The 144,179-nt window shown below is 35.3% G+C and overlaps 4 protein-coding genes across 8 annotated transcripts; 2 read left to right on the forward strand and 2 right to left on the reverse strand.

Annotated features, from left to right (window-relative positions):
* The first annotated feature begins 19,173 nt into the window (after positions 1-19,173).
* LOC133180783 (protein still life, isoform SIF type 1-like) lies at positions 19,174-78,912 on the forward strand. 5 transcript variants are annotated; one of them, XM_061315248.1, is made up of 30 exons: positions 19,174-19,248; positions 22,859-22,974; positions 29,378-29,559; positions 38,598-38,719; positions 39,587-39,652; positions 40,453-40,807; positions 41,432-42,547; positions 55,134-55,273; positions 55,803-55,906; positions 56,230-56,399; positions 57,079-57,176; positions 57,460-57,603; positions 58,090-58,272; positions 59,195-59,415; positions 59,980-60,106; positions 65,917-66,084; positions 66,888-67,068; positions 67,996-68,250; positions 68,513-68,601; positions 68,819-68,971; positions 69,259-69,453; positions 70,123-70,137; positions 72,034-72,142; positions 72,320-72,496; positions 72,914-73,038; positions 73,599-73,775; positions 74,020-74,204; positions 74,592-74,922; positions 76,721-76,749; positions 78,535-78,910. In XM_061315248.1, exons 2-29 carry the CDS (start codon positions 22,877-22,879, stop codon positions 76,730-76,732), a joined length of 5,298 nt encoding a protein of 1,765 aa, XP_061171232.1. In that variant the 5' UTR covers positions 19,174-19,248; positions 22,859-22,876; the 3' UTR covers positions 76,733-76,749; positions 78,535-78,910. The 5 variants fall into 5 exon arrangements, with proteins under 5 accessions (XP_061171232.1, XP_061171231.1, XP_061171228.1 ...); XM_061315247.1 differs by having other exon boundaries at positions 76,721-78,912; XM_061315244.1 differs by lacking the exons at positions 76,721-76,749; positions 78,535-78,910 and having other exon boundaries at positions 74,592-76,682.
* A 4,145-nt stretch (positions 78,913-83,057) lies between these two features.
* On the reverse strand, positions 83,058-84,580 carry LOC133180785 (protein odr-4 homolog). The gene has a single exon (XM_061315250.1). It carries the CDS (start codon positions 84,539-84,541, stop codon positions 83,180-83,182), a length of 1,362 nt encoding a protein of 453 aa, XP_061171234.1. The 5' UTR covers positions 84,542-84,580; the 3' UTR covers positions 83,058-83,179.
* On the forward strand, positions 84,578-111,754 carry LOC133180784 (serine/arginine repetitive matrix protein 1-like). Its single transcript, XM_061315249.1, has 15 exons — positions 84,578-84,664; positions 87,101-87,190; positions 88,370-88,492; positions 90,379-90,549; positions 90,741-90,838; positions 93,044-93,190; positions 95,239-95,400; positions 96,654-96,863; positions 97,064-97,133; positions 97,889-98,018; positions 99,933-100,014; positions 100,525-100,638; positions 108,500-110,114; positions 110,296-110,409; positions 110,967-111,754. Exons 1-15 carry the CDS (start codon positions 84,641-84,643, stop codon positions 111,138-111,140), a joined length of 3,324 nt encoding a protein of 1,107 aa, XP_061171233.1. The 5' UTR covers positions 84,578-84,640; the 3' UTR covers positions 111,141-111,754.
* A 15,493-nt stretch (positions 111,755-127,247) lies between these two features.
* LOC133180697 (protein IMPACT-like) lies at positions 127,248-127,963 on the reverse strand. The gene is made up of 2 exons (XM_061315164.1): positions 127,780-127,963; positions 127,248-127,546 (listed from the first exon to the last, which is right to left on the reverse strand). The coding sequence occupies exons 1-2, from the start codon at positions 127,961-127,963 to the stop codon at positions 127,248-127,250; spliced, it is 483 nt and encodes a 160-aa protein (XP_061171148.1).
* Positions 127,964-144,179: the final 16,216 nt, after the last annotated feature.

Below are 144,179 nucleotides of genomic sequence, written 5' to 3' on the forward strand. Positions count from 1 at the left end.
AAAACCTTCTTCTCAAGAGAAGCAAAGGCATGTTAGGTCGTATTTATCTGGAAGCATCCTCTGATAGTGTAGAATCAATTGTATTCAAATAATCACCCCCAGGGGAAGGATGAGGCCACAATGGGCAATCAAAGTTTTATTTATGAATATAAAAATCAATCTTTAAAACCTTCTTCTCAAGAAAGGCAAATCCATAATAAGTCATATTGATACAGAAGCGGCCTTAGACAGTGTAAAATCAAATTTGTTCAAATCATGACCCAGGGGGTATAAGGTCGGGGTGAAAATGGGCGATCAAAGTTTTACATAGAAATCCAAAGGAAAAATTTTGAAAAATCTTAATAACACTAAAACCATGATTGATCATATTTATATGGAAGCATCCTCAGATAGAGTAGTTTCAAATTTGTTCAAATCGTGACCCCCAGGCTAGGGTGCTGCCACAATGGACAATCAAATTTTTTTTTAATCTTCTAAAGCCATTGATTAGTCAAAGAAATATGGAAGCATAATCAGTAAGTGTAGATTCAAGTTTGTTCAAATCACCCCCCCCCCAACTTTTGGGGGGATAATTTTTGACCATTTATTTATTCAAACTTTTCAGTTCTGAACTGATTGCTGCTTTATCCTAGCCAAAGTGCTCAGATGAGCTTTGTGGCCCATGGGCCTCTTGTTAATGAAAAGCAACAGTTACTACAGAAAAAATCAAAATGATTGAAATTGCTGACTGAGTTGTATTGTAAAATTATAGAATCAATGTTGATCATTATATTTAATTGTAAAATAAAATTTTCTCCTAATTAACAGAATTGCTATGTCTTTAATTTATCTGTATTTTTACGCATATGCAAAGAACGATAACTCTTCAAGTGCGGTTTGTTAAGCATCCGTGTCTTATCATAGAGGTTCAACACTTTTAACGATGATGGCACAACTGTATCAAAACAAAAAAAAAAAGCTTTACTAGAGTTTGAAGGAAACGCGGTATGAGGGCAGATTACGGGGATTAATAAACAAATACCATGTATATTGTATGTGATTACTTGAAAATCAGTTTGGTATATCGGGTGTACTGATTTTATTGTCATCAGCTATATTTTCCGATGAAGGCAAGCAGCCGTGTTTTTGTACAGGTTAGGATATTCTATGACATTCTTGACACCACAGAATGCAAAGATAAGTAATATTAAAAAGTTGTTTTAGTGAACATGATGATATGAACATTGCTCTGCAGACATATTTCCCATGATGCTTTAACGGGTGTCATGGAATAAGTCTACGGAGCAAATGGTGTTCATAACACCCTATCACTGTAAAATGTTGTTCATTTAAATGAAAGTCAGAACTAACGTCAATTAAGATAAGGTCACAAAAAGGGGGGTGGGGCATAAAAAAGCTATTGACTTCTTCAAAAACAAAATATCTCCATTTTTTATGATATGAAGCCCAAATATACTGCAAAAAGAAATAATGTCCTTAAAAGTTATTGATATAGTGAATGATTTAACAATCTGTGTTTCCTTTGTCAAGGAATGTGACTAAAAAGTATATTTAAAAGAACCATGATTTAATAACTCAGTAAAGTAAAATAGTTCCTGGCTTGTTCTAAAGGATATTTTATCAAATGAGTTTCTACTCCTTGGTAGTTTTTTTTTCAGAATGTTTCCAATATTTTATCGTAATGAAAGTCAGAAACTAGTTCTTGGGATATTGTATATTATGAACTAGCCATTTGTGTTAGTGTGGATTATGAACAAGGTATTTGTGGTAGTGTATGTCAGGAACTAGCTACTTGTGGTAATGCAGATTATGTCTAGCTATTTGTGTTAGTGTGGATTATGAACAAGGTATTTGTGGTAGTGTATGTCAGGAACTAGCTACTTGTGGTAATGCAGATTATGTCTAGCTATTTGTGTTAGTGTGGATTATGAACAAGGTATTTGTGGTAGTGTATGTCAGGAACTAGCTACTTGTGGTAATGCAGATTATGTCTGTCTAGCTATTTGTGGTAGTGAAGGTTATAAACTATTAATGTGTGGTAGTGTAGGTTACGAACAATTTATTGTAGTGGCTTAGATTATGAAGTAGCTATTTGTGGCACTGTACACTATGAACTAATTATTTCTGCTAGTGAAGGTTATGAACTAGCTATTTTTGGTAGTCTAGATTATGAACTAGCTATCTGTGGTAGTGTAGGTTATAAACAAGTATTTTGTGGTAGTGTAGGTTATTAACTAGCTTTCTGTGGTAGTGTAGATTATGAAGTTGCTATTTGTGGCAGTGTAAGTTATAAACTAATAATTTGTAGAATGTAATTTATGAACCATTTATTTAAGTGGTTTAGAATATGAACTAGTTATATGTGGCAGTGTAGATTGTAATGTAGCTATGTGTGGCAGTGTAAGTTATGAACTAGCTATTTGTGGTAGCGTAGATTTTGAACTAGTTGCTTACAGTAGTGTAGTTTAGGAATATTATGAACTAGCTATTTGTGGCTGTGTCCATTATGAACTAGCTATTTGTGGAAGTGTAGTTTAGGAACTAGCTATTTTTGGCAGTGTAGATTATGAACTAGCTATTTGTGACAGTGTAGATTATGAAGTTGCTATTTGTGGCAGTGTAAGTTATGAACTAGCTATTTGTGGTAGCGTAGATTTTGAACTAGTTGCTTACAGTAGTGTAGTTTAGGAATATATTAACTAGCTATTTGTGGCTGTGTCGATTATGAACTAGCTATATGTGGAAGTGTAGTTTAGGAACTAGCTATTTGTCACAATGTAGTTTAGGAACTAGCTATTTGTGGCAGTGTAGATTATGAACTAGCTATTTGTGTTAGTACTGGACATTTGCGGAATAGCGGACAAAGGACTACAGACTTCAGACTTTGGACTTTAAATAAGGGGAACATTTCACAGTTGAGAAATTATTAATCACCTTTTTATTTCTTCAATGGCAATTTCAAATCATGATTATCGAATAAACTGCAAACTTCTGTGACATTTATAATTATGAATAGATGCGGAACATTAAGTTAACTTTTATGTTTCAGTCACAGAAGGGACTTTTTTGCTTAGAAAAACATTGTATGCCCCACTAATTGACACGCACAATGTAAGAATTTGAGTTACTAGTAGTTAAACTTCTTGTTCAATTATTTATTTATTTAATTACTTGATTATTCCTTACTTTATTATTTTTTTAAATTTAATTAGTATATATTATTTGGTATTGTTTATTTAACCTGTATATTTTTAACTCCCCCCCCCCCCCCCCCCCCCGTAGAAAGAAAAAAAGGAAACAGTGCTATGTGCCCTAATGTATATCGAATTTGAACTGAATAGAGATATACATTTGACTTTGTAAGAAACATGGATGCAGATTCCTGATCTCATATTATCTAGAAATATAGTGAATTTTTTGTCAATAAATGTAAGCCGCCCTTTATATACAGAGTATCCGAACATTTTTTTTCACTATTTATTTAATATTAAAATAATCATTTTAAAGCCGGTACATATAAAGGAAATCCTCCTGTGCAGATTTTTGTACCGTTGGAACCTACCCCCCCCCCCCCCCCCCCCCCACACACACACACACACACACACACACACACACGATATTGCATCTGGGTGAATTAAAAAAAAAATGACCACCAAACTGAATTTTTTTGGCAAAATTCAACTACTTGTAACATATTTTTCACTTATATCATCATATTGCAAATGCATTCTAGTTTAAAATCCTGAAGTGGCAATAGAATAGACAATTGGATTAAAAAGTTTCAGAATTTTTATTAGAAAAATTTCTTTTGAAAAAAGAAAATATCATTACACCTTAAAAGACTTTCTAAAATACATAATCACAAGAAATTATAGTTTTTTATGCTTCAAAATGGTGAAAGGGGTATAAATGATTAAATCTAGACCTTGAATGAGTATCTTCTCTTGTACATGTGACAAAAAATTGGCTTTTTGATTGTTATTTTACATTATTTTTTTAATTCTGGTTTGAAAAGTTTTAATATGAAAAAAATATGAAGCAATAAAATTCCCAAAATTCACTCTTTTGTCCGTTCAAGTCAATTCTTTAAATCAAAGCCAAAAAAGAATTGTTTTATACGAGTTCTCTTACAAAAAATACTAGATTTTGAAGTGACCCTATGTTACATTATTGTGTTGCACTCCTGACATCTGATATGTATTTTATTTAACATTGTTTTAAAAATTATAACACACAATTACCCATTCTTACTTTGTAAATCACTTTGCCGTGTCGATATTTTTCATTGTTTACATCAGGTTTTTCATATGTTGAAGACCTTAAAACATGATTATTTGCAAAGTGTAATATATATAAAATGTATTTAAAATATATGTGAAATGATGAAAACTATTCCGTGAATTGACTGTAAAATTTCTGTAATTTGTTGATAGACATAGTGTTTTGAACATCAAATAGTATCAAGCATTTTTTTTTTCAACTTATTTTTTAGTAAAGATAGTTAAAAAGCATCGGTAATTATGAAGCAGTTTTGTTGCACTCCTGACTGCAGTAAAGTTTAAAATTAAAACCATAGAACACAAAAATTCATAAAGTGTTGGCAACATCAAGTGGTAATGAAATTGTGCAATACTTATAGTCCAATACTTCATAATTAAAACAGATGAAAGTATTTAAAATTCGCATTTTATCTGGAATTATACCCTATTTTATGCCCAAAAACTAGCTCAAATGTATATTTAGAAGATAAAATATATTTTAAAGCATATTTTCCTTTAGAAGACAAACACAGTAACCCACCAGAGAAATTCTACTCATCATTTTTTCTTTATTTTTATTCTTAGTGGATTATTTATAATTCTAACATATTTGTTGCACTCCTGACCAAAAGCATTGGGGCCTTTAAAGTAGAATTGTGAAGTGAAAATTACATAAGAACTTGTTCTGTTGTTTCAGTGAAGTTGAGGAGGAATTACTTGAATTTTATGACAATGTTTTAGTGTGTTTATTTTTAACGTTCATTAAAAAAATCACAAAAAGATAAAAACACATCTGAATTGATAAAATGGAAAAAGGAAGGATTTTAATAATAAAACTGTCAATAATTTAGCATTCAATTATACAAAAAGATCCATATTAATTAATGAATACTTCTAAGCATGAATAGAAGTCTTTTCGTCACACAACTTGAATCTTTTAAAAAATGTGTTGCACTCCTGACCATAGAAATATGGATCTGAACCACAGACAGATCCTGTAATTGATCAATCTATTTGGTAAAAATGTTCTTTGTGTCTTTATTTTCCAAAATAAAAATCAGAAAATCATATAATGATAATAGTTTTTTCATGCTTGGGAGCAAAACATCAAATGTTGCACTCCTGACATTTTGGGGTATGCACATATACTTGACTCTCATTAATGCTGCTTGTGATTTGTATAACATTTTTAAGTTTTAAAATGTATATCAGTTATTATTTTACACTTCCAAAATTCTTTTTTGTCTTAATTTTCTATCAGAATTTTACAATTGATGTTTTTTGGCAACACTACATTTTTTCTGTTGCACTCCTGACATGGTATAACATTTTTTTTAAACATCAGCGATGACCACAAGTTGATTAAACAAAAGTTATGACAGTCCACATTTAAAGCTCAATGCTTTGAATATTATCAGGAAAGTCTTTATTTTCAACATGAAGCATTATCTTTTATTTCACAGATCTCCAAAAAATATTGAAATTTCAAAATGTCACAAAAAGGTGTTGCACTCGTGACAATTTTAGCATCATTTTTGGGCATAACTTTTTTTGTTAATTGAGATATCAACGAGATATTTGGCAGGTATTTAGACACTATCTAAAGACATATGCTGAGACATAGAAATCTATTTTCATTGCCTGTATTTTTAGTGTGGGTTGATGAATATGCATTTGGTCATTTTTTTTTAATTCACCCATCTTCGAGTTTAGACAATTCTCTGTTTTCACAGATTTAAGTTAACCCCCCCCCCCCCCCACACACACACACACACAGACGTACTCTTTCACAATCGATGCTACGGTGCTGAAACCCTTACTTGCACGGATTTTATAAAATATCTCGAGATGATTTTGGTATCTACACCATTCTTTTTCATTAAGTTTTGAGAAAAATGAGCCAAAGTCGTAACAAGACATATTTTTGTCTCCGAGAAAAAGCTTTTATTTATTTATTTTCATTAAATTTGATTTTGAAATTATATCAATTATCCATCGTGTTTATATGAAATAAGACATTTTTAGTATCAGTGCTTCAACAGAAAGTTTTGACAAATGCATTTCACGCAGTTCATAGTCTTATAAATAAATAAATAAATAAATAAATAAATAAAAATAGCCAAGTAAAGAAAAATGGAGAGGCATGATGCAACTAAGGCCCAAAACGTGCTGCAGTACCCGCAATTGATGGAACGTCTTTAGTTTGTAACAGATATTCCTCATAGAACCTCAACGGTTATTTTATTAAGGACATCGAATCTACCATGCCATACGTATTGAAACAATGATTATTAAGAGAGAATACATCATATAGACAGACAGTGTTTTCCCTGGCTAAATGATGCGCAAGAGTATATTCGATGGCAAATAAATAAATAAAATAAACTGGCCAAGATCTGGATGATTTGTACTTTTCATCTTGAGATTAAAAACCAGATTATTGACTTTTTTTCAAATTATCAAAAAACAATGCGGGAAATGCTTAATCTTTGATAAAGTTTTGTCATCATCGGAAGTTGTAAGTTCAAATTGTAAATTAAAAAACGTGGAGAATGTGAAATTTAGCGTTTGTTTCAATCATTTCTGAGATTTAAGCAGGACTTGTTTGTACTTCATATTTGATGCTTTTCAGATTAACTGCCAAACATTGTTGTTATTGTGAGAATTTGCTTTAGACTTGACTTAAATGCACAATTATTATAGTTATTTCGAAACAATTCAAAATGTTTCAATTTGTATACATGTACATCTACATGTACATATAAATAAATTTTCTGCAATCTTTCCAATCATACCAATCAAATTAAGAATTTCAAAACTATCCTTCGATTAAAATTTATTAATAAGTTCACATTTTTAGATAATTTGTTATAACTTGATCTTTTTCAATTTTTTATACCGGTCCCTATGAAAAGTCTGCTTTTAAAGTCTGAAGTCCGAAGTCCGCTGAGCACTGTACGCTATTTCGCAAATGTCCACTAGTGCAGGTTATAAACTAGTAATTTGTGGTAGTGTAGTTATGAACTATTCATTTGTAGTTATTAGATTATAAACTAGCTATTTGCACAGTAGATTATAAACTTGTTAATTATGGTAGTGTAGGTTATGAACTAGCTATTTGTGGAACTGTAGATTATGAACTAGTAATTTCTGGTAGTGTAGGTTATGAACTAGTTATTTGTGTTTGTGTAGAGTATAAACTATTTATTTCTGGTAGTGTAGGTTATGAACTTGCTGTTTGTAGCAAAGTAGATTATTAAGTAGCTATTTGTTTCAGTGTGGTTTATGTACTAGCTTTTTTTGGTAATGTAGGTTATGAACTAGCTATTTGAGGCAATGTAGGTTATGAACTATTTATATGTGGTAGTGTAGATCAATTATGAAGTAGCTTTTGATCAAGTAGAGGTTATGATCTAGTTATTTGTGGTTAGTGTACTTTATGAACTAGCTATTTATGGTTGTGTAGGTTATGAAATAGCGATTTGCGTTAGTGTAGTTTATGAACTAATTATTAGTCCCCTACCGGTAAAACCGGAGGGGACTATAGGTTTCCTCTGAGTCTGTCCGTCCGTCTGTCTGTCCGTCTGTCTGTCTGTCCCTCTGTCAGTCTGTCCCACTTGGTTTTCCGCACTTTTTTCTTAAACGCTTGCAGATATTGAGCTGATTTTTGGTATGTGAGTGTATCTTGATGAGTTACAGATCAAGTTTGCATTTCGTTCCGCTTCATTGATTTTTGACGGAATTAATGCCTTTTCAATTTTTAAGAGTTTTCCGCAATTTTCTTCTTAAGTCTTGTAGATATTAATCTGATTTTTGGTATGGGGCTTTACCTTGATTAGTTATAGATCAAGTTTGCATTTTGTCCCACTTAATTAATTTTTGACGGAATTATGGCATTTTCAATTCTTAAGGGGAACCAGATTACACTTGCCGGTAGGGGACTAGTATTGCTAATGCAATACTCTCAGAATGCTTGTTTCTTGTAGTGTAGGTTATGAATTAGTTATTTGTGGTAGTGCTGGTTATGAACTAGTTATTTGTGGTAGTGCTGGTTATGAACTAGTTATTTGTGGTTGTGTAGGTTATGAACTAGTAATTCCTGATAGTGTAGGTTATGAACCAGTTATTTGTGGTTTTGTGGATTATGAACTATTTATTTCTATTAGTGTGGGTTATTAATTAGTTATTTCTGATAGTATAGTTTATGAACTATTTATTCAGTAGTGTAGGGTATGAACTATTTATTTCTGGTAGTGTAGGGTATGAACTAGTTATTTCAGGTAGTGTAGGGAATGAACTAGCTATTTGTGGCAATGTAGATTATTAATAAGCTATATGTTGTAGTGTGGTTTATGAATTAGCTATTTGTGTAATTTAGGTTCTGAACTTACTTTTTGAGGCAATGTAGGTCATGAACTATTTATTTGTGGTAGTGTAGACTATGAAGTAGCAATTTGTGGAAGTGTAGGTTATGAACTAGCTATTTTTGGTAGTGTAGGTTATGACATAGCTATTTGTGGTAGTGTAGTTTATGGAATAGTTATTTATGGTTGTGTAGGTTATGGAATATTTATTTCTGGTAGTGCGGGTTGTGAACTAGTTATTTATGGTTGTATAGGTTATGAAATATTTATTTCTATTAGTGTGGGTTATGAACTAGTTATTTATGGTTGTATAGGTTATGAACTATTTATTTCTGGTAGTGTGGGTTGTGAACTAGTTATTTCTGGTAGTGTAGGTTATGAACTAGTTATTTCTTGAAGTCTAAGTTATGAACTAGCTATTTTGGTAGTGTAGGTTATGAACTAGTGAATTTTGGTTGTGTAGGTTATGAACTAGTTATTTATGGTGGTGTAGATTATGAACTAGCTATTTGTGGTAGTGTAGATTATGAACTAGTAATTTCTGGCAGTATAGGTTATGAACTAGTTATTTGTGGGGCGGGTTGAGGTAAAAAAAGGAAAATTGGGGCAGACAAAAAAATAACTGAAAACTTACCTTTAAGAATTTTTGAGAAGCAAATAAAAAAAGAAAAGTGTCCAAACTCGAAAATTCTATTTAAGGGGAGCGGAGTTGTAGGTTTCAACTTCTTCAATAAGAAAAAAATTAAATACATTATCAGGGGAAGATCTGTCTACATTGCAGCAAAAAATGGGAGCAGGAGCAACCAGTCTTTTGATGACCATTTTATGTTAGACCCCAACCCACCCCCCTCTTCCCATTCAATACTACATGCTTGGATGTCACTTGAATAATTGGGTAAGGTTCTCAAATGCAAGTCAATCTCCAAGGTCAAGAGGTCTAAAATGTTCATATAACCTTGCAATTGAAGCCAGGCGACATAGAAATATTGTAAAAGAAAGAAGATTTTGTGAATTTTGTAAAACCAACATAGAAGATGAATTACATTTTGTTTTGATTTGTCCCTTATACAAAGAACTGAGAAGTAAATATATTGAAAGTTATTACTGGAAAAAACCATCCGTATTTAAACTAGTTCAATTACTGAGTGTCCAAAACTTTTCTGAGCTCTGTAATTTCGGAAAATTTTTGCATTTAGCTTTTAAGTTAAGAAATGAAAAAAAGCTGTGATCCATTCTTCATTTGTCCTTTTTGTATATATGTATTTATTATGTGTTACAATATTTGTACTATTTTTTCATGCATAGAAGCGCCAAACCATGCAAATTTGTTCTATAATGCATGCGCTGCTTTCATGTACAGAAGCGTAATACCATACCATTCTGATTTTTTCTGTGTATAATGTAATAAAATTGTGATAATACGTATGTATTAAGCAAATAAAGAATAATAATAATACCCAAAGAAAAATCTTTTCTCAAGGGAAAATACCTGTGAAATATGAAAGGTCTAGCATCAACTGTTCAAAATTTATGGCCAAGGTTAAAGTTTTAAAAAAAACGAAAGTCAAACTCCAAGGTCAAGGTCAAAATTGTTGTTACCCAAGGGAAGGTCTTGTCGCAAGAAATACAAATATGAAATATAAAAGCTCTCACACAAACTTACTTCAAAAGTATGACCAAGGTTAAAGTTTTTCAAAAGTAGGTCAAACTCCAATGTCAAGGTTAAAAAATGTTGGTACCCAAGAGAAGGTCTTGTCTCAATAAATACACATGTGAAATAAGAAAGCCGTAGCACAAACCCTTCAAAAGTTATGACCAAGGTTAAAGTTTTTCAAAATTAGGTCAAACTCCAAGGTCAACTTAAAAAAAAAATATTTATACCGCAGCTATGTTAAGGCTGTCCGAAGGCTTAGTATGCATTAGATATATACTATTTTATTTTGAGCTATGTTTTGATTTTAATTTGTAATCTGTGTATACATACACAGTTAAGTTGTAAAGAGAGTTGAATACGGTATTATAAAAAAGCATTTTTGTGATGTCACATGACTGTGTTAACACGTGATGGACACTTATAAATTTTCTTAAATGTTGCGCAAAAATCGAATCGGCACAAGTGAAAAACAAAATTATTGTGAACAGCTTGTTACATAAATCAATTAAATTTTACCTGAGAATGGGTTCGAATCCTGGAATAGCTGCACTGTAAAAAATGATGTTTAACTTGTGTTTAATTTTTAAACAGTCGTGTTTTACAATTAAACATGGTGGGTTTAAATACAAAACATTAGCGTTTAACATATAAACACGACTATTTAAATTGGTGTTCAATAAGAAGGGTGTTTAATCATCCATCTTAAACACGCAATGTTCATATGCATCAAATCAAAAAGTTAAATTAGGTGTTGCTTCTCAGTATTGCTGTGTGCATTTGCCATTTGTACAATTTCTTAATTTATGAAGTAATTCCGTACATGCTAGTAGATATTTTTCGACACAGAAAAAATACGAATAGCCAGGCAATACGTTGACTTTAGATCATACCAAAAGCAATTACAATTAATATTAATTTATGGTAATTTTGGGCCAAAAATTCATAAATTTCATAAACTGTTAAAGGGGAAAGAGAAACATATATTATGATGACTTTTATAATTTGATCAATATTTTAATCACCGGTGTTTAAGGAAGCGATTGCAAGGCGTCACGTGATCGACTCATGTGATGTTTAAAAAAAGAAAATTTACGGTAACCATTTCCGGAATAACAGGTGAATAAGGAGCGTGATTATGATTACGCCCATGACAAAAGGTCTTCGTGGCAATATTTTTAAAACAGAGAAAGAATAATATTAATATGTGATGTTGCAGAGTGTTGGTGAGCGTCGACGCAGATTTTTTTTTTATCCCTGTGTTTTTTTTTTTTTTCGTTTTGACACGTCTACCTTTTGTCGTAGTTCTGACCACTGAAATCTATCTCATGAATAAATTTAATTCATATCTGGATCTTCTCTAGTTTTATTTAAAATATTAGATTTTTATTTGAGATCGGTTTCTTTCCTACAGAATCTACATCTATGAATCGATATTCATTTCCTAGAAGCTTCAGACGGCGTGATTTTCTCAGTGATTATAATGAATATAGGCCTATATGGATGGACAGATAAACAAATGCGATTTTCATATACGTGTAAAGACCAGTTTGAGGTCGCATGCTGGACATGAAGTATTTTTAAAAATATCGCAGAGGAAATTGTTTTCCTCTGTAAGAACTTCTCTAGCATTTTCAACTCTTACATCGACCATGTAAACATTGAATCGTCGGCACATTATTGCGTAAACATTTGTTGTGGTAAAATATTTTATGCATCGTATTTGGTAAAAAAAAATTGAAACTTAACACACTTCTGACAGAAAAGAAAAGTTTCTGTTTGCAAGTTTTCACAAATCTAGCAAAAAATATGCGTGTAAGAATGACAGACGAAACTAAGAGAGATTAATTCTGACAATCGAGGTACTACGGAGGTACCAGAGAGAGAAAATTATTTTGAGCATATTGATAGTTTTCATATGACATATTTTCTCTTCGAGTTATTTCCCTTGGTCGCCATTTTGGTGGTCAACCTGGTAATTTTTCCTCTTTGTCTTACCAAATTTAAGAGGGTGTAGCAGAAATATTTGGAGGAAAATCTTTATGGAATAAAAATTATGAAAAAAAGGAGGCTTTACCAAATGTATATTTTTTTAGAAAAACAATGCTGCCTACCCCACAATGGCCAGTATATAAAGTTAAAGTTGGTTGAATAATGAAGGAATATGAGCATGTTGACCTCCAATATGGCGGCCAAAGGGAAATAACTCTTGATAATTTGGGCCTACTGAAAACTATCTATTACATTTATGAAAAAAAAAAAACAAAACATTTCAACTCATCGTGCTCACGGGAATATATTTTTAAAATTCACGAGGACATAAACAAAGACGCTTCACATCAGCATATTTCATGAACCGCGTGAGCATGAAGTGCAAATTTATAAATGTTATTCAACGACTATTTTCAGAGACATTGAAACAAAACAGTTTGCACTATAGTTTTGACGTCAAGTGTGGCATTATGACGTCACAATGGAGATATGTAGGCTTACCTAGTTCATGAGAAAATGAATTGTTTTCTAACTTGCAATGAATCTGAAGGAAAAATATTTGCAAATGTAAATATTAAATAGCAAATCATAAAATTTGTCAAATAAGATAATAGTTAGGATTTTTATATACGGTATATATTGCAGGTACAAGTTGTCTGAAATACCTATTCCAGGGATAGACATCAACTTACAGATCCACTTGCCCTTTGGGCAAGTGAACTCAAACTTTGACTTGTCCGAATACAAAACTTGGTTGCCCAAAATTTAGAAAGAAGGGACACCAATAACTTAATTTATTATTGTAAATAAAGTGAGATATTTTTTTTTATATTTGGCAAGTTAAGTGCCAGAAAATTATCTTGATGTGCAGGTGATGCTACATTTTAAATACTTGTAAACTCACACTGCGATGCAGCAATATCTCCTTTTAAATAAAATTCATATTTTTGAAAATTTTTTTCTTAATGATCTTTTTGTGAATTTAGTTTTTTCCCCCTGAAAAACTGAAGCCACGCTAAAGAAAAACATTGGCCATGTTTTGAAACATAAATATCCTAATCAGAATACATCGTGTGCCGAGAATAACTGGTTTTCTTTATGTTCTGTGAGTAAATAAATGAGCTATTTTTAAATATCATATTTCATAATAAGAATGTTAAGAAGTCAGTTTTGTCAACTACCCAGAAAGAAAAATGGAATAACGAACCCGATTTTGAATAAACGGCGCTACCGAGGAATTTCCGACTACAAAAAGAATGTCATATATTCCTGGTAGAAATCAAATGTTCAAATTATTGTTTTGTTTATAAACTAATGTAAGATTTAAAAAATCTATCAAATATTCACTTGCCCGATCGGACAAGTACATCAGCAGTTTCACTTGCCCGTACTGAGAATTTACTTGCCCCGGGCAATCGGACAACCGTTAATGTCGATCCCTGTATTCATTCAATGTGTTCAAGTGACTCCCCCCCCCCCCCCTTTTCCGATTCCAAGTCACAGTGCAAAGAACACGATGAGTGTTCAGAGCATGAACAATTTGGCCCTTAGACCACTGTGCACTGGTTTAGAATGTATTTACATGTACTTCTATTGATATAATAACGGAATGAATATTTTGGAGATGGGGAAATAAAAAAAAATATGCATATTGTTGTTTTTTGTGTACATGACACTTGTATCATTCTGCTATCATTCTGCTCTACGTATAAAATGAGCAACCACTACAAGATTTTCTGGAAAAAATATTTATTAATCTATACGTGTTTTCTATAGTTTTTAGCGGATTATGCATATTAAAGGTTCAGCAACAAACCATCAGATTAAAATTTATGAAATCTTTTAATATTTTAGGAAGGGGGGGGTATTGAAATGCATGTAGCTTAAAAAAGAATGTGATGACCCCACTTCATATTTTAACCATAAGTCACTTATAATAATTGTTACAAAATATATTAATTTTAGGAAAATTCATTGGACAATTTTTTGTCAAGACGTTGAAAACTGCTCTTGGGGTGAAAATATTACTGCAAATTTACAACGACTACTCCCCAAAGCAACTGTGGCATTAGTACATCTATCAATAGTTTCCGATACAGTTTTTATTTTCGATGAATATAAAGCATATTATTTAATATCTGGTGAAAATTATTTAATTTGTTTCAATTTTGATACCTGTATGGCATAATTAAAAATTTACTACATAAATATCAAAATATTGAAAAACGTTGGTTACCATGGCAACCATATCTTCCTTATAACCCTGATGACCATTATTGAAATTTTCATATTATGATACCATTAACGTAAGGCAATTTATATGTAAAAATGAGAAAAATTCATAGAGTGGATTTTTTTCATGTACCCTTGCAATCTCTTCCTTAACACGAGTGTTCATTTCTTAACCATCATATATTTATAAATTAAACACATGGTATATATATAGAAATTGCAAATTAAACACCTGTGTTTATGCGTTATGATAGAAAATGACGCAATTGATTATGTCATAACATGCCATTTGAACGCAGAAGATGCAGAATCACGCATATACTGGCAAAAACACCATATCTAACGAGGAAGCAGGAGGTATTTATACATTTCTTTATATAAAATCTGAAGAAAATTAAATGCTTAATACATCAGAGATTTATACTGCTTTTCATTTATGAAATGCAGGATTGTTAAGCCTATCGTCTTAGTGCAAATGCGGCCATGTGCAGCGGTCGGCATAAAATAGTTGTAGTCTTTAAGTATATTGCGATATCTGATGAATTTGCAGGGACGTTCATCTCTTATTGTGAATCCTGAGAAGAATACATTACTTGATAAAGGAAAGTGATTTTAAACGAAGATCACACTTAACCTTGAGAGGTGAGGTTAAGGGCATTTCAAAGAAAAAGGGTCGCCCCCCTTACACACACACACCCTCACACACACCCCTCACACACACACACACACACAAACATCATTGTTTCCTAGCCTACACTAGTTTTGGGTCTCCCAGTAACATGAAATTTAAGTAAATGTAATCCAATTACCTGCCCTTGATAAAATTTATGCTCCCTATCACGCATTATTATGATTATTTGCTGACCATACATTACTTAACACATAAGCGTTAACAACAACACTTTTTATCCCCTGTCCGCGCATGTATTCTTTAAGGAGACTTTACATTTTTGGGAAGGGTTGTTTACATGATAGAAAATGCCTTGGGTACCCCCCTCCCCCTTCTCTTAATTGCTGCTGTTGGACTGCTCCTGCAGGTACATTAATATTTAATTTTTTAGTGTATACACTGTTTGTATGCTAATATGATTTATTTGTATTGCAGATTTTTATTTCAAACTTGTTTCTCAGTATGTATTATATAATTAAAATTGGCGTTCATTCATTGGCGTAAGGGATAACAATTTTTTTTTATCTCAATGTATTCTTTTACAGATAATTTTCTGAATTTGCATAGTGAATATTTTTATCTATCTATTTTCAGGATATTTCTGATAAGAAGAAGGATTTAGAAATACTAAGGTTGAATAACATTTTTGAGAATGGAAAATTGGAGATCATCATCCGTGGCAGAAGATCCTGGATTTTACACAAAAGCAGAGGAGACTGTTTAACTCGGTTAGAATATTATATGAAATTTTGTGAGTGATACCCCGGCAGCTCTTTTTGCAAGAATATTTAATGAATAAGTCGTTTACAGGTAAAAACTGGAAATTTTCTTCGTTTGGTTAAAACTATGAATATTAGTGAAAGTAAAATTATACAGGTACAACTGGATTTATTAACTGCAATACATACACAATGTATATAATTGTTTATAAAGTTTGAATCTCTATTCAACATTCAATCATTTATTAATTAAGCTTTATGTACATGTTCATCATCAAGAACAGTGTGTTTTGTACTGTTTTATGTTTGTTTCAAATAAAAATGTTGAAAACTTATAAACACGTTTAAGTGTTTATTTATTTTGTAAATTAAACACGTTGAAGTGTTTAAAAAATGACGTATAAACATGTTTAAGTGATTATTATCTGTTGCATCGAATAAACATGTTTAAGTGTGTTTAAGTGTTTAGGTTGAACATGTTTATTAATAAAACATGAAATGTTTAAATTTTTAAAAACCTATGGTGTTTATTTAGTAAACTCCTTGTGTTTATTCAGTGTTTAATCTTCAAACGTTTTGTGTTTTTGAAGTGTTTAGTATTTAAACAGAATGCGAAGGAAGTATTTAAATATTAAACCTCATGTGTTTAGAATTTAAACATTCTAACGTGTTTATTTCTTAAACACTTTACGAAGTGGTTAAATTTTAAACGTGTTAAAGTGTTTATTATCTGTGGCAAATTGGTGTTTATTTTTAAAACACTTATTTTTTACAGTGTGGTATATACATATGTTTTTTCTTATACACTATAATGGAAGTACAATGTAACAACTCTCTTGAGAGAGAAAGAGAGAGGGAGAGAATGTCAGAAAGTTGATGGGTAATATTTTAAATGCATGCAGAATTAAATAGTTTTCCTTGATACCTGTGATCTAAAACTAACAAGACATACATTTAATATTATTATGAAGTGGCAATGTCTTAAAAAATAAAGCACTATCGATCATTTTAAATAATTTAATTTTTTCATACTCATTTCGTTTCATTATTGTTCTGTTAATTAGTGGCTTAGATTTGACTTGAAACAACTAAATTGAAATGACTCAATGGAATGTCTTGGATATTGCATCAATAGCGTAATTATGGACACATTTTTTATATATTGAAAAATATTAACGCACGTTTTTTACAGTACATCTTTCAAAATGATGTGCGAGGTGCAGTTGCCTTTAATTGTGCTTTTTATCGTTCTAACTTTTCTCGTGCAGTATGGCGACAGTGACTATAGATGTGAAAAAAGTTTCACAGGTCGCCAGTCTATGTTAGGGAAAACTATGCATGATATTAACATAAAATGTGAAATGTTTTGTTATAACAAGCTAGACATACCCGCCGTATAAATAAAGTCAGCTACGTAGCATTATCTATATTTAGAGATAACTCTTCATGCGTCGTGGGCATTTAAATGTCCTTCTCGATTTAGGGAATAATCACGAGTTTCTGCAACACCCTCTTTTGTCTTTTCTTGATTATCTCCCCTTTGAAGGGGGCTGGCCCTTCATTTTTACAATTTAAACTGCCCTTCACCCAAGGATGATTTGTACCAAGTTTGGTTAAAATTGGCCCAGTGGTTCTTGAGAAGAAGTTGAAAATGTGGAAAGTTTACAGACGGACGGACGGACGACGGACAACGGGTGATCAGAAAACTTACTTGAGCTTTCAGTTCAGGTGAGCTAAAACCAACTTTATAAAATAATGGAACTTTTCATCTTTTTCGCAGGAAAGGTTCTTTCCTTCATAAATAATATATAAATAAATATTTAAAAATGTAATGTAGGTAAAGTGAGACAAAAGCAGTGTTCTCATCGGTCATTATGTAGAAGTCTTCAAATGCTATATCCGGGTTTTAACTTAAGAAAAGCTTCAGATGCTGCAGGTGGACATGTTTAGGAGAGAGAGAGAGAGAGAGAGATGTATATAGATCTCTCGTGAAAGAAATCTGCACTGCAGCAGACATTCAATTTCGCTAAACATTCTATAATTAATACTTGGAAGTTCTCAAAATCTACACTGTATATAATCATAGCGCTGAATGCTTTTGTTCTATGATATTATCAAACGAAATGTATAACGTACTCCAATATCCAAGTTCTTATTGATCTTAAAGGCGTTACGTGATATTTTGATACTGAGAGAGTTTTCATAAATTTCTTAATACGGAGGTACTTTAATAAAATCGGTTGGTAATGTAACAGAGACATTTTGTGCCTCTGCTGGGGATTGAACCCGGGGCCTCTGGCTTGCCAGTCCAGTGCTCTACCAATTGAGCTAAAGGGTTAACCCACTAGCCCAAGCTAGTAGGATGCCATGTATCTTACACTACCACATTGTCCCCCTCCAGAGAATGAGATGTCCTCATCTCTTTTGGAGTGCCGACGCCTGTGGGGCGACGTTCTGGGGGCAGTCACTTTCACCCGCCAGAGAACACCCAGGTCCCAACGTGGGCGCCAAATGTAACAGAGACATTTTGTGCCTCTGCTGGGGATTGAACCCGGGGCCTCTGGCTTGCCAGTCCAGTGCTCTACCAATTGAGCTAAAGGGTTAACCCACTAGCCCAAGCTAGTAGGATGCCATGTATCTTACACTACCACAGTAAAAAATATGGAATTAGGCGTTTCAATTTACCGCGCTTGCTCGGGTCTTTATCTGGTATATTTATGTATAAACCTATAGGAGGGATCTATGATTCCTAAGGGTGAAGAACAAAGATTTCAAAGGAATACCATCCCCCCTCCCCATGCAATATGTAAATATTGTTATATATCTTAGAACTACACATTTTGAACAATCTCTGCACCATTTATAAACCATGAACCTATGTGTGCAACATTTGGTTATTTAACGTACTTTTGCAAAAGAATTGAAACAACAATCTAAAAAACATTTAAACGGTAAATTAATGCCTGCACTAGAGAAAGATTCACTCATAGAGAATTTCACTGAATCACTTGTGGAGTTTATTTAAAAAAAAAAACAATTCAACGACTTTCAATTCACCAAATGCTCTGCGCTGTAAGTGAAGATCTATATACACATGTCAGACTCTGTCTGAAATCTACAGTTTTCACGGCTCCATAATGTTTAAAAATCATCTGAGAACGAAAGAATATGCGCATTTCTAAGAAATTTAAGCTCTTGGGTGAAAAAGACGATGTCTGGATGAACTGGGAGTTTGACACAAATGACACTTTTCTTTCCAGCCTCTTGCAGGAAAATTATATTGATCTGTGAGTTGAGAATCCAGGATGTTGATTCAACAGAAAAGAGAACTTATTGAATGGCTGCTGGCCTCGTAGAAGATGTAAGTATCCTTAACTAAATTCTCACACACGTGTCTCGGTATCGATTTTTAGGATGGAGAGTGAATAGATAATTGTTTGTTTAACATAAATTAATGTGAATGTAGGGTGCTGCATTATAATACACAGGGAATATTTAACGTAATGGTGTTTAGTCTAATGTGTTTACTTCGTGTGTTTATCCTTGCTCTATGAAGGCCTGATGTTTGAGTTCAGCAGTCTGGATTAATTAAACTGAATAATGAATGTATATATTTAACGTGTGAGAATTCATTCATTAACTAACACTTGCAGACTGTTGTTCTGAGAAAAATGAGAAAAATGAAACGAAACTTTCAACTTATTCAGTTTTATATCTCTTAGGAATTTATTACAGCTGTGCACTCTTTATGTGTATGTGTATTAACAGTTTGGAGAATGGAGAACCATTTTATCAAGTCTATAAGTCTATATTTCTGATGATGTATTTTTATAACATATCCTGATGTATTGTGATAGAAGTGTTTGTTCAATATAACCATAACATTCAAAGGAAGGTTATGAGGAGTTAAACACAGAATGAGGAAAATGTCAGTACCACTGAATTTAAATTTGAAGGTATACTGCAGTTAGCAGAAAAAAATTATGGAATTTCTGCAATGAATTTATTTATCTGTTTATTTATATAACCAAAATGGCTACATCATGTATATACATGGGCTACTGGATAGAACTATTTGTATAAATATTTTCATTTTCTAGGGTAAGGAAACAGAATATGGTTTATAGATAGTGATATGAGTTTCCTCATCTCTGAATATATCCTCTATATTTCAGCTACATTGTGTCTGTCAGTAGCTGATTCAGATGACTTTCTAGGATAAGGAAACATAATTATGGTTTATAGATTGTGATAAAGTTTCCTCCCCCTAGTATAAATTGATATCCTCTATTTACTTTTTTAGCTACATTGTGTCTGTCAGTAGCTGGTTCAGATTCATCTGTACAAAGCCGTGCTGTCAGAATTTAAGAATCTTGTCATATTAATTATTTCCTTGTATCAAGAATTCTTTATTTTGAAAATTATTTCATATGAATGTGACAGTCAATCAGGTTCCAGGAGAGATCAGTTGGTAGAGCACCTGTCTAGGAGATCAGTTGGTAGAGCACTTGTCTAGAAGATCATTTAGTAGAGCACCTGTCTAAAAACTCAGTAAGTAGAGCACCTGTCTAGGAGATCAGTAAGTAGAGCACCTGTCTAAAAGATCAGTTTGTAGAGCACCTGTCTAGGAGATCAGTAAGTAGAGCACCTGTCTAGGAGATCAGTAAGTAGAGCACCTGTCTAAAAGATCAGTAAGTAGAGCACCTGTCTAGGAGATCAGTAAGTAGAGCACCTGTCTAAAAGATCAGTTTGTAGAGCACCTGTCTAAAAGATCAGTTGGTAGAGCACCTGTCTAAAAGATCACTTAGTAGAGCATTTGTCTAAAAGATCAGTTGGTAGAGCACCTGTCTAAAAGATCAGTTAGTAGAGCACCTGTCTAGAAGATCAGTTAGTAGAGCATCTGTCTGCGAGATCAGTTCGTGTAGCACCTGTCTAGGAGATCATTTGGTAGAGCACCTGTCTGGGAGATCAGTTGGTAGAACACTTGTCTAGAAGATTAGTTAGTAGAGCACCTGTCTAGGAAATCATTTGGTGAGGGTAATAAGTTAGCATAGCACCTGCCAAGGGGGCCTTGCTTCAAATCCTGGTTTGATCCATCATTTATTCTGGTTTTGATGAAAATGAAAAAAAAATGTTAATAGGATGATGATCAGTGATTGATCTAATAAATCCTTTAAATATTTACAAATTGTGAACAGGGCAAAACACAACACAGAGACTCCTGGAAATTCCAGAGGTGGGATCAGGTGCCAAGGAGGAGTAAGTATCCCCTGTTGACTGGTCCATTACCATATATGTCTGTCCTGTTATATTTTGTGCCACATTGACCAGTCTGTTTCGCTATTCATCTGTCCAGTTACATTATTATATGTCACATTGACCTGATTCCCTCGAAGTGAGTCATGTAACAGGTGGAAGATTTCCAGCGATGACCTTAGGTTGGTGTCTTTGATGGCAAAGACATTTAGAGATGTGTAGCACCTCAGAATCTTGGTATAGGCATCAGCCTTATAAGCCTCAGGACAAGGAACTTGTGTGCCATCCATAGGGAGTCAGTGACTCTCAGCTGCTTAGATACTGGGTATATACATCAGCCTTATAAGCCTCAGGACAAGGCACTTGTGTGCCATCCATAGGGAGTCAATGACTCTCAGCCGCTCAGATACTGGGTATATACATCAGCCTTATAAGCCTCAGGACAAGGAACTTGTGTGCCATCCATGGTGAGTCAGTGACTCTCAACTGCTCAGATACAGGGAATATACATCAGCCTTATAAGCCTCAGGACAAGGCACTTGTGTGCCATCCATAGGGAGTCAATGACTCTAAGCTGCTCAGATACTGAGTATATACATCAGCCTCATAAGCCTCAGGGCTTAGAGAAAGATTTATTTACTTTAAACGTAAACAGCTGAATCAATGAGATTTTATTTGATTCAGAGCTCCTATGTTTTACTTTTGAAGAATTAATTGATTAATCGATCAAATCTAATTTTTTTATTTTAATTAATAAATACTTCCCCCAAATATCTCCATATATTTTAGTAAGAATTAAAAGAATGTATAAAAGATTTCAGATACAATGGAGGATAATGAAGGAATCCTGGTTTATTAGAAATAAATATTTGATCCTTGCTGGAGTTTACCAGCTGTTGTAATGCCCACTTCCAGACAGAGGCTGTAATTGTTTCCAATTGAAATCCAGCTATTTTGTTCTTCTCTCGGTGTTTTGTGGCTTTTCAAAGATTGACATAAGATAGCTGGCTAATCTAATTACTTCCTCCTGAATTGAGCTCTTTGATGAGGAATTATGGGTAATTTGAATGATTAAGATAAAAAAAGTGGTAGGAAATTGGGGTTAGTTGATTTTGTTTTAAATTGTGTGGAACAATACAGACACCAAAACATTTCTAAATATTTAGGCAGTCATGTATAAAATATCCAAGTTCTAGCTAGCACTTCGTTGTTTATTACAAGATGATAGTTAATGCGATGATTGTAAGTATAATAGCTAAATGTTTGTGGTTATAAGATTAATAAATGTTTTAATTTAATAAAGTTGATCTCCCAGGTGATTCCTTTTATATTGTAAAGGGGTAAAAGTGATCAAAAGAAAAAGAAATAAGGAATAATTATTTATTTGATATGTTGCAGATGCATATGATAACAATTGTAAAATTTAACTGCATTATTTAATTCATTATGGTGAATACTGTACTGGAACTCATGGTGGTCAATTTTTCTTGGGCAACAAAAACAAAAATTTTTACTCATGGTTCCGGGGGACTTAATTTTGTGGGTAACTCAAATGGACAGAAGGTTCAATTAACTAATATGTTTACAAAATAATCGTTCATGGTGATGTGAATTCTTAGGTAAGGGATCCTAGAAATCCAGGAACATTTGTCCCCCAGGAACAATGATGATTCCGAAGTAGTGTTTTATACATTTCTATTTTTTTATTGTTTTAGTGAGCATGGACCAGATGCATGATGGGTAACAAACTCTGTGCCCCATTACTGAGTAAAAAACCTTACAGAGAAGACCAGTATCCATGGCAACACAGCAAGGATTCCCACCTCCTCAGGTAAGAACTGTATATACATGTATCCATGGTAACACAGCAAGGATTCCCACCTCCTCAGGTAAGAACTGTATAAACATGTATCCATGGTAACACAGCAAGGATTCCCACCTCCTCAGGTAAGAACTGTATATACATGTATCCATGGCAATACAGCAAGGAATCCCACCTCCTCAGGTAATAACTGTATATACATGTACTGTATCCATGGCAACACAGCAAAAACTCCCACCTCCTCAGGTAAGAACTGTATATACAATTACTATATCTATGGCAACACAGCAAGGACTCCCACCTCCTCAGGTAAGAACTGTGTATACATGAACTGTATCCATGGCAACACAGCAAAAACTGCCACCTCCTCAGGTAAGAACTGTATATACATGTACTGTATCCATGGCAACAAAGCAGGGACTCCCACCTCCTTAGGTAAGAACTATATTTACATGTATCCATGGCAACACAGCAAAAACTCCCACCTCCTCAGGTAAGAACTGTATATACATGTACTGTATCCATGGCAACACAGCAAGGACTCCCACCTCCTCAGGTAAGAACTCTATATATATGTACTGTATCCGTGGCAACACAGCAAGGACTCCCACCTCCTCAGGTAAGAACTGTATTTACTTGTACTGTATCCATGGCAACACAGCAAAAACTCCCACCTCCTCAGGTAAGAACTGTATATACATGTACTGTGTCCATGGCAACACAGCAGGTACTCCCACCTCCTCAGGTAAGAACTATATTTACATGTATCCATGGCAACACAGCAAAAACTGCCACCTCCTCAGGTAAGCACTGTATATACATGTACTGTATCCATGGCAACATAGCAGGGACTCCCACCTCCTAAGATAAGAACTATATTTACATGTATCCATGGCAACACAGCAAAAACTGCCACCTCCTCAGGTAAGAACTGTATATACATGTACTGTATCCATGGCAACATAGCAGGGACTCCCACCTCCTCAGGTAAGAACTGTATTTACATATACTGTATCCATGGCAACACAGCAAGGACTCCCACCTCCTCAGGTAAGAACTCTATATATATGTACTGTATCCATGGCAACACAGCAGGGACTCCCACCTCCTCAGGTAAGAACTGTATTTACTTGTACTGTATCCATGGCAACACAGCAAAAACTCCCATCTCCTCAGGTAAAAACTGTATATACATGTACTGTGTCCATGGCAGCACAGCAGGGACTCCCACCTCTTCGGGTAAGAACTGTATTTACATGTATCCATGGCAACACAGCAAAAACTCCCACGTCCTCAGGTAAGAACTGTATTTACATGTACTGTATCCATGGCAACACAGCAGGGACTCCCACCTCCTCAGGTAAGAACTGTATTTACATGAACTGTATCCATGGCAACACAGCAGGAACTCCCATCTCCTCATAATGCCTCGGGTAGGGAAAAAGGGATGAAAAACTGGCATTTTGGCTTTATTTTAAACTATAAGCTCTTGGACACCATTGCTCACCTTAGTCATCTTTGCCCTGCCTTTTTTCAAAAGATTTCCCTTTTTATACAGTTATACCCATGAATATTTTGATACCATTATCTAAATCAGTTAAAAAGTGAAAGTAAATGCTACAATATGTGTAAAAAGTGAATTAACGTAAAAGTGACATCTGCAGAGATTTAATTTTTAAAAAAGTAAGGTGGTTTGTAATGATGGTAAAGCTGGCAGGGAACTTTCAGGTACTGTTTATTAACTTGGGTTCATTGCTTTGAGGTGTAAAAAATAGTACATACAGTGTATCATTTGTAACAATTGGTGTATAAATATGTAAGAGTGTGCTGAGACAACAATGGATAAATCAGATGCATGTACGTATACATTAGTACCAGTACATTGTACATTGATTAAGAAAGGGGGGGGTGTTCATTTTCTGTTTAGTTATGAAACATTTCCTTTTGGTGAAAATTAAGGGGCCTTGAATTTTAATCTGATCAGTGAAGAATTTTAAAACCTTCTCAGGTAAAAGTCTGGCTTTTCTTTCAAAGGAAAGGTTTTTGAACATTTGATGAGAGATAATGACAATGATGTGGGGTCTAATCCCTGGCTATTACAGGTCTGACACAACAGTAGATCAGTGTCCTTTACTTATAACTGATAGGGATGATGAATAATTATATATTAATAGTGGTTACAGCATGAAATCTTCATGGATTGATGAAAAAAATTCAGAAATTGTGAGACTGGGATATATATACCTTGACTTTATGTGTGAAGCCAGTACAGAAGGACAAGTGTTAAAGTGATTTGAAGAGAAATGAGTGAATTCATGGATAGTTTGATCAGAATAAGTACTCATTTACAACACTAAATAATTAATCGTTCATGTTGGATGACAAGCTTAAAGTGTATGCTGAAGACTTAGAATTATACAAAGAGATCTAAATGATATTTAACAAATTGGATTTGAAAGGTTTTTGTTCAGCTACTTATGAAAATTCTCAATAAGAACTGTCAAAAACTGTAACATGTAAAGCAAGCTTTGACGTGAGTGACCTTGGGAAATGACCTTCAAAAGGATGACTATATATAGATGATGAGGGTTATATTTTTGTTTATAGATTTATGTAGAATATTTTTATTACCAAACATTTTTATGATTGATAATTTTGACATTATTCATTTTTATCACTGTTATACATGTGAATGTTTTTCCCAAGGGATAAAAAAACTTTCCATCCGAATTTTGAGCAGACCTGTAGATGAGGTAGAAAGTGATAAATTAAGGATGTCACTCTTTGATGTGTGGAGATAAAAAAGATATACAGCTGACATGCTGATCTTGGTGTTTAACAGAGGAAACTTGTGCATTGTGTTGGAGCAGAAGGCCCTGGGAATTACTCTAAGTGTTTTAAGATAACGCTCTGAATCGAATCAATTACAATCCATTAAAATGGAGGCCAGGTTTTCATGCTGAAAAGAAAAAAATAATTTTCCTGTAAAATTTAAGCAGATGTAGCAAAGCTATTGTGGTGCTGGAAGTGGATGATATGTTTTTAAGGAAGTGTTTATAGAGAATTAAGAACTTGTTTGAATTAAGAAGGATCTTTACCCTTTAATCTTTAACCTTAATGACTGTTTGATGATGGACATGATGGAGATGCACTCCTCAGTGCTTACAGTTCAAAGGTCATCATGTGCCTGACGTTTGACCTTGACCATGAGGAGACCAAGAAGAAGCAACGTTTGTAATCAACTGTAAGTACCTGAGTTGACCTGAGATTTTTAAAAGGGAGATAAAGTTCCATGCAATAATGGCTGACAAAATAACATATAGGTAACCAAGATTTAGTTCTAAAAGTCTTGCAGAGAGCTTAGAGGAAACAGCAAATAATTGCATCTGCTCTTTAAAAAAGTCAATATCTTTTGTTTAAAACTTGCACTATTCAGATTCCCTTCTGGAAGGGCATCTATCATATAAAACACATGACGTCACATTCTAGAATGAATGCATCTGACTTTTTACCTTCCAGTATTACAGCTAGTATCCATGAATGAAGAGTCTGATCTAAGTTAATATGCTGACAGTGCTACCATTGGGGCGAGCGCATTGTTCAAATGTGTCATCCATATATAATTTATGAAAAAAATGTTGAAAAGGCCCGGGGGTCTATATCATGGGGAGGGAAAGGGGGGGTCCTGTCCTCATCTGAAGGTCCTTGCATAAGGTATGAAATCATTGTTTGACAAGCCAGGCAGAACTAGCGAGTATCGCCTGTAAACAATGTATAGCCATGTACCAGTGTTACTCATGTATATTATTTTTAATAGTCCTTATTTGAAATGCAATCAAAGCAATTGATCTGAATTACTGTTTATGAAATCTGAGAGTTGTGTGCAAATCCATGGAATTTTGAACCTGTGAACTAAACTGAAATCCCATTGACAAACATGTCTACAGAGACATTTGATTTCCTTTGATGCCATAACATAATTCTGTGAAATGGTTTTTCTCATTCTTTATTGCTGAAACATTATTTTCATCAGACGAGTGCACCCATAACGTTTAGAAATAAGCCGAATAAGATTTTTTTTTTTTCATATAAAGAAGACATATATATTGATTTTACCAAGTTCATTTCAACATAGGATTTTAAGATATTTCCCCAAGAAAGATTTTCAATTGAAAGATAATGAAGTATTTGTGAAAAGAATTAAATCACGTACTCTCGTTTACTTACTTGTTGTGTTCTTATATTATTCACATGCAAATCTTAGTCCAAGTGTACTTTAATTGAATTCAATTAAATTTTGTCATTTACCGTAGATTTACTTTTATTCCATTTTAGTACGTCACCAAAGAGCAGATCACTCTAAGAGCATTATAAATTATCCAGGAAGTAGAAATCTTCAGTGAGCAGAGTGTACAGAGCTTCCTTAAATATCTATATATAGTGTTGAGATCTTTTAAGGGTCTTTTAGAATCTTTTGTATCTTTGGTAGTGAATTGTGTTTGGGCTTCAATTTCTTACAGAAAAATGATGGGGAATTTTTTATGTTAAATGATGTCCAATTATCTGAAAACAAAATCTCAACCATATAAAATTGATTTTTTGTCTGTCCCTGCACATTTAACCCAGTAACAAATTATAATCAACACAAGACTGGGGTGTCATCTTGTCAGAGAAGTAGCAGCTGTTGCCATGGAAATCAATGATTGTCTGTTGTCATGGCGATCAATATGTCCTATATTGTGATGGTTAATTTGTCCCCTGTATAGGATCAATCTGAACGTCCAAAAGACAAACTCAGTCATCTAAAAAAGTAGCCATTGTTTGGAATATTCTTGAGGATTTTCTCTGAAATTTCTCTCTGGAATCTTAGTTATTTGATGTTTTTGTTCTGCTTAATTCCATGTAGGAGTTTGACTCATTTCTGGAGGGTGAGGAATCTATTTATAGAATCACAGACTTCAGGATTTATTATTTTTCTTGTTGTAGAGTCATCCTCTGTTAGGATGCTGTAATCTGTTTTAGTTATTGTGGGAAGATAAGAGTTCTGTGCATGATTTGTATTCATAAATAATCATGGATGCAAAAAGATTAAGAATGGTAAAATATTGCAATAAAAAGTGAGAAAAAAAAATTATATGCAAAATCAAAATTCAAAAAATTTCTATTGAATTTTTTTTTGGATTTACCTTACTCAATATAAAGAACTATTTATTGCAGCTATGAAATCCTGTTACAAGTAAAAGTTCAAAATTTTGATTTAAACTAATATCTGTAACTATGTTAATTAGTTTAAAATAAGAGCTAAGATTTTAAACTTTAAATTACAATTGTCAGGACTATTGTTGTAGGAGTTCTCCCCCTTTATGCAGTGTTTGTTGTACATAATTGATCATCAGATTAGTTTTTATATTACTGGTACCCTGCAATAATAACTGTAAGAATGTTATAAATAGGTGACACAGGTAAATCTAGATCTCTCTGTTTTGATGTTAAGATATCGTGGTTATATTTCTGATTGCTAGAGAACTGTTAATTGACAAGAATTGTTAAGACTACTGTAGATCACCAAGTTTTCATGCCAACTTATTGCACAAGGCAGTAAATTGTTATTAATAAACGAGTCAGACAACATTTTCATAAATTTTGGTTTCTGTTGTATACATAATTGTTAACAATACAAATATAGGTGAGAATATAATTTTTGCAAGTAGACAGTCTTGCGTATTTATGCTAGAATAAAGTTCTGGCCAAGTGATTTATAGCACTTAATACCATTATGCTTTCTTATAATTTATCATTGATTTAGAATTTCGTAAATTTGAAGTGATTTACAGTTCTCAATACAGTTACATTTTCTTATAATTTATCATTAGAATTCTGTAAGTTTGAATTTTTCATCAATGAAACACACGAAAGAAAATATAAATTCACTTTTCATTAAAAAGATATCAGTTAGCAACCTTCCTTGACACTCAAATTTTATGAATCATGGGAGCTAAAAAAAAAAAAAAAGGCAAACCTAATATGTGTTCTTATTGAAACCTTTTTGTGTGTGTATCAAAGTAAAATAATCTTTTCATTTAAGTGCAGTAAGGAATAGATCCTTACTCGCGAGTTCAAATCTCATAACGGGGCATGGAGATTGGTCCTTCAGATGAGACCGTATAAACTGACGTCCCATGTTGCAGTAGGTGCTGGCACAAAAAAAGTCCCTCACTGCTCAATGGCTCAGAGTGCCAAGTATAGGTCTAAATTTGCAGCCTTCCACCGGCAAGTGGTGGCATCTCAATATGAGTGAAAAATTCGAGAAAGGGATGTCAAATGGGTTTTCAAATAAAGTTCAAGTTACTTAAAGTTGTATTGTACATGTAGCTTTTATTTGGTAAATATATGATTCTGAAATGTTTTGTAGATTGTGGGCGGAGATATTCCGTGTCCATGGTGATGGGGACTATATGAGATGGGAGAGAGTTTCATTGGACGTCGTACCTGTCAATATCTCCTGTATTGAGGACACGCCCACCACCGTGTTCCAGATCACAGCATACAACAAACACGTGGAAAAGATCTTTGATGTCAAAATTATACAACCAGGTAACAGTGACCTCCCCTTGTTTATAGATAACCAGGTAACAGTTACCTCCCTTTGTTAAAAGTAACAGTGACCTTCCCTTGTCTATGAAAATCAAAATTATACAACCAGGTAACAGTGACCTCCCCTTGTTTATAGATAACCAGGCAACAGTTACCTTCCTATGTCAAAATTAACAGTTACCTGCCCTTGTAAAAATAATAAAACCATCTAACGATTATCCCCCCTTGTCAAAATATTAAAACAAGGTAAGAGCTTTTTTGAATTTTTTGAGTGGAATAAAGTCATTTGTGTTGTAGATGTATAAATAACACCAGAAATGATCATTGGAAGAATATTGAGAATGAAAATATGTTTCCCTAATTCATAAAAATAAAAATATTTGTGTTCATGATTATACCATTGATGAAAACAACAGATTATAAAAAATGAACTCTTAAGTTTTCTAAATTTGTTTGATTGTTACTCTAACATAAATTATTTCCTGATTCAAACAAACAATGTTAAGGAGGGGACTCTCTTATAATTAAATTACAAAAAAATAAAATAAACTCACATTAATGAGGCTTAAGAGCTTTTTATCCTATCATGTTCTGTTGGATGAATTAATTGTTTTAATTAAATTACTTCAAACAGAACTAAACAAGATTTTTTTAATCATAAAAATATTTAGAAAATAATGCTTAAAAAATACCTTCCAAGACCTCCAATTCTAGGAATTGTAACTATATGAAAGCAAGTTACTGAAGTGTTAGGTTACATTCTCAGGGGTCAAGGTCAAAAGGTCAAGATTAATGATACACACTGCCACGCTCTGTTGACTTATACAGTATGTGTACTTTAAAAAGCGGACTTCATTTTTTAGTGGCTTTGGCGCTATCAACAATGCACTAATTCATGAATACTGTTAATAAATCACTATTAAAAATAATACATGGCATGGTCGTGTGTAGTGCTAATTCATGATTATGCCATTGCCAATCAATATCCAGTGATTGCGCTAAATTTTTAATATGTCAATTTATGTACTCATACAGTTATTCTGAAATGTTTGAAAAACATTACTGTAGTTTGAAAATTGTAATGATTCTAATGGTAACATTTCTTGAGTGAAAATAATTTGGAAGCATTATAGCAAGCACAGTTCATATTCAAACCCTTGCTGTATAATTCTAGTTTAACATTATGTTGTATCAACCTCGTGTTACATTTTCAGCTAGGTATCAACATCTTGTTGCTTTTCATGAGATGTGATTATGTTGTTATTTTATCAGTTTTAAATCCCAGTCACAAGGTATTACATGTATTGAATTTTCCTCACTTTACCCATGGAGCTCTGATTCCATTCCATGACGTAGAGGTTGTCTTTGTTGTCCACACATATTCCGTATGGACTATTTATCTGACACATCTTACGAAGGAGCTCTCCATCCTTGTCTAGGATGTGGACGCAGTGGTTGTTAATGTCCGCTATCAAGATCAGACTCTGGCTGTCTGTCGTGATGCCACGGGGACTAAATGGTCCTGTGGCCATAGAGGGATGACCAGTGTATCTAAATCTGAGTTTCCCGGCCCAACTGACCACCACTACAGCCATCGCATTACCATCAGACACACAGATATCCAGGTTTCTGTTCTCAGTTATGTATTTACCAAAGCCTGGGGAATACAGAGGCGTTCTGTCGGAGTTAAACTGAATGGTTTGTGTCTCTGTGAAGTCAGAGAAACGGACAATCTTTGATTTGGTACAATCAACACTACACATGCTAACCAGCAGATCATCAGAGAAGGTGCTACAGACATTTAAGGGCATCCACCCCTTACATCTGACCATTTCCTTTATCTTTTTATTTTTCACTTTATGTAAAACTCTTGCTTGAGGATCAGTATAAATGAGATCTCCACTCCTCGTCATTGCGATGTCACATGGTATGTTCCCTGACTTGGTTTGGATTGACTTCAGCAGTCTACTATGAAGACTATAGAGTCGTATGATGTTGTCGTAACCACAGGTCCATACTTTTTCATCACTGAGACAGGTAACACTGTTTGGCCAGGTCTGCCCTAAGTTTATACAGGCAGTGGTCTTTGGTTCATGGAGGAGTGGTTTGAATGGAAGGGAGGGTGCAGTTTCTGGTCCCTCCATCATGTAATCATTTTCATCCGTTGTAATGGATGGTCCTGACAAAGAACCAAACAGTTGATCGAGTTGTTCTGTGTTGTCCCTTGGAGGGGAGAAGATTGGGACGGTTACTATGACTCTGGGAGGCAAGCTTCTGAATTCAGCATTCCGGGACTTGTACACAGAAATGAGGGAGGTGTCATTGGAGTCCAGTATTTTTTTCAAATCAAGAATATTTTGTTTAATTTCAGAAGCTGTGTCGCTGATTTCCTTTTCATGCTTACTGAGAGCCGTGTGGTATTTGTTTTTCACCTCCTCAGCTTCAGATAATCTTTTGTTGACAATGATGTCAATCTTTCTGTGCCAGTCTTCTCCTTGTCTGACAATGGCCGCTGTGAGTTCAGTGTAATACGTGTCCAGGCTGGCGTCCTCAGCTTTTATATCTGTAGCTATTTCTTAATATTTAGGATGAATTCTCTCCTCCAATTCCTTCAGATCATTTTTTAAATCTTCTGTTTTGTTTCTGAGTTTCTGCAGAATGTCTGATAAATTGTGTCTCTTATGTTCACCAGAAGACAGACAGCTAGAACAGACAGGAATGTCACATTTCTCACAGTAATCTTCACAATGTCTACCCCTATGCTGTAGACATTGTGGGTAGTTATTATTTTTAGCTTGGTAGGGTACGATGAGGTGATGTTTTGTTGAGTCGGAGAGATGGTTTTCACTACAGTTAGTACACAGGTTAACGTGACAAAGCTTACAATGACTGTGTAAGGGTTCCACTTTACATACATCACAGCGTAAAACATCTTGTGCACAGTAACGGGGGTCCATGGCTGATTAGACAGAGGGGCTTCATAAACGGGAGTCCATAGCTGATTAGACAGAGAGCCTCTGTAAATAAGATGACAGGAGTTTAAGGTTGTTTTTCTAAGTTAAGGTCCGTAATCCCTCTGTTCACTTGTAGAAAATGTAGCTTTAATGATTATAATTTTCCAAATTTCCCAGTTTTTTTTTTTTAGAGGTAATATACAAACAGTTTTAGCATAGCTTGCACGGTAAAATTGGACAAAAAAAGACATTTGAACTTGACAAATTTATAAAGAAATAATAGCCATATATCCCATTCAGAGTTATCTATCTTATCAGAGTATACAGAAACCGTAATTTATGCAAACAGTCAATACAGTGAAAAAAAAATCATAGATTCCTTAGCTATTGATGAAACTGATTGTCTGGAATCCAAGCATATATATTACATCCTTTGGTCCAAAATGTTATTTCCCTTCCCTAATCTACCCCCCCCCCTCCCCCACCATGAAAAAAAGTCCTTTGTTTTGTCAACAATGAAAATTATAATTGATTGTCCAGACTATATGTTAATTGAATAATAAATTTGATGAAATTTAAGAACTGTAAGATTTACTAAAACAAGCCACTTCTAAATTTTTATGTATATATGTTATTCTTCTTCGTGTCTATAGAATAACATTCAAGTATATCATTAATGATTTAAACTTACCTTTTAGATAAATATAAAGGTAACTTGATTACTTTAGTACTTCAATTTGAAAATGTTATTTTGTTTCAGCAGCAACTCCAATACGTTCTCTCTGAAACCGTATTCTACTTCCCTGTCTGTCATGTGACTTCCCATGGACACTTAACCTTTTCCTGACCATTCTCCATCAATTTTTTATTTGAAGAAGAATACTGTAATTTGACAATTCAGTTGTTTTTTATGCTCTCATATTTACATTCACTGAATATTATTTCCTTTATTTCTTATAAAAACCATTGCCATTAATCAGTCCATAAATGACACTAAGCAAGTCACCAGCATAGATTTCTTAAGCAACAGCTGTTCCATCAATTATGTATATAATGATATACACATCTATAATACAATATTTACGTACTTAATTTACTTTGAATGTTCTTTTTTATAAAGATATAAATATAAACAATAAATGTCTTTCTTTGTTTGTTAGTACTGAAATTAATGTCGCAGCTATTACAGAAAAAATTCACATAACCCACTTATGCGGGTTATGTATTTTTTCTGCAACAACCGCGACATTAATTCCCGTAATAACAACCAAAGAAAGCATTTTATTGTTTAAATAATTGAACATTCCAAGGCTGGACTTTTTGGTCTGCACAATTGTCTATCTCGCTGTCTGTCTGCAAAAACTTTAACCAGTTTGACATAACTTTTTAATGTTTGGTGTTAGGGCTTTCATATTTCACTTGTGTATTCCATGTGACAAGACATTTGTTTGAGTGCTAACATTTTTTACTGTGGAGTTTGACTTGCATTTGAAACCCTAATCTTGATGATAACTTTTGAACAGTTAGAGCTAGGTCTTTCATATTTCATATTTCACTTGTGTATGCATTGTGATAATATTTTTATTTGGGAACCAATATTTTTGAACTCTTGACCTTGGAATATGACCTACTTTTGATAAACTTTTACCTTAGCTATAATTTCTGAATGGTTGGTGCTAGGGTTTTCATATTTCATGGGTGTTTTCTTTTTAACAAGACATTTCTTTGGGTACCAACATTTTTTACCTCTTGACCTTGAAGTTTGACCTACACATGAAAACCTTAAACTTCTCCTTGAGCTACCAATTACAAGGGCATCAGTGTTTCATTGCAACAAACAATCTTGTTTAATATATATACAGTCAAACTTCATTATCTCAAACTGGATGGGGCCAAGAGAAAACTTCGAGATATCCAAGGGTTTGAGATATTGAGGGTAGAATACTTAAACAAAAAGAGCTTGGGACTTACAAATCACTTCTGAAGCCCTGTTGGTTTGTATGGGGAGAGAAGAATTTGTATCAGACCCCAAGATCGTAAATTAAAGGTGCTTATATAGACACAGATTTGAACTTAATATTTTCTCAAATTTTCTGTATAATATCATGACTTATATATTGCAATAGCTTTTCACAAGAAAATATAATTAAAAACTTATTTTATCTGGAAATTATTGGAACTATATTTCGAGATGAAATAAGATTTTATTTATGTATTAATGAAAAATATTACATCTATAATCCAGAAAATTCAGAGTAGAAATGTTCGAAAGCAAAACCAAATCACCAGTATTGTCAGTCCGTGCTCTGTGATGTGTACAGAGTTTAACAAATTGAACACATCCGTGAAACGTAAACTGTTTTTGTAAACAGGGCACGAGCTCTGTTATTGTTAATGTTTACGATTCACCGGGTGTGTTCATTTGTTAAACTCTGCACACACCACTGAGCACGGACTTACATAATATATTGAGTGGGTTTTAGTTTTGTTATATTTCATTAATACACAACAAAATTGCCACTTTTCTTAAGTATTAAGAATAAAATCAAAATATGTCAAAGTGCAAGGATGTGTCAATCCAACGCGTCCAGAAATTCGAAGTTTTAATAACTTCGAGATGAAATAAGATTTTTATTATATTTTAGTATGAAATGCTATAGCAACATATAAGTCATGAAGTTATACAGAAAATTTGAGGAAATATTAACTTCAAATCTGTGTCCAAGCACCTTTAATTCAGAAGTGATTCATTAGGTTTATATTGCTCATTGATAGTGAGGAAGTCAAGCAGTTCAAAATAAAATTATTTCAGAGATGGCATCACCACAGAAAGCTTTTATTAACTCAGACGAAGTGGAGATGAGCTTATATGCTATACGTACATGTATGACTGGCACTGGTTTTATGGAGAAGTCCATTATAGAATAAGTGTAAGCCTTATTTGGACCAAACATGCATGGATGATGCATTCAAAGATGCACATGTACTAGACCTGCTTCAGATTCTGGATCTGACCTACTTTTTTAGATATATATATATATATATATATATATATATAGAATATGATATATTGTGACAAGGTTTAAATTTTGGAGCAGGCCCATTCCCAAGTAATTATAAGCCCTATACCTGGACCAAAGTTGTATGGACGATGCATATAGGGAAGCACATGACCAGATTTGCCTCAGATGCTGGATCTGAACTACTTATTGAAGCAGGTCCATTCTCAAGTAACAATAAGTCCTACCTGGACCAAAGTTGCATGAATGATGCATCCAGAGATGCACACTACCAGACATGTATCTGGCATGCATTTCCAGATGAATCAGACCAAGATTTAGTTTTTGGAGGAGGTTCATTCCAGTGTGCCTATAAAGCTGGTTGTTGCCTCTAGATATATACACACTACCAGCACATTGATTTGATCAGAGACATTTATTAAATTTTTAACAGTGAAATAATGTGATTTATCTATTGAATAAAAGTGATTCTCTCATAATGTGAAAGGATACCAAAGTGATATTTTCTCACAGTGTGAAAGGATATCAAATAAGTAAAAAATAATTTCTGGCCTGTCATATTAGATAGAGATAGTAACTGTCTTGATAGAAACTGAAACTGCAAGTTTCTTCTCACATATGTTGCTAAAATCCATGTTAAAATGTTTTCAATCTCACAACTGCTAAGTTATTGGCTCAACTGCTCAACTATGATGTCAAGCCTATGACACTGTATTAAGAAATGACAGAGGCAAACTCATGAAAATATAAAAAAAAAAATCCTAGCTGTCCCACTACTGAAATAAATTTCATATCCATCTACAAAACATTGAATATCCTCTACATTAATTTGGTTAGAGACATTACATGTCTGTAAAAAGCTGTTATAGGTATTGTGTTGATAATTTTAATCCTATAAACTTAACTGATGGGTGAAATTCCATGGACTTTGATAGAAGTGACTTCTTTATTTTGTGGCCTTTAATGTCATTTGCATGAGAAAACTGTGGTAAAATATTGGAAGATTAGTAAAAAGTTACATTTCATTTGGTCTGGCTTGAATTCTTCAGTTTCACAGTCTGTCAATATAAAATAACTGCACACCTGTCTTTAATGAAGTTTAATGGACCATACTTTAAGAAAACCCAGGTAATTTTGCCTGGAGACAGGTGTTTGATGTTCTCTCACCTGAATCAGGTAAAAATTCACACTTAGACGCAAAAAACTTCCGTATCTAGCGGAATACCTCCAATGAGGTCATATCCCATTCAGTAGCATGTTTGAATTTTTTCAAATATTTAAATGTCCAAATCTGCATTCATTCCACCTGACAGTAAATTGTAATTCTTTGTGGGTGTTTAGACAATGAGGACTGGATTGAAATGTTTTGTCATCAGGTGATAGGATTTTAATTGTGCCTCCTATCAAATCCATAAATAGGTGACGAAAAAACAACAAGGACATTTTTGGAATTTTTAACCGTCATCGTGTCACAACAGTGATGAACCAGTGGCTGTTAACGCTGTGCTTTATTAATGGATTTAATTAACAGGGAATTTTAATAGGAGGACTTCTTCAGACTTAATGAGGTGTTTTTTTCTGTTTTTATTTGTGTTATATACAGATTTGATCGGAAACTAATCTTGAGAGTTTTTTTAATTTTTTATCTTTAAATTTATTATGTGGCTTTCTTAGTTCAGGTAGATACTGTGTTTAAACATTCTTTCTATTCTGTCTTTGTTGTTTTTATTTTGAAAACCTGTATGTGTCACCAGGTTTTAAAAGTATGACACATGGGGTATTTAGAATTCATATTTCATTTTTTCGTTGAAAAGTATGTAAATGAAAAGGCACATGAACTCAAGCCCCCCCCCCCCCCCAAATCCCTCATCGGAAAAAAAAAATCATTTAATGAAGTATTTATAATTGATTCAATTTTGGCATTCCATTAAATAATTTTATCAGTGGTTTATTTCAGTTTCAGAGGTAGAATGGATTTGTATAGGCAACTTTTAATCATCTTTTATTTCTCTCCATTAAATCTGCAGTGTTGAGCTGATCTTCCTCCTTGTATTATTTTTTTATCTTGCCTTGTCTCAGTATGTTATATATATATATAATGATTGTGATTTTTTTTGTTTTTTTCTTTAATATATTTCTCTGGTTTCTCAAGTTTGGGTTTAGCATTCCCTGAATTCTATCTGCATCTTTAAAAAAATGCTGTTAAACTCCCCCCTCCCCCATTCCCCCTCCTCTAGCCACCGTAATCCCTCTCAATGAAAATAGTTAGTACATGTAATACAGTCAAACCTCGTTACCTTGAACTCATTGGGACCAGGTAAAAACTTAAAGATATCTGAGGATTTGAGATATCGAGGAATAAGAGGTTGGGATTTCCAATCACTTCGACATATCCACATGGTATTTGAGATATTAGTGTTCAAGATATGGAAGTTCAACTGTACATTAAAAAACAAAGCTGAGCTTATAATTTCCTATTAAGTAAATATTATTAGCAGTTTGCACTGTAACACTGTATTAAAAGGATGCTGAATATATAAACAACAACTGGGGAACTTAATATACAGTGTATATTGAATTATCAGAGATTTGTATTATAAAGACCTTTATACAGTCAAACTTGTCTTATCCAGACATTGTGTATTCTGAAATCTAGCTTATTTATACCAGGAAAACTTTTAGTCCATTTCTGTAAATTCAATTCTTTAGAACATTGTCTTACCTATTATGCATGTTGTATAATCCGGCAAATTTGGCACCAGTGGTGTCTGAATTAAAAATTTTTGCTGTTTTGTTAAAAATAAACTAACATTTTTAAAGTACGTGTCACTGTAACATTAGTCATCAAGACCATAAAATGAGAACAGACAAACTTTAATTTAAATTTTGAAAATCAAAGCAAAATTTGTATTTGAATGGTACAAGAAATTTTAATTAAAAAAAAAATTTCTTCTTAAAATAAAATTCTAAATTTGGACTTAATTCTGCTCACAGTTTAAGGTCTTGGGGACTTATTATTTGCTTAAAGTCAGATTATTCAGGTAGTTTTCTGGTTTATTTATAGGAACTATAATTTGTCCTGCCACTGAGAGTTTTGTTCATTGGAGAGACCCCATAGACCGCTGTGAGTGGGGACTAAACTTCACAACCCCCGCTGACGCCCAGAGATTTAGAGACTGCTGCACTGTAAGTATTGTGGGATGAATGGGGGGTGAGGGATGGGGGTCACTGTTGTATTTATTTATATATACATGTATAATGTATTTATCTGCATTACAGAAAACTGGGATGGGGAGGAATTAGTTTGTAGGAGATCTAGGGATTTTTTTATTGTGTAAATGTTGCTAGTATTTATTTCATTTGGGTGGAAAAGCAGCTGTTCTTTTACATCTTAATTTCCTTAGAAAATAACTGTTATTTATATCATGCTTTTTAATGATTTTAACAAGGAAACACGCTATACTGCATGGAAATTTATGCCATTTGTGATTTTATTAGCACAATACATTTGAATAATAAGGATGTAACTTAGTCATTAATTTCCTCACAGCTAAATAATTCTTAAATATCCTAACTAAATGCTAAAAGATACCCTCTGAACAATGCACCTTACAGAATAAAGGATATAGCAGTGTGCTGGTTCATGTACGTATATATGTCTGTCTGATAATCACTCTTCTTCTATACATTAAATTAGATATCAATTCATCTCTGATAAAAGGACTGTTTTTAATCTCTCTCTCTCTCTCTCTCCAATTTATTTGTTAAATACTTAAATGGATGGCCTAGCCTGGTAGAAACTTTCTTCACAATTCATCAGGTCTCATTTAATAATTCTTCTCACTACAATCTTTTCTCTCATGTTTTCAGTTTCTTAGCAGATTGAGATTTTTCCTTTACTATGTAGGAAATATTGTCAGGTACATGTTAAATCAAAATCAGGAAGATGCTCACAAATTGTATGTTGTGTTGTATCAGGTACATGTATTTTAACAAGGAGATATTCACAGTCTCATAATCTGCCTATTTTTAAATTTCTGTCTTTGTCCACAGAACCCATCTCAGAAATTCTCCAGGAAGGCCAACTCGGCGAGCTCACTGAGACTGAGTCCCCCAAAGGTGAGATACCTGTCAATGTCAATGACAATGATTTTATTCTTATAATTGTATAAACATACATTGTAGAGAGGAGGTAGGATTAGATACAAACACATAGAAAAAGAATATAATACATTTATTATAAATGGTACAAAATATCATGTTAAGATTCAAATCAATTATTTCCATCTATAATTTGTTTGACAATCAACAACAATTTGCACAATTTTTTCAGTATTGAACAGTTTGTTGTTGAAAAAAGTTGTTTAAATTTCTCAATATTTGGTCTGCATATGAGATAATTTGAAATATATTTTAACCTTATCTAGACTAAGCCTTCCCCCCAAAGGTGATTTAAAGCTGTCAGTAACTTCTTAATAACCAATCTCAAGGAGACTTGAGCACCCAAAGTTGAGATAATTATACCTGCCAGTAACTTCTAAGTAACCTAGCTCATCGAGACTAAGCCCTCCCCCTCCCCCTCAAAAGTGAGATACGTAGTTTAAAGCTGTCAGTAATTTCTTAATAATTTACACCTGCCAGTAAGTTGCAAATTCACTGAATACTCTTTTATAATCAATCCTCTTAAATCCCATGTACAAGGGTCGAAAGTAAGAAATGTTTGAGTTTAAATAGATGTGTTTTTGCATTTCATGGACATATAATATACAAAATATTTGTAAGATAGCTTGCCACGTAATCTTGATTTTTTGGTATAAAGTTTGAAATGAATCTCTGATTTTTTGGACCAGAAAACTGTTCCAGAGCTAGTTGTCTTACAGTAAAGACAGTAAAGGTAGTTTTTTCTCTATAAATTTCAGAAGGTAAAAGGTAAAGATAGATCTGTTTCCTCCCCTAATTCTCCTACACGCTACTTCCACCACCACCCCTCTAGTCAGCCAGATCTTAGATCCACCACCACTCACCACCACCATCACCACCACCCCACTCTACAGCGAAATTCTGGATCCCCCACACATAACCCCGCCTACAGAGCAGCCTCTGCTCCACAGGAGCTGTCAGGTGACCAGTCACATGACCCTGTGATTGACAGACGAGAGAAGGCCGCCACAATACCACGTGGGCTAACGGAACCAGTGGCAGAACTTCAGACGTTTAAACCGATCGGAATTCTCAAACCTCCCTCAACGTCTTCTGTTTATGATAATGTGACAGGTAGCTATAAATAGCATTCATGGTCAATATAATATTTTTTAGATGCATTGTATTTTAAAGTTTCTTTATAAGGATTGAACAAAAACAAAAAGGTCTTTAATGCTCTTTAATGTTTAGTGTGACATTGACTCAAGGTCACTTTAGGTAAGTTCAAGGTCACTTGCAGAAAAATAATTAAAAACTTGTGTCTTGTTCATAGCTTTGTGAGAGAAACACATGTGATCCCCCCATCCCCTTCCAAAATTCGTCAAAACAAATTGACCTTGAGTCCAGGTCACAGTATACCTTCTGGTGACAATAAATCTATTTGTTTCTATGAGCTTCCAATGTTTCTCCATTACAAGTTTTATACTGAAAATTGGGTCTTGTCCATAACCATAAGAGAAAAATGTGCCCCCCCCCATCCCCTTCCCAAATTGTCAAACCTTTACTATTAATATGGCAAAGAAGTAGCAGAAAAATGAATAAGAAAAAATTCTTTTTAAGTTAAGGAAATCTGATCACATGAAAATGGTATTCAAATAAACACAAATCCTTGATTTATATTTTAGATAATTAGTTAATTCCCTACGAAATTTGAAAGTGTTGAGGCAGTAAAATGTTTAATATTGTTCTTCTTAACAGGTACTGTGGTGTTGCGGAAAACAAATAATACCCATGATACATCACACAGGAAGTCTATGCCTGCCGCTGTGTCGTTTGTAGACCACAATATATTAAGTGAAGCGCGACCAGCTTCAGCCATCCATTTCACACATAAGTTTTATCAGAGCCAGGAACAAGAAAACTCTTTTCCACAGGTGTCCCTCAGGCAGGGTGGCAATAAAAGGGAGAACCACAGGAAATCAAACCGACCTGTCCATATCGAAACTGCTTTTGTTGGTGATAACTCTTTTGTGACCTTTAGTAAGGACCAAGGTCATAGGATTTCTTACATCGATACATCCACTACCGTTGTCGCTCCGACACCGACTCGCCCTGATCAAGGTCAACCCGGTGTTAAAGAGTTCCCTAGGGAGGAAATCTCACAGAGCGACACAACTGCAGTAAGGTCAGATGTCTATCCATCACCTTTGACCTCAGAGGCAAAAGGTCATCAATCGCCAGCTGAAAACAGACTGCCAAATTCTGAGAATTTTTCTCTTGAAAACTTGGATCGGACTGAAAATAACGTGACACCAGGATCAGTTTATAAAGTATCAGTCAGCGCGACGGGTGTGAATGGAGTATTGACTGTGTCAAGGTCAAGCTTATCAGGATCTTCTTCAGAATCCCCAGAATGGCCTTCACCTCCGGAACCTTTGACCCCAATGACCCCACTTACCCCAGAGTGTCAGGTGGAGTTTGACAGTAATGTTTTAAAACGTATGTTACAATCGCTACCCGTGTCCCCAGAAGATCCAAACATGGATAACGGTTACCGTGATGATCCACCAGTCTCCCCAAACTCAAAATCCACTAAATCCGGACTTGGTCGTACAAAGAGTCTTAATACTCACGATCGGGTAAAAAAGCAACAAAATGGAAACCAAGTGGCCAAAAAAGTGGACCAGGGTCGTCCTAGTCGTTTCTTTAACAACAACAACAATTCGAAGTCCCGCCAGACGCGACTATTGATTGAGGAGGAACTGAAACTAAGGGACCGCTGCGTGAGGGACAGTTACGGCGCGGAGAGTTACCCCGACAGTGGGATCGGAGGGATGTCGGTGGAGAACGCCGGAAGTGTCTGGTCAGGAAACAGTAAGTTGGCCAATCAGAAAACAGTATTAATCTAGTCAACCAATCAGAAAATAGTAATCATTCAGTCAACCAATAAAAAAGACCGTCAAAATTTAGTCAACCAATCAAAGCACAGTATAATTTATGAAGTCAACCAAGAATAATTCATAATTAGTTAAAAAGAAAGAATGAACTACAATGGAACTTTAAGTATTTCGTACAGCATTGACTGAATGTGTGTGTGTGTGTGTCTCTCTCTCTCTCATTGGGTCAGTGGATATATGTTTCACAATTAAATTATTTTAATTTATATGGCATATTAAATTACCACTGTCTCAAGTCTCAGGACTTTGTAATGTTACAAATACACGTATATAATAGACATTGTATAGAACTTGCTCCCTCCCCTTGTAACCCCCTATGGAATTTAGGGTCTAGTTCCCCCCCTCACACCTGCTCAGATAACACACCTGAAGTTACCTGGAAATTACCTGCTGAGAGGAGCCACTGAATAATGTTCACACCTGATGTAATCTTTGTTGACTATTTAGTTGGGTTTTGTTTATCTTGGACATTCCAAGTCTTTTGTTTGTTGTGGGTCAGTCTGGCCAGACTTCAGTGGTCAAGACATTCGGAGTGGACATTTAACTGGAGACTTTGTGACTTAATTTGGTTCACTGTGTATACGGTAGTGGTTTGTTGCTCAGAAATATTTAAGGAATCCTGTGTGTTAAAGATTTACATTATAGGAAGTCCATGAGAGAATATAATAATAACATTAAGACTTTGTGTATCAATGTCGTGTTGTCAAAGAAGAACCCATCATGTATGGCAGGAATCTTCCATCTAATGTGTTTAGCATTTACGATCAGGAGATCTGCTACATGTTTGTTCAATACATTAGAATTTCTGTTATCTCTTGAATTCAGAAGACATTTTATCTGTGTATCAGTGTAGATCATTGTATCGTAAGTGTCATGTGTATCATTGTATCATCAGGCTGTAGTCTCTGATTCTGTGAATTCTACACACAGTGACGCTGCTGAAGTTAGCTGCAGGTTATTCTATTTGGTATTGACAATTCTTCGCTATTGATTGGAATTACTGTTGACAGAAGCCAGGCTTCTATCGTACGTGTCTATCAGGCTCTGCATGAGTATAACCAGGAACGGGGACCAGATTGTTAGAGGACCAAACCACACTACTTCCCCGTAGACCACTGGACACGTATGCCACAGGACTGACAGTTTTACGGTCAGTTATTGTCCAGTTCCTAATGACCTTTTATGACCCCTGGTTCCTGTTACAGGTTTCTTCTAATGAGAAATAAATGTCACGCACCGTGTTTACAAGAAGTCCCCATGTGGAACATAGTGATAGAACTCTTACATTTTGTGTGAGAAAACCATGAAAATCGCAGTTTGATGAGATTGGAGTCAGGTAGATTGACGACTTTTCATGGGATATAATTTAAAAAAGCATTCTCATCAGATCTATAGGTATTAAATGCAAAAGAGTTCTGTACAAGAAGATTGTAATTTGAATTGCTACGTCTGTGACCATTGATTTTGTGCCTGTGGGTTTATTGTGTTTTAACTATAGCCAGCAGCTCTTTGTCACCTGACAGAAGCTTCAATGGACACACACAGATCACAACTCAATCAAACCATTATTGACAATGAGTTAAAATATTGACTTCAGCCAGGAGAACTTGGAACATTTAAAAAAAATACAGTCACTGTAGCGACAGAGAGTACTGCACACTGGTGTTTGTGTTGACGAGATTGTTATCGTTTAATTCCCGTAATTATATCAACATCGGGTATCTGTCTGCGACGTTGATCAAGTGTGAATCTGGTCTGACGACTGAATTATAACACTATTAGATCGCTATCGGGGACAATTAATGAGAAAACCTGTCAAGTGTGGATATCTGAATTATAAAGCTAACTTAGATAGATATCAGTAAAGAGGTGTAAATATATCACACCTCATCAGTCAATAGAATTTAATTCTGTCTCTGGTCAGAGAGGCTGTCATTGAATCTATCATCGCAGTCATCAAAAGTGTAAACTCATCGTATTAGAGAACAGTTCCAATGATTATAAATTCAGAGCAGAGCCGGTTATATCTATAGATTTTCTAAATTCAATGTGATATCTGTCATTTTTATGATTCAGTATATTCCACAATTATAAAATTAGAAACAGAAAATGTGACTTTGAGGTTGGATTTGAACAGAGTTTGTGAAGTGCTGAACCATACTGTGTGATGTATGATAAATGTGAACTTTAACCCTGTTGCCATGGATATTATTGGGATGATACTGAGGAGGTCATCCAGTAGTTCCGAGCATGGTTAGTATATTGTAACCAAAGTAACGTATGGTCTGGGGAAAGATGGAAGTAGATTTATATATATACCCCTGACCCTTTTGCTTATTTTGCATAATACTGTAGGTGTACATGAATTGACATATTTAAAATTTAGCATATTTACTGGGTATTGATTTGTTTGTGTAATCATGAATTAGTGCAAATTACATCCACACACCATGTATTGTATTCATTAATGAATTCTTAGCAGTATTCATGAATTAGCGCATCCTTGTCAGCGCCAAAGCCACTAAATATGAAGCCCACTTTAATAAGTACACATACAGTATTACAGATTTGTTGAAAGAATTTTTTTTAACTTTCAAGGTCATATCTTGACAAGTCTGCAGGAGTTATTGCTCTTGGCTTCGATTCCTTGTCTGTTTTTCATTCAGTATAAAGGTGTAACTAGTTAGGAACACAGTACTCCATGTCCTTCAAATTTAGCTAAGACAGAATTCAAGAATTCCTTCAGATTCGCCAGCTCTGAGGGTTATAGGGTTAGTATTAATTGCTAAAGTGAATTACTTACAGTATTGAAGGAGTTCACTGAATTAACATACCAGTATGTATACATTTTCTCACTCATGCATTACATTAACTCTTTATAAATGTATCATTTATTTAAAACAGTGACAAATTTGACAAACCCCCCCCCCCCCTTTTGTAAGTGTCTATTAAGATTTAATGCCTACAGTGATAAATTCCCTGACCTCAGTGACACATTTCTCCTGTCCTGTAATTATACAGGAGCAGTAATTAATTGATCACCTGTTAGCCATCATTATCTACGTCTGTAGCTTGTGGACAGTAAATACACAGGTATTTACAGGTGTGTTACCTGTCTCAGGTGTGACCAAAATCTTGACATGTTAATTAATCTACCAAGGAGTTCACCTGTCCATTTGTCTGTCTGTTAAGGAGAGTTAAGAACTGTGTATTAGGTGTATTTGTATATATTATCAGTGGTTTTATACATGTGCAGGATATTTTATTTGGGGCACATTTAAATTGTTTTACAGGGAGGGAATTATATATTAATTTATTTACCATATTCACCCTTTTGGCAAAGTAGTATTTATAGGCTATTAGGAAATAGGTAAAATGAGAGTGAATTAATGCGTTTTCTGATGAAATTAAACCGAACTAATGGGAAAAGATATAAATGCATGAGCACTGAATTCTGATTTTAGAATTATGACCAAAAAGAATATTGTACTTTATAGCTGACTCTCGTTGTAATTAATACTAAGGGATTGTAATTAATACTAAGGGATTGTAATTAATACTAAGGGATTGTAATTAAGGGATTGTAATTAATACTAAGGGATTGTAATTAATACTAAGGGATTGTAATTAATACTAAGGGATTGTAATTAAGGGATTGTAATTAATACTAAGGGATTGTAATTAATACTAAGGGATTGTAATTAATACTAAGGGATTGTAATTAATACTAAGGGATTGTAATTAAGGGATTGTAATTAATACTAAGGGATTGTAATTAAGGGATTGTAATTAATACTAAGGGATTGTAATTAATACTAAGGGATTGTAATTAATACTAAGGGATTGTAATTAATACTAAGGGATTGTAATTAATACTTAGGGATTGTAATTAATACTAAGGGAGGTCTTATTCTGGTTTGTTATGAGTTGCCTGCATTACACACTAAGTGTTCCTATTAATTAACTGATTAGCTTAATGACTTGGAATAATAAATGTACACAGAGTGAATGGTGATCACACGAGAGTCTTAATTATAACATTTGAGTCTCTCTTAATTCATTCAGAGAAAAGGAAGAGTTTTCTGACTTAATTTTGGGTTATTTCAAAACTTGAAGTCAAGTATCTTTATATTGCACCATAATATATTTCAATTCAAGTTGTATAATTACGGAGGGTAATTTATATTTACATATCTGAAACTTCTGGAGGGAATAAAGTGGTCAGTTTACGAGTGTTGGTGATAGTGTCTCTGTGAGATTCACGTGTGAGTGTCACTTGTCGATTTGTCTACCTTGACTGTTTTATGACCAATTATACAATATTAATTATAGCAATATACTGTCTGGGGTTTTTTGTGTTGGAAACCCTGAAAAAAATATCTTAATTAAGGATCTCTGTGATTGGACTTAAAAGTGAAAATTTTTAACTGTGTTGAAGGGCAGTTTTTTAACATTGTCACATGAGCTTTGAGTCAAAAAGTGTGAAGATTATTTTTAAGAGCCCTGTCTATTTATATAGCAGCCCTGTGTCTGTCAATTTAAGTAAAATATGACCTTTGGTGGATAGATATGTTTATTAATTACCTACCCAGGGGAAATTGAAGGACACAACATTCCTTCTGATGAAGATGATGGATTATACTGTATGTGACTAACTTAACACTTAGCCCCGGCTGTGAAAACTTCAAGGACCTGTCAAAGAGAGAGATTTACTGCTATTTAAACAACTACCCTGCTCAAGAATTGACTCAGGAGTTTTAATTGTTTTTGGCTTTGGACGGATTATCAATATATTGAATTTTGTTTAACTGTAGAAACTCTATATTCAACATTGGAGATACAAATACAATGTGTCGAAGTGATGTAAGTTTTGGTTGTGAGTGAATATTGATACTTAATAGTCTAACGAATTTTTTGGGGGGAATTGACAAATTGAAAGTGGAGCCCCCCACATGCTTTGACATGAGGACAATAACAGCTGAGCGATCCTTGTTTACCATGTTTACTGTGCAGAAGTTCTAAGGTGACCTGGATTATCTAGAACCACGGGAGGGTACTGACTTAGAGTTCTTAGACTCGGGAGGGAGCTCGGAGGAGCTCGCCAGTGTAAAACGTACACAAATCAACCTTGTTGTGTTTTCTCTGCCAACTTTTCATGGGAGGATCCTGAACTTGATCAATACACGTTTTGTTAATTTATCAACATTCAGATTTTAAAAAAGAGAGATACCTGGCCACGAAGAGGAAACATCAACTTAGGAAAATAGAGCATTGTGTCATAGTTTTTATATAGAGGAATTCTGGCTGACAGCTGTTAATTTTTTTTTAAGGATTTTAGTTTCTCACAGGGGGATCCAAGTTCTTTTTTAACAAATCAGTAATTTTGTGAGGGTAGATATAAAGTTATAATTGTATATTCAGAAGAATTCTAGTTTTATATAGAATTTATCAGCCTTCTTGTGATCTGTGATTATGCTCAGTGGGGGATCTAAGATTTTTATATCAAAATCTGTAAGACTTAACTTATAATTTTATCTACTTCAGAGTCGTATGTTTCCTCTCGGTGGGGGATCCAATTTTTTTTTTCTCCTGTAAGCTATAATTTCTGTCTTATCTTGATTTTCATATGGTTGAACTTCCTGAGTTGATGCCCTGATTAAAAACTCTGCGACCTTGGAGATCTCAAACTTCTGATAAAGGTCAGCCCTGCCGAGTGTGGACTGAATCCATGGAGCTGAGAAATATTCTAGATCCCGGGGAGCTCAGGATAGAAATGGTGGAGGGGGACTGAGATGTGCGCTAATTAAAACTGTGTTATTTAATTATGGATTTTTGGAATTTTAGTGTAATTAAATATATCTGATTTCTCTTGCTTTGTAAGAAACCTGTGTTGATGATAAATCGGTAGCTGTGCTCCTGGAGATCTGATATTACAGAGAAGATGTTGTCGATGCTGCAGGATTAGATGTGTTGATTTGTTGGGAAAAAGTGACAAAGACAGAGTTGTGATATTAATAGCATAATAACACAGAAAGTGGTACTTATGCTGTGAGGAGAGAGAATTTTGTTTGAGGGCTGAAGTTATACATGAAGTTAAAGTCATTAACGTAAAGATTCTGACAGACTCTGGACGTGGTCACTGAGTGACAGCTGACCAAGGTTAAAAGGTCACAATAAAAGCTTCACCAGGGAGACACTGATTAGATCCCAGGGCTGAGAAAATTAACTCCTGGATAGAAATTCTGTTTGGCTTCAGCAGCATTGACAGAGGGCTCGCTGTCAATGTAGTGGAGGATTGGAATTTTCTTCAACAAGGGACCCAAGTGATTAATTCCAACTGACCAGTATGAGAGGAATGAAGATGGCTGCAGACAAGCAGAATAAGACATCAGTAAGGAATTCCTGTCTCTGTGTTGGCTATAACTACTTTTAACAGTGACTTTTCTCTCCTTTGAAGGCAACCAGAAGGGGAGAAGTGTTAGCTACACCCCAGTGAAAGTGTAATATGACTTCTTTTCCAGTGGTTCCTGGTTTGAGTTGATTGACCTGTTGTATTGGGGGTCCGATTGACATTAGCAGTGAGGTATATAGCCAGGATAAGCATTTCTGATTGACACGACCAGCAGGTCTCCAGCAGATCAGAGATCACACACAAAAAACTTAAAATCTCCAACCACTGCCTCTATCATATAACTGGGATTAATTTCAGTGAGGAGGGGTAGAATATGTTATTGTGATTAAAGAGATTATTTACTTCAGAAGGCAGCGAGGCTTGACAAGATCAGAGCATTGGTAATTTATACATGTAAGGAATAGAGGCATTGTGTGCAGGAGTATTCATAAAGCCGCTGAAAATATAAAACGGAATACTATAATGTCGACGAAAACCAGATGTGCTGAGGACATTGGTGATCAGGGAATGCTGGGTGCATTTACTTGTCAATAAATCTTTTAAGTCGGGGATTGAATGCTTCTCGTTAATAATACACGGTGGATTTTTAACTGAGAGAGTGCAAGCTTGCAATTCATATGCAGTTACACAGTGACAAAATCGTAATAAAGGGTGACTGCTGGCAAACATTACAGGGAATTCATAGAGATTGGATTTTATTATGAATTGTACCCGAATTCTGTGAATCAATGTGTATACAGGAGCCTAATGAACAGAAGGAACTTTATTGACTCTAGGAGGGGATCACATACATAGTATGATATACTGAGGAGGGATTGAACACTAAGTTATTGTTAGAGGGTGGGGGATTACTATAAAATGATAGAGTGAGGAGTTGGTTATATTTTGTTGCAATGGATGCCGATTTTTTGAGAAAGTTGATATGTGATATACAGCAGATAAGGGTGGAGGATGAAGTGTCCGAGGCCTCAGACAAGGGTAAGTATACTAACCAGGCTTACTGTTACAGTTAAAGGTGCCTCCCCCTCCCTCCCTCCCTCCCCGCCACCACCATCATTAAGGTCAATGTGAAAGTACCAGGTGTCAGACACTGTCTCCTCCCTTACAAGCCTGAAAATTAACATTTGCTGTCCCCCCCCCCCCCCCTCCCAAATTTTCAGTGATGACAATGTCAGATCACAGAGAAAGGATATTTATAATAATTATATTTGGGGTCCCTTAATCTGATGATCACCCCCCCCCCCTCCCAAGCCCCTTTTCCCTATCTAGGTGAACTGTGGAGAATAAGGCTGATTAAAAAGTTATGTAATAAACCAAGATAATCTCCCCCTCCCCCCATTTCATATACAGTTTTGCTTGATCCCTCATTCTTTGTCCATGAACCTTACAGTCTCTGAAGGATATACTAGTGGTATTCTGTTTAAGGTACATCTATTCTACATTTCATAAAGAAATATTTTGTTGTATAATTCAGTTCTTAATAACAGACTTAGAGGTTTGACCTTGTGACTGGAAATGAATGAAGTGCCAATGTAATCAAGGCTTTAATAATCTTAATTTGGGGATTCCCCTAAAAAGGATCAATGAAATATTCCATATGAGCCTCAAGAAAGGAGGACAATGTTAAGATTTACCATTCTGAGAACACACTGCACATTGTAAGAGGTTGCAGGTTCAAGTCCTGGTTTAACTTGCATGTATGTTTTTCTGTATATGAGTTTATAATTAGTGCCCCTTTTCTCTTCTCTACTTATAATCCTCACCTTCCTGTTTGTTTGTTTGTTTGTTTGTTTGTTTGTTTGTTTTGTTTTTTTTTGTCAGGGCCTGAACCAATTTTCTGGAAAGGGGACTATGGGGGATACTCCATCCCCAAAGCCTGAGGTTTTTTTTTTTATGAATTGGCCATTTTAATTGGTGTGCTCTGGTGAATTCTGAATGTCATTTTTTAAAAATCTAAAATTTAAATAAATCTAGCCATATTACTGTAAACATGAATAATGAAGTAATTTTTTTTATTTATTAAAATCATGAAAATGATTTATTTTTAAAGAGGAGAATGCAATCCCACCCAACAATGCAAACCTCTACACCCCCTCCCCCTCTGGTGGCCTTGTTAGCCATAGAAAAAGTCACATGACAATTATTTCTGTACTGCAATTTGTATTCTTTCCAAATTATATCTAATAAGTAATGCCAAAAGGCAAATTAAACATCCCCTCTCCCCTTTTTAGCTCACCTGAGCCGAAGGCTCAAGTGAGCTTTTCTGATCACATTTTGTCCGTTGTCCGTCTGTCCGTCCGTCCGTCCATCTGTCTGTCTGTCTGTCCGTCTGTAAACTTTTCACATTTTCGACTTCTTCTCAAGAACCACTGGGCCAAATTCAACCAAACTTGCAACAAAGTATCCTTGGGTGAAGGGGATTCAAGTTTGTTCAAATGAAGGGCCATGCCCTCTTTCAAGGGGAGATAATTAGGAATTAGTGAAAAAATAATGGCATCATTTAAAAATCTTCTTCTCAAGAACCACTGGGCCAGGAAAGATGAAACTTACGTGGAAACATCCTCAGGTAGTGTAGATTCAAATTTGTACAAATCATGACCCCTGGGGGTAGGGTGGGGCCACAATGGGGGATCAAAGTTTTACATAGAAATATATAGAAAAATATCTTAAAAAATCTTCTTCTTAAGAACAGCAAAGCCATGATTGGTCATATTTATATGGAAGCTTCCTCAGGTAGAGTAGATTCAAGTTTGTTCAAATCATGACCCCTGGGGATAGGGTTGGGCCACAATGTGGGATCGAAGTTTTACATAGAAATATATAGGAAAATATCTTTAAAAATCTTCTTCTTAAGAACAGCAAAGCCATGATTGGTCATATTTATATGGAAGCATCCTCAGGTAGTGTAGATTCAAATTTGTTCAAATCATGACCCCCGGGGGTAGTGTGGGGCCACAATGGGGGATCAAAGTTTTACATAGAAATATATAGGAAAATATCTTTAAAAATCTGCTTCTTAAGAACAGCAAAGCCATGATTGGTCATATTTATATGGAAGCATCCTCAGGTAGTGTAGATTCAAGTTTGTACAAATCATGACCCCTGGGGATAGGGTGGGGCCACAATGGGGGATCAAAGTTTTACATAGAAATAGGAAAATATCTTTAAAAATCTTCTTCTTAAGAACAGCAAAGCCATGATTGGTCATATTTATATGGAAGCATCCTCAGGTAGTGTAGATTCAAATTTGTTCAAATCATGACCCCTGGGGATAGGGTGGGGCCACAATGGGGGATCAAAGTTTTACATAGAAATAGGAAAATATCTTTAAAAATCTTCTTCTTAAGAACAGCAAAGCCATGATTGGTCATATTTATATGGAAGCATCCTCAGGTATTGTAAATTCAAATTTGTTCAAATCATGACCCCTGGGGATAGGGTGGGGCCACAATGGGGGATCAAAGTTTTACATAGAAATATATAGGAAAATATCTTTAAAAATCTTCTTCTTAAGAACAGCAAAGCCATGATTGGTCATATTTATATGGAAGCATCCTCAGGTAGTGTAGATTCAAGTTTGTACAAATCATGACCCCTGGGGATAGGGTGGGACCACAATGGGGGAACAAAGTTTTACATAGAAATATATAGGAAAATATCTTTAAAAATCTTCTTCTTAAGAACAGCAAAGCCATGATTGGTCATATTTATATGGAAGCATCCTCAGGTAGTGTAGATTCAAATTTGTTCAAATCATGACCCCCGGGGGTAGGGTGGGGCCACAATGGGGGATAAAATTTTTACATAGAAATATACAGGAAAAAATCTTTTTCTCAAGAACAGAAAAGCCATGGTTAGTAAAATTGATATGGAGGCATCCTTGGGTAGTGTAGAATGAAATTTGTTCAAATGAGGGACCCCGGGGGTAGGGTGGGGCCACAATGGGGGATCAAATTTTTACAAATGAATATATGGGAAAAAATCTTCTACTCAAGAACAGCAATGCCATTTGTTATATTGATATGAAAGCATCATCAGGTAGTTTAAAATTTAACCCCCACCCCCACCCTCCCTTCGTTAACTTTTCAATACTAAACTGATTTTTGCATTTTTTTCCTAGCCAATGTGCTCAGGTGAGCGATGTGGCCCATGGACCTCTTGTCTAATTTTTGAGACTGAAGTCTTGCTGAGATAGAGGGAATTAAGTTTAAGATTGGAAGGGTATCAAGGTCAAAGAGACAGTGGGTACGATTGAGCAATTTTTGACAGAGTTATGCCCCTTGGACTTAGAAAAATTCCAATTATTTGCAGTTTCCATTCATTTTTTTCGCAGAGGTTGCACATACTGAAATTAAATTTGGTATACAGATTTATTATAAAAATATCTAGGTCAAGTTCTGTTTTGGTTACGATCAAGCAATTTTTGACAAAGTTATGCCCCTTGGACTTAGAAAAATTCCAATTATTTTGGGGGGGGGGGGGGGTGAAGGGTTTCACAAACATCTCTGGTGTTGAGATTGATCCCCATTCACTATCTTCACCTTTTTCATTCCAGGAAATGTGTTGATTTTATAGCGAACTTCAAGGTCATTTAAAAAGGGTCAGAATAAAACACAGTAGAGTTGCATTGTTAAAAATTCTCATAAAGTTATTTAAATTTCGTAACCAAAAGCTACCATTGAACACTATTGAATTAACCACTGTGACAGTAACAGTTATTTCTGTTGCTATGGTGACAGCATCATACATTCATGTTACTATAGTAACCTCTTCGAGTTGATTGGAAGTGCAATGAATGTTTTCTGGTTAACCTTGACCTTTATGTTTATGTCGCAGAGCAGAGAAAATTTTCTTGTTGTAATTTTGGCCAGGGATCATGGTGATTCATCATATTTTTTTTTGGAGAGAAATTGCTTTTCTACCCTGATGTTTATTTATTTGCTATGATTTTGGCCAATGATTTGTGTTGTCCGAAGAGCAATGTTCTTTCTAACCTTCTAACCCTTATGCTTGTATCGAGAGAATTTTTCGCTGTATAAATTTGGCCAGTGATTCAGGATTATCAGAGAAACAATGCTTTTTCTAACCTTGTAAGCTTTTAAAAGTTTGTATCACAGACAGAATTTTCCGGATATAATTTTGGCCAGTGATTATCAGAGGAGCAATGCTTTTTCTAAACTTTTAAGTTTGTCTCACAGACAGAATTTTCCTGGTATAGTTTAAGCCGGTGATTTACTCATGATTGTCAAAAGAGGGATGGTAATTGTTCCTGGTGATGATTTCCTGATCTCCGATGGAGCTCAGGCTCTTGGTACCACTTAGAACCACACTTAATACTGATTAAACTGTCAAAATGTCAGTCTGATTTTCTGACAGTCCCGCTTTGTAGGGTTAGAAGTTCTGTGAATTGTTTCCTGGTAAAGTGTTGAGTTACATTCTACTCTGTTGTAAAGGATACTTTATCGTCTGATGGTTCTCTCTCAGGTCAGAAATTAATACCTCTCATGTCACAGTACATTATATAATGATGAGTTATTCCTCGTGTTCTCCTTAAGAATACTACAAAGGTTAAAAAGCGTTTAAAGTAAACACAGGCCATTTCAAAAACTGGTGGGATAACAGTCATAGCATGCTCTCTGTAATTTCAGATGTTGGAATTAACGTGGCATGTACACTTACTTTTTGTCAGCCACTTTCTCATCAGAAGTTTAGATATCTTGTTACCATGGTTATGCTCTACATGTAGAAAGTCACCCTGAAAATTGATTGTTAAGAGAGTCTGTAATTATCCCCCCCCCCCCCCTTTATGAATTTGACTAAATTAATTCCAGTGGTCTCTTACTGGGTGGAATCTCCACATTTTCATTACAGGGTCCTCAATAGGTCTTTGTGTGTGTGTGTTTTTTTATCCTCTTTAGTTTCACAGAAATGTGTAACACAAACTGTAAACACCTGGCAATTAAAAAAAATAACTTGAAGAATGATAAACATTATCTCAGTGCAGAGGTGTCATGTCTCGATTTGATTGGTTGACTGAAAGCAAATTATGATGCATGTATGTAAGCTAAGATCTGGTTGGTTAATTTTTCAGGGTTAGAGGTCAACCCTTCCACCACAGGAGCAGGTTCTTCTGGAGCCAGTAGTCGTGGAAGCAGCAGCAGTGGTCGTCATAGCGACCTGATCAATCAGCTTAGTGACACCTCGGAGATCAGACAGTGTAACCCCACAGAGGTCAGTGTGACCCCACAGAGGTCAGTGTGACCTTCAAGCTCCTGTCAGTGTTTTATTTTATAAGCTGTTTGAACATTGAATGTTGAAGGACAGCTGATTTTCAAGCTTCTTCCAAAATCAGATTGGTTTGAAGATGTAAAACTGAAAAGTCAAGCAGATTTATGTTTTCTGCCAATGAAAAACCTACCAGTATTAACCCTAACCATGGTATAGAAAACTAGCTGGCTAAATACTTGATGTTTAGTCTTAATCACAGTCATTGTGTTGACTTCCTTTTTAAATGTTTTATTTAGTTCATGAATTTCATGTAGATATAGAGAACTGAAGCAAAAGCCCACAACTGAATTAAAAATTTCTGACCTAACCTGACTTGAAATTTGTTGGAACTGTGACAGCCCTAATATCTAGAAATGTACAATTTCAGACCTGCTTTGGTTCCTATTTCTTACACTTTCTTGAAGATTGATTAGGTTTGTGTTTTAGCAGGTCCATTCCCAGTAACCTTTGATTACCTGTGTTTTCTGTTTAGCTGTGGGAGGATGACGGGGCAGAGAGTGATGACTCGATCCACACGATGACAGAGGCTGAGTCCCGAGTCTGTCACCGGCAGAGCGGGGCCATCAGAAAGGCAGGGTAAGATCAGAAGGCCCTGGGTATCAGATAGGTGGGGTAAAGTCAGTGATGGGAGGGGATGATCAGACGAGGTATCAGAACACTGCAATATAATTTGGAGGAGGATGTGAGATAGACCACTGAGGAACCCAGTGAATCTGAAGTATATTGTCCATGATCTAACATGTACTGTAACCTTGACTCAAGGTCACATCTCATTGGTGAAAGTCACTGAATTGGAAGTATTCATTATTGTAAAAATAAATCTAGTTTTAGAGGGTGAAGTATTGATAATTTGTTTGTTTGACTGTCTGTGTTGGGTTAATTTTTTGTGTTATCTGTAGGTGGCTGGTTGTGAAGAACTGGTTGATACACAGGAAGAGGAAGTTAGAATTGGCCCCGCGGAGGAAATGGAAGAGATATTGGGTTTGTCTGAAGGGGACGGTGCTGTTGTTCTACGACTGCAGTGAGGAGACGGCCATAACTGAAGACAGCATACCACGACACATACTGGGTATGTATAGCAACATACCACGACATATACTGGGTATGTATAGCAACATACCACGACATATACTGGGTATGTATAGCAGCATAGCACGACACATACTGGGTATGTATAGCAACATACCACGACATATACTGGGTATGTATAGCAACATACCACGACATATACTGGGTATGTATGGCAGCACAGATTAATGCATACCTCTTCCTATCTTAGTATATATGTTAGCCTGTCATAGAATGTATTATAGCAGCATACCATGACATATACTGGGTATGTATAGCAGCATAGCACGACACATACTGGGTATGTATAGCAACATACCACGACACATACTGGGTATGTATGGCAGCACAGATTAATGCATACCCTGACCTTTCTTAGTATATATAGAAGTATAAGACTTATAAGTATATACCTCAGTATATCTTAGTATTTGTGGCAGAATAACAGGCAAATATTAGTACATACCTTAGCATGTCTGATATTTTTTCAGCTGTCTGTGAAATTGATTTAACAATAGGTCTCACTGCCTGGTTTTCTCCTGCTGAATTAGTTTTAAATTTCTTCAGAAGACTTAAGTTTTGTAATTTGATTAGATTAACAAATATGTGCTAGATTCTTAAGTTACTAAGAGTAAAAGAAGTAGGAAAAGTTAATTTGATACAAGTTTTTTTTTTTTCAGTGATAGAGAGCGCTATAGCACAAGCAGTACCTGAACATCCAAAACGAGACAACATTTTCTCAGTCAGTACTGCGTTTGGAGATGCCTATTTGTTTGAGGTGAGTTTCAAAAGTTTTAAAGATGATGGCAAAACACATAATTTTTTCTTTTTTTACCATGAAATCAAATCCCCCTCAAACCCAGAAAGTTGACTTCCCCCAAAAAGTGATATATCTATTTAGTCCCACATTGGTTTAGGATTATTAGCGTATTAAAATGTAATCTTTTGTTCTAGCTACATAATCTCTTGTTATTAGTATCTTTCTTTTATAATGTGATGTACTAAGAGGAAACAATTATCAGCTTCCTATAATAAAATAATTATTAATTGTTTTACATCAGGCGACATCTCTGATGGAACAGGAGAGCTGGATTTGTGCTGTTCATTCGGCCTGCGCCTCGTCATTCGCTCGGCAACATGGGAAGGATAACACATTACGACTGATGAAAAAGGAGCTCCACAAACTGGAAACGAACATCGATGTCGTAAGTTACACAAAGAAAAAAAAACATTGATATTGTAATTATGCAGATTCCTGTTACAAATATTGACTTTGTAAGTTACAGAGAGAAAGAAACATTGATGTTGTTAGGTATACAAAGAAAAAAAAATCATAATGATGTAGTAAGTTACAGAGAGAAACACACATCAAAGTTTTCAGGATTAAACACTGTAAAGATTTAAGCAAAATTGAAATTATTGTAAGTTATCCTAAGAATTTCATAAAAATCATGAGAGATGAACCTTATTAAGTATCATAAGTTAGACATCTATTAAACAGTGTAAGAGAACTGTTGTTTAAATGTAGGACATTAAGACCTAAAAAAGCTCATAAATGAAGATTCATATCAACTGAAGGCCAAAAATAGGTTTATATTAAAATAGGAGTTTAGTCCTGTACTGTAGTAGGATTTTTTTGTACAGCTTGGGATAGCGTGTTATAAAAGCACAACTAAACTTTTCTCTCACAGGACCTAAAGATGAGGAAAATGGCAGAACTTCAGTTGACTGTGGTCAAGGATCCAAGAAGTCGCCAGGCCATTATCAGACAGATCGGCCAATGGGAGGAAAATCTGGAAAAACTATTTATAGAACAGTACCGTTTCCGCTGTTACATAGCCTCACTCCAGGGGACAGAACTCCCCAATCCCAAGGTAGGGTCATCTATAATAGGAAAATATAAACATAATGGTACTGTAACAAAAGTTTAAAGCCTCGCTCCAGGGGACAGAACTCCCCAATCCCAAGGTTCAGTCATCAATTAATAGAAAAATGTAAACATAAAGGTACAATAGTTCAAAGCCTCATATGAAAGGTTTATGGTTATAGAATAGGAAAATTATTGATGTGTAGGTACAATAATTCAAAACTCATATGAAATATAGAACTTAACAGACATTTAGAGGCACATTTCAGTTACTAAAAAACAGAATTTAGGAATCTTTGGAAAATGTGTTTTCACATATTAAGATAGCAATTTAAGGGGGGTAACTCTTGTAACAGCTGTGTTAGAGGAACGAGGAAGTAATTTATCCTCATACAAAGTAAACCATTTCCTTACAAAGGAAATATAAAGTAATTTAAATCCTGTAACACAATTAAAACCATATGATTAAATTAAAACCTTATTTGTGAATTTTGTATTTATTTATTAAAACACCTTGTCCATTTGAATGTTATTAGTACAGTTTAAAAGAAGAATTTACCTATGCCTATAGTGGTATAGACAGAACCTGTTATTACATTGCAATAGCAAGTATTGTATTTATAACATTTCTTATTTATCCTGACTGTAGCAGTCAGTTTGTAGAGCTCCTGACTAGTGATTCAGAGGATCGTGGTTCAAATCCTGGTCGGGTCCATCACATTTTCTCCTCTGTGATCACATCTATAAAACAAAATATGTTAAAAATGTTAAACTGAAAAAAAAAAAATAAAGTCCAGTTGCAACTTTTCTCTTGCCTTATTATAAGTACAAATCACTAGAGCTACAATTTCATCAGATACTTCCTGTTTTATGTTGTGACCTTCTTATAATAACCTTGAGACATTATAATTACCTTGTTCTATTTTTAGGTCCTGCTAGGCAGTGCCTCCAAGACAACCAAGTCTAGTCTTGGTCGCCTGGGTGTTTTTACTGTGACGTCCTTTCATGCTCTGGTTGCGGCCAGGAAACCCCTGACTGTCCCCAACATCTACGGAAGGGGAAAACACCAGGGGGGAATGTTGTCCCCAAAGGGCGACGGAACGTTCAGATATCACCGACGTACAATACACAACCATAGCCCTGATACACAGTGAGTGTTCTATTGAATGTATATATTGTACGTAGTTCACCAAATTTTCGCTACACCTTATTTTCACAAGATAAGTATTTGGTATTTATAAGCAAGACAAAATTTTTACCAATGCTAATATCCTTTGCTAAATAAAAATATATGCAAGAATGAAAATTTCATGGGCAGACCGTCTCACATAATTACCTAGTAGAATTAAAGTTCCTGTGAATAAAAAGTGATTTATAGGACATGCTATATATAGTTTTTAGCCCTTTAAGAGAAACTTTTGTATAGAGATGCAAAGTTCACATATTTTCAGTTCACATTTTGTCTTGATTTCAGTATACTTTTTAGTAAGGTAATTTTTTCAAAATATCAGTGCAGTTTATTTTAACTTTATTTTCAGTAATGTACATGTTTTATAATTCAGCATAGTAATTCTTTTTTTAAATTTCAGTATGTTACATTTGTTTGTGATTTCCGTACAGTAAATTTTTTAAAATTTCAGTATGATATGTTTGTTTTTGATTTCAGTACGGTACATTTTTAAAAATTTCATTATGGTTCATTTTAAAATTTCAGTATGGTGTATAAGGCAACAGATATTGATGAAGTAGTGGCTGATCTTTATATGGACAGTCCTGAAAATCTCTCAACCGTGTCTGACGGGGGATCGCTGGCCGAGACTGTGGCACTCCCAAATAACCAGGTAAAGTAAGAACTCGAGAACCACACAAAACAACCAAACAAAGTGGACGTAACAATTTAATTGATGGCCAGGGTGGACCAACAGGCATGAAAGATAAATTGGTGTCATTGCTTAATAGTAGACAGACAGGGGGGAGAAAAGGGGCAGACAAGATTGTCAGTGAAAATAGACATACAGGGTTCGACACTAACGTTAGTCCGTTAGTCTCAGACTGATACATTTTCATTCGGACTAATAAAATATGTGGCTAATTAGTCCGAACGGACTAATAAAAATTTCTGAAAAACAATATGAATAGAGTACCGATGTCCGATTCTCGACAACTTTTACTGGAAAACCCCGCTTGTATTTTTAGATTCTACCTTTTGGCGGGTAGTTACGCAATGCTGGGTCAATTCAGCGCTTAATTTTTCGACTGATCGATATGAAGTATAAGGTTTTAGCGATCATGATTTAGTATGACACTCTTAAGAAAGATGTTGGACGTTTTGGATGTAAGGACAAAAAAAATAAAAAAAAAAAAAAATAAAAAAAAAAAAACGAGATTGGGAATACTATCATACTTGCTGATTGCGAGATTTCAATGAATCTGTGGAATAATATATTTCACGTAAATACTTTGTTTATTTAAAAAAATAATACGTATATTAATTGTCACGTTAAATTAATGTTAAAAAACATTGATGTTTCTTTTTTTTGACGGACTAATAAAATCGCGTGCGGACTAGTAAAAGTAATGAAGCACTGGTCCGGCTGGACTAAAGCCTTAAAAAGTTAGTGTCGAACCCTGACATACATTCTATAAGTCACTGCTTAATAGTAGACAGACATGTGGGGGGGGGGGGGAGAAAAGGGGCAGACAAGATTGTCAGAGAAAGTAGACATACATTCTATAAGTCACTGCTTAATAGTAGACAGACATGGGGGGGGGGGGGGGGAATTAAGGGGCAGACAAGATTGACAGGGAAAACTAGACATACATTCTATAAGTCACTGCTTAATAGTAGACAGACAGATGGGGAGAAAAGGAGCAGACAAGATTGACAGGGAAAAATAGACATACATTCTATAAGTCACAGATAATGTACTCCTCCACCCTCCCCCCCCCCCCACCCCCAAAAAACAAACAAACAAACAAAAATGAAAGAAAAACATATACTAAGGGCTATTCCAGTAAGAATTATCTGAGGGGTGGAATGCCACTGTTTTTTAGATCTCCAACCTGTGGGAAAAAAAATTCTAAAAATCCCCATCACCAAGAGAGTTCAGTTTCCTCCTTCCTTTCCCTGGTATTTGGCACAATGAGTCTATTACTTCTAGTTGAACAAGAAAAGTCGGGGGGGGGGGGGGTTTGAAGTGATTCTGGTGTCTGATGTGGTTTATTTTTTTAATTTCCTTTGTAATTTCTTTTGACTTATTAAACCAGATACATATATAACATTATCTTATAGGTCTTTGATGAAAAATAATATTGATATCAAATTCTCAACATTTTCTCTGATTCCGAGTAAAGAAGTCGTCCTATTTCATTGTATGATTTATCAAGTGGTTGATTATCATAAATACCTACACACAATAATTGCTATGGAAGGGTATTAAAATTTTTTATTGTTACTTTCAAATCTTCAGAAAGATTTTAATACAGTATTTTATAGGAAAATTATCTGAATCTGATACCAGTATATGGCTAATTCAGAAATAAAGAGAAACATTCCTCCTGATGTGGATGATTTTTTTTTTTACTATAGGAGCGGGCAAAAAAGAATATTTTACAAAACTTTATGGACAAAAATTTAATCATTTATGACATTGTTTGAAAAAGTTGGTTGGGGGAGGTATTATGTCCTGTGGTTAATGTTGTATTGCGAGGGTTTAACATCAAGTAAGAGTTTGATACAATGGAAACTTGCACTGGTTTTACTTTGTGATTGCCGTAAATAAATCTGGATTTGAATGAAATCAAAGCAGGTCACACGTGTTTAATTAGTTTTAAGTTACGAAATCTGAAGGACCTGATCAAACCTCAGAGTAAATAGTTCAAGAGAAATCTGACTGAGTTATTATAAAGAAGGGGTTTGAGTGTATAAAGGCTGGAACTTAATAGATCCTTACTGTGAAATCTTTACTACGGGATCCATTGATGTTTCCTCTCTGTATAGAACCATTGCTTTCACTGCTCTGTGATCAAGTACCTATTCTTATAGGGGCTATCGATTGATCCCAGAGCAATAAGGTGACCCTGTATAGAGATCTTGTATGATCAAGCATTTAATGTAACAGAAAGTTGGCATATTTTTCCTTGTGTTGCATAATAAATAAGTTGTGTTTGTACATGAGTGTGCTTAATTCCTTATGTTGGTTTGAGAGAATCGGAATTATCCAGATCTTCTTAACTTGAGATATTGTGTATTGGTGCAGTGGTAAAAATGATCAGGGACAGAGGGCAAATAACTCTTGTAAGGCAACTTCTATGGTGATTTAAAGATGTACAGTCATATAATTGGGGGGGGGGATGGGGGGGTTCAGTTGGGGGGAGGGGTGTCAGTTGGGGGGGGGGTGTTTGGATTGGGGTGTTTTGCAGTGAAATGTAGGGAATTGGGTGACAGGTTTCAGTAGGGGGTCAGGTTCTGATTCTGACCCTGCAGCCTTAAATAGAATGTTGTATGGGTATATTGAATGTGTTAGCCAGACTAAGAAGCAACAGAAGATAAGTCTCTCTTTCTCTCCTCTCTCTCCCTCTCTCTCTCTATCTCTTGCTCTCTTTCTCTCTGTATCTTACAGAGGACAAATGGGGGGTGAGGGGTGATTGTCAATATCCGTTATCTCTAGCTGAGTGTAACATTTGTGTGGACTCGATTAAGATTTTATTTCTCTGTAAACGTCTTTAAGCTAAGAATGTGCTGTATTTTCCGTTAGAATTTGTGAGATAATTAGTAAGTTTAAATAGGCCATGATTTAACATGTCAAAAATTACAGAAATTTCATTCAAAAGTAATGATCATGGACCATGTAATTACAGTGTAATTAGTATTCCTGGCCTGAGGGGTGACTTCATGCTAAGGGACAGGTAACATGTCCGTGAATGAGTGGAACGATGAGCCGTGTGTCCTGTGTCATCCAGTAGAGGTCGTGTAATTGTGGTCATAATTAGGGACAGAGCCCTGACAGGTGTAAATATTAACGAGCTGGCTATAATGATGGCGATATTATCCGTGTGTTATTGACAGGACTAGGTGCATTCTGATGGTTCTGTAAGAATTTCTGTTTTATTGTGGTGACTTATACTGGGATTGTGTTATATCTGGGGAGGAGTTTTATTTTTTATCACAGTATGTACATTTTATTTCGAGGACAGTTGTTTATTAATATGTAAATTTATGGCCCTGTCTGATTGTGAATTAAAACAATTGAATTCTCTTTTTTTATGTGATTTTATCATATTTATCTGTCTCAGTTAACTACAAACTAAGTTAAATTAATGGAATGATGAATTATGATCATGTAAATATTTTCTTTTAATAAATTCAGACATTTTGAACCCTAACCCTAACCCTAACCCTATTACAGCATGTTATGATTTATTTTCAAATTGAATGAAAGATGATAATACTTTAAAAGTATAAAACTTTCATTAAGCTAGCCTGTTTCAGATTTCTGTATTGACTTGGTCCTTTAGTTGTCCAGTTGTAAATTTACATGACATGACTCACATTATTATACTCAATACTGTGTAAAATTTAATTGGAGTACTTTTCTCATTTTTAAACAGGTTTTTCTAATCAGGACTTTGACTCTAAAACAAGACTTGTTAAAATGATTCTTCTGAAATTTTCACGAGGTTTCTTAATTGTACACAAGAAAAGTTTGTTACTTGTAGTCACACTGAAAATGTATGCTGACTTGTTTACAATGAATGATTCACACTGAAAATGTATGCTGACTTGTTTAGAATGAGTGATTCACACTGAAAATGTATGCTGACTTGTTTAGAATGAATGATTCACACTGAAAATGTATGCTGACTTGTTTAGATTTTAGGAATGATTCACACAAAGTCAGGTTTTCTGACTTGTTTAGAAGGAATGATTCACACAGAGTCAGGTTTTCTGACTTGTTTACAATGAATGATTCACACAGAGTCAGGTTTTCTGACTTGTTGACAATGAGTGATTCACACAGAGTCAGGTTTTCTGACTTGTTTACAATGAATGATTCACACAGAGTCGGGTTTTCTGACTTGTTTAGAATGAATGATTCACACAGAGTCAGGTTTTCCTTCTGACTTGTTTACAATGAATGATTCACACAGAGTCAGGTTTTCTGACTTGTTTACAATGAATGATTCACACAGAGTCAGGTTTTCTGACTTGTTTACAATGAATGATTCACACAGAGTCAGGTTTTCTGACTTGTTGACAATGAGTGATTCACACAGAGTCAGGTTTTCTGACTTGTTTACAATGAGTGATTCACACAGAGTCAGGTTTTCTGACTTGTTTAGAATGAATGATTCACACAGAGTCAGGTTTTCTGACTTGTTTACAATGAGTGATTCACACAGAGTCAGGTTTTCTGACTTGTTTAGAATGAATGATTCACACAGAGTCAGGTTTTCTGACTTGTTTACAATGAGTGATTCACACAGAGTCAGGTTTTCTGACTTGTTTAGAATGAATGATTCACACAGAGTCAGGTTTTCCTTCTGACTTGTTTACAATGAATGATTCACACAGAGTCAGGTTTTCTGACTTGTTTACAATGAATGATTCACACAGAGTTGGGTTTTCTGACTTGTTTACAAGGAATGATTCACACAGAGTCAGGTTTTCTGACTTGTTTAGAATGAATGATTCACACAGAGTCAGGTTTTCTGACTTGTTTAGATGAATGATTCACACAGAGTCAGGTTTTCTGACTTGTTTAGAATGAATGATTCACACAGAGTCAGGTTTTCTGACTTGTTTAGAATGAATGATTCACACAGAGTCAGGTTTTCTGACTTGTTTACAATGAATGATTCACACAGAGTCAGGTTTTCTGACTTGTTTACAATGAATGATTCACACAGAGTCGGGTTTTCTGACTTGTTTACAATGAATGATTCACACAGAGTCAGGTTTTCCTTCTGACTTGTTTAGAATGAATGATTCACACAGAGTCAGGTTTTCTGACTTGTTTAGAATGAATGATTCACACAGAGTCAGGTTTTCTGACTTGTTTAGAATGAATGATTCACACAGAGTCAGGTTTTCTGACTTGTTTACAATGAATGATTCACACAGAGTCAGGTTTTCTGACTTGTTTACAATGAATGATTCACGCAGAGTCAGGTTTTCTGACTTGTTTACAATGAATGATTCACACAGAGTCAGGTTTTCTGACTTGTTTAGAATGAATGATTCACACAGAGTCAGGTTTTCTTTCGTCTCTGATTCCCCATTATTTATGGATTCTTTAAGTACTTCCTGTTTCTTCCTTTTGTTAAAATGATAGTCATTCCTTTGTATTAAATGAAGAAGAGGAGAATCTAAATTCTGTATGTTGGTGTTATTTTTTGGGGGGGATGGGGGTGGGGGTGGGAGGGGGGTTGTGGGAGGGGGGGTCATTTTTTCACTGATTGTAGGAATTCAGATCTAAATTTGGGAGCAGTATGTTCTCTGTGGAAGTCATTCTCCTTGTTTCTCTTTGCAAATAAAAAGAATGACTTCAGTATATTCAAAATTTAGTGGATTTTTATTGAATTTTCACATTTCTATTCTGTCAGATGATCTGTTTGAATGCAGCCTAAATTTATTTGTTTTTTTTTCCAGACTTTGTTGATTAAGGTGAACAAACAGAGCACGGCCCAGGATCTTCTGGAATCGGTCTGTAACCAACGGCAACTGGATCCACAGGATCACTACGTACGCATTACGCAATCTGACACGCCCCCCAATACATACATAGTGCTGGACCCCAAGGACAACATTAAAAATATGGTGAGTTCATGTAAGATAATTTGTGTGTGAAGAATTAGCATTGTCTGGTCATTGCAGAATTGACAATTTAAATTATTGACATTTTTATGCCCCCAGATCAAAAAATCCTTGGGGTATATTGTTTTTGTCCTGTCTGTCTGTTTGTCTGTCTGTCTGTTGTCAACTTTAACCTAGCCCATAACTATTGTGCTGTCAAGGGTAAGGTTTAATATTTGACATGAGTGTTCATTATGACAAGACCTTTCCATTGGTACAGAACTTTTTGATCATGTGACCTCAACTGTGACCTTTGACCTACATTTGAAAAACTTTAACATTGGCCATAACTATTGCACTGTAGTCTACATCCCACTCCAGAATTGCGTTACCATCAGGGGCATAGTGTTTCACAAACACATATTTTTATAGTTATATACAGTTTATTTAAAAAATTGAACATGATCTTTAAAAAGATTTTGTTAGGAAGTATTTCAGTGATATTTGTCAGAGCTAGATACAAATTGTTAAGAATTAGAAATGGGAGGGAAATCAGCCATGATTATAAAGTGGGGGATTTTGTTAGAAGTAATATGTAATGGACCATCATGATTGTCTTTATTAAAAAATGCAGCAAATAATTCTAACTTGTTTAAAATAAATAGGGCAATGAGTCGGAAATTTTTTTTCATTTTGTTGAGTGTTTAAGTGGTGGATTCTACAGAACAGGCAAAAAAGAAAAAAAAATATTTATGAAAAGTGTGAATCTTGTTAAGAGGTTTTTTTCACTACTAAGGATAACGAATAATAATTTGCTCTCTTTTCAGAAGTATGAGTCTATAGAGGTCTGTCAGAAATCTGTTGTACAGCTTCACCTTGTCAAGTCCCCGGGGGACACAGAATTCGGCTTCACCGTAGAGGCGGAGCTAGCGGAGGATTTTGATAAAGACGATGAACTTCGACTGTATGTCAGTCAAGTCACACCAGGGAGCGTGGCACACAGAAGTCGTAAGTTTATCTTCTGTCTGTCTGTCTGTATGTCAGTCAAGTCACACCAGGGAGCGTGGCACACAGAAGTCGTAAGTTTATTTTCTGTCTGTCTGTGTGTATGTCAGTCAAGTCACACCAGCGAGCGTGGCACACAGAAGTCGTAAGTTTATTTTCTGTCTGTCTGTGTGTATGTCAGTCAAGTCACACCAGCGAGCGTGGCACACAGAAGTCGTAAGTTTATTTTCTGTCTGTGTGTGTGTATGTCAGTCAAGTCACACCAGCGAGCGTGGCACACAGAAGTCGTAAGTTTATTTTCTGTCTGTCTGTGTGTATGTCAGTCAAGTCACACCAGCGAGCGTGGCACACAGAAGTCGTAAGTTTATTTTCTGTCTGTGTGTGTGTATGTCAGTCAAGTCACACCAGCGAGCGTGGCACACAGAAGTCGTAAGTTTATTTTCTGTCTGTGTGTCTGTCTGTATGTATATCAGTCTGTATGTCAGTCAAGTCACTCCAGGGAGTGTAGCACACAGAAGTCATAAGTTTATCTTCTGTCTGGTCACGTGATCAACGAGGTCATGTGATATCGTAACAAATATGTTTATATATAGCCTAGAGAACTCTCTATATAAATTGGCCATACTTAAGTACATAACTTACAAATAAAAATAAAAATTGACCTTGCAATGCCGTGTTATGTTTTGAACGCATTTAAAGCTTCGGGAAGCCTTAACATTGCTGCGAAGCAAAATTTGATCCCAGAGGGAGTTACTGCTCCTTTACGGTACTCCATGATTATGCTGTCTCTGAGCACAGAAACCATTAGTACATTAGTTCTGTTCTTAGTAATAAATAACACGTACATCTGACAGTCACTATAGATGACTACATGAGCTGTTTTTTAATGGATTAAAATTTGTCAATCTATGTTGTTATTGTTTTATCTAGAGATGAGTATAGGAGATGAGATACTCGTTATCAATGGTAAAATTGTCTCGGACCTAGACATGGTGTACATCGAGACGCTCCTCCACGAGTCTAAGTCCCTAGTCATTACTGTCCGATCCCTGAAGACCAATCACAGCCAGGCAGCTGTAACAGGCAGCCAATCAGAAATCAGCAGTATGATGTGTCCTCCGCCCCCGTCACAGTCACGTATCCCCGAAAACATCATCGAAAATCTCACCGTGCCATCACCTCAAGGTCAGAGTTTATCTCTCTCTCACTTGCTCTCTATTACTCTTGCTCTCTTGCATAAACCCACAATACACATAAAACTCATCATCAAAAATCTCGTAGTGCCATCACTTCCTCCTTCTCTCTCTCCCTCTCTCTCTCATACAAACACACATATGCAAACATTTCTTGTTTTTTTGTGAACCATTCTTAAAGCTAAAGAATATATCTATGAAATGACTTTCACTTTTAGTCTTTTGTATCTAAACATATTTGTGATTATTTGTAGAAAGCTGTTCTCCTGATGAGGTAGATTGTCTCAGAAAACCTGGTTCCCTGCCAGACTTGGCTGGTTCTCAGATTGATCAACTTATTAAGGTAAGCTGTCCATAATAAGTCCAGGGCTGTGTTTGATGTCTATCCTCGGCACTGTTTTGTGTAAAGTGATCCACTGTCTTCTGTTCAAACTTTATAATGTATAGCCCCCTGTGTCATAGGCAGATATTAGCTGAATTATTCATGTCAGAAGCAAAGTAGAATGTTAAATTGACAAATGAATGCTTTAATTTGTTTGTGTTCCTGGCCTATTTTTTAGAATGCGGAGCAGGTGACGTCGATTTGTCGGACGGAGAGTGAACCTAATGTTCTAGATGGTCACATCCACCAGAACTCCAAGTCACTGTCGGAGGCTCAAAAACTACGAAAAGTTATCATGGAACTTATAGAGACAGAAAGGGCATATGTCAAGGTGGGTACAGTTGTCATAGAAACAGAGCACATAGCCTATACTGTTGACATGGAAACAGAGAGTGCCTTTCCAATATTTTAAAAAATTTTCTATAGAATTTTCATACAGATTTAGTTATTCTGAATTAATATTTTTGTCAGGTATTTCCTTTTATTTTTGTGCATTAACTCATTCCACAGTTATTATACTGTGAATTAATATTTTTGTCAGGTATTTCCTTTTATTTTTGTGGAATGAGTTATTCCCCTTTTGTTTCTGTAGTTCTGTAAGAGTTACTTCCCTTTTAGGACCTGAATTGCCTGACAGAGCAGTACTTGATCCCGCTCCAGTCAGCGACCTTTTTGACCTCTGGAGAAATCCAGCAGCTTTTTGGGAACATCCAGGAGATCGTAGCGTTTCAGCGACAGTTTCTGATTAGCCTGGAGGAGGCTATTCAGCTTCAGGGGGAATTCTTCCAAACGGAGGATCCCAAGGTTTTCAGGGTAGGTCAAGGTCACTCAATCACCGTGGCGACGCATTACTGTACATTATGTTTTTTACAGTCTCAGGCTGAGGGTCAGTTATTTATCATAGTCATCTTTTTTTTAAGATTAATTTGAAAAGAATGAAAACTGATGTTCTTAAAAAGTTATTTTGTGTGTTTTAAAAGAGAATCGAAGGCATTCTTTGGTTATTGATGGTGAAATGATTTCTTTTAAAAGAATTAGTATTAATAAATTCATTCAATACAAAATACGAAATGCTCTGAGATTTTTAGAAATAACATTTTTTTAACCTGTTAGGTATTATCTGTCCCCAGAATTTGTTAATTCATTCAATTTGATTCAATTTAAAATTGTATAAAAGTGGATCTAAGCTAAAATGACACATTCATGTGTTTGTTCTGATTTTTATTTTAGATAAGGTTTCTATTATGTTTAAAATTTCTTAAGTTAAAGTTAAAACACAATAGCTGAGTTTCGTATATGGAGCTCATGTAGCCTCATATTATTTAAGGTAATATGAAGTTATAATTCAGGAACTGTAACTCCTGCAGTCTGAAGGACCTCCTTAAACATTCAGATAATGAACATATCCAGAAATCGCTTTCACTAAAGGTTTGAGTAAGCCAGTGTCTAAGAATTGATTTAAATTTTCCCCCAACTTTTTAGGACCTGGAACTGAGGGTATGTGTCCTATAATGCAGCAATGTGCTTGATGAATATTGTATAAATATATATTTTACATGTATGTCTAGCTTAAGTGTCAAATATCAGATGATCAGGTATATATTTCTTTTTAAGTTCTGCAGTTTCTGAATGGATAACATTTTTTCATTTCAAATTACTGTTGCATGAAAAATTAAGCATATATATTTATTTAGAGAGCATTCTTGTTATCAGTTCATTGCCCTTTGATACACCTGACATATCATAAGATTTCAAAGAAATTTCAAATCTACATTTTGACTTTTCAACTGGGAAGCAAAATTTTGCATAGCCTTTTGAACTACAATAGGAAAACCAGGATTTTTTGAGAGATTGACCTTAATATTAAGGGACCCCATCTGTTTTAGTTTAATTTGTTTGTTTATTTCTTGCTTAACGTTGCTCTCGAGAATTTTTCACTCATATGGAGACCACTTGCCACCACTTGCTGGTGGAGAGCTGCAAATTTTACCTATGCTCGGCACTCAGGGCCATTGAGCAGTGAGGGATCTTTTTCGTGCCAGTACCTACTGTGACACGGGACCTCGGTTTATACGGTCTCATCCGAAGGACCGGTCTCCATGTCCCACAGTGGGATTTGAACCCACGACGTAAGGATCAACTCCTTACTCCACGACTCTAGAGCAGACGCTCTACCACTGCACGGGCAACAGTTTAATTTGAAGAATAAATTATGTGTCTGCATCTTGTGATATGATTGAAAAACATAGGATGTGTACAGTGTAGTATTTCATTATATGCAGAAATATTCTGTAGTTTAAATGTTGTCATTTTCAGCCCTCTTTTCCTTTAAGATGTCAGTATAGTGTGAGTCTGTACACAGCATTTCATTATAGCTTTATATATATATATCTTGTTTGTGGTTATGTATCCATGCCAGGAATATCCAGTGCTTTGTATTTTTCTATCTCAGCCTCAAAGATTCATATTCCTTGACAATGTTAGCTATTTTCTGCTCTTTAAATCAAACTTCATGATAGAAATCTGATTTTTCAATTTTAATGAAGGAAGTTTCTTATTAAGACATCACAACTCTTTTATTTTTAATTTGAGGCCATTCATTTGATACAAGAATGATCGATGATGCCTACAAGTGTGAAACCAGCAAGGCTTCATTGACTTTTGAAGCTTTTGCAAAAAAATATAATTTTTGCTGATATTTGACTTTGTGAATTGCTACCTCAATGTTTTTTTATCATTTAGAAAATTTGAGTTCTTTTAATTTGTTAATTTCAAACTAGTTTCCAAAAGACAAATATTTTCAGCCCTAGTTTGGTGACTTTTATACTTGGTGTATATCACTGTATTTGTTACAATTGTTAAATTAAGTTTATATTCACATGTCTGAGGAGAGAACACATTGGGTCTATAGAAACTGTTCCTCTATATACTAGAAGTCTATAGGATAAACAGAATTATTACAATATCCAGTATATCGCATTACATTGGGTCCTTGTAAATTGATTGATTGATTGAATGTTGTTTTACGTCCCATTCGAGAATTTTTCACTCATATAGAGACGTCACCATATACCGGTGAAGGGCTTCAAATTTTGACCTTTACTCAGCACTCAGGGCCATTGAGCAGTGAGGGATCTTTATCGTGCCAACGCCTGCTGTGACACGGGGCCTCGGTTTTTAAGGTCTCATCCGAAGGACCCGCAACTTTCACTTCAAAGTGCCGAGCACATGGCGAAGGAACAGTTGCTACCCATTTTTTATCAACTTAGGTCAGTCGCGGCCGAGATTCGAACTCACGACCTCCCGATCACGGAGCGAGCGCTCTACCGACTGAGCTACCGTGAACGGTAAGGTCCTTGTAAAGAGATGTAACCTGTGTTTATTACTTTACAGAGAGTACTGTTTTCCCTGGGAGGTTCATTTTTATATTATGCCAACCACTTCAAGGTGTACAGTTCATTCTGTGCCAGCCATAGTCGGACTCAGAAAATCCTTAATCCAGGTAAAACTTAAAAGTTCTCAGTAAAGCGTATTTATCTTGGTAATTCTCCTTTAAAAGTACATGAACTAAGAAATCACTCTTGTTTCTATCTTAAATGGATGTGATTAAAAATGGTCAATAATGACCACAATTACAAATTATGAATTTGTAATTACATTTGACATCATTTTACTACAGTGGCTAATGATGCACTGAAGGCGTTTCTTCACGCCCGGAATCCTGAACAGCAGCACTCGGCCACCCTAGAGTCGTACCTCATCAAACCGATCCAGAGAATCCTTAAATATCCCCTACTGCTACAACAGCTGTGTAACCTCACGGACCCGGACACCGACGAACATCACCACCTATCAGGTAACTAGAAAAAAGACAGATAAAAGACAGGTGATAGACAGATAATAGACAGGTAATAGACAGATAATAGACAGGTCATAGACAGATAATAGATAGATGATAGACAGGTAATAGACAGATAATAGACAGGTAATAACTATAATGTCTGCTGCTACAGCAGCAAAAACCAGTTAACTAATATCTCCTCATGGACCCTCAACTCCAAACTGAGTCACCATCTGATTGGTATCACAATCATTCATTATGTGTCATAAAGTTACAAGTATCTTGTATTTACAATAAGACAACCACTATTATAAGGAGTCTTGTCCTTTATTGTAAAATCATTCCTGGTATTAGCCTAGTATGCTTTGTATTTGAGACTTGGAAACATCAGTAACATTATCTTTAATTGTGCCTCTATAAATCTTTTCTAAGAGGCCAACAAAGGAATGGAGGCGGTGGCAGAACACATCAACGAGATGCAGAAGATCTTTGAGGAGTACGGGACAGTGTTTGATGAACTCTGTAAAGTTTTCCGAGACACTTACCCACACAAAAAGGTATCAACTGAGAGTTTAATATCACAGTATTATAAAATGGATCTTACTTATACTGGCAGATCTGATAACTATTCCATCATGGTCCTGGTTAATATTGCTGTACCTGCTAATCTAATAGCTATCATTTCTGTTATTCTAATACGATTCTGTTTAATGTAATAACTATCTTAATCTAATTCTGTTTAATGTAATAACTCTCATTAATTCATCTATTCAGTCATATAACATTGTAAAACTGTAAATAGGCTTCAGTTCTAATTTATTTTTAGATAAATGTTTCAATCTATATTTCTATATTTAGATGTTATATTTCAGTTATTTTAAGGCAGTAGATTTGAGAGATAATGGGACATTGGAATGGTGTATCCTCTGTTCTGTATTTAGATGTCTCTATTTTTAGGCTGTAGATTTGAGTGTGAGTTGTACAAGATGGTGGAATGGTGTATCTTCTGTTCTATATTTAGATTATGTCTATATTTAGCCTGTAGGAGTGACACGGTTTTGGGGGGACGGTGGAATGGTGTAACCTCTGTTCTATATTTAGATATTTCTATTTTTAGGCTGTAGATTTGAGTGTGGGGGAATTACAGATGTACGGGACAGTAGAATGGTGTAACCTCTGTGACAGTTTGGGTAAAATCAAGAAAGGCCTTGATCTGGAAAACATTGTGTTTGTGTTCAAATCTGGTGTTGTGTTTGTCTGCCGGGAGAAAATCAAAAAGAAAGTCAAAACAAAGGTAGGAAAAAACCTACCTGTAACCAGTCAGTTCAAGTTTACCTTATTCTTTGCAAGGGTTTAATTAGTCTCGATGGCGAATTTGACTTGTTTTGAGCTTATAATCAGACTTTCTCCAATTAAAGTTTTACTCATTCTTTATATTTTATTTATTAATAAGTGATTCTTAAAAGGGGGAGGGGGAGTTTTATATTGAAAGTGTTATTTATTAACGAAGATGCAGTTTGAACATATTTTTCCCTCAGGATAAGAGAGGTGTGACAGAAATATACGAGTGCCAGGAGAGGTTCAGAACAGTAATTCCTGTACAGGAAGTTCAGGTGCAGTCTGGGAAGGTTGGGGACATGGACGGTCATTACTGGTGGGACTTGATTCACAGTCGCTCCGACAAGGAAGGTCGACCAGAGAGGGTGTACGAATTCTGTAACAGGTAAAGGGCATACGATTTCTGTAAAATTCAGTTAATTCATTTATGCTTAAATGGCAAAGAAATTGTTAGCGCAGTACAAATCTTGATTGATACTGACGTCACATAAATTTTGGCAAACCTTGTTTTTAAATAATTGTAGTAAAAATATGAGGTACTTACACTGAAAATTCCAGTATTTAATTTTAACGAAAGTAGCAAAATAATGAAATGGTCAACTATTCTCAAATTACACAGTTCTGAAAGTACAAGCCCTAAACATGTAATTAGTCAATAAAAATGTTTCATTCATAGCAGTTAGTAATAAACTACATGTATCTCTGGATTTTGAAGAAAGTTCCTATACAAATGCTGTTTAATGTTGATCAATATTTAAATGTCATCTTTCAGTTCTGCAGAAGCCAAGTCTGATTTTATGAAGGTAATCCGCCAAACAATACGTGAGAGTGTTCGAAAGATGGCACTCCCTAACGGAAACCAGACCCGGAATTCTTATGTTCCGTACGGAGGGAAACGATTAGAGTCCCTCAACTCCAACATTCGGACTCTCAGCAAAAAAAGGGGAGGTAAACCCAGCCAGAGCAGCGAACCTGACCGCCACTCTCTGGAATTCGAGGAAAAAGTGACAGTTTATCTCGACCAATCAGAACCAACATTTAGAACTAGGAGTAAAACTCTTGGAGATCTGACGGATGAAAACAATCTGGAAGAGGCGGGGCCTGTAAGTAGACCCACCCACTTAACAGTTGATGGCTCCACCCCTCTACCTACTGACAGACAGAGTGTTAGTTCCTCTACCTCCAGTCTAAGTGTGTCTAGTCGTAATTCAGCAAAACTCACACAGGCCAGCGCAAACCCGGGAAGCTTCTCCTCCAATTTCCCCCAGGAAACAAACTCTCCTATCTGGAAACCAAGAAATGAGTCTAATTTAGTTTATGTGAAAGCCAACCCCTCTAGTTCTGTCGTGAATTCTAGTCTTATGTCTAATGTAAACAGTGATAGATTAAATATTGTGCAACATAGAAGCATAAAAGATGCTCCCATTTCCCTACCCTCAGTTCCACTGAAAGACACAGAGTGCTGAAATTATTGAGCATATCATGATACATATTCATGAGTTTGGTAGATTTGCATAACATGTTGCATATTCATGAGTTTGCCATATTTGTAATTGTTTCTATTTTTAAAAATATTCATTTGAACTGCTGTTGTGTGATGGACTGCACAAGACGATGACTTTTTTTTAATTTAATGATAAATATATCTATATAATTATCTTGTTGGTATAGTCTCACTGATCACAAGTTTTTTTTTTTAAATTTATCAACAGAATTTATCATCTTCATTGAGTGCAAGATCAAAACAAAGTGCAATAAGTTTTATGATTTAAAAACTCCTTTTTAGACTTTATTATCCATCCCCTTCACAATCTCGTCCTTATGGTGATTGTTTTGTTATAGCTTTTTATTACTTGTAAATATGAACTTTTTAAACTCCTCACAAATGAAATTTGGGTGGCATACTTAATTGGATCACCCTTTACATCCACTTTTTTGTGGTTCAATATTGTAAAAAAAATAGTCTTTTTTTTCCAGTATGTAGAAATATTCTACATTACAGTAACTTGTAACTGGTGTTTTCTTAACACAGTGATTACATGTGACCAGAGGGTGTGACCTTACCTAGGTCATAGGTCAAGGTCACTAGATTTAGATATGTAATAAGCTTTGTAATGGAATAAAATTAGAAGATCATGCTTAGAATGAAGCTTAATAAATCGCCAGAGGTCATGTCCTGACCCTTAAGTAGGTCATTCAGACAAAGTCATTGAATCAGGTTTCAGATGTGTAAAATCTAAAAAAAAATTAACTTTGTAATGGGCAATATTAGGAAGACATACTTCACACAAAAATTATTGTTTTCGTCATAACCTTTGAGATACGTGTATACAGTAATACATGATAAAATTTAAAAAAAAGGAAGATCTGTTATGACCAGAGAAGGGGTAACATTTTAGCCATTATATCTTAACAAAATCAGGGCAAAGTAAATTTGTAGATTTTTTTTTCATTTTTTCCTAAAAATTATTTCAAGTATATTCCCTTTTTGACCTTCCAGGTTGGTGAGAATGGGGAGGGGTCTATTACAGGCTCTAGTATTTTTGTAAAGTTGCTGGCCAAATAAGTCAGTTTTGTGCCAAATGTGATTTACGTGTGCATGCCATATCATAGTAAAAGTAGAGACAAGTCTGACTTGTCTGACATATCAGCCACTGACAGCTTCATTAATTTGCCAGTTTTCACTTCATCAGAAAATAAACAGTAAATACTGAGTAAATCATAGGACATCGAATCAGTTTACTTTTTTTAAACATTTTTATATTCTTGTATCTAAATGCTGTAACTGACTAAAATTATTATGGTACATTTTATTTACTTTTTTAATTTTCACAGTTTCTTTTTTTACCTTGTTTATCTGCTTTTGACTTACTAAATATAGCTGATGTTTTGTCATTACAGTCTCTTGTGTAAGTCTCCTGTCAAAGAAGGTAAATTTAGTACTCTATAGTAGAAAACCCTGATTGTTTATTTTGCTTCAGACTGATTAGTCCCCCCTAACACAGCTTGTTACGTATTTTTGTTTTAGACTTAGAATTTACAGGAAGGCTTGATCTGTTATTATCATATATCCTCTACTCAGATAAGAGAGAGAGAGTTATGTTACTTAATATTTATGATGTACAAGATTGAACTGCTGTTTTTCTGTGTGGATTTTTAATATGGTGAGGGAGCATGAAGAGGCATGTCTACCATTGAATGAATTTAACTTCCATATCATTTAGATCATTTTTATCTGCATGTCTTCTGTTGACTTCACCATTTAGAAATTTATCTACACAATTTTTTTTTGGAAGCTTTACGCTTTTGATTGAAAAATGAAAATGGGGAAAGATTTTAATTTTTGAATGCTACCATATATTTCTCGAGAATTGTTATTGCACCAAAAATTTTGTGTTTTCTGAATGTGAAATTTACCCAACTTTTTCTGAAGTTTGTCTCTTAGTATGTGTATATGTAAAAGGTGGAGATAATGAACAGTGAACATTCTCAAAAATCTTTAAAATAATATGCATATTTTTGAGTAGGGCATAAAATTGAAACACAGACCCCTAGAAATTTTAGGGTTGGGATCAGGTGCCTAGGAGGAGTAAGCATCCCTTGTTTATCGGTAATATTCAAATTTAGTATAAAAACAAAAATAAGTAACCTATAGCATAAAAACAAAACTAAGTACTTCCTATCTCAGACAAAATTGGCCGTAAGATGCTGTTGTTGATGTGAGGGTTACTAGAGACCTGCCAGTGGAAACTAAGTTTGTTTAATGTCCTTTAGATAGAAGGGGGTGTATTATTTGCAGTCAGTCTGTTAGTGGACAACTTCATAACTTTATCTTAGTAAAACATTCTTCAGATAGATGCCATATTAATTGAGTCAACTAGGGTGTGTGAACATCAAAGTCAATACCGGTATTTTAGGTCAAGACAAACTTGCAAATTATTCACTGCTCAAGAGATAGTGCTACTTAAACATATCATATGCTTTACAGTTAATTTCCAAAGCAACTAGAGATGCAGTTTTAAAATTCTATGGGGTGAAGAGTTGTGGCCAGTTTTAATCAGTCTGGATGTGTTGTAGAATCCTGCAAAAGAAATTACTATTGTTTATAAGAACAGTTGTATCTCATCTGTGAATTATATTTTCGCTTCAGAATCTTTGCTCTTGAATTTTTACATGATTCATATTTCATGATGGAAAAATTTTGGTAAAATTCATTTTTTTTTTAAAATTTCCTACGGATTCATGTCCAGACATTTCTAAGATTGTAACACCAGTTTGTGTTTGTGACCAGGGAATGTGCAATAGCATGATCTAATTGTGAACTAATGTAATATTGTAGTTTAATATTCCTATGTGTATACACTATTGTATGTGTACATATAGACAATTGTGAACTTATATACCATCTTAATATGTAGAATCCACCAGTGGAAGTTCATAAAAATTCAAGCATGTTTCTAATAGTCTGAGTACACAATACCAGGTATATCAGACAAAACACTTATTCTAAGAATATAGTTCCCCAATTACAATCATGAAATACTTTTGTATGAATTGATTTTCTTTGTTCTAAATTTTTACTTTAGTAATTTTTATTGTGGAAAACTACTGATAAATTTTTGTATAATTTTGAGCTAGTATTTTGGAGAATTCTATTTTATATTTTATATGTGATTTGTCACTTTTTGTTGAGAAAACTGTAATTTAACCTGCAGATTGGGTCATTATTCAAAACACGATGAAAATGTGGAATCTCAACTTGGGGAGGCAGATTTCTTACACAGAAGTTAGGAACAAGAAGCTAGAATGCCGAGGACTATTTATGTCGACATTAACTTATATAAATAAATACAAGTCTGATCACATCCCAAACAACGTTTATTACTGATCACATGACCTATATATTTATCACTTGATGTAATCTTGTTCACTTATGTTCTTTGATAATCATGTTACTATTTATAGATATCACATGATTGTGATTGTTGCTGTTACTATTTTTAGAATTATGTATCTGATAATTTATTGTCAATCACATTGTTATAATTAGTGTCACTAAGGAATAAAACAACAAAAACAACACAAGTCTTACAACTTTTTTCTGTATTGAATTGGAATTTTGATTTATATTTATAATATTGAATCTTCGATCAGTACATGACGATGAATGCATATCACTAGAAAGTAAAATACTGTATGTTGATTTACTCCTACTCGAACTTAATAAAAAAAAATGTACAAAACAGTCTAAATGGTCATGAAAATTTAACTAATTCTTTTCTTTTTGGAAAAAATATCATTCAAAATGATTGATATCCTGGGAGGACAAATACATTTAAAGAGGGGAATGTGGTAGGCACAGAGGCTAAACTGATCAGTCAGTAGAGCACAGAAGATAAACTGATCAGTCAGTAGAGTACTGTACAGCACAGAAGCTATACTGTTCAGTCAGTAGAGCGCCTGTACAGCACAGAAGCTATACTGGTCAGTCAGTAGAGCGCCTGTACAGCACAGAGGCTAAATTGATCAGTCAGTAGAGCACCTGTACAGCACAGAGGCTAGACTGATCAGTCAGTAGAGCACCTGTACAGCACAGAGGCTAAACTGGTCAGTCAGTAGAGCACCTGTACAGCACAGAGGCTGAATTTATCAGTCAGTAGAGTACCTGTACAGCACAGAAGCTAGAGTGGTCGTTCAGTACAGTACCTGTACAGCACAGCTGAAGAAATTTTCATTTTGTTCATAACAGACATCAAACAGAGACTAACAGGCTACAATGCTCACCTGAGTCACTTAATGAACCTGCTGTTCTTCATCAGCAGATTTTTCTCCTATGTATTCCTAGTATGTAAAATTGTGATCTCAATTGTGGCCCCACCCTATCCTCAGGGGTCATAATTTGAACAAATTGAATCTACACTACCTGAGGAATGGACCCACAATATCCCTGAAGGTTATGATTTGAACAAATAGAATGTACACTACCTGAGAATGATTTCATATCAATATGACTAATCTTACCCTTGCCGATTTTATAATGAATATTTTATTCTTAATAATAAGCATTCCTAGTATGTAAAATTTTGCTCCCCCATTGTTGCCCGACCCTTCATCCAGGGGTCATGATTTGAACAAACTTAAATCATCAATGCCTGAAGATGCCTCCCAATTTAATATAACTTATCATACCCTTTGCTATTCTTGAGAAGATTCTTTCTATATATTCTAGTGAAAGATTCTGATTGCTGCTGCTTGTGGCCTCACCCTATTGCCTGTGGGTCATGATTGAACAAAACTTGTAACACTCTACATTATGTAATGAAGCTTTTACATATTAAATTTCATCTTTTCCAGCCCAGTGGTTCTTGAGATTTTTGAAAGATCGATCCTTTTAATTTTCATTAATTCTTATTATCTCCCCTTGAAAGAGAGCATACCCCTTTTTAATCAAATCTAAATCGTACTTTGTGGCAAGTTTGGTTCAATTATGAAATAGGCCCAATGGTTTGATCTTGAGAAAAAGTCAAAATTTTGAAAAGTTTACAGATGAACCTCAGTTAAAATGTAATCAGAAAATCTCACTAGAGATTTCAGCTCAAGTGATCAGCTAAACAGCTTGTCTGTCTTAACACTGCTAAATATGCATCTTAACAAGAAGCCCATGGGCCACATCACTCACCTGGTGAGGTAAACAGTGAAAGAGTCATCAAAAAGTCATCAAATGTTAATAAATACATCTTTTTTATCATTTATATTCTACATAATGAAAAAATTAATCTATTAATTGATCTGTTACGTGTGTTAAATTACCATGTCATCAGAACTGAAACGGAAAATGGGTTTTGTCGTTTAGTTTCATATAAAACGTTGGATGTACGTTTTTGTTTAATTTCTTAAACACTAAAAGTTATTAATTCTACGATCATATAAATAGGTCAAAACTGCCGAGGTACTGAGAGACTGTACTGAATTAATACACGCTGTATTACAGTGCTGATGATACTCTCTGATTGTTAAACCTTGGCTGTTTAACCTCTTAAACATTGTGATAAGACCTGAATAAGGCACACAGTTTCGGGGGATACGCAGTAAAGGTTATATCATCAGCTAACACGCAAGACCTGTATCAGGCAGTAGGTTAGCAAGGAGAGAGGTGGCATACCACAGAAGTGGGGGAAGTGCCAGGAAGCAGCAGTACCTGTGGAGTGGCAGGACCAGAGAAATTTGCTTGCGGGAGATACCCGTTGACCACAGTTAGTGGTCATCCAATCAAGAGGAAACCCTGTTTATTTGTTTTAATTGTATCAAAGTTTGTAAAGACATTGTATTTGGTCAACAAAAACCCGAGTTAACAGGTTAACGAACCTGAGTGTAATGCCTCGGTGATACAGACATATCACCACACACCAGCTCGGCCGCGTTGCACGTTACAGAACTTTATCTGCAGACAGTAGAGCACAATACTGCCTCTGTTAATCCTGTACATGATATGGTTTACCTGGTTGGCACTAAAATTCCAAAATAAGACCTTGCTGACTTAATCTTGTGTAATGGTTTGGGCCGTAGATATTGGCCTGGGTAGCTCAGTCAGTAGAGTACCTGACTAGTGATGCAGGGGTCCCGTACATTTTCTCCTTTCCTGTTACAGATTTGGTGCCGTTGACCACCCCTGGACTTGCAGGCGAAAGTCCTGCCAGGGGCTAATAAGAACTTGGGTTGTATTTTCGAGCAAGTCAAGACAATTTAAGGAGGGAGGAATGTAATGGTTTGGGCCGTACATACATTTTCTCCTTTCCTGTTACACTTGTCACAAGGCATCTTCCAGAAACAGATTTAAAGGATAGACAAGCCAGGATTGATGATTCTTAAAGCCTTATACTTGTATCATTAAAACATAGAGCCCAAACATGAAAATTAAAATATGTTTACAGACTGGAAATTAAGAGGGTTTTTTTATTTGCAGTATTTATAAAAACTAGTAGATAATTTACCTAGATCATTGACTTATGAATACTAAAGAGAAAAGATCATGTGACCATGAATTATGTAACAGTTTAAATATCAAACTATTGATGAACATATGAATATTGCACCAAAGCATTGTTTTCATTGATAATTGCTCATATTCAGGTGTAAAATATAATATACTCAAGATGAATTAATGCCTTCCGTTTTGCTATGTATTGCATTTGCAGAAATTTTACTTTCGTACAAAAATGTCACCAATTTTCCCTATTTCAAGCAGCCTGGCCCTTGTTTCTCAAGGCCCAACATATAATACAGTAGACAGTACAGCCATGTTAATCTGGATGCCAAGAATTCAAACAATGGACCCTCCGGACAAATATGGCATATGTTGTAAGGCATTATTATACAGTTATTGACTGGATATGAGGGCAACATATTTGTTGGACCTGAAGGTGAAAATGTTATAAAACTGCAGACTCCATCCGGGCAACAAGATAAAAAGCAACAGCAAACTGTATATTTTGAAATTTCATTGTGTACTTTTTTTTCTGTGTTATGATGAGACCCTTTAGGTGATGTTTTAGGGGGTAAAAAGTATTTTTTTAAGTATTAATTACACAGAGATTTGTGTTAACAGAAACACTGAACAATAGGACAATTGCATATTACAATGCATTACTAGTGTAGCGGACGGTACATGGGGATGCTACAAGTAAGATTTTCTTCTGATGCAGTAGAGTCTTCCTCTATTTCAGGCAGGTCGAGGTGCAGCACACATGAATAGCACTTAGATGAGTGACCACCCACTTCAAATTACACTGGACTTAAATGTACATGAAAATGTATTTTAACACCAGGCATGACCATATTACTACAGAACATTTGAAATGTTTACATAATTCATTTCAGGCTAAAAATATGTCCGAGTCATTCAATCTAATTAAAATTAGATCCTTTATGCTCCCGTATTTTGTTATGTCGCATTACGGGAGCGTAAAGGATCTAATTTTAATTAGATTGGGGTCATTAGATCAATTCTGGAAACAGAAATTAATTATATTGCTTCTGAAGAGAAAATTTCCAGGCCTTTTATTTGATTGTTTATATTAGTAAACTTTATTTAATAATATTTCTAAGTAGAATAAAACTTGGAGCTTTTGACAGTGAAAAGAAGCACTATATATTCCAAAGCCAGTAAAATCCAGTCAAAGTTGAATATATTTACCCATTACATGGTGAATACATAAACTACTGCAATAAAATCAAACCCTTCTAATGACACATTTAATCACTTTAATTTCAAAAGAGAAAACAAAGATTAAAATATGTAGAGATTTAAAATTTTATGTTCCCAATTGTATTTATTTAAACAATGATATTGAAGATTGTCATCTAGGAAATGACTGTATACAACACAACAGCTAGGATCAACACAATCACCCCTAGGATTGCCCCGACAGGAATATCCCGTATGTGTGCCCCCGATTCCACTTCACTCATTAACTTTTCTTCTTGAGAATTTTTAGCTTTGGACCAATCGTCTTCAGTGGCCACTTTTTCACTTGATAAATCAAGGTCAGTTTCCGTTACCGATACATCCAGCAATTCTTTGATTCTCTCAATAACTTCTTCAATTTTTTCATCCTGAAATACATAGTCACAGAATTCAATGGGTGATGATGGCAGACTTCCAAAAACTCTAATCGGGGTATCATAAAGTTCTTTAACACTGGTATCTTCTTCCACAACGTCTATGTCTTCGCTAAGTAATTCACAGCGGCTGATCAAACTTCGGATAAAGTCCGATTTTATGGCACGTGTTGCTTCATCTACGGTTGACCTTGAGTGAACAAAAGCTCGACAACTTATGCAGCCTTTAATGGTCATGCGTGAACAGCAATCTTCAATGATTGGAGCCGTAGCAATACTCGATTCTAGCTGGGTCAGGAACGTTACCTCCTTCAGCCTCTTTGTAATTGCATTTCTTTCCTTTGTCTTGCTTCTCCGCCCCTCCAGCTGGGGAGGATCAAGTGGGTCCTGAGCAACGCGCAACTGGTCGTCTATTAGAATCACACCGTCCTGAATCCTTTGACAATACGGCAAGATGGCACTCTGAATCCGCTTAAAGAACATCTGATCTTGGTTTTTCTTTGGGATATGAATGTGGATGTTCACACTGACACATGACTGAAGCTTACACCAGCTTTCACCCGTCGTCTGCACTTTCCATTCTGCAGGTCTTAGGTCGCTTTTAGGGTTTGATACGTCCAACGAACGACAAGTGTATTTTTTCGTTTCTGTACATACTTGAAGTAAAACTCGGTCAGTGATGTTCTGGTCATCTTCCATTGGAAATGTCCTTTTCAGAACTTTCTGTATGGCAAATAGAATCTGTCTTAGTTTACTTTGAGCTGCCTGCATCATTTTTGGGGGAGCCACAACAAACAGTCCAATTACATCAATTCCCCCCGGCAACATTCGCGTAACCTGTTTCGCATGCAATGCAATCCACTGTTCATCCATGCTGGTGAGACTCTCGGGTTTGCTTTTTCTCCTCTTTTTTGATGGAGTTGCGGATTCTTGCTCCTCGCTGCATTCATCTTCCGCAGGTTCTGGTGTGCGGATCAATTTCACAGCAAAGTCCTTCTGTGACGTCATCTGTCCAATAATCAGACCTATACCCCATTTTCCAGTCTTCAGAACCTCGTAAATATAATTCTGTGACTGTTCATCTGCTACAACTGTTCTACCCATTCTGCGTCGTCATCGAAAATGAAAGTGCACACGTGGTCTAGGAACTACCGGTGAAGAGCATTGTGGGTATTAGTCGGTGGCCATATTGGAACGTGGAGGATGACTGATGCAGGATTTTTTAAGGTTTCTTTACTCTTTGATTAATTTAAAGCACCCAATATTTAAGCAGCAAGTTAAATTTATTCGTACGCATGCACTGTGTCATTGTATTCCATGGGTATTGGTGGTATGAAAGCAGCGAGCGGATCGGAAACGCCACAGGGTTCCCTTCCTGCAAATCCAGGGTTTTGGAGGCCGGGTTCTTGAACACAAGAATTGATAAGCTAAAGAATTAGTCATATAAAATCTTCTTATTTTTAATTTAGTTACTTCAAACTAGCACTCATCAATTTACATTTGTGTCAAGACGATAAAGGGTTGCAAATAAACATCAAAACCTAGCGAGAACTTTACAAGTTTTACTGTAAAACCCATATTTATATTTTAGCGCCACATTTTTCAGTCCACTTGGTTGTATGATTTTTTTGTTCCTTATGTATCATAATCTCAATGTAATTAGTGGTCAGTCTTGCATTCTCCTGTAAGCCCAGTAATTAGAATAATATTATGACTGATTAGCTAGGGGTGTCCACACTGTGGCTCGAACCTACAACCCTCAGATTTAAAATCCAACGCTCTACCGACTGAGCTAAAGGGTAAACCCACTAGCTAGTGCTAGTAGGAGCATGGCATCAATATATACAACGCATAGCCAGCTAGTGCTAGTAGGAGCGTGGCCTCAGTATTTACAATGCCACTTTTAACTTTGTTACACTTCCCCCTTCTTTTTCTTGAGATTTCTTACCCCTGAGAAATCTCACACACGAGACTCTATAAACACCACTCACCATATGGGTTTTGTAGTTGGGCGCCAATATGACCAATTAGCTAGGGGTGTCCACACTGTAGCTCGAACCTACAACCCTCAGATTTAAAATCCAATGCTCTAAATCCATACTAAATACGAATATTCAAATAATTTTCTCAACGTTTTTTTCTCGCTTCAAATTTTACGCCATGTTAACATTCGGAACTCTCTGGATTGTTCATAGAAAATGCACAGAGTATGAGTTATCGCCCGTGTTTATTTTGCAACGTTGCCAATACACGGAACAAATTCTATCGTTAAAATGGGTCCATAGGACAATATCGTTTTAACGATAGAATGCTCTGTCTATCTCTGGACAGGCCCTCACTACAGTTAGGATGCCTCCCATATAACCGCAATGTTGCAGAAAATTGCAGAATAGCTCCAAAACAATTTCAAAGAAAACAAGTGAAGTTGCATTGAAATTAACTATCAAATTAATGATAAGAAGCCTTTTTGAGACTGTGGATACCCAAAAATTTAATCCATATAATAGAAGAATTCAACACTTTTTTCTCAACATTCTTTACTCGTTTCAAATTTACACACTATATTGACATTAACTCTCTGGATTTTTCATAGTAAATGCACGCAGAATTATCCCCTGTGTTTACTTTGCTACATTGCCAACATACAGAACGCATTCTATCATTTAACCGGGTCTGTAGGACATTTTTCATTTTAACAGTAGAATACAGTACGTGTACATAAATTGGCATATTCAAAATTTAGCGCAATCAAGGGGTATGGAGTTGTTGGTGTAATCATAAATTAGCGCTACACATGTTCGTGCCATGTATTGTGTTAATAAATGATTTATTAGTGCTATTCATGAATTAGTGCATTGTTGTCCATGCCAAAGCCACTAAAATATGAAGCCCACTTTTTTAAGTATACATACAGTAATCTATGATTTATGTGGATTTTGACAACCCTTGCAATTTTTTCCCTTTAATTCAAAGTAAATGGTTAGAGATCAATTGTAACAGGCTAAAGACTGAGGTTCATGGACTAAATCTTTCTGGACCTTACAACAAGGTAGCCGGTTCTTGGGGAAAACACTGCATCGTATAAAATTCTGTTTTACTTCACTTCTCAAACCTCCCAGGGTATAGGTAACATTTGTAGGCAGGGAACAGTGAAAGTGTGTTTAATAGTACCTGTAGAATCAAACTATAGTTGGGTTATATAAAAGTTATGATAGCATTTTCAATGGCTGTGTGGGCTATTGCCTAGAAGATCCTCGAGAGTTTGTGACCCAGAGACAAAATTACCTGCATTTGCAAGTGGTTATTTTTATTTGCAATCCTGCAATAACTTTGAAGGTCTCCGTTCTTACTTCCTTAATATATGAAATATTATGAGTGGTCAGAAGTTTCTTTGTTGACTGGCTGATTATATAAACTTAATTATCCCCTCGCAACGAAGTTGAAGGGGATGTAGTAACGCTCTTGTGAATGTGTGGGTGAGTATGTGCTTAACAGAAGTAATAATTTACATCAGGATCCATGTACACTTACGGGAGGGGATACTCCGCTTTGCAGTGCCCTTGTTCTTATAAGATCTTTAGCAATGTATTTTGACAAAGTTAAATTCAATATTATTTTCTGTAACCTTTTGTTATAACAGTAATCAATCTAATGTCTTTGTAGGGCACAACGGCTGACCAGGATAATAGGTTCAGTGACAAAAAGAAAAAATTGATGAAGTCCATGAAGTTCAACGATGGACTGGAAAGAAAGGTTTGTTAATGTGTTACTGGAAATAGGAAATCTTTATCATCAGACCATGTTGTTCCATTTTAATATGATATCAAATAAAATAAATATTTTAAGTAACTTCTTAGTTCAGGAAAACAACTCTGAACCTAGCAAATGATTTTATAGCAGGTATCATCTCTGTTGTTATGGAAAAGAAAGTGATTATATTGTAGCCATATACACTAGGCAAAATTGCTAATGCACCACTTATTATTTTTATTTGTGAATTGATCATTTTCCTGATTGGTACTAGTATATAAAATATGCCATCTTTTCCAAAACAGTTGGATTGACAAATGTCTTGGTGACATGTCAAGACCCTTAAAGGACCTTCTTGTCCGAAAACCAATGTCCCGACTTGCACTGCGCACCGTTTTTGCGAAGATTTGAAGTTGGTGATTACTGATGTTGGTCTGTGACATTGTGACGGGAGCAGTCTCCCACTTAAAAATCAAATGATACACCCTGATTGACTACCATATCGCTTAGTAGTCATCCAGTGCCTTGGTGTCCCTACCAAATCTACCCAACTTCCGGTTGCCCCAATTTTGTGGAACAATCTTGAAGTTATTGTGTGGTGCTTACTTAATGCCGTCGATATCTATTGTAAACATTTTTATGATCGTTAATTCATTTTCAACAATTTTTCACCAGAGAAATGCATAATCTTTTGAATTGTTTTAATTTTTCACAAATTTCTTCAAAGGAACCCCCTGCAGACACCATCCTGGCTGCCTTAGCACGCTTTCTAGAGTCAAACGCCGCATACGGTGTAACTTTTTTCTGAGTTTTTAATTAGTACAAACATAAAGAACACAACCACAAAGAAAAAAATAGAAATTTATTCCACCAAAAAAGTATGGATATGATTTTAATTTTTTCTATGAAGTGGTTACGCTTCAGTAAACATTGCTGTTATTTATCAGTTAAAACATTTAAATGTCTCATTTTATTAAAATAACATAATTATATATCAAAAACATCATAAACAAGTTTTGAAAAAGAAAAATGTTAATTTATGTAGGTAGTGCATTAGCAATTTTGTCTAGTGTATATATGTTCTGTTTAATAACTGTGGTCTTACATTTGTGTTGTAGCCTGAATTACAATGTAACTGTTAAGTGAATTACATGCTGACTTTACTAGTACGTCCTTTTACAGGTTGACATGTCTAAGGTTAACGTGGACACGATCAAGCCCTGGATTGCTCAGAGAATCACGGAATTGTTAGGCATTGAGGATGACGTCCTCGTGGAATTTGTTTATAACCAGTTGGAGCCCAGGGTAAAGAATTCCTAAAATTTCAATCATAAAATTACAAGCAGAAAAGATTGAATATTTCTTATGAACAGGTTTTGACTTTGTTTGTGGGGAAGTTTTAAAACAAGATGGATTTCACTAAGTATGCTTTTCTGAAGCTCTTAGCTCTTATGATTTATATATGAGATAGATTTTATGATAAAAAATGAATATGTATTTGATACTTATATTCTTAGGCAACTAGTGTCTGTGAAACTGTCTGACTTCTGTATATAATGTGTTTTGATCCCAAATAATTGCAATCCTAATTTTTAGAAATACAAATAACAACATATTTGAAATTTGCCAGGAATGTTTCAAATTCTCTCAGAGCAGACATTTTCTACATTCACAGTGTGTAAAAAAAACTAGATGTAAATTGTATGTAATGATTCAATGAAAATTTTTGCTTGAGTGAAAATATTTAATATTGATTGGATGAAAATATCTAATTTTGATTGGATGAAAATATTTGAATTTGATTGGATGACATGTATGTTGAATTTGATTGGCTGACTTACACTTTTGATTATTCCTTCACTGACACAGCTTTGATTCTCTGTCCCTCCATCATAAAGCCGACATTATAATTCTATACAGGAGGATAAAGTCGACATTAAAATTCTAAACAGGAGGATCGCCGATCAAGTTTGTCTGACACAAGTTAAGTATGCCTCACTTCTCATCATGGGCAGATAACTCTGTGTAGTACAGCTATCCAGATAGTGTTTGTACCCCTTTGGAAATATATCAGATAACTTCAGCAAAATCTGACTTGAAATCTCTTTAAAAACTGAAAAAGGGATGTTTGTGATATTATGTACAATATTACACTTTTTGGGGGTAAAAATAAAACAGGGTCAGGTATATTTGAAGTTTCTTAAAATGTTTTTTATAAACATTTTGATTAAGGGTTGGGGGGGGGGGGGGAGTGAAAATGGGTAGGATTTCTGAGGAGGTGACAATGGGTAGGATTTCTGAGGGGGTGGGGTGTAGTTGGGGGGGGGGGTATTTTACTTGATGCATAACTACTGCAGCGTTTTTGTGTTGGGAGGAAACCCTTGTGTTCAGGACAAGAAGAGGATAAAGGTTAGAATAAAAAAAAGATAAGAGAGAGAGAGAGAGACTAGGAAAAAAACTCTTAAATTATTTAAAATGGTGATAAATCAAAATGTAAGACGTGAAATAAACTGCCGTGGACTCTCCTGAATTTGAAGGCTTATGGGTGACTTTTTATTCCAGCACATCAGTGTTAGATGGACGCTTGCTGAGGGGGCTGTACTGTGTATACATATAAACGTTTCAGAGACTCGGATTATCAAGGAAGACAAATCAGGAATAGGAAGAAGGAAATGATGGAATTTTCGACCTCAGGGAGTTTCTTACGACGATGTTTTAATTGACCGGAGTGTCCACTACAGGGCGATTGGTCAGCCTGTCCGTGTGGAGCCCCAAATTGTTGCAAATTACACCAAATTAGGGTTTCATGTTTCCCAGTTTGTTCTGAGCTATATGTGTATTCTTTGTGTGTATTGTAATTGATGTGCAAATTTTGTTAAAAGAAAATTTATCCAGTTCCCTGCCTGGAGTAAAGTACAGTGGAACTTATAAATCAGAACTTAGAGATGAATGTATTTTTAAGTTCTTTATCTTTTTTTTTTAACATTAGCAAACTATGAGTAGGATGATATATAGATTAAGGAGTTCGTAATAAAAAAAGGTTTGTAATACTGTATGTTATACAAAACATGTGATATAAATATAGGTTCAGTAAGAAGTCTTCTAGGTAAGTATATTCAAGCTTGTACCAGGCAAGCTTCATGTCTGTATAGCTATAGCTGTTGATGTGGCTACTTCCCCTATCTTTACAGTTCCCTGACCCAAAGGAGATGCAGATCAACCTTACTGGATTCCTAAACCCGAAGAATGCTCGGATATTCCTGGGGGAGCTCTGGGAACACCTTTGTAGTGCTCAGGAAAACATTGGGGGGATCCCGGCCAAGTTTGTGGAACAGAAAAAAGAGGAGATCAAGCGAAAAAAGGTCAGTGTTGGAAGTATTGCAGTGAAGGAAAAAGATTTATTTATTTGAAAATAGGGTTCCATTGTATTTTTTGAAGGGGGGGGGGGTAATTTCATTTTCCTGGTTTTCTTCCAGATTTTATCAGTTTAACTGTACTTATAAACTGAGAATAAAAATTTCATTGTATGTATAAACATATTGACATATTGCAGGCGGAGCAGGAAAGAATTCAGGCAAACTTAAAGAAACATGAGGAACAGATTCGGGAGACTCTGCGTGAACAGGAGGAGCAGGAGAAGAGGCTCAGAAGGTAAACCTTGCGGGGGGGGGGGGGGGGGGGGGGAGGCTCAGAAGGTAAACCCTGCAGAGAGGGGGGTAGAGGCTCAGATGGTAAACCCTGCAGAGAGAGGGGGAGAGAGGCTCAGAAGGTAAACACTGCAGAGAGGTGGGGAGAGGGGGAGGCTTAAGGGGTATACCCTGCAGAGGGGGGGGGGGGGCTCAGAAGGTATACCCTGCAGAGGGGGGGATGCTCAGAAGGTAAACACTGTAGGGGGGGGGGAGGCTCAGAAGGTAAACACTGCAGAGAGGGGGGGAGAGGCTCAGAAGGTAAACACTGCAGAGAGGGGGGGGGGGGGAGAAGCTCAGAAGGTAAACACTGCAGAGAGGTGGGGGGAGAGGCTCAGAAGGTAAACACTGCAGAGAGAGGGGGGAGAGGCTCAGAAGGTAAATACTGCAAGAGAGAGGGGGGGGGGAGAGGCTCAGAAGGTAAACACTGCAGAGAGGGGGGGAGGCTCAGAAGGTAAACACTGCAGAAAAAGAGAGATGGGAGAAGAGAGAGAGAAGGTAAATGCTGCAGAGAGAGAAAGAGCAGATGTTCAGAAGGTAAACACTGCAGAAAGTAAGTGAGAGAGAGAGAGAGAGAGAGAGGCTTAGGAGGTAAAGGTCGGGGAGAGAGAGATAGAGAGAGAGAAAGGGGCTTAGAAGGTAAAAGTTGTAGAAAGAAAGAGATGGGGGGGGGGGGGGGAGAGAAAGGCTTAGAAGGTAGATGCTGCAGAAAGGAAGAGATGAGGGAGGGAATATTTGGAGAGGAGAGAAAGAGAGAGTGAGCAGTGTTCCAGCTAGGATCTGAAAATGGAGGGGTGCAAGAGGAGGGCACTTTTTCGCCAAGTACCGTTTGTCGCGAGCTTTTGTTACATAGGTGTATCTCATTACTTCACCCTTATAATAATGAACTCCTTCAAATATTAATTTATTTAACCTTATTGATTTGAAAGATATATAAACACACATTAGGCCTAATTAATCTAGAGCTACCCTGTATATTAATTAACATATAAAAAGAATTTTAAAAATCCTCTGAGGTTATATATTACTTTTCTTCTTCTTTTTTAATCATTTTCTATTCTTATTTCCTATTTTCAAAAACACAACCATATAAATTCTTATAAACTAGCTGGTGTCTCACAATATATTCAGTGCAGTACATGTGATTGGGGTCTGTTTTTGGCAAATGTATAAAATATGGATACAGTATTTGTAGGTTATAAGTAACATATTAGTACTAGAATTAAACATACAATTTAAAGCCAATATCTTTTTTGCTTGTTTTATCATATTGGTCATGTTATTGGCAGATACTTAATTAATAAAATTATGATTTTAAACTTCTGCAATGAAATAGAACACATTTAATATGTATACATATCTGTAACCTCATAGAATACCTTCCAGAGTGTCAAAAATCATAATTAAGGAGAAAATAAATGAATATTTATACTTGTTTCTTTGCTATTAAATATTGAATTACTTCTTTTTTTCAAAAAAAAAAAAACGTCAAGAATTTATAAATAAGAAGTGAAGGTCAATGTTAATTCTACTTTCACTTCGTGATTTATTTTTAGAACGCTATAATACAAGACTCTTGTTTTATATTAATTAAAACAGATAGCTTGGACATTCTTAAAGTATTTCAGCTTTTAACCCCTATTCACACTGTCAAGTGATCAAAGTAATTACCTAATCACCTGTGATTGAAAGTGGGCACCTGCACAGTACATAGGTACCGTAATACGAGTTTCATTGCGTAATAGACTATGACAGGAGGTATGAATTGCTGATTGTCCTTGGGTAATCTGCATTGGAACACACTAATTATTCTAATGAGGGAAAAGGACAGTCAGAATAATACAGGACACTGACAGGGGACACAGGGGCGCTTTTGGGGGGCAGAGGGGCGTACTGATTTGAGGGCGGGGCACGGTCCCCCTCTATTTCACCCTAGCTGGAACACTGGTGAGGTACGTAAGGGTGGGGCCAACATAATTAAACAAACATGACTTAGAAGGTAAATACTTCAGGGGGGGGGGGGGTCAGACAAGAGCATGAGAAAAGGCTTAGAAGGTGAATACTGCAGAAAGAGAGGGGGTAGGGGCAGCCACATTCATACGTATGTTCCGTTAGAGGTATGGTATATACCTTTTAGATAGTCAAAGGAAAACTGTTGTGTTCTTTTTAGGAGGTCAAGATCTAGAAGTAAGAGTCCAAAAAGAAAGAGGGAGTCCTCCCCCACAAAATCTCCAAAGAAAGAGAAGAGTCCAACTCCAGAGAGGAAGTCAGGATCTCCTCAGAAACCTGACGATTCCTCCACAGAGGTCAAAACCAAGTAAGGTCACCTCACCATCACATATATACACAGAAACACAATGATTGCTCCACAGAGGTCAAAACCAAGTAAGGTCACCTCAACAACACATAAGTAAGATCACCTCACCATCACATATATACACAGAAACACAATTATTGCTCCACAGAGGTCAAAACCAAGTAAGGTCACCTCAACAACACATAAGTAAGATCACCTCATCATCACATATATACACAGAAACCTGACGATTTCTCCACAGAGGTCAAAATCAAGTAAGGTAACCTCAACAACACACAAGTAAGATCACCTCATCATCACATATATATACAGAAACCTGACGATTCCTCCACAGAGGTCAAAATCAAGTAAGGTCACCTCAACAACACATAAGTAAGATCACCTCACCATCACATATATACACAGAAACCCAATGATTGCTCCACAGAGGTCAAAACCAAGTAAGGTCACCTCAACAACACATAAGTAAGATCACCTCACCATCACATATATACACAGAAACCTGACGATTTCTCCACAGAGGTCAAAACCAAGTAAGGTCACCTCAACAACACATAAGTAAGATCACCTCACCATCACATATATACACAGAAACCTGACGATTTCTCCACAGAGGTCAAAATCAAGTAAGGTCACCTCAACAACACATAAGTAAGATCACCTCACCATCACATATATACACAGAAACCCAATGATTGCTCCACAGAGGTCAAAACCAAGTAAGGTCACCTCAACATAAGTAAGATCACCTCATCATCACTTATATACACAGAAACCTGACGATTGCTCCACAGAGGTCAAAACCAAGTAAGGTCACCTCAACAACACATAAGTAAGATCACCTCACCATCACATATATACACAGAAACCTGACGATTCCTCCACAGAGGTCAAAACCAAGTAAGGTCACCTCAACAACACATAAGTAAGATCACCTCACCATCACATATATACACAGAAACCTGACGATTCCTCCACAGAGGTCAAAACCAAGTAAGTCACCTCAACAACACATAAGTAAGATCACCTCACCATCACATATATACACAGAAACCTGACGATTTCTCCGCAGAGGTCAAAACCAAGTAAGGTCACCTCAACAACACATAAGTAAGATCACCTCATCATCACATATATACACAGAAACCCAATTATTGCTCCACAGAGGTCAAAACCAAGTAAGGTCACCTCAACAATACATAAGTAAGATCACCTCATCATCACATATATACACAGAAACCTGACGATTGCTCCACAGAGGTCAAAACCAAGTAAGGTCACCTCAACAACACATAAGTAAGATCACCTCACCATCACATATATACACAGAAACCTGACGATTCCTCCACAGAGGTCAAAACCAAGTAAGGTCACCTCAACAACACATAAGTAAGATCACCTCACCATCACATATATACACAGAAACCTGACGATTCCTCCACAGAGGTCAAAACCAAGTAAGTCACCTCAACAACACATAAGTAAGATCACCTCACCATCACATATATACACAGAAACCTGACGATTTCTCCACAGAGGTCAAAACCAAGTAAGGTCACCTCAACAACACATAAGTAAGATCACCTCATCATCACATATATACACAGAAACCCAATTATTGCTCCACAGAGGTCAAAACCAAGTAAGGTCACCTCAACAATACATAAGTAAGATCACCTCATCATCACATATATACACAGAAACCCAATGATTCCTCCACAGAGGTCAAACCCAAGTAAGGTCACCTCAACAACACATAAGTAAGATCACCTCACCATCACAATGTATAGGTCCTGTCCTTTATGGAGGTCACTTCATTGTCACATTGAACTCTGCATTCTTGCCTATGTTGTTACATTACTGTGTATTTTTCCCTTTATGTAGTGGTAAAAATGTAACTGTGTTCATTATGATCATTAAGTATGTTTAGTGGTAACAATGTTATTGTGTTTTTAGCCATCGTTTAGTGGTGACTGTTTTTTATTGTCTTTTAGTGGTAATTGTTCATTACTGTCTTGCTATGGTAACTGTTTATTACTGTCTTGTAGTGGTAACGATGTGGTAAATCAGAATGGGACAGAAGAAAAGAAGGAGATAAAGCCAGAAAAGGAAGAACAGAAGAAAAAATCATCGAGCCGATCTAGAAGTAGGTCACACAGTCGTCATAGAAGTCGTTCAGCGGACCGTCGTCGTCGCAGATCTAGATCAAGGTGAGGATATGTAGTGAAATGTGTGTCGACAATAACATGTTTATATCTATATCTCCCATTTAATCATTCATGTTAAGTTGGTGGAAATGTTAAAAATATCAAATAATCAATCTGTACATTATGTCAGTGAATCTGTTTACTGTATAGGGGGAAAATAACTCGCGGTGTTAATATTCGCTATATTCACGGTGTTAATAAATCCGTGAATTCAAGAAACAGTGAATAAGTTTTAAATATTAAACCTCGATGTTTTATTTGGAAATTTGAGAATAGACTACGATAGGTATATATATGTACAATACATGATCATTCAGTAATTACGAGTATAGTACTTGTCATTCAATTATCTTAATTATCACGCTTTACTTTAATTCAAATAAGCAGCTAATTACCAAAAGTTGTTTTAATAGACACATGTTTCATCAGTCAAAACGCATGGGTCATCGGTTTTGATTACCCGTGCGTAACGTTACCACGTGTATTTGTTTGCTGCATTAGCATTATGCGTATTAGTTTTTATGGAAATTTTGGTTTGAAAAATATTATTCGAATAACTATCGAACTTGCTGAAGATATGGAAGGATATCATTAAGTCTACATACATTGATACATTGATTAGCGTCCAGTGTTTTTTTTTTTTTTCGCTGCGATATGTTATACCTTCGGAAAGATGTACGTACACATGCACTTATAGGAAAGTCATTTGACGTTTATTGTCAAAAAAAATTGTTTTGATTAATCATCAATTAACTACTAAATCTAATAATTTTATATAAATCTACCCTGTTCGTGAAGTGAATACATAACGCTGATAAATGTCGATCTAGCTATACTATGGATTATACGGATAAAGACAAAGGAGGTAACTTTTATCATATACCGATTCCGCGAATTCAACAAACCGCGATCGTGTCCGAGGAGAGAAAAACGTGAAAATTACAACCCGTGAAATTAATCCCCTATACAGTACTTTATTTTACCATTTAATAGTGTAAGATCTTAATTATTAAAATAGCATAGAAAATTTGGCTGTATACATATTATTTTTAGCTCAACTGAGCCAAAGGCTCAAGTGAGCTCTTCTTATCAAAATTTGCCCATTGTCTGTGATTGTTGTTGTCGTCATCATTGTTAACTTTTCACAATTTCATCTTCTCTGGAACCACTAGGCCAATTTCAACCAAACTTTTGCACAAAGTATCCTTGAGAGTAGCCCTGTAATTAACTGAGTCAGTGATGTGTTGTTCTGGCAGATCACGGCGTCGCTCTCCTGCCAGACGAAGGTCAAGGAGTCGTTCCTGGAACAGAAGACGCAGTTCTCCACGGCGATATAGGCGACGTACACCTTCACCCCGCAGGAGGTCATCACCAAGGCGACGAAGTGTGTCCCCACGCCGCAGAAGTCCAGCAAAGCCGCGACGATCCACTGAACGAAGTCCAAAAAAACGAGGACAGAAGTCTAGGTTAGTCTGCCAATATTCTTTTTATAGTCCTTTATTTCAGACTGATTGCTCATGTTGTGAACACTAAGTTCAGTCCTTTGATAGTTTTTGATTTAGTCAACTGGACTATATACTAAAGTTCCTTCACAAAAACGTACAATTAACAAACTTCTAATGTTGTACTGTATGACATTGCTGAGAAATGTCTTACTGACTTACAGTTCCCGATCCTCTAGCAGTTCTGGCAGCTCAAGGTCTCCGTCGCCATCCAATCCAAAAAAAACAACCAAGGTAAGGGAATTTTATCTATATTGTATGGCAAGGAATGATGCATTTATACACAAACCACTCTCATTGTCTGCAGTCTTTCCTTAGTTTTTTTCATAGGTTCCATTACTTTTAACCAATGGTCTGTGATAAAATATTTTCAGTAAAGTTACAAACTCTTGATTAAACAGTACATCTTATCAATAATACAGTTGGCAATAATACAGTTGCCAATTACAATACATTACTGCCAGCAATGGCACAGAATATGCATTCCATTCAATTTATGTTCAATGTAGTCAAAATACAACTAAGTTTAAGTTTTATTCAGTATAATTCATTCAGCTTGTAGTCGAAATACTAGGAGACTTTTTTAAAAAATCTAAAGTATGGAGTGTGGAGATGTGTAGAAAAAGAAAATCAAGGTAAAAATGTGTATTTGGCAAATACACATTATTTAAAATTAAATCATGCTCAACCCCCCCCCCCCCAAAAAAAAACAATGTCAGATAAAATATGAAGGGGTGGAGGGGGGATTGGCGAGATCCAAATGCTACTGTTGTTTGACATCGATAAGGACACAAAATTGAACATTTTACTGGAAACTTTATGTTATCAATATTTAAAATGATTCTTTTAATGAATAAACAGAAGAAATATGTTATTTACAGTGTTATAAATGTTTGTATTAGTTTAAAATTTTGAGGGAAATCTTGAAAATAATTATGATTTTTTTCCGGACCTTGAACTTGATCTAAACTCTTTGTCATATTCAACAGAAAGGAGAAGAGAGGAGTGGATCTGAGAGTTCTCCTGATAAGGGAGGTGCACAGAAAAGAAGACAATACAGGAAACATGACGTCGAGTCCAGCGGGTCTTCTTCATCTTCAGATAGCGAGGCATCTCCAGGTAATACATCATTTTGTGTCCAGGGATATCCCTGTTTTCCATGTGTCTATAATTACATGTCCAGGGATATCCCTGACTTCTGTGTCTATAATTACATGTCCAGGGATGTCTTTGACTTCTGTGTCTATAATAACATGTTCAGGGATATCCTTGTTTCCCATGTATCTATAATTACATGTTCAGGGATATCCCTGTTTTCCACATGTCTGTAATTACATGTTCAGGGATATCCCTGTTTTCCACATGTCTATAATTACATGTTCAGGGATATCCCTGTTTTCCATGTGTCTATAATAACATGTTCAGGGATATCCCTGTTTTCCACATGTCTGTAATTACATGTTCAGGGATATCCCTGTTTTCCATGTGTCTATAATTACATGTTCAGGGATATCCCTGTTTTCCACATGTCTGTAATTACATGTTCAGGGATATCCCTGTTTTCCATGTGTCTATAATTGCATGTTCAGGGATATCCCTGTTTTCCATGTGTCTGTAATTACTTGTTCAGGGATATCCCTGTTTTCCATATGTCTATAATTACATGTTCAGGGATATCCCTGTTTTCCATGTATCTATAATTACATGTTCAGGGATATCCCTGTTTTCCATATGTCTATAATTACATGTTCAGGGATATCCCTGTTTTCCATATGTCTATAATTACATGTTCAGGGATATCCCTGTTTTCCATATGTCTATAATTACATGTTCAGGGATATCCCTGTTTTCCATGTATCTATAATTACATGTTCAGGGATATCCCTGTTTTCCATGTGTCTATAATAACATATTCAGGGATATCCCTGTTTTCCACTGTCTGTAATAACATGTTCAGGGATATCCCTGTTTTCCATATGTCTATAATTACATGTTCAGGGATATCCCTGTTTTCCATGTGTCTATAATAACATGTTCAGGGATATCCCTGTTTTCCACGTGTCTGTAATTACATGTTCAGGGATATCCCTGTTTTCCATATGTCTATAATTACATGTTCAGGGATATCCCTGTTTTCCATGTGTCTATAATAACATATTCAGGGATATCCCTGTTTTCCACTGTCTGTAATAACATGTTCAGGGATATCCCTGTTTTCCATATGTCTATAATTACATGTTCAGGGATATCCCTGTTTTCCATGTGTCTATAATAACATGTTCAGGGATATCCCTGTTTTCCACGTGTCTGTAATTACATGTTCAGGGATATCCCTGTTTTCCATATGTCTATAATTACATGTTCAGGGATATCCCTGTTTTCCATGTGTCTGTAATTACTTGTTCAGGGATATCCCTGTTTTCCATATGTCTATAATTACATGTTCAGGGATATCCCTGTTTTCCATGTATCTATAATTACATGTTCAGGGATATCCCTGTTTTCCATGTGTCTATAATAACATATTCAGGGATATCCCTGTTTTCCACTGTCTGTAATTACATGTTCAGGGATATCCCTGTTTTCCATGTATCTATAATTACATGTTCAGGGATATCCCTGTTTTCCATGTGTCTAATTACATGTCCAGGGATATCTCTGACTTCTGTGTCTATAATTACATGTCCAGGGATATCTCTGACTTCTGTGTCTATAATTACATGTCCAGGGATATCCCTGACTTCTGTGTCTATAATTACATGTCCAGGGATATCCCTGACTTCTGTGTCTATAATTACATGTCCAGGATATCCCTGACATCTGTGTCTATAATTACATGTCCAGGGATATCTCTGACTTCTGTGTCTATAATGACATGCCCAGGGATATCCCTGACTTATGTGTCTATAATTACATGTTCTGGGATATCCCAGATTTCAATGTCTATAATAACATGTCCCGGGATATCCCTGACTTCTGTGTCTATGATTACATGATGTCCTGTTCTAATCTGTGCTCCTAACTATTTTCTAGAAAGAAAAAGAACAGATAGAGGCAGAAGTCCAATTTCTCCTCGTGGACGAGATCGTAGATATTCCCCGGCGGGACGCAGAAGGTATATGTAGGGGTAGTGGTAGAATCAGAAGAACAAGATATATGTACTTGTGTTTAATGTCAAAATATCCTAACCCTGACAAAGCCCTGTATAATAACAGGAGACCCTGAAAATTTCAGTTTGGACCAAAAAGAAGTTTAACTTTAAAGCATAGATTGTTTTTAAATCTGTATGGACCTGTCTGTCTGTATTACATATCTACATGTTATCTCAGTCTGTATATCTATATAATTAATTCTATCTCCGCATAGAAATGTCTGTCTATAAATATCCTTGTATAACTGTGACTTCCTATTCTATAAATATCTTGTATAACTGTGACTTGTTTATCTATAAATATCTTTGTATAACTATGACTTGTCTATCTATAAATATCCTTTGTATAACTGTGACTTGTCTACCTATAAATATCCTTGTATAACTGTGACTTGCCTATCTATAAATATCCTTCTGTAGCTGTGACTTGTCTATCTATAAATATCCTTTTATAACTGTGACTTCCTATTGCAGATACTCACCTCCACCAAGCAGGTTTAGTCCGGTCCGATACAGACGACCTTCACCTCGCTATATATCACCACGGCGACCAAGAAGACGATCATCCCCATATTATGACAATAGAAGGCAAGAATACCTTGTTAAATACTGATGTGAGCTTTTCTGATTATAGATTGTCAGGTGTTCATCTGTCTGTCTTTAATGCTGGTATGAGATTTTCTGGTTATAGAGTGTTTTTAGTGTCCATCTGTCTGTCTTTCATGTGCTGTATTTTGTCTGTAGTTTCCCCATTTTCAACTTTTTGAGAACCACCAGATAAACTTCAACAAAACTCGCCCAAAAGCTTCCATGGAATTAGTGATTTATTTCACCATAAAAGATGAAAGATAAAAGATAACCTCAAATGATGCTCATGTCACTAGGTGTTAAAGTCTTTATCCAATTTAATTCTACCAAGATAAAGACAATAGGAATTTGCAATTTCAATTTTCAGTGAGTCCTTAAAGCTATTTTTAGATATAAACTTCCTTTAGTTACCCCAGAAGGGTTAAAAGTCCTCTTAGGAAAATAACAGAGTTCTTCTCTAAGCTATTTTTAGATATGGCAGAGTTCTCTAAGCTGTTTCAAGGTATGACCTTTCAGTGTTTGCCTAGTGTAGGGTATTGATCCTCTAAGTTATTTTGAGATACGCCCTTTCTGTGTCTGTCTAGTGTGGGAAGGCTATTTTGAGATACGCTCTTTCTGTGTTTGTCTAGTGTGGGAAGGCTATTTTGTGATATACCCTTTCTGTGTTTGCCTAGTGTGGGAAGGCTTTTTTGAGATCTGCCCTATCTGTGTTTGCCTAGTGTGGGAGGGCTATTTTGAGATATGCCCTTTCTGTGTTTGCCCAGTGTGGGAAGGCTATTTTGAGATACGCTCTTTCTGTGTTTGTCTAGTGTGGGAAGGCTATTTTGTGATATACCCTTTCTGTGTTTGCCTAGTGTGGGAAGGCTTTTTTGAGATCCTGCCCTATCTGTGTTTGCCTAGTGTGGGAGGGCTATTTTGAGATATGCCCTTTCTGTGATAGCCCAGTGTGGGAAGGCTATTTTGAGATATGCCCTATCTGTGTTTGCCTAGTGTGGGAAGGCTTTTTTGAGATATGCCCTTTCTGTGATAGCCCAGTGTGGGAAGGCTATTTTGAGATATGCCCTATCTGTGTTTGCCTAGTGTGGGAAGGCTTTTTTGAGATATGCCCTTTCTGTGTTCGCCCAGTGTGGGAAGGCTATTTTGAGATATGCCCTATCTGTGTTCGCCTAGTGTAGGGTATTGATCCTCCAAATTTTTGAGATATGCCCTTTCTGTGTTTGTCTAGTGTGGGAAGGCTATTTTGAGATCTGCCCTTTCTGTGTTTGCTTAGTGTGGGAAGGCTATTTTGAGATATGTCCTTTCTGTGTTTGATTATATTGAAGGCTATTTTGAGATATTCCCTATCTGTGTTTGCCTAGTGTAGGGTATTGATCCTCCTTGTGTTGAAGGTTATTTTGAGAGATGCCCTTTCTGTGTTTGGCTAGTGTGGGAGGGTTATTTTAAGATATGCCCTTTCTGTGTTTGCTTTGTGTGGGAGGGCTATTTTAAGATATGCCCTTTCTGTGTTTGCTATGGAGGGCTCTTTTAAGATCTGCCCTATCTGTGTTTGCTTTGTGTGGGAGGGCTATTTTGAGATATGCCCTTTCTGTGTTTGCTATGGAGGGCTTTTTTGAGATATGCCCTATCTGTGTTTGCTTATTGTGGGAGGGCTATTTGAGATATGCCCTTTCTGTGTTTGCCTATGGAGGGATATTTTGAGATCTGCCCTATCTGTGTTTGCCTAGTGTGGGAGGGATATTTTAAGATATGCCCTATCTGTGTTTGCCTAGTGTGGGAGGGCTTTTTTGTGATATGCCCTTTCTATGTTTGCCTAGTGTGGGAAGGCTATTTTGAGATATGCCCTTTCTGTGTTTGCCTAGTGTGGGAAGGCTATTTTGTGATATACCCTTTCTGTGTTTGCCTAGTGTGGGAAGGCTTTTTTGAGATCTGCCCTTTCTGTGTTTGCCTAGTGTTGGAGCGCTATTTTGAGATATGTCCTTTCTGTGTTTGCCAAGTGTGGGAGGGCTATTTTGAGATGTGCCCTTTCAGTGTTTGCCTAGTGTGGGAGGGCTATTTTGAGATGTGCCCTTTCTGTGTTTGCTATGGAGGGCTTTTTTGAGATATGCCCTATCTGTGTTTGCCTAGTGTGGGAAGGTTATTTTGTGATATGTCCTTTCTGTGTTTGTCTAGTGTGGGAGGGCTATTTTGAGATATGCCCTTTCTGTGATAGCCCAGTGTGGGAAGGCTATTTTGAGGTATGCCCTTTCTGTGTTTGTCTAGTGTTGGAGGGCTCTTTTGAGATGCCCTTTCTGTGTTTGCCTAGTGTGGAAGGCTATTTTGAGATATGCCCTTTCTATGTGGGGCATTAATCCTATAAGACAATTTTTACTTTATTTTGAAGTAATTTCATGTTCCACATAGTCAAGTGTATTGATTCATGTTCACTATAGGGTAGAGTGGGGTAATTTCGACCACTTTTGCTGATTTATGGCTTTCAATCCACAAAACACGACTGTTTTCAAATGTATTTAAAATAAGTTCAAAGTACAAAAGAATGATTTTTCCTCATATTTTTCTGCTTTATGAGTCAGAAATGCATAAAAAATATCAAACTGGTCTAAAAAATTAGTAAGCATGTTGCACGGGTTAATTTCGACCAGCCTCAGGGTAATTTCGACCACAACAAACATCAAAAAGAAAGATAACTCTTGCAATGCAAGTAAACTTTACCTGTCGCATTTTATTCAAAATTTATGGTCCGAGAAACTATACTGCCTTATTTAGAAAATACGTGTATCCATCTCTATCTCTCTCAGTAAACAGATTAAAATGGATAAGTACTAGTATCCATACAGTAAAGAAATGGGCTGGGTAACATAAGCTTTTCAATGCTGTCTTTTAGACGTCTTAATTCTTATTCTTTATTCTAAATTCTGCTTTTAATTGGCCAACTCTATAATTATACCCCCCGCAAACGAAGTTTAGGGGGGGTATATTGGAATCACCATGTCCGTCTGTCTGTCCGTCTGTCTGTCCGTCTGTCCGTCTGTCTGTAGACAAGATTCTGTCCAGAGCGTTTCTCGGAAACTATTGCATAGATTTGTCTGAAAATTTGTACACTTATTATTCACCATATGAAGGTGTGCACCTGGTATTTTCATCATGATTGAATAATTTTTCTGCATTTTACAGATGTTTTTTTCATTTTTATTATGTGGTTTTGTCCTGACCTTTTCTCATAGACTATTTCATAGAATTGTATGAAAATTTGTACACTCATTATTTACCATATGAAGATGTGCACCTGGTATTTTCAACATTATTTGATAATTTTTCTGCATTTTACAAGGTTTTTTTTTTTTTAATTTCTTTTTATTTTTATTGACTTAGTCATTTTGGGTTTATTTCTAAGGTTTGAGACACAGAATCTAGAACATCTGTACAAAAATGTGAACTACAGCTTAAAACTATTCATTAAAACAAAAAAAAAAATCACCAAGTATTAAAAGCAATTTTTACATTACACAGCAGATAGTGTAAATCCATTTGTCCCTTGGGAGTAATGAGTGGACATCATCCAGTTAGAGATAAATTAATGAGTTCAGTGTGGGAAGTTGTTAGGGCATCTCTGATCAAGCATGTGTTATCTATATCTCCTGGGAATTTAAAGATCTCTGTTCTTTAATTCTCTTAATTGTAATTTATTGTCTGTCATAGTACATAGTTACTGGATGACCAGCCATTCATTTTTAAAATGAATTTGATATAAAGTTATCAAGATTAATTTGATTTTGTAATTAATTGATTTTTTTTTCAACAATCAATTTGCAGAATGTCATGTCTCAAAAAGATGACAGATAGTTGCAACTTATTTTTTCAATGTATTAAAAAACAATGTAATTACAATGTATTGGTATTGATGTTTTATTAGGTTGTTCCTTGGTTTCATTCATTAAAAAAATATAATGAGCAATTATTTATTTCACGCTAAATGTTAATAAGAAAATTGTAAACACCTCGTAGATCCATAAAATATTAGTGATTTGGCACCTCTGAAAAACCCAGCGGGGGGTATTTGTCCCTTTTGGACAGTTCTAGTTTAAAATTGTGATATATAGTTATGCAAATAGATAAAAGAAAATTCTCAGATCCCACAAATAATTTCTTTGTTATGATTTTTAAATTGTCCAACCCAAAAGGGATTTATTTAATGTCGTCTTTTCACAACAGTCATTCAGATTGTATATATATATATATGTATAAGGTTTGAGCATAGCATTAGAATTGCATATATTTTTCTTCACTAATTTTTACCATATACACATTCATTTGGAATGCGTTGTTAATATACGGCGTATTTTACGTGTTTTATTAATTCTTAAAAGAGATATATACTGAGAAATTTGATCAAGTCAATTAAATAAAGATTAACAGAAGCAAAGTCCTCTGTCCCCCCCCCCCCCCCAAACAAAAAAAAAAAAAACCCAAACCCAAACAAATCATTTCATTTCAGTATTTCGAGTAACATAGTGGTTTTTTAGCTCACCTCAACGAAGTTGGGGGAGCTTATGTAATACCCTTGGCGTCGGTGTCGGCGTCGGCATCCCAGGTTAAGGTTTTTGGAGCAGTTTTCTTTTCAAGTACTTCTATGGCCTATATTAGTCAGAGATGCATGGAGGATGCTTCTAGTGTGTTTCATTGTACCAGTCAAGGTTTCAGATGCTGCAATTTCAGCTAAAGAATGACCAGGTTAATGTTTTTGGAGCAGGTTAAAGTTTTTGGAGCAGGTCTCATTTCCAAGTAACTATAAGCCCTATATTGACCAAACTTGCATGGATGATACATCTAAGGATGCACACTACTGAACTTGCTTCGGATGCTGGATCTAACCTACATTTTCCGGATGAGTGACTAGGTTAAGGTTTTTGGAGTAGATCTCATTTCCAAGTAACTATAAGCCCTATATTGACCAAACTTGCACGGATGATACATCTAAGGATGCACACTACTTGACTTGCTTCGGATGCTGGATCTGACCTATATTTTCCGGATGAGTGACCAGGTTAAAGTTTTTGGAGCAGATCTCATTTCCAAGTAACTAAAAGCCCTATATTGACCAAACTTGCATGGATGATACATTTAAGGATGCACACTACTGGACTTGCTTCGGATGCTGGATCTGACCTATATTTTCCGGATGAGTGACTAGGTTAAAGTTTTTGGAGCAGACCCCATTTCCAAGTAACTAAAAGCCCTATATTGACCAAACGTGCATGGATGATACATTTAAGGATGCACACTACTGAACTTGCTTCAGATGCTGGATCTGACCTATATTTTCCGGATGAGTGACCAGATTAAAATTTTTGGAGCAGATCTCATTTCCAAGTAACTATAAGGCCTATCTGAACCAAACTTGCATGGATGATGCATCAAGGGACGAACAATCTCAAAACTTGCTTCGGATGCTGGATTTGACTTACATTTTCTGAATGAGTGTCTAGTTTTAAGTTTTCAGATAAGTCCATTCCCAAGTAACTGCAAGCCCTATCAGACCAAAATTGCATAAATGTTGCATCTAGGGATGCACACTCCTAGATTATTAGTTTAGTGTGGGACTTTGCCTTACTTAAAGACAACATTCGTTGAGGTGAGCTCTGTAATCTCTGATTACCTATGTTTTTTTGTTGTTTCAAGATTGTTGCGGCTCTTTTGGTGTGTTGTTCTGATATTTTGGGTACTATTTGGATTTTTTTTCTACCTGGACTGTGTGAAACGATCTTAATACGACTGGTTCGTTGGTTTTCGATAGCCTCAGTCTTATTCGTCAAAGTCTACGTGTTCATGATAATGAAAAAAATTACAAAAACCTGATTTTTTTTTTTTTTTTTTTATATTTAATATTGCCTGCACCCTCTCTTTTGTTAATCTGACGGGTTTGGAATCTTTTGGATTGCTCTCGTCATGTGTAAATTCAAAGCCAGTGCCGACTACGTGTTCTCTTGCACCTCGATCGGTGATGCACCCTGGTGAACGGCCCGAACAATATATATAGCTAAGCATGCATATGTTATTTTAATAATCTGACATTTTTTTTAACATAAAAGGTTATGTGTAGATAAAATTGTACATATACAGTATAATTATTTTTTTTTGGAAGATCTATTTCTGCATTGCATTAAACAGCTGTTGAAGACAACTTACACATATTTCAGAATAAGTGGTCAAATTTACCCCGCGTCCTTAAAATCAGTAGGGGTAATTACGACCAAAATCAAATGGACGTTTCTTGTGCATTTTGAGAGAAATCCAAGATAAATTTGTAAAATTCTGCAACTTAAAGATATTCCAAGAAAAAATAAAACGATTTTAATTTAATTCGTGCTGTAGACTGTTGAACAAGATTAAACTTTAAAAAAGGTTGTACGAATTGTCTCTCTTGCATTTCCTTGATCAAATCAAGCGCACTGAAGACGGGGACTTCGAACGTCAAACTGGAGACATAAATGAAAAATATTTTTTTTATCTCTGATCAAGCCATATTTGCGATGAATAATTATACTAGGACATACAATTTGAGGAATAGTTTTCTATAATTCCGAATAATTTACTTGTCGCAACACTTCCGTAGATCTTTGTGTGGTGTTGTGTTCCTGTGGTCGAAATTAAATGGTTGGATGTCAAAATTACCCTGACTTACCCTAGAATTAAGGATTCACCAAAGGTTTCCAAATGCCAGAATTTAATTTGCATGTAATTCTTTCATTATCAAAGATAACATAATAAAAGTATATATCATTTGAAAGCTTGTTAAATTTACTATTTATTTATCCTAATTTAAACTTTAATTAATAACTTATTTAAAAATTATTTAAATTTTTATGTAAATTTTAGTGCATAGATATTTTTTTAATCAACTTTTTTGTATTTAAAGTGGTCATTTTGCCTAAGGGTAGATTAAAGATTGAACTTAAAAACTGTATCTCAGATTTTTGATAAATCTTCTAATTCAAAAGTTACAGCCATTTGCCCTTCAATGTTACCAATTTATTAGCGTAATTTAACATTTCCCTCAGTAATTCCAAAACTAAGCTAGATATCAAAAATCTGAGATACAGTATTGTGAACACACATTTGAGAAGCAACCAATCCAATTTTCAGAGAAATTGGTCAATAAATAAGGGAGCTGAATCCTTTGAAATAATACCACAAACTGTCTGATCTTACTTTACAGTAGAGGGCAAAAACCCATTACACAACAAAATCTGCCAAAGCTAGGAATATATAACACCTTCGAGATTCAGCTTTGGATACCTGTCACTTAGCCATATTTCCCATTCATATTCACAAGAATGGGAGGTTCTTTTCTGTATTTAGGTGCTTTTAATTAAGTAAAAATAGGTTCAACTCTGAATCAGGTCCACATTAATATCTTGAGTACATTGTAAGGGCTTGCAGAACTTTGTCTAGTGTCTAATGTGATTCAGTCTCCTAATTTCAAAACAGGAAGCATAAAACTACTCAGAATTAATCTACAGTAAATAAGGCTTATAACGAAGTGCCAGGGACGGACAATTTGGCTTCGTTTTAAATGTAATTCGTTATATCCCTTAAGTTTGCAATATATTTTAAAGTCATGAAGAATGAAATTCACTTCGCTGAAATGGCAATTCTTTATAAGCTTGTTCACTATAAGCATGTCTTACTGTATAATTTATTTCGATTTTTCCAATCAGGATGAACAGTTCACTGTTTGTAATTCTTTATAAGCTTGTTCACTATAAGCATGTCTTACTGTATAATTTATTTCAATTTTGCCAATCAGGATGAACAGTTGACTGTCTCTGATTCCATTGTTTACTCCACTCTTTTGTAATTTCAGAAGCCCAGTCAGGAGAGATGGTTACTCTCGGGGATACTCCCCTCCGCAGCGCTGGGGATCCCCATCTAGACGTCAGAGGTCTCCTCCCAGAAATTTGTCCCCAAGACGTAGATTAGATTCCCATGATTCCCCTCCCTACAGACGACGTATGGACTCCGAGGGATCACCTCCCAGACGAAGGGAATCATTAGGGTCACCTCCCAGACGAAGGGAGCCTGGCGGGTCATTAAGAAGGGATTCAAGGTCACCTGAAGGTTGGCGAAGTGCCAGGGAAGATTCACAACAGAGAAGGGGGCCTGTGTCAAGTAAATCTGATGTCAGACAGCGTAAGGGCCGTGAGAGGTCACCTGAGGTCAAGAAGGGTCGTGAGAGGTCACCAGAGGTTAGGAGAAGGTCGCCTGCCAAGGAGAGAAAGGAGAGTGAAAGTTCCTCTTCAGAGTCTGAGTCTGAATCTAGTGAAGCCTCGTCTCCAAAACGGAGAGGAGTGAAGGAGCAGTCCTCAGAGAGAAAACAGGTGGACAGGCGGAAACCAGAACTGGCCAGAAAACGTAAACAGTCTCCAGTCAGCAGAAAAGAGCGAGTCATTGCCAAGAAAGAACCAGAAGAAAGTGAAGATTCAGACTCAGAATCAGGAACTCCTTCACCCCCTCCAAGAAAACAACAGAGGGAAGGTACTCAGTTAAAATCTCATGTACGACGCGAAGATCCCGGAATACGTGGTAGAGAAAGAGAAGGGGAAAGGTCTCTGGGAAGCTCAAGGAGAGGAACTCGGCCATCACCTGAACCAAGGAAACAACTTCCTCCTAGAGATGAATCAGAGGACAGCGATAGTGAGAGTTCCGACTCCAGTGTACCTGAAAGAAGGCTGTCCCCACCCCCCAAAGAACGGGATGGGTCATCACGCAGGAGATCATCCCCACCCCCTAAGGAACGCAGGAGGTCATCCCCACCCCCCAGGGAAAGGGACGGGTCATCTCGTAGGAGGTCATCTCCACCAATGGGACGTGGGCGCTCGCCTGTTGAGCGACCCACACAGAGAGAAACATCAAGGCGTGAAAGGTCACCAGTCTCTCGTTCAACAAGGAGATCCCCCTCAGAAGAAAACCGATGGAAGAGATCTAGACGTCCATCTCCTTCCCCTCGACTCAGGGACAGGGAATCTCTATCACCCCCAGCCAGGCGGTCCAGATCACCACAAGTACGACGTAAAAAGTCGCATTCCCCAGAGGTCCGAGGATCCAGGTCACCACCAGCTCCAGAGAGGACATATTCCCCACGGGGCAAACGAAACCGAGGATTTAGTGGATCAGAGAATTACCCTCAATCCAAGAGATCCCGTGATTTCAGTGCTGAGGTCAGGGGTGAGAGTTCAGATTTCAGAGGTCGTGGTAAAGAAGAGCAGAGTATGTACGAGCGCCGTGTGATGGGTGGACGATGGGAGGAAGATGATGTGCGGGGGGACAAAAGGGGAACCCCCTACATGGACGAGGAGGAGGAGGGGTACAAGAGGGTTGTCATGGTGAAGCCTCGAGAGGACAGGAAGGAGGAAAACATGGAAGAGATCCAAAACAGGGGAAAAACGGAGAAAAAGGAGGCTTCTGAGAGTGAATCCGAGGTATTGGAGGCTTAGTATTGCTTTGTTAGATGTAGCACTTTGTATACAGTTTTGATTTTATTCATAATGTCCCTACATTTTTTATGGTATATGCATTATATTTTGATTTCGTTGACTGACATCAATGAAGTAAATGTTCTTGTTAAGGAAGCTCGCTAACCACAGCTGTTGTTTTTAACAGGAATCTCAAACATCGAAGAAGAAAAAGAAGAAGGAAAAGAAGAAGCACAAGAAACACAAAAAACACAAGAAACACAAACACAAGAAGAACAACCCGAAGGGGCCTGAAGGAGAAGTGAGTTATACAGATTATCAGTCGGATGGGGGGGGGGGGGGGGCTTTAAGATCTGATTGTAGAGGTGTGTAATACAGATTGTCAGGAGGAGTGGGGACTTTAGGGTCTGATTTTCAGGAGGGTTGAAGGGGGGGGGGGGTTTAGGGTCTGATTGTAGAGGTGGGAGAAGCAGTAGAGGGGCATATTTGTAAGTCTGTACACCAAGTTTCTGCTCAATACCTTGAAAAACCTTTTGCTTTTGGTACACTTGTACCCCCAATTAAAGGAATAGATGATCGGTTTTGAGGTCACATGGTCAATGGTTAAACTGGACACAAGAAGACCTGTGGTTATACCTTGTTTTCTGCTCTGTATAGAACGTGTTAAGAGTCTAAATTGAGAGGTCGTTTTATATGATTCAAGTGAGTTTCCTGTAAATAACTTTGCTGTATGTCTGTAATAGATCTTTATCCAATATTGATGTGAGGTTGTTTTGTTGATTGATATGATTTTGTTATACACAGGAGATGGTACTGATGTCATGACCTTACTTTGTTGATATGATTTTTTCTATACAGGATTCAGACAGCCAGGAAGATCTGGAAGCCCTGGAGAAACGATTAAGAGAGAGGGCGCTGCAGTCAATCCAGTCTAAAGAGGAAGTGGAACGTGAACGACAACTCCGAGAAAAGGCGCTACAGTCTATGAAACGTCGCAGTGGGCCAGATAGCAGTGACGAGGACTCGGACTGAAGTGATGTCACAATGTAAAGTGAAGTCACAATGTACAGTGATGTCACAGTGTAAAGTGATGTCACAATGTAAAGTGAAGTCACAATGTACAGTGATGTCACAATGTACAGTGATGTCACAGTGTAAAGTGATGTCACAATGTAAGGGGGGGGGGGTATCCCATGGAGAAATAAGAAAGTAGAAATTCCAATGAGTCCGGGAAATCTTGTGACATAAAATAAATTATTGACTGAATTTCCCACATCATGAAAACAGAGGAATATTGGTGTGGAATTTTTTTTTCAATTTATGAAATATATCGTGTTTTGATTTACCACACATGAATTATTTTATGGCTGTCATTTTCTTTTATTAAGATTTAAACAATGTTGCAGACTTGATCAGTGATTTAAGAATTTATTTAGTCATTTTTGCTTATGTCTGTTCATTCTTATTATAATATGCAGAAATTTTTTTCATCCTGCTGAAAGTATCATGTTTGATCTATGAAATGCTGTAGATAATTTGTGATTTTAGTACATCCTGATATTCTTGTTAATTAATGTGTGAGAGTGGAGTAATGGTGTAGACTTGTGATGCTTATAACATACAAAAATAAACATATTTAGAATGCACTTCGTGGAATTATTTCATTGCTGATATGTAAAAATAATGATATTGTCCGAGTTCAATTGAACAGGAAATATATTAAATGAATTTGATTGAACAAATTTATGTGAAAGAACAAATGCATTGGACATAATTGGTAATGTTATAAATAAGATGTATAGTTTGACACAAGTTTTTCTCCCAACTTTCAGGGTGCAGGTCTGGATCTTGATTACTCCTGGATATTGATAAGTCAAATTGGCATGACTGTAATTAGCATTGAGTCCTCTACCAAAATTGTGAAATTCATGGCCCCAAGGCCAGGGGTTCTGGAGTTAGGTGAAGCTACATGTATATACATCATATAGTGAAAGTGCATTATATTCTTTGAAAATGGTATTAAGCTAACAAACTATATGCATAGCTATGATGAGCAAGGGTATCTCTTCCAAAACTGTGAATTTCATGGCCCCTGGGTTCGGGGTTCTGGTGTTAGGTGGGGCTCTATTAATTGATTATATAGTTGCACTCCTGCGAATTATGCAGTTAAACTGCATGGTTATGATGAGCAAGTGTGCCTTTTCTAAAATTGTGAAATTTGTGGCACCAGTGTCAGGGGTTTTGGTGTTGGAAGGGGGACTCTATTGTTAATAGAGTGAAAACGTATTATTTCTTGAAAATCTACTTTGCTCCTGGGTATTAAGTGAACAAACTAAATACATTGTTACGATAAGCAAGGGTACCTTTTCTACATAAATTTCACCTTTCCTGTTCAGAGGAAGATTTTTAAAAGATGGCAGTAATTTTACTCTAATTTGTAATTATCTCCCCTTTGAAGAAGGTATCCTTCATTTGAACCACAGGAGTTCGCGTATTTATCAATTTAACCGAAATTTTCAGTAAATAAAAAAATACGTAATACCTATAATAATAACACAAGGAGTGCAACGCATTCCAGGTAACCGGGGAACCCCTCTCTTAATATCGAGGCTGCCGCGCAATCAATTTTCAATCGAAAATTATAAAACACAAACCATTCTTTTCGGAAGGAGCCATTCTTTATGTCTGCTAATGCATATGATTTGAAATGCCTGTTTAACAACAGTAGCAATAACATTTATATTCTCCCTCACTATGTTCGTCCGAATATAAAACAATTATATTCTAAGTATGAGAGTAATGAAAAGAACTCATATGTTAGGAATGGTACTCGCTATAACCTCGATTCAAAGGGTAAAATATTATGGTTATTTTATTTTATTTGTTTATTATTATTTTCAATATATAATGTAATGGTAATAAATTTATATTCCCAAATTTTTAGATATAACACATTGATTTTCAACGTTGTCTTTTATGTATCCGTCCTTAGCAATGTCAGAACGCCATCTTCCGTGTTCTTTAATTAGTCTGTCCGGTAAATTGTTGTTCGCTGCGGCCGTCGCCCCACCACTACGTAAACTGTGAAGACAAAATTCCTTCCTATTTAATCCGATATCTGTTAAAGCATCTAGAAAAATTTCCCTTGCTCTCGTGTACGAAAGAGGAGTATTTATCACAACTATAGCTTGTACACTTTCTTAGATCTAAAATAACTCACTGATCTAAGAATATATTGATCGGAATTGAAATTCAAATCAGCAAGCCTGATGTAATTCAGTAACCAAGTAACTGGACATGTGGAATGACCTGTTTTTGAAATTATGATATTATTTCCACGCCTATAAACATCGGTCTTGGAGCGTTCGACATTCACAATCACATAACTGTCATGATATTTTACGTTGCACATTTTAAGATTTGCTAGCTCACTATAGCGTAGAAATCCTGCAAACGCTAACAACATCATTGTACATAATCTTACATTTGGTAAATGTGTACGATCATTTCCGAACTTCTGGATGATTTTTTGTAGATGCGTTGCAGTAATTGGTTCTTTTTTAACGGTAGGCCTTGCAAGAATCCTCCTGGCTCCTTCCATCATCATTTGGAATAATTTGTCGTCACATGGGTTTTTTAACAAGCTTAGATCGTGAAACCACTTAATGCTATAAAAATGAGCACACAAAACTGAATATGACACTGATTGTTGCACTAAACCATTTAAATACACGGCCACTGATGGAACAGCTGCGGGTAGATATTGACAATGATTTTCGATGCACCATGAAATATCCGTTGTATTTTTTGTTGGTCGATGTTGATTTGCTGCTCTTGATGATTTGTAGAATCTCTTCATCGTATCCAGAAAATTTCTTATCTCTATATGTGAATCGTTGTATCGTGTCCCATGAAACTTCACCTGAAATTTTGATTTAAATTATTCTTTCAATATCATTTCTATTATATCAATATAAATAAACATCTGCTAGCTTACTATCGTGCATTAACCTTTTTTACAACAATCTGCTATTTTTTTTTTTTTAATTTTTTTTTTAATACCAAACTACTACCGTATAAACATATGTCAATTTCCCAAATTTATAATAATGGATGATTCAAAATAGATCTTAAGTTCTAAATCTCTAATTAAGACATGTACTGGAACAATTGAATCAAAATGCTGCTGCGTCAAATCAGGAACTTTTTACTTCTGCTTCTCTCCAGCAACTACAATTTTTAACAGAATTAAATTATCACTGATACTTTTACTGGAACAACTTGTTTGTTTCATAACTGAATCTTTCACGTGCCAATCATATGCTTGCATGATGTACATATAAACTGCGACACCGTCACTGCATTATCAGCTGCATTTACTGGAACTACATAATTATACTGGATCAACTCTGCTCACACTCATCATATGCATCGATTTTTCAGCATAATTCATGCACAATCTATTCTCAAAATCAAAACGTTTGAATTGAAATGTGACTTTGCGAAAATACTTGCTTTATCCGAACCGCTCTTAAAAAAGTTTGTCGGCCGATTAAATTCTATGACTTCTTTCACGAAATCATAATACTTTTGTTCTGCGTAATTCCACAACAAAGGCCAGAATAATGCTGATTTCCACTTTGGTACTATCAATACACCTTTTGCTTTACATATTATCATATAATTTAAAACTCTAGATACTAATCCGATAGGTGGTACTAACCAATTGTTTTCACATGAGTCGAAAGCAAAAGCATCTACACCATAGGTATCTGGAACCCAAAATCTTGAATTGAATCTCTTGACTTTTTTATTTTTATTGTCAGCAAATCTGTCTATTGTAAATGGACCCCATTTTTTATCGCACAATTGAAAAATATTTTCAGAGATAGACCAGTCATCATAATCAAAAATTTTACTAAAATAATCTTCTTGAACGTTTACTGTTCTTGGGATCCACTCCATTTCTAATGAAATACAATTTCTTATGCAAATTTCATAGATATTTACAGCTAATTCGTGTAGATCATGCTTCATGCTACCTACTTGAGAAATGTGAATGACATTTTGATTATCACTGTAAATTTTAACAAGTTTGCCTGTTAAATGATTTTTTAAACTTTCTAAAATAAACTGTACTGATTTCTATTCTCTCCATGTGGAACTTTTCTTACATTCGTTTTCTGAAAACATGTTGTGTACAATCTCTAAAATGTCCCCTTGTATGAAGCCTGCACTTGCATATGCGCTTGCATCAGAAAAAATTATTCGCTCTGGTGTTTTATTGATGGGACTAACAACCATATTGGTAATAACTCACAGTTCTTTAACCAAAACTCTAATTCTGCTCTAACATTATGTGGAATCTTAAAATGCAAATCCCAAGTAATTCTCTGACAAACTGCCATGCATAAATGTCTTGACATCATCTGACGTATGTTACCAAACGCTGGAATGAGTGAAATGATCTTACCTAACACTCAGGCTAAATTTCTTGCCGTTGTATTCTGCTGTAAAAGAATAGCCTTTATCTTATCTAGAATATTTTGAATCTTATTATTTGGTACCTGTATGACACCTTTCTGTCAATCCCAGGTAAATCCTAGCCAGTCTAACTTTTGTGTAGGATAAAACATTGACTTTTCATAATTAGGCAAAAACCCGGCTTGTAAAAGAGTCAATAATACAGAATTAGAAATGTGATTACATTTTTCTTGTGGGGCGCATGCCCAGCCGTCATCTAAATACACTATGATAGGGAAACTTTGAGACCTCCAGTAGTTTACTAAAGTCCGTACAATTTTTGTAAAAATGTGACCAGCTGAAGAAAGACCAAACGGCAAAACTGTAAATGCGTAATACTTTTGAATACCATCTTTAAACCATGAAAACCCGAGATATTTCTGATGATCAGGATGGATGTTTATATGATGATAACCGGAGCGCAAATCGAACTTAATCATGTAACAAGTTTGGCTTTCCAGAAAGCCTGAAATGTCATCTTTTTGGCTTCATTAATAGACAGTGGAATGTAACATTTTTTCCTAAGCGATTACAAGCAAAACTTTTTTCCAAAAAAGGGGGGTAGTCAGAAAAAAAATTACAACTTACCTGAATAATCTAACACTAGGAAAAAAAGGGGTTTTCAAACTCGAAATTCTTACTTCGTGGATGGGGAGGGAAGATTTAAGCTTTTTGACTTTCTCGAAAAACATTGGGGGGGGGGGGGTATGAATATGCTGCAACAAAAAATGTGGGGAAGGGAGAGGCAAGCTGCCTTTCAGTGAACATTTGGAACAGTGATTTCAAATATTTTTTTGTATATGTCTTTAAAAAATGTAACCAGTAAGCAGTATTCGTAAAATTTGTAAACAATTGTTATAAAAGAGGATTGGTAAAACCTTAGCGTTCCTATTGACTTTACATCACAGCAGCTTACTCGGACAACAGCCAAGAAGTTTAAAGCGCTAACCTGAATTAGTGAGGTGTAATATGGTGAGATCCCCCCTCCCCCCAGTGAGACTTTCCCCCGGAAATCTGGCTATATATAGTAAGACTCCCCCCCGGGGGGGGAGAATTACTATATAGAGAGCCTTCCCCCTTAAACGACCATAGTGAGGCTTCCCCCTTCCATGTTCAGTTGTATTTTATTTACATCGACGATGTATATAATATTTGCATTTTGATAATGATCTTATAAAATAGATACATGTATGAATAAATATAGAAGTGCGCATTAAAAATTTATCGTGCACAGTGAATTAATCGTTCCAAAATGATTCTTATCAAAAATACATTTAATATTTAAGAGATCATTACTCAAGGACTCTTGGAATTTGCTTATGTTAACCTTCATGGAGAATGCAATAAATACAATGTAGTAAAGAAAAATGTATACTTGTAACAAAAACGTACATTTTTCATTCAGTTATCTCACATCAATAAACACGTACATGGCATCCCAAAATTATTTTTGGCTAACAAACTGTTAAAAGGCTATTAAGATGTTTTAATTATTAATTAACGGAGAACTTTTATTCATATACTGAAAAATATTGTTTTACAATGAAATAAAATATTCCAGAAACTACATTTGAGGGGAAGTCTCACTATGAAAGGGGGGAGGGACTGGCTATATAGTGAGACCTCCCCGGGAGAAGTCTCACTCTGTTGCCAGTCGATCTTCCGGCCGGGGGGGGGGGGAAGTTTCACTATTTAGCCAGTCTTCCCCGGGGGATATCTCACCATATAGCTAGCCTTCCGGAGGAAGTCTCACTATGGGAGAAGTCTCACTATATGACACCGGCCCTCAGTTGATTTCGAAAGATTTTCCATTTTTAAATATATGGTTTATCAAAAGAAATAACCCTCACATGCATTTAAATATAGGTTAATAATAAAATTTAAAAGTTATAAGCTAAAATTATGCAGCAATTGGTTCTTTTATCTTTTTGATAAAGTATCAGGAATAGGAGTAAAATATATGGATAATTATTGGATACCACTTTTAAAGCAGGGGAAAGCATTAGATACAAGAAATAATATATAGCCGAAGCGAGCGACAAAAAAGTGGCGGCGTAAATCGAAGGTTTTTACAACGCTTGGATCTGTAGCTCTCTGCTTTGTCTGTCCGAATTTTCTCAAGCAGAGAGCTACAGTTCTGCAGCTATGGATTATCTTGAGAAGAGTTATCCAGTCATGATTTTTATAAAACATGTATGTGTATTTATTAGGAGAGTTATAATATTATGAGACAAGGTAATTATATGTATGTGGATTTTCTTGGGCAGAGTGGACGGGAGAGTTTAATGGTAAAGTAAGACACCTTTCGTATACCTCAAAGATAAAGTGTACTGTTCCATGAATTTTGATATCCATTGAGCATTGTTGAGTTTCACAATTAATTATCGTTAGGAATATTATTGCAAATCTAAAATCGATTATTAATACATTTTTATCATTAAAATTTTTTCCAAGAATCTTATATAGCAGGCGTTGACAGAGGTGTATATGGGAGCGTAGCGGGAGCAACAACTTAAGATAGAGAATGGTAAGAAGCAGTTGGAGTGGGTCAACCGAGCAATTTCTGACAGTCAAAAATATATTCAGATTATATCTGAATAAAGACACTTGCAAAATATTCTTCATTGGAAAAATCTGAAAATTGTGATTTCACACGACATGTATGAAAGCAAAAACAATCTTGCTACTTTTTAATATCATTTAGAAATTAGGCATACAGCATTTATTTAACACCCCCTTCCCCCCCCCCCCCAAAAAAAAAAAAAAACGAGAAGAAAACCAACACACGTGTTTTTGTTTTACCTTTCTAAGTTTACAGATAATCTCTCCATCTTATCTGAGGGATGTTAAGAAGTTTCAAATGTATTTTGTCTTAAGATTTGTACATGTACAAATATATATTACAACTACAAGCGTTTTGTCATTGACAAAGGTGTACATGTACAAAATGATACTGGTATTACTGTTAAAGTCATTTATTTCTGTGCACATAATAGAGTTACTCTTACATGCAAATTGATGGCCTGTGCGTACTTCTGAGTCATAACTTTTCTTTTTATCTACATATTTTGTCTACATTTGATTTCCATAAAAAATTAAAAATCAATTTGTTCAGGTCTTTATCAACACCTAAAGGTGGGTTTGGTAAAGTAATAAATAAATGATTAAGCTGTGATATAAGTAGTGATTTAATAAATGTGATTCTTCCAATAGGAGTTGTTTCCTTTTTTTTCCAGTGCTCAATGATGGTCTTAATTTTAACCAATTTTTTGTCATAGTTCAGTTTTGTGATTTTTGCTAAGTCAACATCATAATAAATGCCTAAAAGTTTAAAGTTTGTTGTCCATTGAAATTTCAATTCAGGACAGAGTCTATCCTCAGAATATTTCTTACTTCCAATCCAAACAACTTGGGTTTTTGATTGATTGATTTTGAGACCTGACATTTTATAAAAATCTTCTAATTCTAGCATTGTAGCCTTCAATGATTTTCCAGAGCCATCAAGAATTATCATTGTGCCATCTGCATATTGTGACATTAAGTACTCTGTGTCATTTATCTTAATTCCTTTAATATTCTCATTATTTCTGATTTTAATAGACAGTATCCCTGCACATAAGAGAAATATTTTAGGAGAAATTGGGTCACCCTGTCGACAGCCCTGTCCTAACTTGAAGAAGTTGGATAAAATTCCTGCCTGAGACACACATGAAACTATATTATTTTGAAAAACTTTTATCCAGTTACAAAAACTTGGTCCAAAATTAAAATATTCCAATGTTTCTTGAATAAAAGTCCTTGACACGGAGTCAGAGGCTTTCTCATAATCTATTATGACTAAAATCCCAGGAATATTATGCAATTCTGTATAGTGCATCAAATCATATACAAGACGTGTATTCTCTCCAATGTATCTTCCAGATATAAAGCCTGGTTGATCTGAACTTACTGTTTTGGGTAAAGCTTTTTTTTAATCTGTGTGCTATGCATCCTGATCCAATTTTAAAAATAATGTTAAGCAATGATATTGGCCTTCAGGCGCTTAGATGAAATTTACTTTTTCCTTCTTTTGGTATGCAGGTAATTATTCCTTGTTTTTGTGTGGAAGAAAATTCATTTATTTCATAGCCATAATTCAAGGAGCGTACTACAAAATGACCTAGATTTCTCCAGAATACTTTAAAAAAATCTGCTGTAAAGCCATCACTACCTGGACTTTTGTTATTAGACATTGTCTTTAATACAGATAGAGCTTCATTATATGAAAATTTCAAATGACACCTTCCAACTGAAAACGTTCAGTGTCATCTAATTTAGGAACATTAAATTCTTCAAGGGATTTTTTAAGGTTCAACTTAATAACATCCTCTAATACTTGAGGTGAATATAAGGTTTTGTAAAATTTTTCAACTTCTTCTAGAATTTCAGATTGTTTTGTTATTTCCCTTTCTTCATTATTTTCACTTTTAATAATTTTTGGTATTATTTTATTAGTGAAATGTCTATTTTCAAGATTTAAAAAATAACTTGTTGGTTTTTCTCCTTCACTAATCCATTTTGCCCTTGACCTTATCATATTACCCATAAGCGTATGTTGCCTTATTGATTCTAATGCTTTTTTCTTCTCAGCAATAATAGTAACATTATTGTCATAATTTTTTTCCAGTTCAGTAATTTCATCACTTAAATCTTTCTCATTCTTTACCCTTTCCTTTTTGATATAGCTTGCATATGAAATTGATTTAGCTCTTATCTCCATTAGTCTAAGTGTTTCTAAAAATAATTGGTCATTTATAGTAAATTGTATTTCAGAATTGGATATTTCCTTAATGTAGGCTTCATTATAAACTGGCAGTGCATATTGTTTTTTAACTTGATTAATAACATTATTTGTGATTTCAATATATTTTGGGTCTTTTAAGAGAGAATTATTAAATTTGAATAAACCTTTCCCATGTAGGAAATAATTGAACTTAAGGGTCAGTAAAATTGATGAATGATCTGATCTATAACTTCCAAGAATATCACGGTTTTGTATATCAGTCAACAATGAGTTGGATACAAGAGCATAGTCTAAGCGTGCTTGTTTCAGAGGGTTTGTTTCCTGAAAATAAATCGTTTTGCTTCTGGGTGGAACTCTCTATAAATATCTATTAAATTATGATAATCTATTTGTTCAAGTAATTTCTCTCTGGCTTTTGGGTTATTAACATGTAAATAATTAAAAAAAATCTTTGTTTGGATATACTACCAGATTAAAATCACCCACAATAATTGCTTCATTGCAAAGTTTAGTTATTAACTCTGATAAATTCTCGTAAAATGCTGGCGAATCTTCAATTGGCCAATATATGCATATCAAGCTAATTTTCCTATTTTCAACTGTTAAGTTTAATGCAAGAAAATTGCCAGAATTATCTAAAATTTGGTCATGGACTACAAAATCAAAATTGTTATTAAATAAAATAGTTATTCCTCTATATTTTGAAGTGTATGAGCTGAAGCGAGCTTCATACCCCCATTCATCTCCTGTTTTTTTCCATTTCTTCAGTAAAATTTGTATCACGTAGGCATAGAATATTACACTTCTGTTGTCGGAAGTACTGAAAGACATCTTTTCTTTTTTCATATCGTTCAACCCCTGGCAGTTAGCAGATATTATTTTAACTTCTGACATATTTCATTCTTTTCAAGATTAAAATTTGATTCAAACAGCCAATTTTCCCCCTGTGTTTACAATTGCACCCCTCATCATCCGCGTATAGATCGTTGAGTAGAAAGCAGGTAAAGATAGAATTAGAAAGAAATAAAAGAAGACAGAAAAAGAAGTTGTTGTTATTATGAGGCATGATCATTGTAAAATTTGGTCAAAGAAGAGTGAGAAATTTTTTAGACAAAGCAAAATAAACGTACATTTTTTACAAATTACATGATATAAACAAAAGTTATGTCACCGGATATCAACATATGCGAAATAAATCGAAGAACCGTGATGTAATAAATTCCGGAAAGCACGACATATTTTACTGTAAATTTAAAATTTCCGGATAGTTCAAAAGTTAAATAAAGTTTACATCAGTGTTCTTTTTTTCCCCTTGGTTAGTACAACACTTTTGTCTTAACTATTACAGCTGCTTTAACATTACCCATGTAGCAAAGAGCTAAAGCCACGAACCATCAAATTTGGCCCCGTGTTTTTCACACAAATAAAGTATCAATTCAACAAGAGTACTATACATTAAATGTTAGAGGACAACAAACTTGTTTTCCATACGTAACTTATTTTGTTAAATAATGCGCCATTAGGCACGTGCGACGGTTGGAACATGCGACGGTGTGATAAAAACGTTAAAAAATGCCGATTTTTCGACAGATTTTCCCAAAGTTAGATGTGGCCACAGTCAAGAACAACTTTTATACTTACCATTGATATATATTTACATTTCCAAATATTTTTCCTTAAGATTCCTTGCAAATTAGAAGACTGTTCATTTTCTCATGAACTACCATTGATGAGCATGAATATCTTCATTGTTACGTCACAATACCGTACTTGACGTCAAAACTATAGTGCAAACTGTTTTGCTTTAAAAATGACAGTTAAATGGCGTAATTTGTGGTTATTCATCAGATAGATAATGTAAATATAAAAAATGAATTTAATTTTTGAAAATTCATGAGGTACATGAACTACAACGCTTCACGCCGGCATATTTATCATGAAGCGCTAACGCGCTTCATGAAATATGCCGGCGTGAAGCGTCATAGTTCATGTCCTCATGAATCTTCAAAAATTACATTCATTTCTTAAAGATATTGCCGATACAAATCTTTATGCTTATTATCGTTGTTGTTCGTGGGTGTGGCCAATATGAAATTTGATTTTATATTTAAATTTTGATGCATCAAATAATCACTAATTTGTGAATCAATCGTTAACATTTAATTCATACAACAATAAAAAATTATAAATTTCACAAAATATGCGAAAAAAGCAATTCATTGTTCGTTTAAAACGCTTATTGTGGGGAAAAAACCTCAAGAATAAACATTTTCTAAAATAAATATCTGGCAAAACATGGTTTTTATCGTGAATACATGTAGGTCCATTATATATGACGTTACTAATAATACGTCAGTTGTGACGTCATAAAGGCTCTAAACTATTTGGAATGTTGCTGAAAAGTTTTTATGCTCTGGAATGTTGTCATTATTTGTATGATTTCAGTCAAGCTGGATGATACCATCAAATCATTAATTATATTTATCAGAAATTCACGCCAAATTGTTTTCTTTACTGCCCTTAACACCCCCACCCCACCTCCACAATGCCTGCTTTTTTAAAGCTGTTATTAGACCTACAATTTTATATTTAAGCATTTTTGTTATTTATATATTTATTTTTATTTATTTATTTTTGATATTCTTGTGACAATTTTAATAATGTTGTGCGTGTTAACAGACGTGACTCAAATTGTAAACAAATTAAAAGAGAATGTAGCAAAGATATCACGCTAAACCTCTGTAAAACAAACGAAATAATAAAAACATAGCTTGCTGTGCAAAGTGAAAATTTAAAAAAAAAATTAAAAAACGCATTTGGATAATCATCTACATTTCGGCTAAACAGAATCTAGGTCACGGGCACGGGTTCATCAAGTGCAAGTGTTTTGACGAAACTCGATACACACACACGTATTCTATAACTATATTCTTTTGTACCAGCATATATAAGCTATCGATATAATAACTGTATTTTAAAAATCCTCTGAGATGATTCTTATGCATGTAACACAAAAGGGTGAATTTCCATCTTGCTTCAAAAGCATATATATTTTTCAATATGTCTGCATTTAATAAATTCGAAGTGAGGATATTGATGATGGATGTGTACATATAACACATAAGTGATTTTGTCATCATTTGTGAAACATAATTCAGTTATACCCCAGTGAGCAAAAATGCATAAAGTGCTCCAAATGTTTTATTGTTACTATCACAGTATAAGTAATTTATGCCTCTGATCGTCAAATAGTTGGGGGTAGTGGTTTTAAATCTATTTAGAAAACATAAAGAATAGAAAATAAATAAAAAAAAAATACACAACATATAAATTACTCTTAAGTTTTTTTTTTTTTTTTTTTTATCTGCCTCCATTTCTTTATTGCGACTGTAAGTATGCAGTTTTGTTTTAACTAAGAATTCAGCACCATGAAATCTCATAGAGAGAGAAAGAGAGAGAGATTCCTTAAAATGTTTTTAAAACTCAATACAATAAACCAAGAATATAATCTTTGAAACGTATGGGCGTAAGTTGTTTATAGCTGGTTATTTTATACCCAACGAAGTAGATTTTTTTTTATAATACATGAAATAATAATATTTTTAAATCTATTGTCAGCTTATTCTGGTATAGTACACTCGTACCTCCTTTCTCAGTATTAATTAATTATTATTATCATGATATGTAGAAAGGACTTATCAGGGGGATAGATCCAAGACTTCCAGTTGAGGTTGAAAAAAAGGGGGGAGGGTCACAAACTAATGACAGCAAAACTTGCAATTAATGTAATTATTTAAAGTTTAATCCCATAAGTTGTCTTGAATTTAAATTTCTTTATTGTTTATTAATAGAAATCAATCTAGAAATTGAAAATTGCTTTATACTTCCCTACTCCTCTCATTTTTTTTCTCAGTGAGAAGGGGAGGGGTGCCTGGTGCGGCGCCACCACTGTGTATATTTCATAAAGAAAACTGAAACGAAAATATAGGGACAGCTCTTATTAGTCCCCTACCGGTGAAACCGGAGGGGACTATAGGTTTCCTCCGAGTCTGTCCGTCCGTCTGTCCGTCCGTCTGTCTGTCTGTCTGTCCGTCTGTCTGTCTGTCCCTCTGTCTGTCTGTCAGTCTGTCCCACTTGGTTTTCCGCACTTTTCTTCTAAACGCTTGCAGATATTGAGCTGATTTTTGGTATGTGAGTGTATCTTGATGAGTTACAGATCAAGTTTGCATTTCGTTCCGCTTCAATGATTTTTGACGGAATTACGACCTTCTCAGTTTTTCAGGGTTTTCCGCACTTTATTCCTAAACGCTTGCAGATACTGAGCTGATTTTTGGTATGTGACTTTACCTTGATGTGCTATAGATCAAGTTTGCATTTCATTCCGCTTCATTGATTTTTGACGGAATTATGGCATTTTCAATTTTTAACGGGAACCAGATTACACTTGCCGGTAGGGGACTAGTATTGCTAATGCAATACTCTCAGGATGCTTGTTGTTTCTGCGGGTATTACCTTTTTAAGCAAGATTTTGTTGAATAAAATCAATCTTGCGCTGATTGCAGGACAATAAGACAAGATAAATGAACACCCGTACATGTCTTTCACGTATGACTGACCCACATCATGGCCGTAGGAACGGGGGGGGGGGGTGAGGAGGGCCGTGCCCCCCCCCCCCAATAATTTTGCCGATATATAGATTACTATAGTAAACATAGATATTATACGCTTGTGCCCCTCAATAAAAACGTCTGATGACTTTTTTTTTTTTGCTTGTCAGGAAATTTTTGGTAGTGCCTCCTCAACTGTCAACTGAAAATGTATGGCTTGTGCCCCCCCCCCCCCCCCCCAACTGAATTTGCTTCCTTCGGGCCTGCACATATCAGCAATATTAATGCAGCTCTACTCTTTTTATAAACCATAAAAACCATTATGTGCAATGAAATCGAAAGTAGGAATTTTACACTATAGTTACGTATGCTTAAAACGAATATTTGCTCAAGTTTAATTATTTTGTACATTTACATGAAAAAAATCATATACTTTTCGCAGATTTCTATCTTTACAAACTCCTTGCAGTTAAGATATTTGGGAGAGAAATATTCGAATATTTTGCAAGAGAAGAGGGGGGGGGGGGGGTCTAGCAAATATCGATAAATATATAATAATGAACAGGGCTGATTTATTTTCTGCTTTAGCCTTAAATTAGTGATTTTTAACAGGTTTATCTTTCTTAAGAATATTTTTTTGAAATGTATTCCATATTATTCCAAAGAAACTCACATTTAGGGTGACAATGAGTTCCGTTTACTTAATAAACCATTCTGATAAGTTGCGACACCCCTTTTCAATTAATCTATGTTTCTGTTTCGAAAACGACGTTCAATTATTGTTACAAATGAATAAATGGATTAGAAACAAGTCTTTCCAACTTTTTACTTCCTCCCTTTTCCAAATTATTTAGAACTTTTATATGTTAAAATACTCTCAAGTTCAGGATTTAAGAATTTCGCATTAAAAGTCTATTTTAGGAATGACTCTAATTCTTGGCCAAATTATTCGAGTATAACCTGGTTTGGGTCAGTTTACGCTTTATAATCCGCGAAGCGGATTATAAAACAGCGTAAACTGACCCAAACCAGGTTATACTCGAATAATTTGGCCAAGAATTAGAGTCATTCCTTATAATTTAATTCTAAAATCATTAAACAAATGTGAGTGTAAAATTTCGTTGCTTTTTATTAGTTCAAATTTGCCGCTCAATAATACAACCCTAGTAACGGAAGTGATGGGAAGCAAGGGGAGGTAAAAACTGATACATAGTCCTAGCAGCCATGTTTTTTGTTTGCATGTGGTTAGATCCGAGTTACTGTTTGAAGCTAAAGGTACATTTATTAAATCTGGAATTTTCCATGAATCCCGAGGACTGGAAATGAGAGCATTGCATGGATACAGACGATTCAGCTGGTTGTCAGGGGGGTGTGTCCCCATACCAAACCAGGTTATACAGAAATAATTTGTGTTCCTTTTTGGATATTAACCAATCAGAGGCTAGAATACAAACAAAATTAAATTATTTCCATTTAAACAATTTTTTTTGCAATAACTTCTATCTAGTTATTGAATTACATTGTAGTTCTTCAGTTTAGAAACTTTCGTTTTAAGATCATTTCAGGTATCTTGTTATTTTTTTTTTCCTGACTGCCCTCTTCCCCACTTTGAAAAACAAACTTCGTGCCTGGACACGCATTCTAAAGATCAGCTAATATTTGCAGGCGTGTAGGAAAAAGTCAGGAAAACTAAGTTGGACAGGCTATCGTCATTTGAAGCAAGTCGTATGTTTTTTTAAATGATGTTCAATACTCAATACTTACATGTAATTAGGAGCGATGCATCGCACAAAAATGTGTTCAAGGGATAGAAATACAATGTTCCTTCTTAAAAATTATATTAGCATAGGGACCAGGTAGAGTGAAAACTTTCCGAGACAGTAACACAGATTATTTTTACTGTATATGTATCTATAAATTTCAATCAGTTAAACACGCAGTTGCCATCAAGACTGCGATGTGAAATCAATTTCCAACTGTTCTTAATTGTCTTAAATTAATTATGAAGTTTATTAGTAAATGTCTATCCCAATTAATACTAGTTTTAATTCAGAATCACATATGTAAAATCGCTCAAGGTAATTTTTCCGCCCTACGACGTTACGTTTCAAAAAATGACGTTCTACTAGCATTTTTCTTTTAAAACACCGTCATACTTCAAACTCTCTTTTTCAAAAAATATAATCGATATCGAAAAAAGAAAAACGGCAAAGAAAAGTTAAAAGTCTACACTATCAATTGACAAAACCCCGTTACTTTTTGAGACAGGGCCATTTTTGATGGTTCGTGGCTCTTGCTCTTTGCCAAGTCACACAGATGATCCTCCATAATCTCGAAACGCTCTTGTTCAAGGCGAATTGGACCGCTCCAACGCGTTATCACAGCACCGGCATTGAGTATTTCGTTTGTCTGCATATATTGAAGTAGGCGGCGTCCTGCACCGTGCTCACCATCATCCCAGTATCCCTCACATAGTTTTCCACTGGTTTCCATAAACCTATAAACCAGGATGCGGTGATCAGCTGCTGCAGAATATGCTTCAAGTTTAGGAATTAGATCCTGTTACCTTTTACGGTCGGGCATACAAACGTTTACGTTCCTCTAATACAGAAGCCGGTTCTTGGGCTGTTATAAAAAACGGGAGGTTTACATTTTCACTTTTTTAACCTTCTGGGCCCGGAGCAATTCATCTTTTTTAGTACGATCCCTCAGTTTTCCTGTTATGGAAACAGGTCTCGAGTTGACGACCCCCTATCACCGTTTCTGTGGATACGTACAAAGTCGACCTCCAAATCAAGAGTTTCCAATAGAACTTCAGGGACACGTTTATTTAGGTTTTCACCCTGGATGTATGCAAAATTGTGTATAAGGATGTTATCCCGCATTGATCTGGAGCGTAAATCAGTAATTTCTGACTCCATGAGATTGATTTTTCTGTCCATTTTTATAAGCATGGCACGTAGCAAATCCACTTCTCTACGTAACTGAGCATTTAAATATGCTGGTACCCAAAGAAAGGTTTTATCACAAGGAATACACATATGAAATATGAAAGCCATAGCTCCAACCAATCAAAAGTTATGGGCAAGGTTAAGGTTTTTGCGGACTTACAAACGGATGGACAGGGCAAAAAACTATATTCCCCCAAATCTTGGATACGGGGGCATAAAAATAGGCATGCAGTATTTATTTACCCCCCCCCCCCCCAAAAAAAAAAATAGAAGAAAACTAAACACAAGTGTGTTTTGTTTTAGTCCCTGTCTAAGTTTACAGATAATCTTTCCACTTTATCTGAAGAATGTTTAGTTTCAAATGAATTTTGTCTTTAAGATTTGTACATGTACAAGTATATATTACAACTACAAGCGTTTTGTCATTGACAAAGGTGTACATGTACAAAATAATACTGGTATTGCTGTTAAAGTCATTTACATCTATTACACACATGTAACAGAGTTACTCTTACTTAAATATTATTTGACAGCTCATATCGTAGCAAAGCCATGATTTGTCATTTTAATAAAGAAGCATTTTGTGGTAGTGTAAATCAAGTTCGTACAACACATGTCCCCCGGGTAGGGTACGGCAGGGCAACAACAGGGGATAAAAGTTTTACATAGGTATATATACGAGGGGTTATCAAAAAGTTCGTGGACTGACGCGATAAAATTAATAATATGTAGTCTTTGCTTACAAAATTTAAGCGGAACATAAAACAACAAAAGTTTAAGAAATGTTGAAAATTTTAGCTTGATACGGTGATAATTTGCCAAATTATTCTAAAATTAAAAAGACTTTATGTGATCACCCGGCGCTGTCGCCGTTTAGTGTCATGACGTCCGCTTAACGTCATTGTTTCTTAATGTCCGCTCTCTCTACCTCATACAATTATCTTGATGAGATTACCTGGAGTTAAGTAAGGACTTAAACCCGTCTTATTTATATGAATTTACAATGTCTTGAGCAGCTGTTTTCAATGCATATAATATTGTAAATGGATCTTTATATGGGGAAAGATCCTCACCTGATTATGCCAGAATACTTAGCTTGTTGGAGTTCAATTTCTACCACACATGATCAATGTCACTTTTCGACGTGACTGACTTTTGAAACTCTGACTACAAATCGACACTAACTGTGCATATGTCATCTCTCTGAATCTTTTTGGGCATTAAAAACAAGTACTCTGGATGCATTTTATTTTTCTGTAGCCAGTTTAAACATTCCTTAGGTCAATACCAGTTTTTCCAGGAGCGAAACTCTATAGAGTGTTTGAAAAAGAAACCCCTCCCCCTTTTTGACGTTATTTTCAAGCCCATAATTGTTTGGACACTCCATATAAAATTTACGATAAAATTTCATAGAAATTACAGAATGGGGTAAAAATTGCAAATTTTACTGAACAAATGTGTCGTACCACATGCCTGAATTAACGAGATTTTTGGATGACAAATACTCATATCTAAAGAGTTTTTCTCAGTTATACTCAGGTAGAAAAAAACGTCATATTAGAGGTTGCGCCGCCTGGACATACCTTTGCTTACAAAAACACTAACAATTTATTAAAAAATAAAAATTATGATTTATGGTTTATTCTATAGATAGAAAAGATGATGCTAACTAAATGTGTAAAAATTCATTGATGTACCTAAAGCGGTTTTAATTTTATGACGCTAGTCCACGAACTTTTTGATAACCCCTCGTATATATACAAAGCAAAGCCATTGTGAGTCATATTAATTCAGAAGCATCCTCAGGTAGTGTAGATTCAAATTTGTTTAAATCATGACCCCAGGGGGTAGGGGGCCACAAAAGGGAATCGAAGTTTGATGCAGGGTTAATCATATTAATACATAAGCATCTAGTGTTATTAAATTTAAGTTTGTTCAAATCATAACTTCGAGGGTAGGGTGGAATCACAACAGGGGATCCAGATTTTACATTGGAATATATACAAAAAGTTTTTAAAATCTTTTTCTTAAGAACAACAAAGCTTTGATTAGTCATAATCATCCTCAGGTTGTGTAGATTCAATTTTATTCAAATCATGACCCCCTGGGCTAGGGCGGACCACAATAGAAGATCAAACTTTTACATAGGAATATACAGGGGGAAAATGTTTAAAAATCTTTTTCATCTCAAAAACAGCAAAACCACAATTAGTTATATTAAAATGAAAACACCTGGGGAAGTGTAGATTTAAGTTTGTTTAAATCATCCCCCCGGTGGTGTAGGCACTGAAATATTTGGACTTTTCAATACTTACATATAACTGATTTTTAATTTTTCAAGCGGTAGCTAAAGTCCTCACGTGAGCGATGAAGCCTATGGACCTCTTGTTTCTGATCTAGTGATTTTTAAAAAAAAGATCTCGGCCCTTATTTTTTCTCTTCTTGGACTTTCCTTTGAACTATTTCGAATCCCTCTCAGGCTTTCGCCCAATATTGCTTTTTCTAAACTTTGGTTAGAATTAGTTGAGGGATTCTCAAGAAGTTGAAAATGAGAAAAAAAAGTTTGCATGCGGATATATACTTTAAGAATGATGGACGCCAGTTATCGGGTAATCAGAAAAGCTGATTTAAGCTTTCAGCTCAGATGAGCTAAAAAAAAAAAAAGGAACTCCTTACATGTACGAGGAAGAGGAGAGGTACAAGGGGTTGTCATGGTGAAGACAACACAGGGGGAAAAGGAGAAAGAGGAGGCGTCTTAGAGTGAATCGGAGGTAATAAAGCTGACGTTCTTTTTCTGGAATGTCATGTTTAGTCCTTCACCCGTATTAGATTTTATTCATTCCATTTCTTTGTGTTTATAATTGCTTTATTCTCAGATTTCAATAACTTAGAATTAAAAGAACCCTGACGTGGGCGCCATTGGTACCCAATAGTAGAACAACTAAAAGACTTGTTCAGGTTTACAAACTTTTAATAAAGATGATAACCCCCCCCCCCCCCCCGAAATATTAAAAATACACTAAACATATAGACGACACAAAACAGATATTACAGACGAACATTTAGACAGATAATTAAAACATGCTAGACTTTATAACATAAATCATTTTATAACTCCAGTTCTTGTCGGGACACGCTAAGTATCCCGTATATTTAGATAAAGCCTTGAAATCCCAAAGGTAGGTCATCATGACCTTCATTTTAGGTGAAACACTTTGAAAACCCAAAATGATGCAAAGCCAATTAGTACCTGAAAGTGGATCATGGTAATCTACTTATCACTTGTCATTCTCTGAGGATCCAAGATGCATCAACTAAGTTTGATGATTCTAAGCCAAATAGTACCTGGAATATTTATATAGCCATAGAATTTCAAAAGTAGGTCACAATGACCTACTTTTCAGTTAACGTACTCCGAGGACCCAAGATGCAACAACTGACAAAGTTTGATGATTCTAAGCCAACTAATAAATAAAATACTTAATTATAACCATAAGATTTCAAAAAAAGGTCACAGTGACCTACTTTACAGTTGACATACTTTAAGGACCCATTATGCAACAACTGACAAAGTTTGATGATTCTAAGCCAATTAATACCCGAAAATATATTTAATCAGGTCACAGTGACCTACTTTTCAGTCGACGTACTGAAGCACCCATGATGCATCAACCAACACAGTTTGATGATTCTAAGCAAATTAGTATCAGAAAATATTTAAATATAGCCATAAAATTTCAAAAGTAGGTCAGAGTGACCTACATTTAAGTTGACATACTCCGAGGACCAAAGATGCATCAACTGACATAGTTTGATGATTGTAAGCCGATTAGTACCTGATATATTTGAATAAAGCCATAAAATTTCAAAAATAGGTCACAGTAACCTACTTTTCAGTTGACTAACTCTGCAGACCCAAGATACATCAACTGACAAAGTTTGTTGATTCTAAGCCAATTATTATCTAAAAATATTTAAATACAGCAATAAAATTTCAATAGTCAGTCACGGTGACCTTCGTTTCAGTCAAGGTACTCTGAAGACCCAAGATGCATCAACTGACAACGTTTGATGATTCAAAGCCGATTAGTACCTGATATATTTGAATAAAGCCATAGAATGTCAAATAGTACCCAAAATATTTAATTATAGTTATATAAATTGAAAAGTACATCATGGTGACCTACTTTCAGTCGACCTACTCTGAGGACCCGAGATACACCAACTGACAAAGTTTGATGATTCTAAGCCAAATGGTACCCAAAATATTATATAGCCTTAAAATTTCAAAAACAGGTCACAGTGACTTACTTTTCAGTTGAGTTTGTTCGAGGACCCAAAATACACCAACTTAAAAGTTTTATGATCATAGGCCAAGTCCAAAATATGTCTCTAATACGCTTTGAAATCGAATGCCTGCAAAGTTAAAAAAAGTAGGTCACTGTGACCTACTTTTAAATAAATATGTTTTATGGCCCCAAGATGCATCATCTTACAAGATTCAATGATTCTAAACCTCTCAGTATTTGAATTAATGGCCTTAAATGTTTTGAAAAAGATAAGTCATAAAATTCAAAAAGTAGGTCGTGAAGACCCAAGATCCATCAACTGACAAAGTTTGATGATCAAAGGCCTTTAATTGTTCAAAATATGCCTCTAAATTAGGGATGGCAACGAATATTCGAACATTCATTCAATGCGTTGATATTCCCATATGAATTTAAGATTCGAATATTCGGTGTTTTTCAGATTTCATAAAAAGAAGTACTGTGATTAATAAATTTTGATTAGAACAGTGCTTGGATTATCCCTGTTAGCGATCAATTTCTTTCACTACTTTCTTACCTTATAAATATACTAAATTACATGTATTTTGTTTTGAGTAAGGTGTTAAAGAATTGTACGAAAATGCTTTATGCATAATACAAAACGTACTTTTATAGTTTTTATTAGTTAGATACGATCGGATCTAGAATCGAGGACAAAAATGAAATCTAAGAATGTCTAGAAGGCGTAGAGTATACTTATCAAAATTAAATTAATTGATCAATGAACGAATATCCGATAGAATTAATCTGTAATTAATATCGTAAAGGGCTTAATTTCGGAATAAATGTGTAAATTGCTTGATTATCTCGGGTTGTACATAATCCTGAATTTTATATTCATTATCGGGAAATTAGTTAATTACCTAAGAAAATTGTCTATGGAAATATTTGTTTACATTGTATCAAAGATTATAATCATATCTCTTATTAGACAGATAAATGTAATTTATTACACTTATTGAAATCTGAGCAGTATACCGTTACGACTATCTTGCCTTTGGTAAGACGACTGGTTCCTCAGATGGAGCTACTATAAATACACGTTTCATTTGTTAAAATCATACTTTTCTACATTTAAATCAATTATTTATTTCAAACATTGTCAAAAGTCAAATGGAATTTCTTATTGTACACCTACAAAAGTCTTCATACAATTTTACTTCCAGTATAAGTATACCTACCCTAAACCTTTCATGAGAGCAGAATGATGCATATTTAAAATAAAACAGATTTATTCATTTTATCGAATATTCAAATATATTCGAATACTTTCATTGCATATTCGAATATGAATTATTGACAAAATTGACATCCCTACCCTAAATCAATTTGAAAAAAATGGCTGCAAATTTTAGAAAAGTAGGTCATTGTGACCTACTTTTGAGTCACCATGATATGAGGTCCTAAGATGCATAAACTGACAAGATTTGATGATCCTAGTCCTTATAGTAAGCATAATATCTACGTTTTAATAAAGTAATTTTTTGGTCAACTTTGAAGTGACCTTGAGATGACGCCCTTTACCTAAGGATGATGTCTTGAACACTTTTTAACATATCCTCATCTTTTTGTGTACATGTACGTTTGGTGTTAATCTGCCCAGTGGTTCTTGAGAAGAATATTTTTTAGCAACCAGTACTTTTGGTTTTATTTACCTAATTATCTCCACTTGTTTATAAGGGCCACAACCCTATTTTTTGAATAAATGGGAGTCCTTGGCCAAGGATACCCTGTGACAAATTTGACAACAATTGGCCAAGGGGTTCTTCAGTTATGGCCCATATTCTAAAACGTTTATGCACATCGCACAAATGGTCATAGCATTAGCTCTTTGAGCCTTTGGCTCAGAAGAGCTAATAAAAAACACCACCATTCTGTTTCATATTTGGATGTTTTACTGACTATAGGCGATAAGGGTAAACTAACAATTAAATTGTATGACAAACGAGATGAGCAGCTTTTCCATTTTCAACTTTCCTTATTTATGTGGTAATATTTAGCTATCAGAGGGCATATGGTGTATACTTCTCCAAACTTATTAGATACTAAAGAGCATGCTCTAAGAACAATCAATTTTTATACCAAGGCAGGCTAATGACAGATGATTGTTAAAGGGATTTCAAACCTCGTTTAAAGTCAGCTTTTCGTAACTTCTATGGTCGTTATAAAGACTTTATCCAAATTCCTGCCTCTGGAGTTTCCAGGCCTAGGGGTCCGTGTTTTATGCCCTCTTCACAAATTTGTATTGCTCATAGATTTTTTGGAGATCGATCACTGTTTGTTATTTTAACTTTTTTCATTAGTTATAATGTACAAAAATAAACTCATTACTAGTGAGGTTCATGGAGATAGTTCACTGCTGATAGAGAAACGTTTGATCATAAAGTTTGACTGAATAAAAATATTTTAAAAAATAAATTCAATAGACAGACATTTTACATATCTGTTTGAAAGATGTAGGTATAAGTACTAAAAGAACTTTGAATTCCTTTTACCCAAAGATACTTTATGGTTCGTTTAGTTGATACATGTATTGGCAAATAGTTCTGGAGAAAAAATTGAAAATGATAGCCATTCACAAACGGAAATAAATTAGACACCCCAGTATCAGAAAAGCTCACCTTTAGCCTTGGCTTAAATGGAAAACACTAGAATTCTCGTACCTGTTTAACATACATTCAAGTTACAAGAGACTCATTGTGCTTGCCCTTTGCCTGAGTATCATGCGTTCTTAAGGCTTTGTTTAACTCAGTTCTACCTGAGAACTTTAAGCTCATGTGAGACGAATTTTAAACTTTATGTCGTAGGGTTATAAGATAATTTAAACATTACAGGATTTTTTCCTAGATTTTTGGGAATAAAAACTTTAAAATATAAAATGCATTTCAATTATTTGAGGCAAACTCTAGGGACCTGAGCCCTAGGGACACAAATTTAACAATTTGGTAAACGGCTTTTTGGTTACTTTCAACATAGATATAGTTTGCTTACTCAATGTGTAGGAATAAAGAATATCTCCAAACGTTAAATGTATACAAAAAATTCAATATATAATCTACTTATACCCACCTATGCCACACCTAAGAAAAGGAACAAAAGTAACATAAAAAACTTGAACATTTCTATGTAAAAATATATTATACCAAAAACTTAAAGATAAATGACACACACTTCTCAAAGCATGTATAAATATCCAGAAAAAGAATATTTGTACAAACACTTCTAAAAACATTTATTACAAGTTTCCAGGTTTAGATGTATGTTGCAACATTCAACAAATAGCAATTACAAGAATGATTTGCAAACATCTTTTAAACAAGATGCACATAGGCCAAAACGCTCACCTAATTCAATATGACCCTATTGTTCTTCAACATCCATCAGATATTTTCCATTATATATTCCTATTTAAACTTTTGGTCCCTATTGTGACCCTGTTGTGACCTTAACATACCCCCAGGTGTCATGATCTGAACAAATATGAATCTTCACTACCTGAGGATGCTTCAATATTCCTATAACTAATCGTGGCTTTGCTGTTCTTGGGAAGGTTTTTAAAATTGTGACCCAACCCTACCTCTGGGTATCAGGGTTAGAACAAACGTGAGTCTACACTACCTGAAGATACATCCACACCAATATGACTAATCATGGTATTGCTGTTTTTGAGAAGATTTTTAAAAGATATTTTCTTGTATATTTCTATGTTAAACTCTGACAGCCCAGAACAGCCCCATTTTGCACCGGGGGTCATGATTTGAACAAACTAAAATCTGCATTTCCTGAGGATGCTTCCATCTTCAACTTTCCTTCTTTATGTAATAATATTCGCTTTCACCAGCATATGGTCTTCACATGTCCCATCTTATTCGATACTCCAGAGCATGCTCCAAGAACTATCAACTTTTAAACCGAGGCAGGCTACTGACAGATATGTTTGATGCATTTCAGCAACCTCGTTTAAAGTCAACTTTTCTTTAATTCTATAATCGCTATAATGACCTTTTTAGCAAATATAACCTATCTATGGATCGTATTTTGGCTGACTTGTTTAATACCAATTGTTAGACCTTTCTTTTTACACTGAATTTAACTATCGAGTTTTCCGTTTACCTGATCAATACATAGGGCTCACAGTGCGTGTGCCCGGTCAACAGAGGATGCTTACTCCTTCTAAGCACCTGATCCCACCTCTGAAATTTCCAGGGGTCCGTGTTTATGCCCTGTTCACAGATTTGTATTGTTTAAGGATTTTTTGAGATTGATCACTGTTCGTTATCGTCACGTTTTTCATCAAGATGACGAATCATGACATTGCTGTTCTTGAGAAGAAAATTTGAAATATCTTTCCCTATATATTCCATTGTAAAACTTTGATCCCAGACTGTGCCCCTCCCTATCCCTTGGGGTCATGATTTGAAAAAAAAAACTTTGATCTACACTACCTGATATATTCCTATGTAAAAAAAATGATCCCCCATTGTGGGTCCATCCTATCCCTTGGGCTCATGATTTGTACAAACTTGAATTTACCCATCCTGAAGATGCTTCCATATCAATGTGACTAATATGGCATTGCTGTTCTTGAGAAATTTTTTAAAAGATATTTCTTGTATATACCTATGATTTGTAAAGATTTTTCCCCTATATGTTCCTATGTAAAAATTTGATACCCCATTGCGGACTCATCCTGACCTTGGGTATCACGATTTGAACAAATTTAAATCTTCACTATCTAAGGATGCTTCCATATCAATTCGACTAATCATGGAATTGCTGTTCTTGAGATGATTTTTACATTTTCCCCCTATATATATATATATACTTACGTAAATCTTTGATTCCCCCACTATGGCCCCACCCGACTTCCAGGGGTCATGATTTGAACAAACTTGAATCTACTCTAAGTAATGAATGTTTTTTTGCCCAATGGTTCCTGAGAAGTCTTTTTAAAACTCTCATTAAATTTTCACTTGTTCTTAATTATCCCCTTTTGATAGAGGATGTGGTCCGCCATCTGAATAAATTTGAATTCCATTAATCAAGGCATCCTTTGTAACAAGTTTGGTTAATATTGGTCCAGTGGTTCTGGAGAAGAAGTTGAAAATGTGAAAAGTTTGCAGACAGACGGGCAGAAAAACAGCTAGACAAATGGACGACAGACAAAAAATGTGATCGAAAAGATCACATGAGCTTTCAGCTCAGGTGAGTTCAGATGAGCTATACATGCCCTATTTTATGTACATATTAAAATATACCTTTTGTCTGAGCCGGAAAGACACAAATTTTATGATTTTGTTGAGTTTACTGCAAGCATGCATACAGTGTGCTACCTGTATAGATGTAAGCAGGAATTTCAAATGTACACCAATTTATGAACTAATACTCAAAAAGAAAAAAAAGGATAATTTCAAATTCCTCAAAATATATTAAAATCAAAATAATATCAAATGATGTCTAGATTTATGCACAAACATTCAACAAGAAAATCAATAAAATGAAAAAAAATTTTCAAAAACATTCCGAATTATCTTGTACATAACCAAAAGTGATTGTTAAACAATTTATTTTTGTATGCAGTTATATTGCCTTAGTCATTTTCGAGAATTATTGGCACGTTAACTCTTGGTAACACCTTTATATGGAATGCACTATTACAAATGATTATACACACACATTTTTCTGATTCCCTTTAGTTCTAGAAAATCAACGACACCAATTCTTTCTATGAACTTTAAAGCTCTGCAAATGTCCAGACGGCTCGTATTTAGGCGCTTTTCTTTCTATTTCACGAGTGACTTAAAAATCCAAACAAATGAGTGTAATCTTTTTAAAGTGTGTCGGACATCACCCTGAATTATCGCTCTGAAACAGCAAAATCAGGTATCAACATGTCATGTCACTACATTCAAAGTCTGCAGAAACTGAAAATGTCCCAACAGTATCTGCTGCTTCTTGTTCGGCGTCCCATAAAATTCTTTCCAACTCTTTTACACTGAGGTTTTGCACTTCTGACTATAAAGATTGAGTTTCAAATCTGCTTTCTTTGAGATATAATTCGGACGTTTCTTTCATGCCTGCTCCAAAATAAGCAGTAACTGCACGTAGGGGAAGCAATTACATGACGTAGAATTTTTCGACACCGCATTTCAAATCAATTCGATTGCTGAAATGAAATGGCACAGGTACCATGAAAAGGGAAGAAACAATATTCATGCACGAAAATATAAAACTCTGCAAACGGTTTTTATTTATTTCTGATATAAGAAATATTTCTGATATTAAATATATTCTTATTTTAAATCTTTAAAGATAAGATAAAACTTGACAATGAGGATATACAATATACATACCTATACTGGGAAACACGTGCTTTTTTTCTTTTGCTTTTTGTTCATGGATGATAAACTGAGAGTTTTAAAAGTTAACATGTAGTCACAATTTTCAATGAATTCTACTGTTTATCCTGAGGAATTTGTATTCAGCCTCAATCAACAGTAATAAAAAACTATTTCTTTTAACAATTTTTCCTGCATATTTAAAAAAATTTCATATCGAACATTAAGTCTTTCTGATAGAATCATGTTTTGAGAAAAAAAAATACATTCCTTTTCAAACAGTCGATTTATTACATTACCTTTTTCCAGTATCTGGTGAAATCGTTTGTGTAAATAACATGCTTTTTTTACAGGATAGAAAAAGCAATGAAGAGTCGTCTCTGTAAGCTCGAATTCCTTAATAACGCAGAATCTTTCATAATTACAGAGGCCGACGGATTTAGTTACAATTTGAAAAAAAAATCAGGTTCCTTTTGTATTGGACGGAAAGAAGAAATCACTTTGCATTTGATCTCTTATCAACAATCATGATGATATTCCTACTTCTCCATAAGGAACAAACACCTGAATTTTCGTAGTAATTATCAAAGCAGAATGTAATGTTTCTTGAACATAAACACAGCTTCTGTCTGGAAATGCACAATTATTCTTTTTCTTCATTCTTTTCTTAAACAAGATTTCAAGCAGAGTGCATGAAATTTCCTACAAGACACTGGAAAATGCAACCAGAAAGAACATCTGAGTAGTAGAGTTTGAAAGAGGTAGGATACTGTGAAAAGTTATATACAAAAAACGTCTTTGTTCATACAGGGAACAGAATATTAAATCCGTCATCCATTTCGACGGGGCGTCCCAGTTTCTCCTTGACAACACATATCTTCCTTGTTTTCTATTATATTCAACTTTGATTATTTTCCACATTGCATTCAGCAAAATGTCACTCTAAACTCTGGAGTTTGGAATATTTTTACTAACCCCACCCACACACCTCGCAATCTTTGAACCGCCTTTTTTTAATTACAGTATTCAAACCATGCATGCTTTCAAACCTCAATACTTTGCACATTTGACATGATTATCTTCACATTTAATGTGTTCGTTCCTTTTTAACATTTTTTTATTACTTGAAGCATCTTCATCCTCCTCTCTTCAGCACACATTTTGAAAATTATTAAGGTCATTCAAGTACTTCTTTCCAGAGGTGCGTTCAAGTCTTTGGCAATTTCTGAAACCGTCGACCACGTATTATAGATTTATTATTTAAAAGTCTTCCATACATTTTGTAGGTAATAATCATAATTTTTGTCTTCAGCCTTCAATTTTGTTTTAATTTTTCCAAATCTGACTTGATCTTCTGCATATCTGACATTTATCCTACAAACTTTGATATGACTGTATCCATTTTTATGCTTTCCTTGTTAACCTTTTCTAGTATAGCTATAATAGCATCTACCTCTATTAAAGTCAGTTTATGTATGTATTTAAGTTTATCATAGAACTTTTTTCCTGTGAAGGTTTCCAGTATGTCAGAAATCCTACATAGTTGAATTCTTTCCGCTGTTATACATTTATTTATTCATTTTTTTTTTTGGGGGGGGGGGGTTAATTATTAATCGCTTCCTTCGGTCTTTAATTTCGTTAACTTTTTCACTTCTGACTTTAATTCTTTTACATTTGACATAACTGTCTTCAGAAGTTCATGTTGTTCATGTTGGTCCTTCTTTAACTTTTCTATAATAGCTATATTAGCATCTCCACCTTCCTCTTTTAAACACAGTTTATGAATGTGTTTAAGGTTATCCAAGTACTTTTTTCCGGTGAAGGTTTCTAGTCTTTGGCAGATATCTGACATTGTGGACCAGGTGTCATCGAATTCTTTTTGAGGGGTGGAGGCTGAACTCACATGAGCAGTCAAACTGTTTCGGATTATCCTAATTCTCTCGATGTCATCACCTACTGTAATCTCTCCTGCTGCAGGCATACTGTTTTCTCCCCATTTTCCTTTTGTTGGTTTAGGAATCTTTGAACAAATGTTTCTTATTAATGTGTATGTTAAAGAAATGTCAAAATTCTTATATCCTGAATTCATAGCATCTAGCAAGAGATTTTCTTGTTCTGGACGCAATCTTTGGTATATTGATGATGCTTTAACTTTGTTATAAATGAGGGAAGGGGGAACCTCCCACTCTAAAATGTCTCTGTATGCCTGATTTAACACATCATTTGTTGCCATTCCAAGTTTTGCAGACCTAGATCGACCCTCTAAGTCCTGTCGAGAAATCACTGGATTGCTTGCAGTGCTCTCCTTAATCTGAAATAACATTTCACATCATTCAGCGAAGTTGATGAAGTCAAATTAGCAAAATCACAAAAAATCTACCAAGAACAAGAAAATCAAATGAAAAAAAAAAATCAAAATAATTTTTTTCAATAAATATTTAAATCAAAACTTGGATTAAAGTTGAATTAATGTATAACAGTTACTTGTACTATAGTACAATAGATTTGTAAATGATTCGGTGGACATGTTTGCATCTGTATTATAATAGGTCAATAAACTATCTGATTAGAGGCAAAAATATTTATCCATTAAAATCATGTCTTTCGCCAACAAAATAAGCAAAGGTTTCTTAAAGTACACCACGGATAGATTAAATTTAGATATGAAGATACCTTCTGACTGATAACCTTAAAATAAACAGAAGTTGTCTTTCCAATTACAGGGTCAACCGTAGAGGCAATGTAAAATAGTACTATTTGAAAACTCTTATTTTGACCTATTCCTGCATTCCTGCTCTCCTGCGATTTTACACGTAAGTATTCTAGGGTTGATATAAAAAGGATGCTGGAGTCCCTCAATAACAACATGCCTTGGAAGATCTCTTTGGAAACCAGGTCTTCCCAAAGTCTGTTGGAATTCCGATGGGCACTAATTGTGCTTCTGTATTTGCCGACCTGTTTTATATTCCCATGAAGCAGAATTTATTCAAAAACCTTTACCCAAGATATATATATATATATATATATAGAGAGAGAGAGAGAGAGAGAGAGAGAGAGAGTCGAAATATGAATGAAAGTAAATATAGGTAATCGATAAAATGTCATCGATATATCGAAATACCACAAAAAGTGACTTTTTCCTCTCATAACGTAGTTTTTTGAATAATTACAGTTTATTGTAAAATCTGGTCTCCAAAGATTACATACATATTGTCAATGAGAAACTCAAGCATCACTTTTATATTAACTTCAGAGTATTTGTGTGTAGAATATGTGTGACTTTGACACAGTAATTGTGTTGATGACCAATGACAAATTACAAAAATTACAATTTTATTGAAGAAGCAGTTAACTGGTACTTTATGAAACCTACTTTTAGGAATTGAACAACGTTTGTATTGGTCAAAAACTCTGCTTTTGTCATTTTTCGCTTTTGCATTACCGAGTCTTTTTTTGAAATTCGAAACCTTTCATTAAAAAAAGGGTCATAACTATTTGAAACATTTTATTTTTAAATACTTGCCTAATAAGAACAGTCAATATGCTACATTACCTGTTTCCAGTATTTGATGATTTCTCTTGTGTTAATTTTATGTTTTTTCTCTAAAAGACAATACGGACACTCAAGAGAGGGCTCTGTAAGCTCAGATTCCTTGATTACGTGACTTCTTTTACTGTCACAAAAACCTATAGGTTTGCATTTGAAGGCAACATCGAACTTCATGTTTCTTTGAAAGGTATTGGACAGCACATCCAATTCATCCTCAATTTTTCTTCTTATCTGGTAACATATTGATGTATCGACTTCTCCTTTAGAAACGAATACCTGCAACTGAATTTCTTTTGAGGTCATTCCAAGCAAAACGTAGTGATCCATAAACAGAAACGCAGCTGCTGTCTGGTAAATGCAAGGTTGTTCTTTTCCTTCCTTTTTTTCTTTGACAATAATCCAAGGAAATTGTATGCAACTTGCTACAAGGCGATGGAAAATACCCGCAGGAAGTACATCAAACGCAAAGCAGATGATTGATGAGGCAGGATTTGATGAGAAACAATTTTTTGGAAATATTTTTTTGTTCATACAGGGAACATACCATTTTTGTTCATCAATTTTCGCAAGCAATCCTAACTTCTCCATGTACATCATGATGTCATCTTTGTTTTCAAGGTATTCATTATTGTTCATTTTCCAAATTTTAGACAGCAAAGTGTCACTCAATTCTCCAGTGTCATCGAATTGGTCCCACTCTGAGGCACACTCAAATAAATCCTCCTTTGCATGGTTTTTATCGGTAATCACATTTTTGAATGCATCTGCAAACCACTGAACATCCAGTATAATGACTTCTTTTAGACATTCTTGCTCAAAATGCAAAATTTCTCTGACGTCGTGAAAAAACTGCAGCATAATATTAATATCGACTGTCTCTAGTTTCATTCCACTTGGCAATGCTTCATTGAAATCAAGAATTGTTCTTTTATTGATTATTTTAAGATATTTCTTTTCCTGGAAGAAATTTTCAAACATAGCCCATGATTGTGGTAGCATTTTACCCCAGTGATCTAGTTTATGAACTACATCAACAATTGATAGTTTGATTTTTTCAATGCCTTCACTTTCATGGAATCCTATTGCAAACCTCCTCTTTTCGTCAAGATGCCCCTGCAGGGATCTGTCATTTGTTTCCAAAGTCTTCCATATCTCACGGAAAAACTCTGTTTCTTCCTGGTAAAATTATTTTGTTTAATTAAAAAACCCATAGAAGCTTAACGTTAAGTATTAGAACCCATGGAAAAAAGTCGTAAATCCCTTTAAAAAGCACATTATCAATTAAAAAAATATATAGTTTTAGCAAGGTAATAAAACTAAAAGTTTTGTCACAATGGTAAAGTTCGCAAAATGGAACCCTCTGAAATTTGTTCAGATTGTTGCTATCAAATGTTCTCTCAAGAGACGTAGGTGCCCTTGATATAAGACTTCAAGCTAAGTGTCAAACACACATTGTAAAATACTGTATAGATTTCAATCATTTTCAAAAAGATTTCACAGAAACAATCTTAAATACCTGTTTCGTCTTTCTTTCAGCATGAGTGCCGACCAGTAAGATGGGTGCGCTTTCACTGCTGTATTGATGGATGGATTTCACCCAGAAGGTTAGATAATCTGAGTTAAATAAAAATCAGTATTTATCAAATGACTCAAAGCAGTACCCTGGATGCACAAAGTACAATTGCCTCACGTTGCCTTGTACCTGCATGGTTGCTTACAACCTATCTGGTCATGAGCAACTTTAGTCTCATTTACAGTCCTAGCATTGTAAAGTTTCACAGAGCATTTAACCTCTTCTGCACATAACCTTGACCTTATCCAAACAATCCTGTCACACTTTTTGGTCATGGGTAACCTCTGACTAATGACCAACTTTGTTTAACCTAAGAAACCAATCTTGTCATTCCTCTTGATCATTTGTACACTGTTATCTTCGTTTGACCTTTATCTGACACTCAATGTTCCTCCAAAATAAACACTCATCAGTGAAA

This window comes from Saccostrea echinata, unplaced genomic scaffold, assembly GCF_033153115.1.
Source record: "Saccostrea echinata isolate AGI-Se365-2 ecotype Australia unplaced genomic scaffold, CSIRO_AGI_Sech_v1 ptg000007l, whole genome shotgun sequence".
NCBI classification, from domain to species: Eukaryota; Metazoa; Mollusca; class Bivalvia; order Ostreida; family Ostreidae; genus Saccostrea; species Saccostrea echinata.

What these genes read in the sequence shown, in the direction of transcription:
- LOC133180784 (XM_061315249.1), top strand. Translation starts at nt 84,641, where the DNA reads ATGACTGATGCAGGATTTTTTAAG. An exon ending in ATAACCAGTTGGAGCCCAGG is followed by an intron (nt 88,493 to 90,378) that starts GTAAAGAATTCC and finishes CTATCTTTACAG; the next exon opens with TTCCCTGACCCAAAGGAGAT. An exon ending in TCCACAGAGGTCAAAACCAA is followed by an intron (nt 93,191 to 95,238) that starts GTAAGGTCACCT and finishes ACTGTCTTGTAG; the next exon opens with TGGTAACGATGTGGTAAATC.
- LOC133180783 (XM_061315244.1), top strand. Translation starts at nt 22,877, where the DNA reads ATGATGGGTAACAAACTCTGTGCCCCATTACTGAGTAAAAAACCTTAC. An exon ending in CACCGTGCCATCACCTCAAG is followed by an intron (nt 68,251 to 68,512) that starts GTCAGAGTTTAT and finishes GATTATTTGTAG; the next exon opens with AAAGCTGTTCTCCTGATGAG. An exon ending in TCAGAAAATCCTTAATCCAG is followed by an intron (nt 72,143 to 72,319) that starts GTAAAACTTAAA and finishes ATTTTACTACAG; the next exon opens with TGGCTAATGATGCACTGAAG.
- LOC133180697 (XM_061315164.1), bottom strand. Translation starts at nt 127,963, where the DNA reads ATGGACAGAAAAATCAATCTCATGGAGTCAGAAATTACTGATTTACGC. An exon ending in TGTACGTATCCACAGAAACG is followed by an intron (nt 127,547 to 127,779) that starts GTGATAGGGGGT and finishes CATATTCTGCAG; the next exon opens with CAGCTGATCACCGCATCCTG.
- LOC133180785 (XM_061315250.1), bottom strand. Translation starts at nt 84,541, where the DNA reads ATGGGTAGAACAGTTGTAGCAGATGAACAGTCACAGAATTATATTTAC.